The sequence below is a fragment of the Xenopus tropicalis genome, chromosome 8 (assembly GCF_000004195.4).
Source record: "Xenopus tropicalis strain Nigerian chromosome 8, UCB_Xtro_10.0, whole genome shotgun sequence".
Classification (NCBI taxonomy): domain Eukaryota; kingdom Metazoa; phylum Chordata; class Amphibia; order Anura; family Pipidae; genus Xenopus; species Xenopus tropicalis.
This window is the reverse complement of record NC_030684.2, coordinates 74,092,234-74,236,412: the sequence shown is the minus strand read 5'-3', so window position 1 is coordinate 74,236,412 and position 144,179 is coordinate 74,092,234. Positions and strand designations below refer to the sequence as shown.

At 39.2% G+C, this 144,179-nt stretch overlaps 7 protein-coding genes and 1 long non-coding RNA gene across 19 annotated transcripts; 5 read left to right on the top strand and 3 right to left on the bottom strand.

Annotated features, from left to right (window-relative positions):
* Positions 1-2,047: 2,047 nt before the first annotated feature.
* Positions 2,048-10,501, bottom strand: c8h6orf47 (chromosome 8 C6orf47 homolog). Its single transcript, XM_004916927.4, has 2 exons — positions 9,769-10,501; positions 2,048-3,600 (listed from the first exon to the last, which is right to left on the bottom strand). Exon 2 carries the CDS (start codon positions 3,598-3,600, stop codon positions 2,929-2,931), a length of 672 nt encoding a protein of 223 aa, XP_004916984.1. The 5' UTR covers positions 9,769-10,501; the 3' UTR covers positions 2,048-2,928.
* Positions 10,502-14,018: 3,517 nt separating this feature from the next.
* LOC100486098 lies at positions 14,019-20,284 on the top strand. Of its 3 annotated transcripts, none has more exons than XR_001925163.2 (8): positions 14,019-14,126; positions 15,677-15,707; positions 15,884-15,926; positions 16,253-16,360; positions 17,112-17,153; positions 18,612-18,671; positions 19,650-19,691; positions 20,149-20,284. It is a non-coding gene; the product is annotated as an uncharacterized LOC100486098 (long non-coding RNA). The 3 variants fall into 3 exon arrangements; XR_001171611.3 differs by having other exon boundaries at positions 18,541-18,671; XR_001171613.3 differs by having other exon boundaries at positions 18,541-18,676.
* A 3,164-nt stretch (positions 20,285-23,448) lies between these two features.
* ddx39b (DEAD-box helicase 39B) lies at positions 23,449-46,245 on the top strand. The gene is given in 11 exon segments (NM_203741.1): positions 23,449-23,529; positions 25,059-25,291; positions 30,682-30,809; positions 31,863-31,955; positions 33,647-33,830; positions 34,590-34,708; positions 41,849-41,980; positions 44,151-44,260; positions 44,336-44,480; positions 44,561-44,708; positions 45,780-46,245. Coding segments are annotated over 10 exon segments (1,287 nt in total). The 5' UTR covers positions 23,449-23,529; positions 25,059-25,080; the 3' UTR covers positions 45,797-46,245.
* A 170-nt stretch (positions 46,246-46,415) lies between these two features.
* Positions 46,416-54,836, bottom strand: dxo (decapping exoribonuclease). Of its 3 annotated transcripts, none has more exons than XM_012968398.3 (8): positions 54,707-54,836; positions 53,189-53,570; positions 52,731-52,957; positions 52,184-52,249; positions 51,715-51,934; positions 48,213-48,348; positions 47,701-47,795; positions 46,416-47,616 (listed from the first exon to the last, which is right to left on the bottom strand). In XM_012968398.3, exons 1-8 carry the CDS (start codon positions 54,744-54,746, stop codon positions 47,508-47,510), a joined length of 1,275 nt encoding a protein of 424 aa, XP_012823852.2. In that variant the 5' UTR covers positions 54,747-54,836; the 3' UTR covers positions 46,416-47,507.
* Positions 54,781-62,857, top strand: stk19 (serine/threonine kinase 19). Of its 7 annotated transcripts, none has more exons than XR_004219475.1 (8): positions 55,847-55,930; positions 57,829-57,965; positions 58,497-58,642; positions 59,437-59,672; positions 60,724-60,862; positions 61,132-61,229; positions 61,326-61,473; positions 61,586-62,857. XR_004219475.1 is itself a non-coding variant. In XM_012968582.3 (7 exons), exons 2-7 carry the CDS (start codon positions 57,857-57,859, stop codon positions 61,629-61,631), a joined length of 783 nt encoding a protein of 260 aa, XP_012824036.1. In that variant the 5' UTR covers positions 54,781-54,874; positions 57,829-57,856; the 3' UTR covers positions 61,632-62,857.
* Positions 62,858-65,853: 2,996 nt separating this feature from the next.
* On the top strand, positions 65,854-78,250 carry neu1 (neuraminidase 1 (lysosomal sialidase)). 2 transcript variants are annotated; one of them, XM_012969002.3, is made up of 6 exons: positions 65,854-65,948; positions 72,168-72,360; positions 75,272-75,534; positions 76,116-76,298; positions 77,419-77,638; positions 77,908-78,250. In XM_012969002.3, exons 2-6 carry the CDS (start codon positions 72,186-72,188, stop codon positions 78,123-78,125), a joined length of 1,059 nt encoding a protein of 352 aa, XP_012824456.1. In that variant the 5' UTR covers positions 65,854-65,948; positions 72,168-72,185; the 3' UTR covers positions 78,126-78,250. The 2 variants fall into 2 exon arrangements, with proteins under 2 accessions (XP_012824456.1, XP_002941345.1); XM_002941299.5 differs by having other exon boundaries at positions 65,870-66,372.
* A 6,746-nt stretch (positions 78,251-84,996) lies between these two features.
* On the top strand, positions 84,997-89,682 carry atp6v1g2 (ATPase H+ transporting V1 subunit G2). The gene is made up of 3 exons (NM_001079372.1): positions 84,997-85,222; positions 85,600-85,700; positions 89,159-89,682. Exons 1-3 carry the CDS (start codon positions 85,141-85,143, stop codon positions 89,333-89,335), a joined length of 360 nt encoding a protein of 119 aa, NP_001072840.1. The 5' UTR covers positions 84,997-85,140; the 3' UTR covers positions 89,336-89,682.
* A 2,997-nt stretch (positions 89,683-92,679) lies between these two features.
* On the bottom strand, positions 92,680-129,616 carry cfb (complement factor B). Its single transcript, XM_031891487.1, has 18 exons — positions 129,379-129,616; positions 128,970-129,164; positions 126,564-126,749; positions 125,739-125,912; positions 123,465-123,551; positions 121,664-121,797; positions 116,765-116,903; positions 111,183-111,329; positions 110,693-110,794; positions 109,253-109,390; positions 104,876-104,988; positions 102,092-102,203; positions 99,865-100,012; positions 98,995-99,068; positions 97,821-97,924; positions 95,796-95,928; positions 95,499-95,548; positions 92,680-94,362 (listed from the first exon to the last, which is right to left on the bottom strand). Exons 1-18 carry the CDS (start codon positions 129,410-129,412, stop codon positions 94,195-94,197), a joined length of 2,238 nt encoding a protein of 745 aa, XP_031747347.1. The 5' UTR covers positions 129,413-129,616; the 3' UTR covers positions 92,680-94,194.
* Between the last annotated feature and the right edge of the window lie 14,563 nt (positions 129,617-144,179).

Sequence of the window (144,179 nt, the reverse complement as noted above, 5' to 3'; positions counted from 1 at the left end):
ATATTATTGCCAGACTACATTGTAAATGGGGAAAACCTGATATAATTTTTATTCATTTGGGCGGGAATGATATTGGTCGGGTGAAAACAGTTGATTTGATTAGATGCATGCGCAGGGACCTAGCTCACTTTCATTTTGCCTTGCCAGACACAATTATCATTTGGTCTGAAATTATTTCTAGGCTTCCGTGGTTAGTAGATATTCGTTTGAAGCCTCTAGAGCGTTGCAGAAAGAAAATTAATAATAATTTGGCCAAGTTCTTGGAATCTTTGAAGATGATGCCGTACAGGCATACAGAGTTAGAATTGGGTGGTAGTGGCCTGCAGCATGTAGATGGGGTTCATCTTTCAGATATTGGGCATGACATTTTTAATACAGGTATTCAAAGTGCTATTGAAAAAGCCATGGTTAAGTGGAAATGTGCCAACACCACATTTATGGAGTAAAGTGGTATTGGCGTGGAGGGAGTTGTATGTTTAAAGTTGTTTTTTGAATGAAGATACATCCCGGCTGGTAAGGTAAGGCGGGGCAAGTATTCTTCTCTTTTAAATAAGTAGGCGGCCTAGGATAAGTTTTCTCCCTGGGCTGGCTAGGAAGTTAAAACAACATTTGTCTTTTGATTAAAGTCACGTGGTTTTTGTTAATGATAAAATCTAATAAACAGCTGCGGCCATTTTATCCACCAAAATAACGTTTGCTTGTTTTTATTTGTTTAAATTAGTCATATAAGAGTGTACCGCATACCTTTCCCATGTAATAATCAGCCCTGTAGAATCTCCTTCCGTGACACACAAACCTTATTTTCTGCTTGATCAAGTGCTACAACCCCTAAACTTAGCTTCCCAGCAGCTGCCCAGAGCCCACTGAGCATGTGAGTGTCGCAGGTACAGATTCCAGTACAGTGACCCCCTGTGACAACTTTAAAGTACTGGATCATTACTACTATAGAGATGCTGAACCTTTAGGCTGCTTCAATAAGTTCAGTATATAAAATATGGCATTTCTAGCCATATTCATTTTTATGGATTAGTTCTCCTTTAACAACAATCAAATGGTGACAGTGTGCTGGCTAATTAACACAACTCAGTACAAACATACAGACCCGCATTAAGTACTAGATTGGATACTTAACACTGAGCCTTTTACAATGCTGTATCTTATGCCCAGTGTAACGGAGTGGATTTCCTTTCTAGAAAATGCAGGATCAAAAGGTCAATTACAAATTAAAAACAATTACTATTCTACATTTCAGCATAGGTCCTGTGTGCATACTTTGTTTAAAAAAAAAAATGAATCAGTGATATATATATATAAATATATTTCTCTTCTAATCTTTGGTTTACATTGAATAATACATTAAGATAAGTCACCGTTTGGTTTGATATTCTCACTCCATGACTGAGAATATCACAATAACCATCGAAGATCTTTATGTCAATAAATAGAAAATATGCAAACGTAAGGTTGCGAGGTTTCCTAGTGCTATTTGTAGTACTCTACATACACATAACAATATTCCCTGTAGGTGATGTCAATATTCTCTGTGTATATTTGTAGTGTTTTTATAAACATCCTGATTCAAAATCTAAATGCTAATACAGGTATAGGACCGGTTATCCAGAATGCTCGGGACCTAGGGTATTCCGGATAAGGGGTCTTTCTGTAATTTGGATCTCCATACCTTAAGTCTACTAGAAATCAATAAAACATTAATTAAACCCAATTGTTTTGCATCCAATAAGGATTCATTATATCCTAGTTGGGATCAAGTACAGATACTGTTTTATTAATACAGAGAAGGAAATCTGTTATAAAATTATTTGATTAAAATGGAGTCTATGGGAGATGGGCTTTCCGTAATTTGGAGCTTTCTGGATAATGGGTTTCCGGATAAGGGATCCCATACCTGTAGTTCCCAAACCTGTTGTCAGTCCCAGCACTCTGGTCGCTTTGTGTATTCCCACGCAACACCATAGACTGATCAGACTTACCATATACTTACTGAATAATCTGTTGCTGTGTGACTATTCAAAAACATGTCCTGTACTCATTTTTGTGGTTTTATAGTATTTTGAAACCAAAACTTAACACATGCCATGAATGTCATATATCAAACGATCTGAATTGAAAAAGCATGAACGCAAAAAAATATGCAAAAACTTCAACTTTTTCAAACTGTCACTGCAGGTGTCCTGCAGGTCAGATAAGCCTGTTTGGACTGTACTACTTGGGAAGACGCTATATCTTAGTCTTTTGATGTTTAACCGTACCTATAATAAAATATGTTTTTTCTGACCCTTTAACAAAACATGCAAGCAAACAGCTACTAGCATTGGAAAGACATTCAGCTACTAGTCAGTACCTTCATTATTTAGGAAATTTACAATAATAAGCACAGGTAACTACTCCCTTGGCCTTCAATTCTAGTCTCTTGTAAAGAAAAAGCTATACTGGTCCCACCTCATTAGCCATTTCTAGCATGTTCTAGTAGCTTAAAAAATTCTCTCTTTCATAATCTCAAACTATAAAACATTCTGCTCAATTTTTGGGGTCCTAGATCTGCAGAAAAAACATCCACAAAACAAACATACAGTCATAAAAATCTAAAAAAAATAATTTTTAAAAGACATAAATAAACTCCTCATTAAGGTGCTCAATTCTCAAGGATACTGCCACAAAATAATACATTTATGATAATGTATTTCTCTCTCTCTAGGGAGCAACTCACTGATTTAAGAATGAACCTACCTCTGAACACCTTTTAAAACAATAAAGTTTCTATTTATGTGAATACTTTTTAAGAACCTTTCAAACCAGGAAATTCTTTTTTTCCCCACAATGTCACATAAAAAGTGTTGTGTTCCATAATGTTCCATCATACATGAATTTGGGAGAACAATTTGTGGACCCTTCAACATAGATATAAATTCAGTCAGTGCCCACTTCTTCTTCTTCTCCTTCACTCTCCCAACCATCCTCAGAATCTCCTCCTTCTTCCTCACTCCCACCAGCCCATCTGTCTTCTCCTTGCTCCCTCTCTTCTACAAATTCTTCTACTTGTTCTGCTCCCATTTGCTCTTTTGCTCTCTCCTCATCTCTGTCAGCCCTTAGGCTAACCGTTAAGACTAATGTCTGTAAAATGCCATACAGAGAGGCAAGCTGGAAAATATACTCTTGAGCCAGCCACAGTAGAAAATACATGCCGTATGTTGTGGCTAAGAAAATGGCAAGACCATGGATCCAAAGTTTTATGGCTCCGCGTATACCAAAAATATCCAGGGTCACTTGAAATACTGGGGAAAAGAGCCAGAGGCATCCTAAAGTGCAGATGTCAAATATATGATGGACTAGATTGATGCAGATCTGTAAATGTTGAGCACTGATAGTGGAACACGAAGCTCCATTATCACCTTCTGTCTTCAGGCTTGGAAGAAGAGATCGTAAAGTAGACAAAGTGGGCAGAGGTATTACTGGAAACTGCCAATGCTTGGATTTCTCCTGTGGGCTGTAAGTGTTAGGTGGAGTACTCTGAGAAGTATGAAAAAGCTTTGATAGGAAGGCAGGCGTAGACGGCCACTGTAAAGACCGATGGAGAAACATCTGCAAAGAAGAAAACAGTCAAATAAGCTTTATAAATACAAAAACCAAATTTAGAAAATCTGTACTGAATTAGAAAATGGTATTCTATCTCAGGCTAAGTCGGCATCTTATTTTAGCATGTACAGGTAAGAATATCTAGTTGGTTTGGAAATCCCATCAGAATACTGCAAAAACTCCTGTAAATTTAATGTAATGTATATTTTGCAAATAATCAAAGGCCAGGTTGCTGCTTATGGTAACCATGTGAGGCCTGCAAAAAAAAAACCCTGGAATAATTGATGATAGTTTCTCTTCAAAAGATGTAATCACTTTTATATTGGTGGCTGAATTGACAAATGGTCATTTAGGACTCAAACCATGTAAAAAATGACTACACTTACAGTATCTAAGCAGCTAGTTTTGCATTTCTAGTCTCCTTGCTTTCATATTTTTGTTTAAATGTACTAATATACCCAGGCAGGGGGATCTGCACAAAGAGTTGATGTACCCCTTGCCCTCATCATGTCTGGTCATCACTTATTTTGCTGCAGTGAATGGTTTCCTTATCAGCATGTGGTTATAATGAATTCAGTGCACAAATGCATAATCGCATGTTTTGGCACTGAAATTTGCTGTTTGTCTGAACTCAGGCTAATGCAATGAATCTTCATAGAGACGCAGAACAACGTAAATGCAAGTAGATGGGATTGCCCTGTGCTTATATACAGGTTGAGAGACAGCACAATGTAGCACTAGCCATAAAGAATTCAAAATGATTATAAATAAAAAAAAAAAGGCAAGTAAAGCAGAAATGAAGTGATTGCAGAATACTTTTAGGCCTGAAATGTTATCCTAGATGCTTTAGCTTGATACAGAGGGAAGCAATAGTAACATATTTATATGTCACTATTATAAGACGTCACTAAATTAACAACAGTGACATCTGCAGCCATAGAGAACTAGTCAAACATGTTCTGATGATTTCACTAATCTTTTAAACTCAGCATTCTCCTAAAATTGCTATTTAGGCTCCATGAGTCTGTACACATTACAATGCATAAAATGTGCTGCTTCACAGAGAATACTAATAACACACACCAGAAAACAACCAGCTGATTATTTGGACTGTCAAAACAGTGGAAGAGTATTTCATCACACAGTTAGCATCCTGGTGGGACTCTTATCAAGGAACCAAGAGCTGTGACACAGCACTACTAACCAGAATATCACCATAGTGCCCAGAAAGTTCCACAAAACAAAAGACAAAACTGAAATCAATCAATCCAGTACTGCCTGCATGTTCAATCCCTGCTCTTTTGGTGAGTGACACAGGTGATTATCCTAAAAAGAGCCCTGAATATCCAGTAAATTATATATCCTTATAAACATTGCTAAGTGATGTCACCTGCTATAATCAATGCTCGGTGAGTTAATTTCTTAAGTCTCACTAAAACTTGCGTATTATAAAAATGTACCCCCTGTTGTAAATATAAGGATATTAAAGGTCACCTTGAAAATCCTTTATCTCATGTTATTATTATATTTTACAACTGGGGTCATATTAATAACTATATTATCCTTAGTACAGGTATGGGACCCATTATCCAGAATGCTCGGGACCTGGTGTTTTCCGGATAAGGGTTCTTTCCATAATTCAGATTGCCTACCTTAAGGGGCTGATTTACTAACCCACGAATTCGAATCCGAATTGGAAAAATTCTGATTGGAAAACGAACATTTTGCGACTTTTTCGTATTTTTTGCGATTTTTTTCGGCGCCTTTACGACTTTTCGGAAATTATCGCGACTTTTTCGTTACCAATACGATTTGCGTGATAAAAACGTGAGTTTTTCGTAGCCATTCCGAAAGTTGCGATTTTTTCATAGCGTTAAAACTTGCGCGAAAAGTTGCGCTTTTTTCGTAGCGTTAAAACTTAAAAGGCGCGACGTTTTGCGCAAGTTTTAACACTATGAAAAAATCGCAACTTTCGGAATGGCTACGAAAAACTCGAGTTTTTCCGCAAAAATCGTATTGGTAACGAAAAAGTTGCGATAATTTTCCGAGAATATCGCAAAATACCGATCATTACGAAAAAAACGCAATCGGACGCATTCGGCCCGTTCGTGAGTAAGTAAATGGGCCCCTAAGTCTGCTAATAAAATTATTTAAACACTAATTAAATCCAATAGGACTGTTTTGGCTCCAATAAGGATTAATTATATCTTAGCTGGGATCAAGTACAAGGTACTGTTTTATTATTACAGAAAAAAAGGTAATGATTAAAAATGTGAATTATTTGATTAAAATAGAGTCTATGGGAGATGGCCTTTCCTTAATTCAGAACTTTCTGGTTAATGGGTTTCTGGATAAGGGGACTGATACCCTTACCCCTTAAACAGTACTGACTGCTTTACAAAAACTATACAATCAAATCTTTTCCAATCAGTTCTGTAATTCAGTTCGTGGGTAGCATGTGCAAACATATATGCTATACTGCACCAGTGCAGTTGCCAAAATCAATTTAAAGAAAATTAGTTTTGATCAGTCCATATTTTATCCCAAATACGTTGTGCTGCATGTACTGGTTTAAAAGATAAAATTATTCAGCATCTTTCTCAGTCTGCAAAGCTATGAGAATGTTAGAGGTGGGAACAGAAATAAAATAGGGATATAGGGATTAGGGTTGTTTTAGCTGTGGGGGAGATTGGAACCTTACTTGAAGTAGCACTTTGGCTGAAGCAGAAAAAAAAAGCTAGCCTCATGTGCTCCCTAGAGTGCTACCCTGGGACAGACAAATTTAAGAGAGGGCCATGAGCATGGGGCAAATGTGTCTAGTTATCCAGAAAAGGAGTCCCTGTCATTCTACTGCAGAAACCATAATGAATGTGGCATAAATAGCAAATGAGGCTTAACAATTCAAGGGTCAGCATTTGAAATTGCAGGGGCATTTATTTGTCTTAGTGTATGACAGCTGCAGGGCACTTTGTGTCCTACATAGCAGTTGTTTGAAGAATGTTGAGCAGCCATATGCTGATTGCTGCCTCTTATTCACTAATGCAGAGCTGTATTACTCAAACTAAATGGCCAGCCAGTTCACTTGAAAACCTAGTAAAATCTGAGAGGGTTCCACACACATAGTACTTCTTTTTATCCACTAGAATAAGAGACCATATTTTTTCTATTTCTAATAGAAAAAAACATTTTTGGTCTCTTTAGAGAAAGACTCCTGTATATAAACCCAGAAATACAATTTTGACCAAGAGACAGCAGAAGCAGAGTGATAGGATAATACTGCTTTCAATGGCAATGACACTACAAAACAAATTCTGAATGTTAATAAATGTATATTGGATGATGCTTCAAATTACCTTTTCTCTCATTAGACAAAATATTATTTTAGAGTTTAGGTCCCATTTAAATTGCAATTCTTTTTTTAAAAACAAAACAAAACACACCACCACCCTGTCCGTCTATCACTGCACATATAGAGAGGATTTCGCCTAGGAAGCACACCACACATTATTACATTACATTAACATTTATTTATAAAGCGCCAACATATTCCGCAGCGCTGTACAACACACTTCAGAATGCATTTTGCCTTGTATGAGCAGTAACACACACATGCCATTTATGCCAGTTATGGCACATGCAGTGCAGCAGTGACAATATTTGTGACTTTTTTTTTTTAACAATTTTATTTTTTCAAATTGCTGTGAGCAAAATGTAGAGATATATGGCTTGAAATGTAGTTGTGATATATCAAAACCCCGATTGGCCCAACTTTTGCATAAAGGAAAAAACCCTTTCTGGCTGTCAGCTTTGTATGTAATTACACTTATACTGTAACCTAGAGAGAGCAGGGGCTTCATTCCTCCTATTTATAGCAATATCTGTACCCCTGCATGTACTTTTGTATTGTAAAAATCTGTAGCTCTGCCCATGCAGCAGCGCTATATATACATGCACACTATTCTTCCAGCACTCTATGCATACAGACAAAGAATGTGTTATAAATAGCTTATGGGCTAAAGCACATGGAACTGCACTCCACCAGACAGCAGCAGTCAAAACCACCCTGTCAGCCCGTTAATGCTCCTGATGGCACACAAAGGGGCAGATTCATCAAAGTACGAATTAGAATCCTGAAATGGGAAAAATTCGGATTAAATACAATCATTTCTGATGATTGGAAATGTCACGAAAATGCTTACGAAAAGATTGTAACAGTCACAATAACATCATATTGGCGTTCCGAAAGTCACGCAATTTTCGTATCTGAACAATCGTAAACGGCGGGAAAACCTTTCTGACTTCGATCCTTCTTTGCATGATTTTGGAAGCCTCTCATAGGACTCAGTGGCACTCTGCAGCTCCAACCTGGCCCAAGGAAATTCACGATAACGAAGCTTTAATAATTCCGAAACTTTCGTACTCGTTGCGACAAATACGATTTTGACGCACAAAGTTGTTGTTGCAAAGTACGAAAAAGTTGCGCAAATAAACAAAAAAAGTCGCATAAAATATTGTTTTCGGACTTAACTGTACTTTGATGAATGTGCCCCAAAGTGTGCATTTTCACATAATGGTTCACCGATTACTGCTCCATGTATGTTCAGAATGGCACTTTTTATTAATTTCTATAAGGAATGGTGACAGACAGATATGGGCATTTTGCCTGCCTCTTTTCACAGATGGATAGCAGTGTCAGGCAAAACACCACATGTGCCATAGCCCCTTTGTTAAGGGCCACTTACAACAAAGTATTAATTTGACTTTATATAGCATTTATTTCTGCTCAATATATGTTAAGCGATCTCTGTTGAAAGGACAAGGAAAGTCTGATTTACTGAGGGGTGCCAATATGTTAAGCATCCCCAGTGAATCCCTACAATAAAATAGACTTGCAGATGTGCAATACAGTAAAACCCATGTGAATTGGGTTTTACTTGTCCATTGTATTAACGGGTGATTTACTTTTAGTATGTTATAGAATGGCAAATTAAGCAACCTTTCAATTGGTCTCCATTTTTTATATTTTTTTAATTATTTGCATTGCTCTTTAGCCTTTTTTTCAACATTCAAAAACTATTGCTCTTGAAGATTATTTTAATTTTATTGCTATATTGCTTTATTTTATTACTTATATTTCTATTCAGGTCCTTTCCTATTCACATACCAGTCTCTTATTCAAACCACCCCTGATTGCTAAGGTAATTTAAACCCTAGCAACCACATAACTGTTTCAATTCCAAATTAGAGAGCTGCTGAACAAAACGTGAAATAATTTAAAAAACAAACAAACCACAAATAAAAAATTAAGACCAATTGCAAATTGTCTAAAAATGTTACTCTTTACATCATACTAAAAGTTAACTCAATGGTGAACAACCTCTAAAGTTTTTTTTATTAAGGGTGTTTGCTTTCTGTGCTGGATTCTGCAGTCTTAGCTAGACAAACCTGGCCTAGCTAAGCAAATCTGGCCAAAAAGCTCCAGCCAAATGAAAGAATATATAGATTTCCATAAGTAAGGAATATTTATGATCTGTTAATACTCAACACTGGTCTGCTATACAAATCATTTCACATTTTGAAGCAAAGTGAATCCCTTACTCCCAGTGTCGGACTGGGACCCCAGGGGCCCACCAGAAAACCTTAGCCCGCTTTCCAAAATATTTTTCCTCCTTTCCACACCCTTTATTCTCCTAGTCTCTTTTATTTACATGCTAGCATCTATTTCTCCTCTTTGTTCCCACTCAGAAATAGGGAATGACCATGAAGTAGGCCAAATAGTTAGGAGCAGGAGGGCCCCCCGGGAGTTTTCCTGGTATCCTGGTGGGCCAGTCCGACACTGCTTACTCCCCATTTTAAATGACCCACAATGTAGTTGGGCAGAAGCCAGGAGCTGTACAGTTTACCATCAACCAAGTTACTATGCATGCCTTTAAGTTGGTAAATGGTAAGCCGAAGACAACCTGCAAATACTTATTGGCACAGGTTTCTGCTAGCAGCTTTAAACCAGGTAAGTGATATTAGTACTACTACTTCTGGGTGCTGTGGGTAATGGTGCTAAATAGTTCCCATATGCTCCAGGAGCAAACTTACAGCACAGGCTGTATAACCAATCAACTCTTCCATTTTCCATGAAATTTGGAAATTGCAGTTAATACTGAATTGCTCTTTTCTCACCTTGTTTTTGGTATTTGTTTTCTGGGAATGTTTTTCGCAGCTCTTTCCTCTGAACAGTTTCTCTTCAGCCTCCCTTCATTTAATCACCCATTCAGATCATCTCCTTTCTACTGTGGAACGTATGCCACCTTGTCATGCACTCGCTGACAGTCCTGGTCTGTTTCCAAATGGCCTTTGTCTTCAGCTGCTCTTCCCTGGTCTGTGCCCTCCTACATGCAAGCTTCACAGCACCCACAGATTCATATTCTTCGGGTCTCCCGATTGCGTCTCCACTTTCATTCATTTAGTTCTGTAAATCCGCATTCACCCTAAGTTCTGTGCCTGTCCGTTCTTCATCTGCAGTTAATGTATATGGGAAAAAGTACTTTAGAGCAGCGCTAGGTGTGGTCTGCCTGATTTTTTTGTTCTAACCCTCCCTCCTCCTCTTCCTGGGTCCTCTCGGCTTCATACCCGGAATTCCAAAGGGTGCAGCTGCTACGGTAAGCCTTGTGGGACAACTACCTTCCAGTTGTCAAAACACCGGTTATGTTTGTCCCTGTCCTTCCTGGTAAATCAAGTTCTGCAAGCCGAAAACGGCTCACAGTAACTGGGGAAGGGCAAACAGCTCACAAATTCTTTTGTTGTATTATAATATACAGTTCCTGTGCAACCTAATAGTGCAGGGAGTAGTAGTGCAACAACACAATTTAAACAGCCAAATGTTATGTTCAACATAAGTCCTGTTGATTGAACCCATGCTGAACAAGATGGCATTCAGTTTGTTTTACTTAAATAGGGTTGCCACAGAGCTGCTAATTCACCGGCCTAGCCAGTAAATCACTTGATAGGGCCGGTTTTTCAAATTTCTCCCCCTGCTGCACTTTTGAGCACTCTTCCTCCCTCTCCAGGACCTCCCATGGACCCTATAGCACAAATTCTTCACCCTGACATGCCTTATCCTCACTCTCTTGATGTTACCACCTCCCTCTCTAAACACAGGCTAGTAAGCTTGCATAAAAAGGGTATTAACTCAAGGGATGAAAACATAATTTTGCCTCTTTATACTGTAGGTCTCTGGTAAGGCCTCACCTTGAGTACATACCTCCCAACATTTTGAAAATGGAAAGAGGGACTAAAACAAATGCTGTACACCTGAATTGAATTCCAATTTTTTTGACCACCCTCATTTTTGCGCCCACACCCCCTAAATACCAGTCCCATTTGACTATATTTGGCAGGTGATTTAACGTTTGTTCACATTTCTGGGGGTTTTGGGGTCCTGTTGTATGTGTCATTACAGTTTTGCTGAAAAAGGTGAAATTGCCCTTTAAGCTGCAAGTCTCAGTTCCCCCTAGAGACCTTGGGGAATTGTTTGCTCTGGAAAAAAGGCACTCGCGAGGGGACATGATTACTCTGTAGAAGTACATTGGAGGGGATTATAGACAGAGGGTGTTTTTTTTTCTAATAAAAATGATCAGTGCACCACCCCTTTACATTAGAGGAACAGAACTTTCATTTGAAGCAGCACAGGTCGTTTTTTTCAATGAGGGCAGTGAGGTTGTGGAATGCCCCTCCTAGTGATGTTGTGATGGCAGCTTCTGTTAATGCTTTTAGGGCTGTGGCACACAGGGAGATTAGCCGCCGCGCAACAAATTTCCCTTGTCGTGGGCGACTAATCTCCCCGAAATGCCATCCTACCGGCTAAAATGTAAATTGCCGAAGTTGCCTCTTGAGGCAAATCGCCGCGCCACATATGCCATCCCACCGGCGATTTACATTTCAGCAGGTGGGATGGCATTTTGGAAGATTAGTCGCCCGAGACAAGGGAGATTTGACGCTCCACGACTACTCTTCCCATGTGCCACAGCCCTCAAGAATGCCTTGGATAATTTCTTGAACAAACATAATATCCAAGGCTATTGTGATACTACAAATTACAATCTGAAACAATATAAATTTTCACATTTGAATGCAAACTAAGCTGCGTCTGCACACTTATGTTTAAAGGAAGTTCCTTGTCCTTGATGTACACAATACGAAAAGTTTTTTTAATTGGTTTTACACGTTTCTCGAAACACAGCTCTCAATTATGTTTTTGGTTCCATAGCCTAGGAAAGAATTCTGCCATGAGAAATAATTATTATCTGCACAACAATTCTCAAAGTATATGTGGAATGAGAGCAAAGTACCATAAATATATGATGGTAGAAATATTAAGATGTTTATTACTATTGATTACAAGCTGCTGAGATACCAAAGAGGTTTAAAAATCATCAAGTCAGCAAAAAAAAAAAAAAAAGGAGTGGAAAAGATAGTTTATTATCATAAAATAATAACATCCATGGTTTATAAACACCAACACTTAAAGTAAATTGAAAATGTCAAACCTACCCATTAAGATGCCTTAGAAGTTAATGGGAAGTTTATTTTCAACATTGAAGCACTTTTAACCCATTCAAAAAGTTTAATAAATGTGAAAAATGCAGTCTCAGCAAAAGTTGATATTTTTATGGGAGTTTGCTATTTTTGCACAAAGAGAAGGGTGGTGCAGTTATTAGCAGTCTTTTATCGTTGTCACATTCTTTCTTGTGTTGGGTGTTTTGTATGTTTTCATGCTGCTATCTGGTTACTGTGGTAACTGGCGCTTGCAAGCTTGCAGCACTTGCACAGAGTGGAGAAGAGAAAATTAAAAACATCAATCGATAATGCATCTGCAAAAACTTATTCAAATTATTTAAAGGCATGTTAATGTTACCTATTCCCCATTTCCCATATAAGGAAGTGAGTAGCTGACCAAAGTAGGGATGCACCCTCTCTGTGACAGAAATCTCTAAATCTAATCTACAAAGCAGAGCAGGGCAGGGCAGCCCATGAGTGCCCATGAGTAACATTAAATCCACGTGTACCCTCCACTGAGTGCACCTGCTTTAGTCTTACCTTAGGTGTGACAGGCAGGAAGATCTTAAGGAGGGGAAGGGGTCTGGCCTGGCAGGGCCCACCAGGTTTTTGCCTGGTGCCCTGCCGGCTGAGGTCTCATATTAAACTAAAATCTAAATTATTTAAAAAAGATCGTGCCTATGCACTGGGTGGGCCCAACCCCACCATCACTTGGCAATCACCTTGGTCAACTCACAACTGCAGATCACAAGTCTGCAGATCACAACTGCAGACTTTCCAGCTCCCCCCTTCTTCTCCCTTTTCCTTCCTCCTTCTAACTTTTCTCAGTTAAAACCAACAAAAATATTTAAAAAAAAAAAATCTAAATTATATGCTAACTAGCTATGCAGGATGTGGTTTTATTGTGTGGCCAGTATTAAAGGGGTGAGTTGGCATCCATATATGAAATTTGCCTGCATGTCCCCCATTTTGAGACTTGCTTCATGTAACTGGCAGAATGTGCGATAAGTAAGACTGTGCAAATAATATATTATTATTCAAAACCTACAAGTTGCTTAAAATCTTGTTTTTTTTGCCTTTGGATAACTTTGTATATATATGTTGGTGACTCTCCAGCTGTCCCTAATGAACTGCCTCCAGGCAGTTCTTGTTATGTAACAACACGAACAGGAACAATCTAACACAGGTTGATAAAGCTGGCAATAGAAAGGCCACACAGGGCTGAGTCTTGGCAAGTGGAAAATCGCTTGCTGAAAATCTAAAGTTCTCTAAAAATCTTCAAGTTGTGCCCACACCTGGAAGCACTGAATTCACCCAGGGGCAGACACGCTATATTTCTGCCTGAAACTTCATACTCCAGCAGTTTCAGGCAGAAATATGCTGCCTATGCCAGCACCTGGGGGAATTCAGCAGAGGATAGGGCCGACTTCCTGAAACAGTGCCCTAAATACTCAGCTCTTGGAGACTCTCCAATCTAGGGTGACTAGATCACAAAAAAATCAGACATGTCTTAAAAATCCAGCTAACAGGGCTGAACTGCAGTTTATATTAAATGCACAGTGCTGCCCTGCAACATGTATTTAATAGACGTGTCCCTGAATTTTCAAGTGATCTGTTCACCCTACTCCAATCACATCCTGGACTTTACCTCCATAGAAGAGCAAACTCCACATTCTACTGCTTAATATGTAACAGACTGTTATAGTCTATGAGAAGTAGGACTTTCCCCTATACCCATATAATGTCAACCCTTGCCAAAACAGGTAGGTTGTTCTGTTAGACAAAAAAAATATGTACCTGCTTTAGCAATGCTAAAATTTATTTGGGCCTGCTAATAAAGCTTGTTTGATTTGAATGGGGGTGGGACTGCTGAAGGCTATGACGACTTCCTGTTGGGTAGGCTCTTCCCTTTCTAGCGCCGAAGCACGAGGCTGCTAGGATGTCTCTGCACGCAGCTCCGGTACCATGTTCATTTTTAAGAGGTACAACACAAGTTAACTTGGTTTTTTTTTTTTGTTAACTGAAACTGACATAGACTACTTTGCTAGCGATTTTTCAAGCAGCACTCTGGCTGAAGCTTATAGTTCTACTCTTCTCTTCAGTTGGTACATGCATTTCTTATAGCTTCACTAATGGTTTTGTGCTGGAAAATGTTTTAAAATTGACACAAACCAACTAGTGGTTTTACAAGAATGTCATGGAAAAGAGCACTGCGTGAATTAGGGTTAAATAGCCAGGCAGAGGGATGAAAGGAGAGGGGAAAAGAGTTCTGTAACCTGATCCGTTTACCGAGTTCCCGAGAAAATGGTAGAGCAGCAGCAGCCTTCGTTTTCTATGCCAGCTTTACATTGTGCTTTGTGCCCATCTCTTTTTCAAAACTCTGCATGTCTTGCTCCTCCCCCACTATGCTACTAATATTTTCCAGTACTGCTTTCCACTGATTACTTTCTTTGACAAGGTTTGGCTTCTAGACGTTCACTTTCCCATCCATGCTTACTCATCAGACTGCATGTTTTCACCTCTCCTGCTTCTTCTGCCCTGCAGTAAGCTTGCCACCTAGCTGGCTTATTTGTTTCACCTGCCCGATTAGTGTAAAAAAGGAAGAATGTTATTTGGATGGTGAATAGGCTGCTGCAAGAAAGTCACATCAGGGAAGGTGCAAAGAAGAAAACATGACTAAACACTTAAGGGGGGTGAGAGGTTGTATATCAGGAAGTTGGATTGAGCTTTAATGGAGATGTTTGAGAGCTGAGGCTCAAACATCCCTCACATGCCCAATAAAGGGTGACCATTGTATATTACAGCAGCCCCTCTGGCGATTGCCAGAATTAAGATTTCCAGGCCAGTCCTGGGTGTAGTACTGCCTTATCCATTAGTCATCTAGGGCAGGGTTCCCCAACCTTTCTTACTCGTGAGCCACAGTCAAATGTAAAATGACTTGGAGAGCAACACAAGCACCATAAAGGTTCAAGGAGGTGCCCAATAAGGGCTAAGATTGGCTATTAGGGAACCTCTATGCACACTATCAGCTTACAGGAGGCTTTATTTGGTAGTAAATTTTTTTATTCAGCCAAAACTTGCCACCAAGTCAGGAATTGAAAAATAACTACTTGGTTTTGAGGCACTGAGAGTAACATCCAAGGGGTTGGGGAGCAACATGTTGCTCACGAGCCACTGGTTGGGGATCACTGATCTAGGGCATGTCAAATGATTGCAGTTAGCTCAAGCCAGATAGCTAAAGCTACAGCTTTCTCCTTTTCCAATTTAGCTTTTCTGTTTTCTTGAAGGTGCAATCTCATGTAAGTTGGCTACCTATGGTTTTTGCCATGGAGCTTTACACTTCAAGCTTATAAGAAAGTTAATACTTGAGTTGTTATGCAAAGATTAAGCAGCACTGTTTTAGTTACATGGTTGCAAATAAACAGAATTATGTTTTTATGTTAATTTGCATTACTAGTTTTAGCTGATATGTGACCGGTATACTTTAAGCTTACCTAATAGTACATGTTACAAATTCCCTCTTCTCTTACAGGATTTGCTCTGGGCTTGAACATTAAACCTGGGTAAGAGACCCTTTGTCATTAAAATCTATTAATTGGTGGCCTGGATATGATGAAGAAACACAAGCTGATGCCTTGTGATTAGACATACCGCAGCGTTCTGACTGGCCATATCCTCCCATTAGTCCTCTCTGGTGACTGTACTGAAGGCTAACCTGTTTTTTATTTTTTCTCCTTAGTCTGTCCTGAAAAAGTCATGAGGTTTATACTCCGCATAAGAAGGTAAATGATAGGTTCTAAGATATACTAGTGTAGACAAGTCTGAAAAAGCCTTAAAGGAGAACTAAACCTCCGCATCTCTTGCTGCATCACTGATGCTTAAAGACCCAAGGCCTACCCGTACCTTGTTTTAATAAGCAGAGATGCACATATGCATTAAATCTATTGGTGGCCTGAACATGATGAAGAAACACTAGCTGATGCCTTGTGATTAGACATACCGCAGCGTTCTGACTGGCCATATCCTCCCATTAGTCCTCTCTGGTGACTGTACTGAAGGCTAACCTGTTTTTTTTTTTTTTTTTTTTTTTTTTTCTTCTCCTCCTTAGTCTGTCCTGAAAAAGTCATGAGGTTTATACTCCGCATAAGAAGGTAAATGGTTCTACTAGTGCAGACGAGTCTTGGAAAGGACAATGAAAGGTTAATATAAATGAAAAGTAAGTCTAAAGGCATTCTTTTTAAGTACTTTCTGGCTAGAAATAATTACCAGGGAGCATAAAACCAGACGTGATGTCTGGTTATAACCAGAAGTCATGTCATGTGCGGCCAGTTTTTTTCTTAAAGGATCTTCAATGCCAGCTGCAAATCCTTCAGCAGGAGGTTTTGTTCTCCTTTAAAGGAAAAAATACTCACCCAGCTTAATGGCAGTGCTGGGTGTTATGAATGTAAGATACAACATGAATGCAAAGGTTTTACCACCTTTGCAATCCACTTTGTGCAGGCAGAATTTTGGAATGACCCTTGAGTAGGCACAGTATTCACCAACTATAAGGCAAATAAGTCAATGTAAAACATATTGTACTCTAGTCAATGACCCAAACCACTGCAACTTTAGCAAGAGCAGAGGCCTTGTTTGCCAAAAAGCATGGCTGCTTCTCATGAAGCTTGCCATAAAACAGGATTGTCCAAGCTTTGCTGAATTACAGTTGAATTAAACATCATCAAAATGGAAGCCCAGCTTGTGTGTTTATATACATTTTTTTGCACTCACAGGTAATACATACAGGCGTACCTGTTTTTGTGTGTTAATCATCTTTTTTCTACAAGTGTGGATGATGACATCTTGACTAGAGTCTCTGAAATATTATGAAGCCTAAAGTAAACGCTCTGACACACTTTATGCATTACTACTGTATGGAATTACTGCTGTGCCAAAAGAATGTAACATATATATGTATCTGTCTGCAGGTAGTAACACTGGAAGGCACAAACTATCACCGCTTGCATATGGTAAGCTTACTTAATATAAAAGTATATGTATCGGTTATTGATTGCTTTATATGTTACTCTGTATGTATAAAACCCACTTATTGCACTGTGCTGCGGAATATGTTGGCGCTTTATAAATAAATGTTAATAATAATATATCCGTAGCTGCAGCATGGCTGATGAAAGTGTTGGACTAGAGTCTCTGATTTCATGTTGATGCTTTAGTAAACGCTCTGACATGCAAGTATCTAGTTAAAATTAAGGGTCAGATTTATTAATGGTGAGTTTAGGTTCATTCCTATGATATTTTTAGAAGCGTATTTATCAAATGGTGAATTCTAACTTGCACCCATTGATAAATAAACTTCTGAAAATCCCGTAGGAATGAACAGAACATGGGTGGCTTTGATAAATCTGCCACTAAATGTCACTTTTATTACTGGGTTAATGTTGCAGTTAAAAGGGATTCCAAAAGTTTGCCTTTGTGCCTGAAAGCTAGTAGGGGTGTTACATTTATTTGAACCGTATAAGGGTGGCCTTACATACAAATTCAGATTGGATAGTCAAAAGGTTACGCTTAAAATTGGTTAACTCTTTAATAGTCTTATCTTTAGAAGGCAGGAACTCTGCAGTTTCATTATTTTCAATGCTTTCTTCTGGCTATTCCACCTTACTACATAACGTTAATCTCCCTGTGTGCCAGAGCCCTTATTCAGCATACATTTCATCAAGAATACAGGCTCACTCAGGAAAAACTTTGATAAACGTTCTGCTTTGTTTGAGCTGAGCTCAGGAGAGTTGGTTGGGAGAAAAAAATTGAATCAGACAGCTGGAGCTGAGTTTCTATGGGAACCAGCAACACCTTCTCTTCACTGGCTGCTAGACTGGGGGGTGTGTTCATGCCCACGAGCCAGAAGTCAAAGCAAATTCCTTAGGGAGGGGGCCTAGTGGGTTACAGGAGGAGAAGGAAATCTAAGTGATTAAGGGGATGCTACAGCCTTACTATTAACCACTGGACAACCAGTGTGGCAAGTAGTGAAAGATTTCAAAGAGGCTGTTGATTAAATTTGTGTTTGGGGTTTACATGTCCTTTAATTGTGGCCAAATGCAAAGAAATGCATATTCCCTGCAATTAAGGAGGATTGCCAAGAGTAATGTGTTTACTTGTGGTGGTTTGAAGCGAATGCAAGGGGGAGAGCATTTTCAGGAAACTTGTCACCAGCTGTAGTGCAGATTTAATCAGTTTAATCAAAGTCAATTAACTATGCTTTTTGGTGATTGTATACTTATTTGGGCCAGATTGAGCAGTTTTAACTGTTTAGAAAACTCTTATAGCCCATTTTGTTAAATGTGTTGCAGGTGGTGGAGTAAATGGTAATTAAAAATGGCTTGACACTTTATTATACAGGCTTTTACAAGGTCTTCATTTCTCCAAGGATAGTGGAAACTAACCATGGCTATCTGCCCTATCTCTGCCAGGTAGCCTAAAATGAGATGTGGCCCAAAGATGCCTGCTAAGTGCACTGTGCAAGAGAAGAGGTAAGGTATGGAGGAGCTATGTGTGTCTTGGGGTTTTTTTTTTTGTTTTAATTTTTTGGGTCACTAAAGCAGTTGGGGAGGAGGCAGAGGACCCTATGAGTCTAGGGAAGGTATCATTCTTTTTTTTACTTTCTTTCTTTAGGCCAAGCCCTCCTCCCTTGAGGAATCTGAAAACTGACAAAAATAAAAATCTACACCTCCTTTGTATCCCCTGCTTAATATCCCCCTAAATAGCACTGAAACGAGGCTAAAGCTGTAGCCAGATCAAGTGAGACTTGCCTTGTAAACAGATTTTCTAGGGTCAGCCTGACCAACTAAGTGGAGGAGGCCACTCCTTTATTACTTCTGTTGCAAGTCATTTATTTCAGTCTCCTCTGCACCAGTAATGGTGCTAAACAGACTTTTTTTTTTTCTCCCACACACCCAACTAAACTTCCATAACTGTGTTTGTTCTTCCTCCAAAGATGCTTTGCTTCACTCCTTGCAAGCCACAGCTTTCCATAAAACTCAGTTGTCCAAGTTTTGCTCAATTAAAGTTGATTGAAATATCAACATAACAGAAACCAAGTATATTTGCTCAGAAATGCACCTATAGATTAGTGGACTTTGCAGACTAAAGAATGTTGCCTGATTTAAACCTAATAGATTGTAAGGTTTTTGGGGCAGGGTCTTCACCTAATGAAACACTTAAGTATAGATTTATATTCGCTATCTTAAATCTTTATAACTATACCTCTGTTTGTATTAATGCCTTGTAATGCACTGCATACATTTGTGGTGCTATATAAATACATACAAGAGTACCTGTTTTTATGTGTTAATCATCTTTTATCTACAAGTGTGTATGATGACATCTTGACTAGAGTCTCTGAAATATTATGAAGCCTAAAGTAAACGCTCTGACACACTTTATGCATTACTACTGTATGGAATTACTGCTGTGCCAAAAGAATGTAACATATATATATCTGTCTGCAGGTAGTAATGCTGAAAGGCGCAAACTAGCACCGCTCTCATATGGTAAGCTTACTTAATATACAAGTATATCTGTAGCTGCAGCATGGGTGATAAAAGTGTTGGACTAGAGTGTCTGATCTCATGTTGATGCTTTAGTGCTCTGACATGCTACAAATATCTAGTGAAAATTATATGTTGCATTTATTACTAAAGGGGCTCTGAAATGTTGTATTTGTTTCTGAAAGCTAGTTGGGGTGGATTACTTTCTTAGTGTAATCATAGGTCAGTGAGCCTGTCCTTTTGGGTGGCCATAAACAGAGATCTAGGTCATATAGTTAAGTAGATTTTAACCCTAACTGCTAGAATGCCTGTAACAACCCAACAGAGATGGAAATATGCACTGTCCATACAATTTTCTGGCTATGCCACCTTACTAAATGACTACCTGTTGGTACCTAATATACTGCATTGTTGGGGTGGATTATACAGTAAATATGTGTACATTTATTTTTTTTTACAGGCCTTTGCAAAGTCAACACTCTTTGGTTGGAAGAGGAGCTAAGAACAGCTTCAAGATGAACAGTGCTAAATATCTTTATAGAAAATGTTACATTATATGAGTTATATCTTAATAAACACTTTGTGTATATAGTCCATTCTGGTGCACATGGTGTGTCACATGGTGGTAGCATTTCAAATACTACACCAGGGATTTTTCATTGTAGTTGTCAAATTCAGCTGTAATTCTGTAGTTTTCCTCATCCCTTCCAATCCCATTGCCCCTCCCTTAACAAATACACTTTAGGTCAGGGGTGCCCAGACTTTGTCCCCGGGAGACCTACTTTGACTCCTCCCCAAGAAGTACGTACGCATTCCCATTAAACGCACTGCACTTCTGAATCCCCTGGCTTAGATGCAGTCTACTGAAAATTCACAGGGGATCCACTGGTGGACTGCGATCGACGCATTGGCCACGTCTGCTTTGGGCTGTTACTCTGATTTTGCGCACTTAGGCACCAGTAAATTTAAAGTGTTGCTCCACCAAAAAGCTGTTTTTTGCAAAAGTGAAGAAATATTCTAAGCAAACTTTCTAACATTAACTATGCTTTTAACTGGTTTTAAATTTTATTGATAAATGCGGTTATTACAAATCATTTTAAAGAAATATTTTTTAAATGTATATTGAAAAGTTACTTGGTTACTAAGCAAAAGTAACATAGTAAGTTGGGTTGAAAAAAGACATCCATCCATCACGTTCAACCATGATGCCTATATCTAACCTGCCTAACTACTAGTTGATCCAGAGGAAGGCAAAAAACCCCATCTGAAGCCTCTCTAATTTGCTGCAGAGAGGAAAAAATTCCTTCCTGACTCCAAGATGGCAATCGGACCAGTCCCTGGATCAACTTGTACTAAGAGTTATTTCCACTCCACATAACCCTGTATTCCCTCACTTGCTAAGAATCCATCCAGCCCCTTCTTAAAGGTATATAATGTATCAGCCAGCACAACTGATTCAGGGAGGGAATTCCAGAACTTCACAGCTCTCACAGTAAAAAATCCTTTCCGAATATTTAAATAGAACCTCCCTTCTAAACGGAGTGGGTGCCCTCGTGTCCGTTGGAAGGACCTACTGGTAAATAAAACATTAGAAAGGTTATTATATGCTCCCCTTATATATTTATATATAGTTATCATGTCACCTCTTAAGCGCCTCTTCTCCAGTGTAAACAGACCCAACTTGGCCAGTCTTTCTTCATAACTGAGACTTTCCATACCCTTTACCAACTTAGTTGCCCTTCTCTGGACCCTCTCTAACTCAATAATGTCCCGTTTGAGCACTGGAGACCAAAACTGAACAGCATATTCTAGATGGGGCCTTACCAGCGCTCTGTAAAGGGGAAGAATAACCCCCTCCTCCCGTGAATCTATACCCCTTTTAATACAGCTCAAAACCTTGTTTGCCCTTGCAGCTGCTGCCTGGCATTGCTTGCTACAGCCAAGTTTATTATCTACAAGGACTCCAAGGTCCTTCTCCATTATAGATTTGCCTAGTGCAGTCCCATTAAGGGTATACGGGGCTTGCATATTTTTACATCCCAGGTGCATGACGACCTTACATTTATCCACATGAAATCTCATCTGCCACTTAGCTGCCCAGATTGCCAGTTGGTCAAGATCCTGCTGCAAGGATGTCACATCCTGGATAGAATTGACTGGTCTGCAGAGTTTTGTGTCATCTGCAAACAGGGCTAAGATTGGCTATTAGGCAGCCTCTATACCCACACTATCAGCTTACTGGAGGCTTTATTTGGTAGTAAATCTTGCTTTTATGCAACCAAAACTTGCCAACAAGCCAAGAATTCCAAAATTAGCACCTGCTTTGAGGCCACTGGGAGCAACATCCAAGGGGTTGGAGAGCAACATGTTGCTCACGAGCCACTGGTTGGGGACCACTGATGTATAGGGTGAGGGTATACACTGGCTGTACCTTGCGACATGAGACACAAGGAGTCTCTGTAATGTACATCTGCTTGTTAAGCAGATTTATAGTACATGTATTCTACAAAAAAATGAACCATGTACATAAGTATAAAAAATAACCTAATAGCAAAATGTCATGCTATTAATGTCCACTAACTGCTTACATGGGCAGGTCAAAGTCAAAATGTTTTATTTCAAGCACTATGCTTTTTAAGAATCATGCATTAAACGCTACAGACAAAATACTCAGGGACTGAAAACTGTACAGCAGCACAGGTCCAGTCTTCTTGAATGTTTGCAGTTCTCCTTTAGAGGCAGATCCCTCACCTACAAGAGTGTTGCACTGACCTGATCCTATCCAACCTACATGCACCCTCTTAAGGGAAGGGAAAAACCTTTAGAGATGCTTAATTTCACATGGATCTAGTTAGCAAAAAGATATTTGTTTTTGGTCAAACTAGGAAGGGGGAAGCTTAGATGGGAACTGTTCTTGTTGGCAACTATGAAAAATGTGGGTTTATTTGTTACCTGGCACAAATGGGAGCTCTCAGCACTGGGAAAAAAGATGACAGCTAGTGATGAGTGAATTTTTTCTCCAGGCATAGACACTTGGCAAATTTCTGCATTTCGCCATTGGTGAATTGTTTTGCGAGACTTCAAAGAAAATTTGTTGTGCATCAAAATAGGCACACTCGCATCTAAATGTGCAAGGGCGACAAAAAAAATCAAACACGTTTTGCAGATATTTTGCTAATTTTTCGGCAAAGCAAAACGGGACATATTCGCTCATCACTAATAATTGCACTTTTTATTTAAATATTGGGCTTGGAGGCTCTAGTGGTCGTGGTGCTATAGCTGCTAACAGAAAAACTGTTTTGTTGCCTGGCATATGTTTGAGTTGTAGTGAACAATAAAATTGCACTTTTGCACACCTCCTAATGTCTATGCACTGGCCTTATACGATTAACCCTAGAGTTGCTGACTTTCCCTTGAGCCACAAATAAAATGCAATCAACTCAGCCGCCACTTAAAACAAAGAAAGAACGTTTATTACAAGAATGCTTAATTGTTTAGGTTCGGATCCCCTGTAATTATTTTTGTATTATTGCTAGCAGCCACCATGGCAAACCGCATTTATTTTTTGATTTGTCTGTGACCTGCACATAATAGAACTTATTTCTACAATCGTATCCTTCACTACCCAACACCTTTCTCGATTCTACCTCCTCCGCACACTCCACAACCGGCTGAGTTTCGCGTCACCGCGCTTATATAACTAAAGTGTGACGTCACGATCCCGCGAGATGAGACTGTGATGTGACTCTAGTGAGAGCGGGCCTTCTGGAACCGAGGAATTGGACGTCAAAACGGCGTTGTGAATCCTTTAAAGAGATTATTATCAACACTTAATTAAGAGGTAGCGTTTCTGGGTACAGACACATTACCCGATATTGTCAATCTATGAGATCAGTTAAAAGGAGACACGAACGGCCGGAGATGTATGAACATGCCGAGTGACACCATAATAAGTCCCAGTAATAGCTCACAATGTTGCACAGGATAAACAAAGGATAATAGCAAATTGGGAGATCGATAAATAGAGCAATTATACGGGTGGAAACCCCTCTAAACATGAAATTACATTTTTCTCGGCCTGGGCTCAGGAGGGATTGGGGATGGAGCAGAGTCATTGAGGCTATTGCTGTAATAACACATTTTCATCCCACCTCACAGCTGTATTTATTCTAGTGATGTGGCAGGAACACAACACAATAGTCGCGTATTCATAGCGTATCTTATTTAAAGAGGGTACATTTCTCAGAAATATCTGCTTTTTCCTCAACTAATATTGCCACATATGATAGCAGCAACATATGTTAACCCACATTTTGGTACAGCACGTCAGAGCTTTGGTCAGATGGGAATGTATGAAATGAAACCCCTTGAATCTCATTCAGACTCAATACATGTGATATCTAGGTGTCCTTGTGAGCTCCTGGATCCAGTTTTATCCAACTGCACTTCCACAGAAATGTGACATTTGCACAAAGCTAAAATTTCACTCCAAACACAAAAAGTGTAATGAGATAAGGCTGTTGGGAGGAGGACAGCATCAGTGAGCCAATGCATTCCATATCTATAGATTTTTAAAGAGTAAAGGGAAGTTAATCTTTAATTTCCTGCTCTGGTACAGGTAATGTTTCTCTGGCAGCATATTTCAGGAGAAACAGTCTATACTTCTCCATACTGCCTGTTACAACCAAGATTTTATGTCCCAGGATTTCAAATTTTCCCGGAATTTTAATGTGGTCCCTTTCAGGCCACCTGCATTTTTTTTCTTTCTCAGATTTAATGTTTACCTGGAATGTATGCTGTTCTGATATGGCCCCCTGGGAAACGTAAAAATGGGGTTCTACTGCAAGACAGATTTAATAACATACATAGAGAGCATTTTTACTCTTTGGTTGTACTGGCTCTATATTTTTTTAATTTCATCAAACTGATAATTTAAAAAGTAAAGGTCCCCATACACTGGCAGATCCGCTCGCTTGGCAATGTCACAAAGCGAGCGGATCTTCTCCCAATATCCCCCACCTACGGGTGGGCGATATTGGGAGAGTCCAGGGTAATCCGATTGTTTGGCCCTGGGGCCAAACTATCAAATTATAATGACGGGCAAAGGTAAAGTCGGTCCAGGGACGACATCAACGAGCCGATGCGGTCCCCGATCCGACTAGATTTTCTAACCTGTCCGACCGAGATCTGGCCGATTTCAGGCCAGATATCGGTCAGGCAGGCCCGTTGGAAGTGCCGATACACGGGCCGATTAGCTGCCGAATCGGTCTAAGGGACCAATATCAGCAGCTACTATCGCCCAGTGTATGGGGACCTTTAGTCTTCCAACCATCCTTCATCTGTTGCTTCTGTACTTTTTTTGTGTTCTAGATATCACTTCTACTCGCTAAAAATGGCAGAGACAGATGTAGATAATGAACTACTGGACTATGAAGACGATGAGGTGGACAACCAGGCTGGAGTGGATGCTCCTGACATAACTGTCAAAAAGGAAATGAAGGGATCATATGTATCCATTCATAGCTCTGGTTTTAGAGACTTTTTGCTCAAGCCTGAGCTGCTTCGTGCCATTGTAGATTGTGGCTTTGAACATCCATCAGAAGGTAAGAGAAGGGAAATGGGAATCTGTTAAAACTACAAAGGTCTGGTAATGTTGTCGCTGAGTTAAAATGATAGTTGGAGTGTTAATTCTGGTAAAATGAGAAGCTAAGTTTGGCATGAGCATATAGCTCATATTTTTGTATATCATCTTCTAGGTTTAGTAATGTGATTATTGCAGGATAAGTTAAGCACATACTTCCACCCCCCCCCCCCCCCCATATAGTCACACAAAGGCCACCTTCCCAAAGCACTAGGCATGCTCTCAGTGCTTCTATTTAAAATGTGTCCCTGTATGTGACACCACTTCAGAGAATTCATGTCAGAATGCTGTCACTGTCATTTTTTTTGTATATTTTACATATGAAAATTTTATTTACTCCAACAATTCTTGTCAAACCCACTGCTAAAGTAATTAATATACCAAATATGTATAATTACTGTATTTAAGAGTTCCCCAGTAGTATACTTTTTTTAATGAAGCCACTCCTGTTAAATATTTGTTCCAGGAGACTGCCTGGCAGGATGATAGGCACACCCTGTGCCTTTATGCATTTTGTTTCCTAAAGAAAAGTTTTAGACATCAGCTAAATGCTGTTCCTGTATAAATAGTCATCTCGTCCACTAAAAAAGCAAAATTAAAAATAACACAATTGTTGAAACCAGAGCTTTGAGCAGCCAACATTGTTGACAACTGGTGTTGCCCTATAAATGGTTTACATGGAAGCCCAATTTTTTTTTTTTAATCTTTGTTTAAAGTCCCTGTGTGTGCACTCTATTCTTCATTTACATAAACTCCTGGCCAGCACCTGGGGCAGTTGATTGTTTGTAGGGAGTGCTCCTTTTGTTTCTTTTATTTATTTATATATATATATATATATATATATATATATATATATATATATATATATATATATATATATTGAATAATCAGTCTACTACATGGCATATGTTTGCACTTCATTAATACATGGAGAGTTTTCCCCATTTACTGTTGAATTGATACTTATTTATCAAAGCAGCATTTCAGCACCAAGGTTTCATTATCCATATATCAGTCCGAAAACCTACATTGAAAGGAATATATGAAATTTGATTCAAAATTTGTGTATCTAACTGTCATATACGACACCTTTATTTTGCTTCAACTTTCTTTTTCCTGGTGGCTACTACTGTGCATTTGTGTTAATAATAGAGAAGCGGATTCAAACAAGTTATTTACTAAATCTTTATTGAAAAGATTTGCATTACAAACTCAAATTGTAATTGAGAACTGAAGGGGGGTGCCAAATGTTAGGTAAGTACTTCTAATCGATTATTGGGTTTTGCCGGCCGGAGACCCTGGGCTAGTGCTCCAGTTCACTAAAAACTGCACTAGTCCAGGTTACTGCTGTTGGAGTGCCACATTTCAATTTTCTCTTGCTTCTTGAATCTTTCCTGTAGTCCCAGGTTGAGAGTGTGTGCACAGTAGACTGAAAAGCTAAATTAGAAGCAAAGAGATGGCTTTTTACTCTACCAGTCTTTTTATTCTACTGAGCATGCACACCTGGACCAGGCTGTGGAGAGGATCCAGGATGAAAAAAGTTGGTGAAGTGGCACTCCTACTTTAGTAAATTTGGGGGGGCTTTTCAACTTCCCTTCTTAGCCTTCTATGCAGGTTTTCTGTGGAAATATACTGAACTACTTACTAAGCCTTCACAATAATAACTCAGGGTCTCATCAATCAATATGGTGGTTCTAAGCGCAAAACACAGAAACAAAGAACCGCAATAGTGAACGGCTAACTCCTATCCCCTGTCCTCAATTGGCAAGTCTGGTTTCTACTTACAAGGTCCTCGTGATAGCATGCATATCAACAGACAGTGCCAGTTTCTCCTTCCTTCACTGTTCTAGTGATTGATCCTGCTTCAGACATTCCATGTGTTCAGTTTTAAATCCTAGTTCTTATGTCCTTTGCAAAAGCAGTGCGTTCTACTAGAAATCAAGTCACAAATGCTATGGGGGCTGGGGGTAGCAAGCAGAAAGGTGTAGCCAGAGGAAAATGTATCCAAATGTTATTTTATTCAATACATGCTAAGAGCCCAACATGTTTCGTACGTTCTACGTACTTCCAGTAGGGGAGTTTCCCACATTACATTTTTAATAGATTAAAATACTTGATGCCATAAATTATGCAAATAGTTAAAACATGCGGCACAAAGTTATTCTTTTAAAAAGCATTGGAGATTCAATGTCAATATTCAAACCTAGAGGTGTCTTAAGCCTATCCAAAACGTTTCTTCTTGGGATATTTTTTTGTACATTGTTGCCACCACACCAGTCAGGTTTTATGGCAAATCCCTGTATGTTTAAAGAGGGAAGTTATGTTTATCTTTAAAATGTGTCCTCAGACTATGTGTCCTCAGTCCATTTTTGATATTCCTTATATGTTCACATAACCTCACCTCATCAAGGACCAGGTGGTTCTACTCACATATTGCAATTTACACAGACATTCCAATAAATAAATGGTTTCTTGTTTCGCAGTTGATCAAGTCTATCATTTGTAACATCTGAAATATTTTTATAAACTTTTCGTTTCTTTTTTTTGGTCTCTACAAATTTTACATTTATTACATTTAAAGAAACCTTTTAATTTGCTTTGTTGTAGGAAATTAAACTGAGGTTGTTCCTGGATTTCTGTGGGGAGGCTACTTGGCGCTAAAATAATATATAGCAAACCACAAACATATATTCCTTTATCAGAAAGGTCTATGTAAATACAGCCATAAGCACTCACAGAAACGCTGCACTGACTTCTCTGTGAAAAGATTTGTTGTGTCTGTAATTCCTGTGCCAGAGACACCCAGCTTTCTGCTCTCTCCCCTCTCCTGCTCCCCCCTCCCTCAAGAATGCTAAGAACTCACTCCCCCCCCCTTAGGAATGTGGATCTGAGCCAATCAGCAGGAAGCTGACTCATAGGGGCACATTTACTAACCCACGAACGGGCCGAATGCGTCCGATTGAGTTTTTTTCGCAATGATCGGTATTTTGCGATTTTTCGGAAAATTGTCGTAGCCATTCCGAAAGTTGCGCAAAATGTTGCGATTTTTTCGTTGCGTTAAAACTTGCGCAAAAGTCGCGACTTTTTCGCAGCTTTCGCGCTGAGTACGAAAGATTCGGATTCATTCAAGCTTCAGTATGGTGACTTTTCTTGGGCCAAGTTGGAGCTGCAGAGTGCCATTGAGTCCTATGGGAGGCTTCCAAAATCATGCTAAGTCTGAAAGTTTTGCCCGCCGCTTACGAGCACTCAATACGAAAAAGTCGCGACAAGATACGAGCGAATCGTAATGGCTATGAAAAACTCGCATTTTTTTGCGCAAGTCGTAATGGTTACGAAAAAGTTGTGACAATTTCCGAAAAGTCGTAAAGGCGACGAAAAAAATCACAAAAAATACGAAAAAGTCGCAAAATGTTCGTTTTCCAATCGGAATTTTTCCAATTCGGATTCGTGGGTTAGTAAATGTGCCCCATAGTCTTACAAACTAAGCATGTACACTTAGCCTCGGTACAGGAGTGAGGCATTATGGGAACTTTCTTTACACAGCTCAGAGTTTTTTCTTCCTGTTTGCGTTCTGATCATCTGAACAGGAGAAATATGGGGAGACTTAAAGGAGAAGGAAAGGCTAAGTCACTTGGGGGTGCCAAAATGTTAGGCACCCCCAAGTGACTTACATGACCTACCTTGTACCCCGGGCTGGTGCCCCCGTTAGGAGAAAACAGCACCAGCCCGGGGCACCTGTAGACACCGCTTCCTCCTTCCTTTGCGCGCTGCTGCCGAAATCCGTGGGCCGGCGCATGCGCAGTAGAGTGAAAAGCCGACTTTAATGTTTAAGTTCGGCTTTTCACTCTACTGCGCATGCGCGCGCAAGCGAGGAGGAAGCAGGTAGCGCCGGCAGCTGCCCCGGGCTGGTGCTGTTCTCTCCGTACGGGGGCACCAGCCCGGGGTACAAGGTAGGCGTTCTAAGTCACTTGGGGGTGCCTAACATTTTGGCACCCCCAAGTGACTTAACCTTTCCTTCTCCTTTAAGGGCACTATTGAGACAACTGAAGGTATGCCTGCAGCTTGAGATTAACTCTTTATTAGCCTTTCCTTCTCCTTTAAGCTTAGAACCACCTTATGAATTGATGAGACCCTGAGTGACTATTGTGAAGGCTTAGTATCTTGATCATTCAGTAAGCAGAACGGAATCCTGAGGGTTTCTATTCTCCTGATGGTGCTTTGCTATTTGCAGTTTATATATTTCCACAGAAAATCCACATTGAGGACTAAGGGGAGAAATTGAAAAGCCCCCCTGAATTTTGTGTTTGTTATTTTCATAGAGTGGAAGATAGGACTCACTATTGTATGGTGCTGCTCTCACCGTAAACTAGTGCTGTGTATTTAAGTTTTATTTGTTTCACTCCGACATTAGTACCTGGGCCACTGCATTTCTTAGCAAACAGGAGGGCCAGCCTAGGGTGGTCTCACATAAGTGATTATAGCTTTCTTTCTGATTTAAATTTTCCTATGCATCTTATACTTGTGTTGTGCTGCTTCCTGTTTAAAAAATGTCTGCTGCCCAGGGGGGAAAAAAATCTTTGGTAAATAAAGGTACTAGAGGCCAAAAAATGAACAGTTTTATGATCAGCATAAGGAACTAGGTTCTTTGTATGGTGCTAAAACAGACAGTCAATATCTTGCTCTGTCAAACGAGATTATGGATTAGCCACTTCTGAGCTTCCAAAGGGGTTAAATCTGTACATTATATTGTTGTTATGCAACATTTAAGAGACAATTCCACAGACATGCTCATTTATAAAGTTTATTTTCAGTTTTTTCACCACACTGAAATCATTGGAGGTACATGTATTGCTTACCCTAATGCAATTTCTGTCCATGCAGTAGTTATTTAAGTTATTATTTCAACCCGCTCTGGGTACTTCTGTACCTTATCAAACAAGCAGGTCTAATATGTTAAATCTTGCTGAACACAAAGACAGTTTCAGTAGTTTTTATTCGGTTAAATGAAAAGGAAATTGAGTTGGGAATTTACAAAACTGTTATGATATATATTTGTTTAATTTTGAAGTTAATTTAAAATTTGTTTCTATACTTTCTGTACAGTTGACACTGTTTTCCTGGTGTGCAGAAGTGCAGAGAGTTTAAACCACTAGATTCTGTTTTTAATATGTTATGTAAATAAAACTTTTGAATGTTTTTATTAATATACCTTGGAAAGTTGATTACAATTTACATTATGCAAAAGAAGGGCAGATAATAATTTAAAGTTTTCTTCTGTGGTTTTAATGTGTGTTTGAGTAGAGGGCATTTTTTATGTAATATCTGTATTTCTGTTTGTTTTCTTTCCTATAGTACAACATGAATGCATACCCCAAGCAATTCTTGGTATGGATATTTTATGTCAAGCAAAGTCTGGCATGGGAAAAACAGCAGTTTTTGTGTTAGCCACATTGCAACAGCTGGAACCTGTTACTGGGCAGGTGAGTGTTAAGGAACAAAAAAACAAAATTAAAAGTAAAGTCACGTTACTTTTAGTTAAGATGAAAATGAGCAAAAAATCACCAGTCCACCGAGATGCCCTTTGCATAAAAACGCCTCCCTTCTCCAAGTTTGTCTGTGAGATTAGAATTAGCCCATTATAAAAACAATAAGTAAAAAGGCGAAAATGTTCCGCACAAAAAAGGTTCTAATCCTGAGGGCATACTTTCTTTTGAAAAGTAAAATATATAACTAAACAAAAGCTACAATTATGGAGAGAATTTAGATTGTCTGAAATAAATAATTGAAAGGGAAATTCACAATAAAAAAAAAACAATGATTGGGGCCCAAACTAGCAAAATCTTATCATCTAATACTTTACAACTTGCGTGAGTACTAGTAGTTCTCTTAAAAAATTACTTTTTAAAATGGTGTAGACCCTATTCCTGTTAGCGATCTGGTGGGTTTAATTGTGCTTCTGGAAAGAGATGTTATTAGGAAATGCATTTTGCCTGTAGAGTTACCTGGGGATGTAGATGCTATGTCATTGGCAGTATCTTACATCCTTTGCCAGTGATGTAGTAACTGTGCTATTGGCAGGAAAAGGGTTAAAGTGCTATCTGGTGGCTGAAGCTTAAAGGAAAAGTAACACTAAAAATTTTAGAAAATACCTGCTAAAACTTGGCTTCTGGTCATTTGAAACAGGGCGATGCAGCGAAGAATTCAAACAACGGGAAGCCGGGAAGTTTTAGCAGGTATTTTCTAATAAAGCATTAAAAATAATAAATGGTGTGCAGGATAGGGCAATTATAGGCAGGGTAGAATAGATTTTTTACTTAAAAATTTTTAGTGTTACTTTTCCTTTAGCTACCCTAGTAAAAAATTTAAACTCCATGCAGCTCCTTGCCATTTATTGTCCAGTATGCTAACTCAAGACAAGTGCATATATTTGTTGCTGTGTGAAAATGCACTTAGGTGACATTTACAATCCAAAATATTGTATTTTCTGTTGTTTTTGTAGTGTTGACTGTCCCTTTCCTTGGATTGTATTGTAGGTCTCTGTATTAGTCATGTGTCACACAAGAGAGTTGGCTTTTCAAATCAGTAAGGAGTATGAGAGATTCTCCAAATATATGCCTTCTGTTAAGGTAAGGAATATGTATGTAAATCTGTCTGGTTTTAAATTTCCATGGCTTGTTAACTCTTGTTTGCCTAAATATGATGTGCCTTTCCAATGGAAAAGAAAAGGTACCCATCAGACATTTTTTTCTATAATGAACAGTTATTTTCCTTGTGGTGTTTAAGTGTGCAGCACTTTCATAACAATTCTTAAAGGAGAAGGAAAGGCAAAGTCACTTGGGGGTGCAAAAATGTTAGGCACCCCCAAGTGACTTTAATTGCTTACTTTGTACCCTGGGCTGGTGCCCCTGTTAGGAGAGAACAGCACCAGCCCGGGGTAGCTGCAAGCGCTTCCTAAAATTTTGGCACCCCCAAGTGCCTTAGCCTTTCCTTCTCCTTTAAGTTCATTTGCTCTTTAGAGAGCACTGTATTATAGAGTTTGATCAGAATAGCAGCAGCATGCCAACTACAAACCATACAAATAAATAAATAAATATATGCAGATAAGTAGACGAGAATGAAAAACTTGTGAATATTTCTTCTGATGAATATAAACCAGTCTTATTTGCCTGCTGATCAGTACATGTGTAGGTAAGAGGGCAACTTAAACAGTCTGTCTTTGGCCTGTGGGTTTGCCCCTTTCTGTCCTTTTAACTTTCATTTCCTTATGAAAAAAAGTAATATTTTCTTTATCTGTCCCATATTGCAGAAATGTTTTTTTCCTCTTTAGTTTGTGGGGATGGCAGTGACTGGCAGCAGTGTAACATTTTGATAAACAGATGCAACATTGTGTTTAAATCATACAGCTTCTGCAATCTCACAATACTTCTAAACCATATACATACATCCTATAATCTAATAATAAGTGGCAAGTGGAAGGGGCCAGAAGGTTTCTTTTGTAATGGATAGTCCAAAATTACTACGGGTTTATTTTATATAGTTAAAGGATCAGTAATGTCAAAAAGTGAAAATGTTTTTTTTTTTTTACATTTAACATTTTTATCTTTCTACCTAGATCCTTCAAATAAACTATTTCTTGGCAACAGTTGTCCTATTTTTTATGAAAGAGGTTTTCATACCTTAGGGCAGTGATCCCCAACCAGTGGTTCATGAGCAACATGTTGCTCCCCAACCCCTTGGATGTTGCTCCCAGTGGCCTCAAAGCAGGTGCTTATTTTTGAATTTCTGGCTTCTAGGCAAGTTTTGGTTGCATAAAACCCGGTGTAATTGCCAAACAGAGCTTCCTTTAGGCTGCCAGTCTATATAGGAGCTACCAAATAGCCAATTAAAGCTCTTATTTGCACCCTCAGGAACTTTTTCAATGCTTTTGTTGCTCTCCGACACACTTTCTATTTGAATGTGGCTCACGGGTATGAAAGGTTGCGGATCCCTGCCTTAGGGCATTCTCATTCTTTTTTCTCAGCAGATCATCCACCAGGTGTGAAGTTACCCTTACTCCCTTTGGCACCTATTTATCCTCCTGTGTCAGAACTCAACCCTCTGACACATCTTATCCATTACATGCCTTCTAAATCTGTGGCTCTTTTGCAGCAACACAGTGCAGTGTAGGGCAATGGTGCCTAATATTTTAATTACTTTAAAACACTCATTTTTTTTAGTGTTATTGTTTCTTTAAAGGTATTTGACTCTCTACTGTCATTGCTTTCCCCTGTTTTTCTGTTTTTTTTCCTTGTCTTTAAAATTACACTATGTCTTTCAGGTGGCAGTATTTTTTGGGGGGCTTGCTATTAAGAAAGATGAGGAGGTTCTGAAAAAGAGCTGTCCCCACATTGTGGTGGGAACACCAGGGCGAATGCTGGCGCTTGCAAGAAACAAGACTCTGAATCTGAAACACATCAAACATTTCATCCTTGATGAGTGTGACAAGATGTTAGAACAGCTAGGTGAGTAATTAAATGCAATACATGCCTAAATAAGCCAAAGGCAAAATGTCTTTCTTTTTTGGATTTACAACCTTCTTTAGGGAAATATACCACAGGAAGAAGTATATTTTGAATATTTTGTGTTTGTCATATGGGTTCTTATATTAAGGTGAATACAGCAGCCCTTTAAAGGAAATGTAACACTAAATTTTTTTAAGTAAAAAAGCTATTTTACCCTGCACCAATAAATGTCCTATCCTGCAAACCACTTAGTTTTTTAAATGCTTTAATAGAAAATACCTGCTAAAACTTGGCTTCCTGCCAATTGAACTATGGCGATAAGGCGAAGGAAGGAGCTGCATCCACTATGCGACGATCGATTGATCGAGCCTAGCCTTCTTTCTGTATAGGAAGGAGTCAGGCTAGGCTCGATCAATTGATCGTCAAATAGTGGATGCAGCTCCTTCCTTCGCCTTATCGCCGTAGTTCAATTGAAAGGAAGCCAAGTTTTAGCAGGTATTTTCTATTAAAGCATCTTAAGTTGCCTTGCAAGGCAACTTAAGATGGCTTCAGAAAACCAAAGCGACGCATGTTTTTCCATGGGTGATTTACACTGGTAGGAAAGCATTCAGGAAAGTAATTGCCCATGCTGGAGAAGATTTATCACGGAGCGACTAATCTCCTCATGTGTCATGTTTCCTTTTTTAAAGTTGAGATGGGTGGAAATTCCCCTCTCATTCACTGTTATTTACTCTGTTTTTCTTTTTCCAAAACCCATAGACATGCGCAGAGATGTACAGGAAATTTTCCGCATGACACCACATGAGAAGCAGGTTATGATGTTCAGTGCCACACTGAGCAAGGAGATTCGCCCGGTTTGCCGCAAATTTATGCAAGATGTAATTACCAACTCCTCATCTTCTTCCTCCTCCTCCCTCATTCCTCAAGCAGCCCCTGGCTGACAACGCTAACTAAGGGACTGTTTTTGAAAGAAGCACCAAGCCAAACTCAGGCATTACTACCCTGTGTGGCACTGAAACAACTTTTTCATTTTTTTGTTCTACACAAGCCTAAGTGCAAGTTGGGTCACGCACATTTCCCATTGCTGCACTTTTTAATTTTCATGTCCCCTGTCATGTGCTACAGAAGTGACACATAGGCTAAATACAAAAATGTTGATGTGACTAAATCATAGCATTCAACCTGCCATAAACTGGTGTGCTACAATAACACCAGCTAGTCACTCCAGAAAATTGTCACTATCCCTTATGATGTGTCACACCAAATACAAATATAATTACCAAGCTACAAATGGCTCTCTAGCAACACAACATCTTGAGAGTCATACATTTATTTGACGCACATGTGACAGCTTGTGGCCTGTAAAGCAAAGCACCATACTGCATTTTTTTTTACACCAAACTAAAACCCATTTTTGGTTTCAAATGCCAGCTTTATCACATTCTAAACAGATTTTGTGACACAAGCCAAAACTGTTTAGGCTCCCTCATTGCAATTTTTTTTCTGGCAAATCCTATCAATAGATATCTTTTTGCTAATTCTCTGATGTTTATCATCACAAGAGTGCCTAGCCTTAAAATGGCGCTCTATGATTTTTAATTTTTCCATGCAAGAAAAAAATGCAGCTTATCTTTGTGACTCCATCAACGTGTCACATAATTATTTTTTTTCCGTAGTTCTGAGCCAAACAGAACCACATTATTGGGACTTTTTCATTCTCTTTAATTTCCTGATCACTGTTGATCAGTGACGAAGGAAAGATTGAATGTTAAAGTTCCCTCAGATTTACCTTTAGTATTGGGGGCTAGTGAAATACTTCTATACCAATCAAAAGAAAAAAATGCATGAACAGGGAAAAGCAGAGAAAAAGCAGAAAAAAACTGATATTAAGAAAGTGAAGCTTACCTTCCAGAGTATGAACTAATATTTATAAGTAAGGGATCAGATACACTACATAAAGATACAGATTGTTGGTTGATATAGCAAAAGAATTGGTTATTGGTGTGATATAGCGCAGGTAGAGCAGAAACAAAAACTAAAGCTGTGTAAGCAGAGGGTGTGGAAATGTATGTTAGCTATAGATGTCATTCAGGGACTAATATAAAAGTGGATAAGGGGTGGGGTTGATTAGAATGACAAAAAGGAAAAACAAGTAGACTGCAAAAAGAGAAAGTTGGGTGGAATGATTAGCTACACAAATTATTTAGATAACCTGCCAACTGAAAGAAGATTATCTCTGCATGTTACAGAATTAAGAGAGTGAAAAGGGCTAAAACTCTTGGCTATTAGAGAAATAGAAGTTGTCATGTAAGCAAAGTGTAGTTAAAGGCACACCATGTTAAAAACAAACCCATTTTCTTTCTAAGGCCGGACTGACTCTACATTAGGGGTTGATCAATAATGATTATTGGTTTTATGAATTAAATTGCTTCAGAACCATATCTTCCTGAATCAATTAAATTCAACTGAATACCCATGGAAACCCATGCATGTGGTTCATATAAATTACGGATGCATCGAATCCAATTTATTTGTATTCGGCCGAACCCCGAATCCTTCATGAGAGATTCAGCTGAATACCCAACCGAATCTGAAATTGCATATGTGCGGTGAAAAAATTTCAACTTCTGTGTTTACATGACCAAAAGTTACGAGATTTTAAGGATTCGGGTTTGGCCAGGAGCGTGGATTCGGCCAAATCTGAATCCTGACAAAAAGGCCGAATCTTAGCCAAATCCCGAAATTGAATCTTGGATTTGATGCATCCCTAATATTGATATTGATTAAAGGGAAATTAAATATAACCATTGCCCATAGCCTAGAGTTTGATAGCTCAGACCGGAAGTTCTTTTTGGGATCTGAGATACCAATTCACTCTAGGTAGAAATAATTATAAAAAGTGATTTTTGATCAAATTAGCCTTAAAATTTGGTGAACTTGATAGCCTAATTTAACCAATCAATCAATAAATCAATCAAAATTCTATCAAAAATGAAATGACTAGGAATCTTACCAGAAACCATCAGGATTCCCCATTCAAACTATAAATACTAAATACCACCTATATAAGTATATGCATCTAGTCACCGACTAGTTGGCATTTTATACTGTATTAGAGTGCATGAACAGATAAATATACCTAATGTAAACCTGCACTTTCCAGACGTGTATGTACAATAAGCAAAACTTAAACATATTGAATACAACTTAATGATGTTAGAGTAAGTTTGCTTTATGATATATGAAAAGTGTTGGTTTATGTGTCCTTGCATGTACTCTTAGGCCAAAGCACAATGGGGTTCTCTATTGTTGTTCCCTATTGGCTCAGTATGAAATGTAAGTAAATTATTGAACAGGTATGCCCAACAGTTGCTAATTAAATCTATCGTAAATAATTTGCATAGCATGTATCAAAGAGAGTGTGGGACAACAAAAGTGTTTTCTCCATACTTTCATTGGTACATTTGCCTGCTTCTGTTACACCAGAGCAATATGCAATAATGTCTTGCCCAGGAAATATACAGCATAAAAAACTTAATGAACCAAATGGCCACTTATGGCTGAACAGAGACCGTTCTAGGCTTAGGACATTTTATTTTTCAAACACTTTATCAGTATTACAAATGGTTGGTTGTGCCCTTGACATCCAGCAAATGAAAGCTAGCATCTGACTTCTGATATTACCTAAATTTAAATGGGTCCTGTTGCATTGTATGTGACTCCAAACAGGGTTTCTTTGAAAGGTATAAAATGCATGTATGCTCATACCCAATGGCACCTGTCATTTATTTTCTAGTGGGCCCTCATTTAGTATCACTGCAATATTGTGGGGCATTAATGTAATAGTGGCATAAAGAGACTAAAAGCAATAATAATTTGAAAAAAACTGAAACTGCTTTTCCTACCCATCAAACTATTGCAACCTCAGTTTGGTATTGCAAGTTGGCACTGCATATATAAAATGTGATTCCCTACAAGTATACAGTGAAGAAGCAGGCCTAGCTGTTTACACAGAAAGAGTTACTTTATAAGCTAGTGTATATTGCTGTGGAGTAATGTAATAAAAGCTGCAAAGTTTGTACTATGTCTAGGAAGTCATAGGAACTAAAGAAATTTTGTTTTCAAATAGGTGCTCAGTAAAAGCCACTAGGAAATTGGTTAACATGGCTTACTAGAAATGATGTGCAACTTTTATTATGGTACCTCTTTAAATGTGGAAATAGGCTCCTTCCCTGCAGCATCTATTCTTTTCAAAAGTCTCCCTGTGTCCTGACCTGCCATAAATTAGCAGAGTTCTAAGGGGGTATCTTTCTCCTGCCTTCTGATCCTCTTCTGTTAGAGTGCCAACACAGACCTTGTTGGAGCATGCGCAGTTGAATCCATGTCCTGATTCAGCTTCAGCTGTGCATGCTCCTGAAGGATCCAGACTGACAACTGAGAGAAGAGATTCAGAAGACGGACAGATGATGGTGCAGTTAAACTCAGCATGCAGCTGTGAAGATTTATTGCAGGTTAGCACACAAGGAGACTTCTGAATAGAATAGCTCTTGCAGAGAGGGAGCTTGAGGGGGGTGGGGCTTAGTTTTTCTTTAATGCAAACAGCCAGTTAGAAATACTTTATGTTTATGTCCTTAGTGAAAGGACAGATGCACTTTCACTAAGGGCACATGCATTAAGTATTTCTAACTGGTTGTTTGCATTAAAGAAAAACTAAACCCCACCCCATTGCCAGCGTCCCCCCCCCCCCCCCCCCCCAAAGCGCCCTCTTTGCAAGAGCTATTCTGTTCAGACGTCTCCTTGTGTGCTAACCTGCTACAGCTGCTAGAGCCCTTTGTGCCCTTAGTGGTAAGGCAGCATGCCTAACTCTTACAGGCCTTTGCAGGCCTAAAGCCACTGGGTGTCAATTTCTGAAGTGATCATAGGGGCACAGTAAATTTAACTTGTGTTGAAAATTCTACCTATTAGATTTTTTTTTAGTTTTGCCTAATTTTTTTGCCATCATAAAGCACTAATTGTATATGTAAGCTTCCTCTCTTATTACGGCAATTTGTTCAGAGTTCCTTATCTACATTTGAACAAACAGACCACTCCCTTCCATAAGCTGTAGCCTTTGAGCGGCTCATTATCAGAGGGCTTCTCAGTGGATGGATAATTTGTTTCATTGGCTTTTTTTCTGCTCGCCTGAAGCAGGGAGTGCTAAAGTGAAACTGATTTCTTTTTCTCACAGATGTTTCTTAATTAAAACAATGGGAAAAATATATGTTCAGCATAAGCCCTATTCATTGAGCATCTGTTAAAAAGGGGTGTCCCTTTAAGCAAACTTGTTTTTATGTCAGGAGCTAAAAGGTTTTCTGTTTTTATTTATATATATATATATTAATTTTTTTTATTTTCTTACCTGGGAAAGTAATGGTACCTTAGGATGCAGTCATTAATACTGTTTTGTACTGAAAAATAATATAGCTCAATTTTATATTTACCCTTTGCAACTCCTGTGACATACAACATGTTTGTAAAAGTGCCAACTCCAGGCTTTTTGCAAAATGAAGCTTAAGGGTGAAGACACACACAGCTACTTAGTAGCGGCTACTTGTAACGGCTACTAAATGCAAGAAAATCCCCTGCCATATAAAATACCAAGAATTGCGTCTGCTAAAACACTCGTAGAGACAATTATCAGTAAATGATCAGCATTGTCTATTTTAGTAGCTGTGACTAAAGTAGCTGCTACTAGTAGCTCCGTGTGTCTTCACCCTAAAGTGTTGGAATTTAGCACCCCATTTTTTATGTACAGAGGCACTAGATCATTCCAAATATATGATAATCAGAAAGATGCATACAGACTTGCTGTGGCTAATGGGAAGGTGAAGACAAACATGTATTGGTAACAAAAGTACGAATATTGTGTTCCACTATAAAACTGTTAGAAATATTTAAATTGACCACCAATACTGGAAACTAGTTAATAAAATGTTTAGTTATACCTCTGCACACTTAGTTATCCCCTAGGGAGAGCTGCAAGGGAGTGTGCCAAGGTATAAGCCAAGGTTGTAGTTGCACTCTCTTAGGGATAAGTGTCATTTTTTTTGCGGTTATACAATTTAGTGAGTCGCAAATGTAGGAAGCAGCCCAGCTTAGTTAGGGCAAGTTTGAAAATTGGGGAGCTATCTGAACCATGAATACATTAAATAAAGAGTAATTCACTGTAGGGTGGGCCTGATTCTTTGTTTGCATGCACATGAACATCTGTAAGTGCCTGAAATCAGCTCAGCCTCCAACATGTCCTTATTTTGCTCAGTGGGTTGCTGTCAGGTTAAAAAATGGTGGTGTAAAATCTGATTGTGTTGGCACATATGCCAGCAGAGTACATGTGCTAAATTAATAAAAGCTGGACAAGAGAATAAATACTGAAACACTAATTTTTAAACTTTCTGCTAGGTGTAGCAGTGATGATTCAGAGGTACAGTGTAACTGGTGCTAATAGCTGTTTATTTGTATGCATCCATTCACCTGTAAATTCTATTTGTTGGAGATATTTAACTCAAAGCCGTATGGTGAAGCACAGATATACAATACAATGTAAATATTGTGGAAATCAAACCATTCTGATCAAACATTATGATTGCGCTGTAACATCAGATTCCATAATGCTAAGTTCGGACTTTTTTATGAAATTGTATGAAATGTTTTGTCTTCACTTGACCATTAGTACTGATTTTATGATTTACTAATTGTACAGTTGCATGCATAATCAATAAGTTGGCCCTGTAGGTCCTTAAATAGGAACTGTTGCAAAAATGTCATATCACATGGAAATAAGATATAATCTTAATATAATCAGAGAATACTGTGCTGTTTCAGAAATGAAGTTCCTCAGCAGTCTGTTGCCCTTCATGCAGGAGTCAGTCAGATTTTGATGGACAGTTAGAGCAAGTGCATTGGTGTGTGCTTTTTTGCCTAGGCAATGTAGTCTAGAGCTGTCTTTCTAAATACACAACTCTGATACAAAGCTGCATGTAGAGAGAGTGGATAGATTGTCAGAAATGGTACAGAATTTCCAGCTGATTATATTTAGATAGTTTCTTATTTACATGAGATGAAGCTTACATGAAATTTTAGTTTTCTTGATAGTTCCCTTTTAATATTTGTCTGATAAGAAATCGTGCTACTATATTATCCCATCACATGGCATTTATAACACAGCGTTAATACAATCTGTGTGGCTTTTGCATTTGTAAATCCCATTATTTTAATAATAACATTGTCATATTTTTATATTTATTGAAGTTGATCACATTTTGTTCTTTAATGAGGGACAACTGGTTTGAAATAGTTTAATATTGGGCCTCATTTGCTATTCAAGTGGAGCTGCTAGAGAAAAAAAACATTTTGCACCTTTGCATGTGTTTAAAGGAAAAATGCACAGATATAGTTGTTTTTAATTGTTTAGTGACGGCTGTGCCTATTACACTTGGGTATAACTCACATAACTGACTGCACGCTGTGCCTGCAGGTATTTTGCATTACAAAAATTGCACTATTGAGCATGTAAATATATGCCAATGTCCCCCTAGTACTGGTTATTTTGAACACATAGGCAATTGTGCAGAAACAAATACACAGGGTTTTTTGTGAAATATATTACTGCATTACTGAGAATAAAACAGGGCAAATTATCAGTTTTTGCTGTTTGCCAAGTACCATGTTTAGGAAATGAGGCCCATTATCATTCATTTTCAGAAGTAACTCCATTTAATGCATCAGGGAATCTCATGTACAAGAAACCTGTAGATTTGAACCATTCTGGATTGCCTTCCTATCAAGGTAGATGTAGGTACCACTGATCATGGAGTTACTGTGCCATGTTACCTAGTCCCATCGGTCAGAAGTCTTATGGGTTATAGAAATCTTTTCTGCACTCCTTGCAAGTAATAGAAATTCACAATCATTTGAGCAGAAAGCAGGCCCCCTCCCCTTACTGTGTAACCCTTAATTTCCCACCCAACCCCCTCCTCCAGCCAATGGAAATCTTCGTGGATGATGAAACAAAGTTGACACTTCATGGACTGCAGCAGTATTACGTCAAACTGAAGGACAACGAGAAAAATCGTAAGCTGTTCGACCTTTTGGATCTCTTGGAGTTCAACCAGGTTAATAATATTTTCTTTTTTGCATTGCTGTTAATGGTTCTGTGCATATTATAGCTGGAATTTTTGTGGTTTAGACTAGATTTCTATTGTTATTCTAATACATACTCTTAAAATAGAAGATAGCTAAACAGTCTACAAAATGGCCCTTGCCTGCTTGCTGTGATTGTGAATTACAAGATTTATATAGTGTAAGTGAAGTTTATTTTACTTGACAAACAATAGAAAAGAATTTTGAATTTTTTGTTAGGTTCCCTTTAAAGGAGAAGGAAAGGCTAAGTCACTTGGGGGTGCTAAAATGTTAAGCACCCCCAAGTGACTTGAATCGCTTACCTCGTACCCCGGGCTGGTGCCCCTATTAGGAGAAAACCAGCACCAGCCTGGGGGCGATGCGCTTCCTCCTTCCACCTTCGTTAAGCCTTGACTGTGAGTCAGGCGCATGCACAGTAGAGTGATAAAGCCGACTTCTCTGTTAAAGTTCAGCTTTTCACTCTACTGCGCATGCGCGCACGGCGAAGGAGGAATCGCTGCAGGTACCCCGGGCTGGTGCTGTTCTCTCCGTACAGGGGCACCAGCCCGGGGTAAAAGGTAAGCGATTCAAGTCACTTGGGGGTGCCTAACATTTTGGCACCCCCAAGTGACTTAGCTTTTTCTTCTCCTTTAAGTTGTGTTGTTTCTCCATTTGGAGCTTTTCTGTGGCAGAGTGAGTACAAAATAAAAGGAACAAGCTGCATTTTTTCATTCTTTTCCTTGTGGTGGAAAGAATGAAAGATCCACCGCAAGAACTGTATGAAGAGATTCTTGTAAGAGCCCTTACTGCTCTTATGGCATTTATGAACCAGTGCCCCATGGTTTGTGAACTACCGTTATGGATTTGCTAAGGCTAAACAAGAAAATAAAGTGCACCTGTAGATGTGGTTGTATTTAGAGCGAAGCGGGTATTGTAGTGATAGTTCAGCATATACTTAAAGGAACAGTAACACCAAAAAATTCAAGTGTATAAAAGAAATTCCAATATAATGTCCTGCTGCCCTGCATTGGTACAACTGGTGTGTTTGCCTCAGAAAGACTACTATAGTTTATATAAGTAAGCAGCTGTGTAGCCATGGGGGCAGCCATTCAAAGGAGAAAAGGCACAGGCACATAGCAGATAACAGATGAAACACTATTGTATTCTACAGAGCTTATCTGTTATCTGCTATGTAACCTGTGCCTTTTTTCCAGCTTGAATCGCTGCCCCCGTGGCTACACACCAGCTTTTATAATATATAAACTATAGTAGAGTTACTGTAGCAAACACACAACTTTTACCAGTGCAGGGCAACAGTACATTATAAATAAAGTTCAAAGAACCCGGAGAGTACCATTGTATGCAGTGAAACAGTGTAGTTTTATTGAGACATCTTATAGCACAACATGTTTCGGCTCACCAGCCTTCCTCAGGTGCTGGTGAGCCGAAACATGTTGTGCTATAAGATGTCTCAATAAAACTACACTGTTTCACTGCATACAATGGTACTCTCCGGGTTCTTTGAACTTTATTTGTAAGCTACACAGCCAGCACGGGGGCTGCTACCTGTTGAGGAGTACTTACTGAGTAAACTAGAAGCTACGGTAGGACTTTTTGAATTTTTTGGATATCAACAGTACATTATATTTCATTTACTTTAAAAAATCTTTGGTGTTACTGTTCCTTTAAGGCATTGAAATGTTTTTGTTTGTATTTGAAAATAAGTTCTATGGCATAAGTGGTATTTTGAGTGCCAAAGCTAGTGATCCTGAGCTGTGCTATATGCTTATGTCAGGTGTATGCCTACAATTTGAGGTTTGCCATCGTATGACTTAAGACAAGCATCCTCAAACTACAGCCAGATCCGGCCCCTGCTTTGTCCTCACCCCTGGCAGCGGGGAGCTGGGAGATAGAGAACGGAGCAGAGAGCAGGAGGCTGCAGCGGGGAAACTTGGAGAGGGAGGAGGCAGGAGTGTGCTGTAGTTTGACCCCGCAGTGGGGAGCAGGCAATGAGAGAGGGCCATAGTTGGAGGACTATAGTCCTGCCCCCCCAACATTGTGAGGGGTCATAAACTGGCCCGCTGTTTAAAAAGTTTGACTTAGGATGACTTTGAATTGGTGAGCTGCATCTGGGTCCCATATTTTTAATAAACTTTTACACAGGTGGTGATCTTTGTGAAATCAGTCCAGCGCTGCATCGCACTTGCTCAGCTACTAGTGGAACAGAACTTCCCAGCCATAGCGATTCACCGTGGCATGTCACAAGAGGAAAGGTAGGAAGAAAAAACTAGGATTTTTTTCTTTTCAAAGCAGAAAGATTTATAATTTCTCTTATGTGAAATTTGCAGGCTCTCACGCTATCAACAATTTAAGGATTTCCAGAGGCGAATTTTAGTTGCTACAAACCTGTTTGGCCGTGGAATGGACATTGAGAGGGTTAACATTGCTTTCAACTATGATATGCCAGAGGACTCTGATACGTACCTGCACAGGGTCTGTATTCATGGCATTAGCCTGTAGCACATCTGTATCTTTGTGAGTGGTTCATTTACTAACAGTCATTCTTATGACAGGTGGCTCGAGCTGGCAGATTTGGTACAAAAGGTTTGGCTATTACATTTGTCTCTGATGAGGGGGATGCTAAAATTCTAAATGAAGTTCAAGATCGTTTTGAAGTTAACATCAGTGAGCTGCCTGATGAAATTGATATCTCCTCGTACAGTGAGTTTGCATTTTGAGTGTTCCTTTATAACACTATTGCATAGTTGATGTATGCCTTCTCTCACTTAAAATCTTTACAATATTTGTGATTTTGGTGCTTCAAAATCAATAACTTGGTTTTACAAAGATTGCTAAAGTATGTTTGCCTTCGTTTCTACTTAATCTGGTCCTATCACTTAGTGAGGATATAATAACAGTAGCATGTTGACCTGGTTCTGTAAGCCCGCATTATTCAGGGGGCCAATGACCTGATCATCCTGATTGGGTCTGTGTGTGGGTTGCCAAATCAGGCAAGATGTTAAGGCATATAGCTATACTTGCCTAATAAATTAGCTTGCCTTTAAATTGTGGTGCGCTCAAAGAATTTTGTGCTACGCACACCTGCACACACAATTTATTTTTTTTCCGGACACAGACAAGAAATTAGAGGGAACATTGTTTCAAATCTATTTTAAAGGAGAAAAAAAGGTAAAAACTAAGTAAGCTTTATCAGAAAGGTCTATGTAAATGCAGCCATAAGCACTCACAGAAATGCTGCACTGACTTCTGTCAAAAGATTTCTTGTGTCTGTAATTCATGTGCCAAAGACACACAGCTCTCTGCTGTCTCCTCTTTCCTGCTCCCCCCTCCCTCAAGAATGCTAAGAACTCACTCCCCCCCTTTAGGAATGTGGATCTGAGCCATTCAGCAGGAAGCTGACTCATAGTCTGAGCATGTACACTTTGGTCTCGGTCTAGGAGTGAGGCATTATGGGAACTTGCTTTACACAGCTCAGCGTTTTTTCTTCCTGTTTGGCTTCTGATCATCTGAACAGGTGAAATATGGGGAGACTTAAGGGCACTATTGAGACAACTGAAGGTATGCCTGCAGCTTGAGATTAACTCTTTATTAGCCTTTCTTCTTCTTTAACTATAGAGGAGGGATTCTAAACCTATGGTTTATGACCCAAAAATTGGTTTCCATGCTGTTTCACAATCCCGCTAAATAATGTTTTTTGTTTGTGAAGCCAATTGTGCAACATAATTTGAGCCCCCAAGAAAAAAATTTTAAGAACCACTGCTCTTCTTTCAGTTGAACAGACACGGTGAACCTGAATCTATTCTGCTTCCTGCGTGCTGCTTCCCTCTGCATTGGTTTTCTTCTAAGCGTGGGAAAAGGAACTCACCAGCCAAAATGTCACCGAAAGAGCCTGGAAGACTTTCTTCATCCAGCCCACATCTGTGTATTGTACATTGAACACAGCAGCACACGTCTTTAAATTCCCTTTAAGGGTCCTGCAGACTACTGCAACAGTGGTTAAAATAACATAGTAGAAACTTCCAGAACCCATATAATCTAGTTCCATTTCTGTTGGTATTAATAAAGGAGCAGTGCTCTGTGGGTTTCTGGTATAGTGTTGTATTTGATTAGTTTTATACCGTATCCAGTGAGGATCAACTTTTGTTTAGTAACACTGCTGTGACCGGTGCTGTCACTGACTTGTATTTTGTGAATTTATGACAAGAACATGTCACAAAAAAATAAAAGTTACTACAGATGTGATGTAATTTTATTTTTCATTGTTGGCTAAAGTAACTATACAAATATTTAAAAAAAACAAAAAAAACTGAATTTAAAAAATTACAGAATTTATAAAAGAAGAGCAAAGCATTATTTCTTGATGGTGGGGCAGGGTACAAAAATAAACTGTGTCATTGCAGGTTCTTGCTCTTCCCACACATTCCATCAGTGTTGCATTCATGAGGGGTGGGCAGCAGGCAGCCTGTTGGCTTCCCTTTCCTGCCCCCTAACTTGCTCTAAGTTCAGAGTTAGCCTGGCAGGAGAGGGAGCCCTGTACTTATCGCCTGCCTTGCATCCACAAGGGATGCCTTTTGCACCCTGTGCCACATAAATTAATGAAAACCATTTTTTTTTTTCAAATAATTAAAACAAAAGCAAAAATTATGTTCAGCAGAAGCCCTTTTCATTAAAATCATGCTGGACAAGGGGGTATGATGTCTATTTAAAGGAGCAATATGCACCTTTTTTTACATTAACAGAATAAATAGAACATGTTAAACACATTATGGCAATTCTGAATTTTAAAAATGAATCTGTAACTAGAAGTTAAAGTATAGATAATGAGTCCCAAAAAAAGCCCAGACCTTCATCTCTTTGCAAGTGTTCTGACATATAGATCAGCATAAATCCATTATGAAGCAGACTTTTCTGTACACTTGTAATCTAATTAACTGCCTCACAACAACCAAGAGGCTAGAAATTAGGGATGCACCGTAGCCCGAATCCATCCCAAGGGATATGGCCAAATACCGAACCGAATCCTAATTGGCATGTGCTAATTAGTATCTGGAAGGAGTAAACTGTTTTACTTCCGTGTTCAAGCTGACAGTTAACACTTCCAAATCCTAATTAGCATATGCTAATTTGGATTCGGTTTGGCCAGGACTGTGGATTAGGCTGCATCTGAACCCTGCCCAAAAAGGCCGAATCCTGGCCAAATACTGAACCGAATCCTGGATTTGGTGCACCCCTATTAGAAATATGGAGTAAGTAGCTTCATTTTTACCTCAAATAACAAGAGATTTTTCTTAATTAAAACAAAAGGCAAAAAGTATGTTCAGCTCAAGCCATATTCACATAACTTGTATTGAACAAGGGGATATACTGTTGTGCTAATGATTTGTCCTTAGTAAGTAAGTTCCAGTCTTCACCCATCATTTGTAAGCTGCATTGAAAAGTCCTCACTGATGTAGCGGATTCTAATTGTAAAAAAAGGGCCTGTAGCTTTCATAGTATTTTTCAGTTCATTGCTTTCACATACCATGAAGGTAGAATTGTATATTCGGGATCATTGTGTACAGTGAATGTGACATCAGAACCTGGCTCCCACGCGAAGAGATAAACTAACCTGAATGGGGATTACAAAGAACAATTATAAAATCATTAAAGACCTGACAACATAGTATTTCAGTTATACAATATTGTGTCTTACCGAGGGTCATCTTTAGTCACCACAGCTTTTATATGAGACAAGAATTTGTTGCAGAAATTCATGCACACGGCAGGATCCCAGCTGTTTCTTTCGCCCTGTAAGACAACTGCATGCTAAATGTTTGAATTCTGTTTAACATTTATGTGCATAAAGCTGCAAACAAATATATAGTCAAAGAAGAGATTAACACAATTTTTAAAGTGATGTGTATATACACAAAGGCAGATATTTTTTTTGCACACACTTTAGCAGTCATTTGCAGAGCACTTAGCTTATGTAAAGCTCAGACACCGACTGCTTTAGTGCCACAGATTGTGAAAAAACTACTGTTTTTAATATCCAAATCCTTTCCATAATTGTGTATATTAGTTATATAGATAAAAATGATTGTGTGTGTGAATGTAATAGAAAACTTGTAGAGATTATAAACCCCACTGGGGCACAGACTGATGTGAATGATGTAGAATATCTGTAAAGCACTATGGAATACAGATTAAGACTATTATTATTACCCGGACAAGGTGAGGTATGTCTGATGTCTTGAAGGTCTCCAAAGACACAATTTTTCCCTCTTGGCTACGAAATCCTGCAACAATGATCGGAATTCCAAGAAGAAAGGACTGACACCACCATTTTAGTAGTTTGTACCTGGACAAAACAAAACACTTTCAGGGCCTAAGCCTGTCATAGAACTTGCAGTTTTGTATAGCTCTATACAAGAAGAAAGTCTGGATCCATCAACCTAGGGGCAAGGTTTATCAAAGTCTAAAATTAGAGTTCAGTAAAGAAAAACTCACCCACTTTCTATTAACTCCTATGGGATATTCAGAAGTTTTTTATCAAACTCAAACTCACTGATATTCAAATCCAGATAGAAAATACGCTTCTAAAAATCTCATAGTAATGAATAGAAAGTAGATAAGTTTATCTGCAGTGAGCTCTATTTCACACTTTGATAAATTGGCCCCCTAGCATTTTCACCTGCTAGAAAAAGACTGTGTTAACTGTCACAAGGCCCAGTAATTATGAGGGCAAAACATGTGTTGGCGTTATACTTTAGTTAATTGTTAACCTTACAGGGAGATTCTCAAATGTGACACAATTTTGTTGTGCGAGAACGAGGGCTTTGCTGCTCAGGTATACCCTTAGGCCAACAATCTGTGGCCCTATATCAGGTGGGGTTCTCTCAGACCTGATTGTAGGATTCCCTATCAGCACATATGAGCTCTGCAACTAGCTGTCAAGGATTTTCCTTGGCTAAAGCAACCTCAGATTCCTTTTTGTAATGGAAAAAAATATATATTATTGTCTTATTTACATAATTTCCAGTATTTACATAATTCATATTTATTCCTGCTTCAATGGAGCTGCAATCAAAGGTTCCTATTAGACACAAAGAATTTCTTCACATGCACACCCCGGCCTCTCCTCCTATTTCTGCCCTGTGCTCAGTAATTGTGGGGAACGGCACCACCTTACCAATATGGATTCCCATAGAAATTACCAGCACAACATAGTGATTCTATGCAGGGCATCCACCCTTGCAGGTATATTGCAGAAAGGATGTAACATTTTGTGGGTTGTCCACTTCGTCAGACATAACCACTCCGTGAAGCAGTGAGCTATTTATAATGCACAGGAAGTGACATCACTAAAATAATTAGCATAAAGTTCAACAAGATGAAAAAATACATATTTAGTCCATTGAGTTACCATCATTTTTTGATACAAAAAAAACTATTATGTTACAAAAAACAAATTATTAATCATAGTGTATCTAAAACAAAGTTGGCAGAAAGGTAACCAACAAAAAGTAACACATTTAGCTCTACCTTACCCTACCATACTAGTCTGATGGATGGAGCTGTCCCTGGTAAGTGAATATCAGCTATTTATCTCTGTAAAAGGAAACCAAAATGTATTAGTATAATATAATCCTATCAAACTACTATATTGACTTTATATAAAACAGGCTAAGTTAAACTCCTGTTTTGTCTGCAAGGCCCATATCCAGTAACATTCACGCTGTAATAAAAGTTTCTTTTTATCATAATCCACCCTGGTTTCAATTATCTGCCAAGTGAGAAAACTTAAGAAATGTTTAGCTAACGTAGTCTCCTTTCTCTTTTTTGCATTCACTGGCATTCCCTGTCCGGTCTAAAGGCTAACAGAGCGTCTATAGTGGCAACTCTAAAGCAGCAAGACGTGCTATCCTTAAATACTGGGGAATATTGAGAGCGGACCTTAAATATGGAAAATGATTTTGAAAATACAAAACATTTACTTGTGACACAAAAGGGTATTGTGTTAAGTGCCCCTGTGGGTTGCTTTTGGTTTGCTCTTACAGAGAAAAATAGCTAATATTCTCTTACCAGGGACAGCTCCATCCTACTGACTAGTATGCGTAAGGTAGCGCTAAATTTGTTACTTTTTGTTGGTTACCTTTGTGACAACTTTGATTTGGATATACTATGTTTAACAATTTGTTTTTTTTTTGTAACAACAGTTTTTATGTATAAAAAAAAAAAATTCTCTATAGCATGGACTGGGTTAATATGGTTACACAGTAACTCAGTGGACTAAACACGGTGTATACCCTGTTGAACTTTATGCAAATTATTTTAGTAATTAGTCACAACCCGTGTGTTATTAATAGCTCACTGCTTCACTGAATGGTTATGTCTGACGAAGGGGACAACCACCCAAACCTTACATCCTTTCTGCAATAAACCTGCAAGGGTGGATGCCCTTCATAGAATTGCCACGTTGTGCTGGTAATTTCTTTGGGAATCCTATTACATGTACCATGTCCACTTACCTGTATTTTACAGGAATTATAAATGGAAGAAACATGAAATACAGGACAAATTACAGATCTTGGTATTAAACAGATTGACAGCAGGAGCTGAGAGACTGCAGTGATTTAGAACCCCCATTTTATATTTTTTCCAGGGAACCAGAAAACATGGTGGAAAATCAGGGAAACACTTTATATACTGGTGGGTTTGAGATTTTACTGTAATCCCAAAAAAAAGGTTAGTTGCCCTGCTAGAAGTTTGCCCCTAGCTCTAATACACTCCTTATAAGTAAATACTGCATGCCCCAGTGTCTTTGTGTTTCAGATTTTATAAAGTTACATAGAAAAACAAGTTGGATATGTGGCAGGTTACATAGATACTCACTTCAAGCATTGTATTGCTGTTCCTGGCTCTGTAAGCTTTGGAATTCTGAATGCTGATTGGCAGCAGATTACTTCTAACACTACGCACTTCAGTTACATACTGACCCAGGGGGAAATAAAGATACAAAAGTTTCCCAAGCAGGCATAAGAAAGGATACAGATTTGTTCTCTAGTACCGAACATACTGATCTTTCTCTGAGCTGAATATACAGCATCTATTATTTTTAAGGCTAAGATGCTTTACTATATATAGGACAGTAAATAAATCAGGCTGTACAAAGCAAAATAGTCTCCCACTTACATGCAAACAGTAGAAACGCTATTAAATGTGAAGGGATGTCCTTTTTTCTGCCTTCCCCTCAAGTTAATTTAAGAAACCAAAGAAAGTGTATACATACCCAGAAAGGTGTAGCTAGAAAAAAAGCACAGTTTAGATATGGAAGGTACAGTTTATAAAAATTATAGGTGTATGGTAGTTCTTGCAGATGACTAGATGTCCAGCAACCAGACTCCAAAAAGATGCTGATGGATTAGCTCCTGAGAAATAATTCATATTTCTTATGTGTTTGTATGCTTTTTGCATATTGTAAGTACAACTGAGACAGGACTTCAGAATGAAGATCATATATCTTATAATTTTCCTATTAAAGAATCTTACTAATATAGTATATACATATCTGTAAATATTGCCTCTTACATCTTCACAAGCCACCATTTTGTGTTGTACTCCCTCAGAGACCATCTGACTGGAAATAATGCAGTTTTCAATATGGGATTGTCCAATGGCACAAACTACTATAAAGGCAATAAAAATAAATAAAACTATTGTGTACCTGTTAAAACTTCTTTGTTGGTGAGGGTTTCGGATTTGGGCACTAGTCTTCAACTCTATGTAAGAAGATGGAGGGATACTGCTCTTGGCTGATGGGTCAGTACAGTCCACCTCCCCCGAAATCAGAAGCGAGTGTGAGGTAAGTCGAGCCAGTAACACACTGCAATATGCCTCATTGGTATTAACTACTGCAGACTGGGAAGGCTGTCTGTCTGGGGAGTCTTAAGTGATAACATAGAAAGTTGTATGAAACAGCAACATACATAAAATACATTCAACGTACAAAGGCACAAAATAGAAAATCCAATGGGTAATAATATGCCTTGACGCAATTCAATATGATTGCATAATTTGGTATATACACAATATGCTGTGTGCTCATACTGCCCCTATTTGATTTTGATTTTTAGAAAACCAGAAAATTGATAATGCTTCTTTCAGGTCTTTTGCATTTTAGGGATAGTACAGACCTGGCACTGTTCGAAGTTTCAGGTTGTCTTGCAAAATATCCATCTGATCTGATCCATATGGTCCATCTAGGTACAAGACAACCTGATGGTTTAAACTGTGAATATGTCTCATGCTATGTGTACCAAATGCATTTGTAGTACAGGTATCAGACCCCTTATCTGGAAACCCCTTATCCAGAAAGATCTGAATTATGGAAAGGCCATCTCCCATAGACTCCATTTTAATAAAAAAATTCACATTTTTAAAAATGGTTTCCTTTTTCTCTGTAATAATAAAACAGTACCTGCTACTTGATCCCAACAAAGATATAATTAATCCTTATTGGAGGAAAAACAATCCTATTGGGTTTAATTACTCTTTAAATAATTTTTTTGTAGCCTTAAGGTAGGAGATCCGAATTACTGAAAAACCCCAGGTCCCGAACATTCTGAATAATGGGTCCCATATCTGTATATATCATTTTATTAAAACTACTCTGTATTTACACAATTATACTTATTGTAACCGATTACACTTTGCGGTTTTAGTTTGTTCAATAGTACAGACCTGCACAAATGTAACTTTCAAATTTGTAACCAGAGTACATGAGCCTTTCCTGTTCCTGTGTCCTCTCTTCCCTTTTCTTCCGTGCTGCCTCTGTTTCCCTTTCACTTATATAAAATGTTCCTTTGAACAGAGTGACAGCTAAAAGCCAGCCTTCCTGTGTCTCATAAGGAGTGCAAAGGAGCTTTGTGAGGTGGCCCCGCCAGGTGACAAAATCTCGATCAATAGGCCTGAGGATAGCAAATAAAAGAAATTCATGTAAAAAACCAAGAAGGAAGCAGTTATAAACAGTAACATAGTACAAGTTAAGCAAAACTGTAAAGGCAAAGGTCTAATAAGTTCACCTTCTTTTTCATCACTGCTGTTCTATTGATGGCCCCAGCCAGATGGTTTATTGATTTTTTTTATATTGTGATTTTTAAAATAACGGATATTCACACTAAACCCTGCGGTGTAATTACCGTTTACTGCCACCTTCCACATGTGTTCCTAGGACACTTTGGTTCTTCTCTAACCATGTCAGTATGTGAAGCAAACCCTCTTTTTCTTCCTCATTCCTGCGTACATAGTGGGATTCATAACCATCCATTACATTCCAACCAGGTGAGTCTTTTTTCCTTATTCCTACTGGAGGGCTGTAATAACGTAACTTTCTGTTATCCTGATGGTACTGACGGTTTTCATCAAGAGAAAAGTGGCCAACTTCTGAGGGCAGCCTGTAGAATGGGAAAGAACCCTGGTAGAGGGAATGTAGGGTTTTTAGGGAAGAACATGACATAAATGGGCATTTTGCTATAGGAGAAGACAGTGAATTCTGATCAGGGCCTCTCTTCAAAGGTCGCTCTGTGAAAGAAAAAGAAATTTATGATCAGAACAGACAAAAATTTTATTATTTCAAAATGATTGCTTTAGATTCTGAACTTTTTGGTTACTGTGATGCTGGTTACCACAACATCAGAGGGTTGTCATCCAGAAAAGGTGTCAACTCTAGTAACATCTCTTCTTCAGCAAGTGATTTTTTTTTCTATATGGAGACATTCACAAAAGCAACAACAATTTCAGATGCTAAAAGAGGTCCAGAAGAGTACAGTCACGCAGAGCAACTGACAGCTGCAATTTATTGTTACCAGATCATTCGGAAATTCTGATTCATAGAAAAACACCTTTTAACTTGGATTTTAAGCAAGAAAATTTGCAGCGCATTTCTCTAAACAAAATCCCTAATGCAAAGCAGAATTTGTGAATGGGCATTTCTATGTTACTTTACATGTCAGGTTAAAGTGATGCCACCCTGCCACTTTGTTCCCTACATGGCAGTGCTGCTGGGCCTCCTAATCAGTGCTCCTTTATTGTGGGTGTGGGGACTGTATTTTAAACATTTTTCAGAAAAAAAATAATGAATGTATAATACAAAGTGCCTTATTTTACTCTATATGAGCACATTTTTTCTGAATACAGATCCCATTTAAGTTTCAGAGAACCATGAAAAATTGGCAACTAAAATCTAGGTCTGTGCTGTATACCGCATTGGTTTTACTGGCATGGTCATATAAACGTATAAATCATATAAAGCATAGAGATTATAGGAGTCATGTACTACCCTAGGGCCAGAGAGGTAGAAAATCGAGTTCAATCTGCTGTGGTTTTAGCGCTTTACTCCCTGCCCTGCAGCCAGCAGCATTGCCAAAATGAAGCGAAGAGAATGATTTTCATGAATACAGAGCAGCCTGTATATGGCAACCAAGGGATGCATCATTTAGAAAACCTTGCTCTGCACTTTCCAAAAGATCTTTTTGTGGAGGTACGGAGTGCACCCTAAAAATGGAAAGATGTTAAGTTCAAGAGCTAAAGGGTGCAAAAAAGGAGCACTTCTGCGTTTGTAAGTTAACCTAATTAGCCTTTAGCGGGAAATGGTGGAAAGGATAAAAAGTAGTAGCCGAGAAATACACACAGGCAGAAACATATAAACCGTTCATTACCCATTTTCGCTTTCTGCATAGCCACTCGATTCCCCTCCATCCCTACAGCTAAATATTTTGAAAGCTGGTTTAAGCATGCGCAGTGACACTCCGTGGCGGGTTCTGAAGTAGCCCAGTAAATGGTGCGCAAGTGCGGGCGGAAGTGATGCAAATGTGACCTGTTGGGAAGTAAGTACAGGGAAGGGGGACTGTCTGTGACAGGGCACACGCCGCAGCCAGATTCTTCCGGCATTATCAAATTGTTGAGCTCTAGAAGCGAAAGTACCGGTATATCTGTGCTTGGCTTGGATAGGCTGGGAGTACACCTTGCTCTATTTCTATCCACTTCCGCTTGTGGCTATACTGGGACTTTGAGAGCAAAACATTCAGAAGCTGTTGGAGGAATCTGCCCGTAAAACGATCGCAAGCTGCTTGAATAATCTGCCTGCAAAGGGGTCAGAAGCTGCTGGGGGGGCTATCTGCCTGCAAAGGGATCAGAAGCTGCTGGGGGAATCTGCCTGCAAAGGGGTCAGAAGCTGCTGGGGGAATCTGCCTGCAAAGGGGTCAGAAGCTGCTGGGGGAATCTGCCTGCAAAGGGGTCAGAAGCTGCTGGGGGAATCTGCCTGCAAAGGGGTCAGAAGCTGCTGGGGGGGCTATCTGCCTGCAAAGGGGTCAGAAGCTTCTGGGGGGGCTATCTGCCTGCAAAGGGGTCAGAAGCTGCTGGGGGGGCTATCTGCCTGCAAAGGGGTCAGAAGCTTCTGGGGGGGCTATCTGCCTGCAAAGGGGTCAGAAGCTGCTGTGGGAATCTGCCTGCAAAGGGGTCAGAAGCTGCTGGGGGAATCTGCCTGCAAAGGGATCAGAAGCTGCTGGGGGAATCTGCCTGCAAAGGGGTCAGAAGCTGCTGGGGGAATCTGCCTGCAAAGGGGTCAGAAGCTGCTGGGGGAATCTGCCTGCAAAGGGGTCAGAAGCTGCTGGGGGAATCTGCCTGTAAAGGGGTCAGAAGCTGCTGGTGGAATCTGCCTGTAAAGGGGTCAGAAGCTGCTGGGGGAATCTGCCTGTAAAGGGGTCAGAAGCTGCTGGGGGAATCTGCCTGTAAAGGGGTCAGAAGCTGCTGGGGCAATCTGCCTGTAAAGGGGTCAGAAGCTGCTGGGGGAATCTACCTGCAAAGGGATTAAAAGCTGTTGGAGGAATGTGATGCTAATGTCATCTTTAAAGCTCAAAGATTGAAGCAGGTGAAAGGAAAAAGTAAGGAAAGTTGAAAAGCAGTGTAAAGTCAAATTCGTAATACAGATAAGTAAGGCTGATGCCACACCAGGCGTAGGGCTGATTTTTTCGGCAAGCGGAAAAACGATTGCCGAAAAATCAGCCCTACGCCTGCTACTTGTGCCTGCACCCGAATGAATGGAATACGCTCGGGTGCAGGCACATGTAGCCAATATACGCACGAAAACGCGTGAGAATGCAAAGTCTCGCGTTTTCATGCGTATATCGGCTACATGTGCCTGCACCCGAGCGTATTCCATTCATTCGGGTGCAGGCACAAGTAGCAGGCGTAGGGCTGATTTTTCGGCAAGCGTTTTTCCGCTTGCCGAAAAAATCAGCCCTACGCCTGGTGTGGCTTCAGCCTAAGCTTTTAGCCTGCATTAAAATTAAGGCAGTAAGTGTAATGTGTGATTTTTCACATCTCTAAAAAAACTTAAAGTGCTGCTTCAAATGTCTTGGTATGGCCAGCTGGTGATCTGTAGAATACTGGCTAAAGCTGATGGATGAAGCTACACTGATTGTCTGTTGGCCCCAGGGAGCTGCAAAGAGGTGCAAATCTTTATAATTTCAAAAGAAGAACTAATGGTCATGTGGCATACTTTTAGTGTAGTGGTCACAAGAGCAGTGGCATTTTATATGTCATGCTGCCATGGAAATGGTGCATGATATTGAAAGAAAACAGTCATTTTTTCAAGTAATGTTCCTTTAAATCTGAATGAAGGCCAGCTGTGCTTAACTGATCACCTGATCATGATCTACTGATACATACAGGGTACCCTGGGAACAGAAGGTAAGAATAAAAAGTGTCAGCTCAGAATTCAAGCTACCTCCCGGAGGTAAAAATAGAGTGACAACTGTTATATTATTGAGTTGAAAAGAAAGAATGCGGCAGATACTTTTACCTTTTTGGGCTCACAAACTGTCAGCCCTTTCTGAGCTTAAAAAAAACTTTGCAGCTTGTACTACCAGCACCAACTGCCACTGGTAATTTAAAGGGTCAGTATATTCCTTTTCTAAACATTAGCACAATAAATAGATCCTATGTTGAAAATGTGTTCTGCCTATTATTTCAATAAAAATATATATTTTGCCCTGTTTTGCTATTATAAAGAGCTAATGGGAAACTATTTTGTTTTTCCCTAAACACACTTCCCTTCTTTTCCTTAAGCTTTGTATAAACAAACCCTAAGCTGTACCCTTTCTTCTGCTTTGGGATAAAGAGCTACTCATTATACAGAGGGTTTTTCTGTGGAGTTTCTGTTTGCTTTACTTGTTACTCCTAGGCGAACTATAACTTGGCAGAAAGAATGAGAAAGTCAGACAGGAAATGAAACTGGTTTCATGTTCTTGTTTAGTGCAAACAAATAACAACACATATAGATATAATTAAAACAGCTATCAAGAGTATATCCTGCATAAGCCCTATCCATTGAGCTCAAAGAAGAGCACAGCCAAATATGTTGGTGTCTTATAAATGTGTTACTTATAGTGGTGGTTTTATACTCCTTAGAAGAAGAGCTGCACCCAAAACAGTTTTGTACATAATGAAAGAAAATGTTATTCTCTTGCTAGCCTACCTCTCATTTCCTTCTCATCAGGCAATGGTTTTTTTTTTTACATTACATTGTCAACTGTACCAGTGTAAATGTTCATAAATAAGCTCCATTTATTTAATAAACAATTTAACTTTGATCTGCAACAAAAAAATGAGCTAGCTCTTTAATTGCGTCTGGAAATTTAGCCTTGTATTATTCAAAATTTTTGCATTCCGTTTTAAAAATGCTGTCCTTTAGCCCTTGCTTCCTATGCTCACAACACCTACTTTCTTCTTTCTCTTGCTCTCTCACTCACACTGTGTTTTCTTTAAAATATTTTTGCAGGTCAGGCTTCTCACTTCTTTGCCATTTTATGGATCGCAAGAGAAAATTAATTTGTGATGCATTCAAAGTGAAGAAGCTACGAGACAGCTGTTCGAGAGATGGAACAGATCTAAAAGCATCTGCTTCTCCGTATCCGGGTAACGAGGAAATGCATTTTCTATTAGTAATATTGTGTTTTTTTAAAGGAGAAGGAAAGGAAAATAAAGAGTTAATCTCAAGCTGCAGGCATACCTTCAGTTCTCTCAATAGCGCCCTTAAGTCTCCCCATATTTCTCCCATTCAGATGATCAGAAGCCTCATAGGAAAAAAAAACTGCTGACCTCTGTAAAGAAACTTCCCATAATGCCTTGCTCCTGCACCAAGACCAGTGTACATGCCCAGTTTGTTAGACTATGAGGAAGCTTCCTGCTGATTGGTTCAGATCACACATTCCTAAGGGGGGGGGGGAGGGAGCAGGAGAGAGGAAAGAGCTTCGTGTCTCTGGCACAGGAAAACAAACAGACAACAAATCCTGTTTCTTTTGACAGAGAACTCAGTGCAGCTTTTCTGTGAGTGCTTATGGCTGTATTTACACCTACATTACATTAGACCTTCCTGATAAAGCTTACTCAGTTTTTACCTTTCCTTCTCGTTTAATGGTTTTCCATTTTCGTGCGTCTTATTTTCAGACTTCACGGAGGACCCTCATGGAGCCGTCTCATACCTGTGTGCCCTCTTTCCCCGTAAATTATTCAATGATACTTTGCCTCCTCTCTTTCTAAAACATCAGCTATACAGTCTTTTACAAGATCGCACAGCAGTAGACAGATTGTTGGTGAGTGATAAAATAAGTCAAATTTAAATAGGTATTTCATTAAAAAAGATCCCTGACACTTACATTATAGTGTTCAAAGCTGCCTATGTGTTGTGCTGCTAAATGGGTCGTTCACATAGCAAACGTTTAATTTCCATTAAACAGGGCCCACTAGGTTGTTTCCGGTGTCCCATTGGCCCAGTTGACCCTGTTTCTAATATTGAACTTAAAGTTTCATTTTCACCTACCATATCTTCTGGAGTAGCTTTTTTTTTGGGGGGGGGGGGGAGTTATTCTATGTTCTTCATGTTCTAATTGTTACATACATGAGTTGATACATTTCTTATCTTTGGCCCTGTTGAGTAATAATCCTTGAGTTTAATTTAAGGTAGCTGTTAGAATTGATACAGTAGTTACTAATGTTCCACAGATGCTGCAAATTGTAGCAGTTCAGAGGCTGTGCCTGGATTACTGACCAGCCAGACTAAAATACCAGGTGTATTACATAATATATATATACATAACATATAATATATATATTGCAAAATCCATTTCTCTGATTTGACATTTTTCTGTATCTGTCAGCAGGGAAGTATATTGTACATAGATGTTTGTTGATTCAATAGGATGCACAAAAAATATTTTAATGACATATGACTTATCATATTGCTGTATTTTTCTGGATCTGCCACCTCAGTAGTCCTCTTCTTGCTTCGTTTCTCTTGCATTTTTGTTTTTTTACCAGTCTTAATCTGTATTGGAATCTGATTTTTGTCTATACTCCCTTCTATATAATCACATTCCTTTTCTTTCAGAGTTCCCTCCAGCAAAAAGGGGAGGTGTGTTTAGTTCAGACTGGATTTGATCCTGACACATTCATGGTTGTAATGACTGATGACTTACGTAGGACCGCCCTCAGCAGCAGTGAAGGGGGCTCACGGGCTACTGTTGTCCGCAAATTCCTGGACTGTGATCTTTTGTTATCACCCAAAATTAGCTACGGCAGAGATGAAGTGATGATGAAACACCGCTTTAGTGATGGAGAAATAACGTAAGCAAATGGGGTTGCAGTGGACAGGGTACTGTAAAATAATTGAGGAGGAAAGTGGGATACCAGAAGAAAATAAATATGCAAGTCTATAAAACTAGAAAATCATTAAAAGTTTGTCGCAGGTAGATGTTTATTTGCATCCAAATGGAAAAAAGAAGCCCCACTTGAAATTTAGTGGAACTTTACAATGGTATGCAAGACATAGGTTAGAATACAAAATGTGAACTTATTTCTCTGAGCACTTTTGCATTTCATTTATTTTAGGTATTAAGACTGTCAATACCAGGCTTTTAGCTCAGTAGTCAGTGACCCTAGAGTTAAATGACTGGGCAGTAGGTAGCATATAGTTAGTTAGGGTTGCTGACACTAAAAACAGAAAAGGAATGTAAATTGCAAAAGTGCTCAGAGGAGTAAGTTTACATTACATTCATTTTCTATTTGTGGTTAGATCTCCTCTCTTACACCATGGCAAAATCTTTATATGGGAAATCCTAGCTAAGCTTTTTTATTTTGTATTACTGGGTCAACCTAGAGCTGGGCACAAACTCAATCTTCGCATTTGTCATTTTATTTCTGTATTACCAAGCTAAATTTAAAGATGGTTTGGTAACTGCTGATTGGCTGCTATGGGCAACTGCCCTGGTATTAACTGCCATACTGCTATCAAGCACCTGTTTGTAAATCAGCTCTTTAACTTTAACAGTATTGTAAATATGTATTTCCTGTGCTCAAATTTTTCTCACTTTTACCTCCTCTTACTTTCATTGCTACTCAGCTGTGTGGTAAGACCTCACAGTTATCGCAGGGAAACTTCAATTTTATATGCCCTGATTTTAAGTTTTCCCTCATTTGACACTGTTTTTTGTTGTTGTTGTCCTACCTATATTTATTGCATAATAATTTTTTTTTCCGGAATTTAAACCATTTTTTCTGGCCCCTAAAAAAATCTGTGTGTAAAGCGGAAGAAAAACTTACATATAACTTAACATATTACCATGACGTACACATCATGCCTCTCTTTGGCACTTCATCTACTGTATGTGCTTTGTAGTCTTTCTTCACTTTTCAGTGAAGGAAGTGCATCCTTCTTACTGACTGCAGAAACACCATTTGTTGCCTACCTATATACAACCTCCCACCATAAGAGTGAAGACCTTGCAGATCATTGGAAAGACATGACATTACACAGGGTGCGTAATTAGACAGCGGCCTTTGCTTCCTGTTGATCTTTTTTTTTTGTAATGTACTGTGACCCTCTGCAGGACAATTACCTATTATAAAGATATAAGTCATCACCTCATATTTCAGAGCTTAAAGCATTCACCCTGCAGTGTGGAGTCTCTAAATAGTCATTAATTGCCTCTGTGACTTCTCATATCCTTATAAATTACAGAAACTGGAATATTATCCCCATATGTTTCAACTGAGAGCATATGTGTATTATCTCCTGTTTCTACAGAAAGCTGGTTCGTGCTGGACTACTGACAGTGAGAGATGCTGGGAGCTGGTGGTTAGCTGTACCAGGAGCTGGAAGGTTCATTACACATTTTATAAAGGGTATGGCCTTGACACTACATTGTAATTTTTTGCATTGTTACTTTAATGCTGTTTTAACCCAGTCAATCCCATTCCTTTTAATTCTTTCTTGTTCAGGAAGGAAAGCTCTCCTTTCTCAGATCCGCAGATCTCGCTATAAAGAAGTTCTTCTTACAGACCTTTCCACTCGCAAGGCTCCCCCTAACCTTCGCTTGGGGATGGAGTTTCATATACATGACATAATAGGAGCAGGTCTAGTTGACTGGTGAGTCATTTTACTGCATACAGTGTAACACTGTTTGCCGACTTCCACTGCTCTCTAGTTCTTGTTCATTTACACTGTTTGTCTCTCTTGTTTCCTTAAATTTTTTTTTTAGTATTCCAACAGCCTCAGGAACGCTCCTCCGGATATCTGAAACCTAACAGAGATTGTGCTCCTTCTAGTTCCTTGTCATCTCACCACCATCCCTTTGTATTTTTCAAATGGGAAAAGGCTACTGCAGCTTCATTTGGCGTTTCTTTCTGCATCACTTATGGGTTAATTTATGCCAAAATATAAATTTGTAATAAAGTAATTTAATGTTGTAAATATTGGTTTAGCTGTATTTACGCAATAAAAATCCACATATAAATAGTTACATATATTTAAAACACTCCATTTAAAAGCATGGAACAATAGTGCACAGAAAGAGAAACAAAATACATTACCATATATATTAGAGATTCATATCTGTAGGGCAGGTCCCCTAGGCGGATGGATCTTAAAGGTCATTTAGGTTGAGATTTGAGGTAAATGCTATGTTATTTCAAAGATATAAATCTGAATGCCCAGGTTAGAACCCAGTAGCGATGAATTTGTGATGAATGCTTATCTGTTGTCATATGTTCCCTAAGGTCTAAGGGTGCTTTGCTGCCTGTGTTTGGTGGTAAAGATTTTTGTATGATTACACTATTTTTTTATTTTTTTTACACATTAGGTCAGCATTTTAGACCAACAACCTGAATTTTTACAATATGGACCTTATCCTAAACTGTTACCCATTGGGTGCCATAAAATCCTCATCATATGTTACATCATAAACTTGACATAATCTCACCCAGGGATGAGGAGTTAAAAGCAGAGGTCTGTTTTATGACCCTTAACACAACCCATGACCAGCTGACCCACACTCACTGCAGGACTGTATAGTGCTGTAAAATTATACAAATATGGTGCTGTATTCTTTTATAGCTGTATGTATATTAATTATGTGGCTGTATGATAATAAATATGTGGCACTGCATGCTTCCAAGGCTGAGACACAGGCAGTTCCTAGCAGACAGCAAGTACAGGTGTTATCTTGTCATGTGTCCAATGTTCTGCGGACAGGCTAACCAGACAAAGCTCTGCAGGTAAGGTAGGGGAATGCTGACATAATTTCAGTTTGTAGAGAAGTAGTAAAGGAAAACATAGGACAGCAATGTTTTGCTTGGTGTTAAGCAAATCTAAATACAAACAAATCTATTTACTCTTGAAAAAAATGATTTCAGCACAGGATTCTGGTAGAGGAAAACTATACAATTATGTTGTAAACAAAATGTGAACCTATGATGCCTTTCTTCTGTTTTCTATCAGATACTTTCCACAATAAAAATTTGATGCACTGAAAGAGCAGAGAATTACCTCTTGATTAAAACAATGACACTGTAACACATTTTATAACTTGGATAACTATATTAAGGAAATAATTATGACAGCACATTGTAGTATCTGCACTGTGAAATGCAGTCTTATTCTAACTTTGCACTATGAAAGGACAGACAATGCAGATGGTTGAAAGGATAAGTCCCTGTCCTCTCCTCCTTACAACCATAGGAATCTCTCTAGAACTAATCTAATTGCATTTAGGTCCAGACTGGGATTCAAAATAGGCCTGGCATTTTAATATATAGAAGCACAAACAGTTCCCGCCAACCCACTACATAGTAACTGTCTATGGCATCTTCCAGCAGCCCCCCTGGCATTTGTCATAATCCACAGATTGCCAGTCCCAGCCTGACTGCACTTCTCAAAGATACACATACTTAAGTGAGCTAGAAGGTTGAACCCATACACACTGAAGCTGTATGTCCCATTGATATAGGGTTGCAGTGGAATTAAAAGTGCATGGGTGTATGGTAGAGGTATGAATAGAAATGACTGCTTGCTGTGGTGGATTGAATGAAGCACTAGTGGTGAAAAAAGGTTTGTAAATGGATGTAAAGACAACCTGAACAGATAAAAGTTGTTACAGTAGCTCCATGCAGTATCGGCAATGCTGGAACTGATTTTAAGCTTTTAATCATCCGAGGAGAATAATGTCTCTGAAATGTAAAAATCTGCTGTTTCCACTCATTAAGTCTTGGTGACCTGTACCCTCCCTCCACCACCATTTTCCTCACTGCTTTTTTGTACCCATCCCAAACTTTTACCCAACCTTTTTTAAATTCCCTTGTTTTGCTGTTCCTTCTTCCATTTCTGTAACTTCCACTTTTGTCTGTTCTGCCCTTTACCTTATTCAATCCTGTTTACTTATTCATTTTGTTATATTTGCCCTCTTCCATTTCATAGACATTTGCAGCCACATGTTGGCCCTGTTACTATGGAATACGTAGCTGGAAACTGATAAATTTATCCCCAATGTCTGCTTGTTTCAACAGGCAAAATTTGATAGATCAATAGTCAATTGGCAGGAGGTTTAAAGCTAACTCTTCTGATCTTTTAAAGGAGAAGGAAATGTAAAAATCACTAGGGGGGGGGGGGGGCAGATGTTACCCCCCCCCATGACTTTTATTGCTTACCCTTTACTCCAGAGAAAACCTCACCAACCTGGTGTACCTGCAGCCAATGTTTCCATTCCTTCTGTCTTCTGAATCCCGGGGCCAGGGTGCAGTATAGTGAAAAAGTCAGCTTTTTTTTTGTTAAAGTTTGGCTTTTCAGATGCGCAAGCACACAAAGACAGAAGATAGAAGAGGAGACGCTCGCAGCTACCCTGGACTTTTATTGCTTACCCTTTACCTTGTAGAAAACCTCACCAACCTGCTGTACCTGCAGCGAGTGTTTCCTCTTCCTTCTGTCTTCTGAATCCCGGGGACAGGGTGCAGTATAGTGAAAAGACAGCTTTTTTTTTGTTAAAGTTTGGCTTTTCACATGGGCAAGCACACAAAAACAGAAGATAGAGGAGGAGACACTCGCTCGCAGCTACCCTGGGCTGGTGCAGTTTTCTTCTGAGAGGAGCACCAGCTCGGGGTAAAAGGTAAGCGATTAAAGTCACTGGGGGGTGCCTAACATTTTGGCACCCCCCAGTGACGCAGCCTTTTTCTTCTCCTTTAAGTCTTGAATTCCCTCTATCCACATAGTTTAACATCCACACCATGTATAACCTTTTTCTCCCCATGTTCCCATCACAGTGACTTTCCCCTTCCCCATGTATGGGCCATTCTGTAACCATGTGCAAATCCCAGACATATTCCCCCCGTCAATATTCTCAGCTCCCTTGCCTCTGTCTCCTTATGCCCCTTTCTCCACCCCATTTGCCACTTATTTTCCTTTCTTCCCATGTACTAATCTTTGCTAATCTCTTCCCCCCCTCCCCACACGCCACCGCCAGCAGCGCGCATGCGCAGGCATTTTAAAATCCCATACGAAGCTGTGAGGAGAAATCCCCATTGCTCCATATGGGAGCGAAATGTCACAATTTCGTTGAGGCGGGTGGCATGCCGCCCCTAAAATTGTGCCACCCTAGGCCTGGGCATTTGTGGCTTCGTCACAAATCCGGGCCTGAATCTTTAGTCACCAACTACCACTTTCCCCTTTGTGCCAGCATGTCTGCTTCATGCTCAATTTTTATTTTCCCAATGTGCTAAACAGACACTTTTATACATGGAGACACAGAGCATTATCATCAGGTTCCATCATGAGCCAGTTGCAGCCCATTCTCTCCATAAAAAAATTATTGTTAATGGAAAAAAATGCCTTATTATTACGTATTTATAAAGAGCCAACATATTCCTCAGCGCTGTACAATAAGTGAGTTTCATACACTGGACATTCAGAGTAACATATAAAGCAACCAATAACCGACGAAGAGGGCCCTGTCCAAAAGAGCTTATAATCTACAAGGAGAAAGGGTTGAGACACAAGGTGTGGGAATGGGCAAGATCAGAGTTAAGTTAAACTAAGTGAGGGCAAGCTTCTCTAAATAAATGTGTTTTTAGATCTTTTGAAGGCAGAGAGATTGGGAGAAAGTCTTGCAGATTGTGGGAGTGAATTCCAGAGAAATTTAATTGTACATTTTCATACAATTACAACATTTAGAGACTTTTTTTTGCCTTAACTTTTTTTTTTTTAAACAGGAATTTCCATGTATGAGAAAAGCAAAAAGGCAATTTTTTTTTATTAAAGTGGTCGTTCGTCTTTAAATGAACTTATACTACATTGTAGTGTGCACTATTCTATAACATAGTAAAAGATAGCTTGGACATGGCCCAGAAGAGAACATTTTAGTGGTTACTGACATGAACAGTTTCTAGAAAGACATTTATTAACAGTTACAATACTTACAGGATAAAACGCAAGAAGAGCACGTCACATGACCGCTCAGTATGAAATCACCTTAGAACTAAGCCCAGTTAGCGGTGCTGCAGGAGAAACAACGCGGAGAAGACGTATAGCCCTACGCACTTATGGGGAATTTCGCGATATAAAATGCAGTTCCTATTGTAAGTCAAAGATTTGGAAACTTACGCAGCCAACCTGTACTTATATACGCATTACAATTTACAGCCTGGCGTCCCGTATCATGTGACATGACTGCCATGCCGTGGGATCATGTGATGGGAAGTACAGCAGCCGATACATAATAGGAAGTGCTGGGGCAGGGATATACCTGTCTGAGAAGTAACCAGTTATGTGGATAGAGACATACAGTATCGCCTTAGTCAGGAGGGGCGTGCTAAAGCCGTTCTAATAGAAGAGAGAGAGAGAAGGAGGAGGAAGAGAAAAATGGAAATAGAAAGGGGAAAGAAGATGGAGAAGCAACATCATAAAGCCACAGAACTCTTTAACTGGAAATCTGTTATCAGCTTGTGGCTGTGCCTACTCCCAGCTCTGTTTAGTGTAGGTTGGAGTGCGCCCTATAAACAGGTATGAGGGCTGAGGTCCTGCAGTGTGTAGGTGCTGCTGCTTTTCTATGCTTTATGGGTTTATCATCCTCTGCCATTATGCACAAGAACGCTAGCCTTTTATTTCTTTATTTGTCTGTATCTGCTTCCAATTCTCCCTCTTTCTTCGTGTTTCTAAAATCACTGCACTGGGGTGCAACAATAAAACTTATTTTGGAAACTGGCAAGAAGTCCAAGAAGGAGTAACATGCTAGATGGAGAGTGGCTTTAATGATTCTGTTGTGAATATGCACTATATTTGCAAAATGCTCCAAGCATTAAGATCTTACTATGAAACCAGGACTATAAAGCTGGTCCTCTCATTGCTGCTATTTCACTTTACCCCTTACTTTTCTGGGAAGGCTTTCCGCTAGATGTTAAAACATTATAAGAAGGATTTGCTTAAATTCGGCCACAACAGTATTAAGTAAGGTCGAGCACTGATGTGGGAATATTCACTCTGACCCTCTGCCAGTGTCATTTGGGATAAGGTCAGGTTTCTGATTCCACCCCATTCTGGAAAACCTATTCTCTATTAACCTTGTTTTATGTAAAAGGTCATTGCTTTATGTTGAAAGTCCTTCCCCAAACAGTTGACCAAGGTAAGAAAAACAGAATTGTCAAGAAAGTAGAATTGCAGTTTGCTTTTCCTGGAATCAAGAACCCTTGCCCAAACTATGCATAATTATTACTCCCACAATTCTCCTCTAACTGTTTATGCATTTAAGCAGAAGGTGTTTCCTACATCCCCCAAATCAGTACAGATCTTTAGTTTGTGTTTATAAAAAGAGCCCTGCTCCCTACAAATTGTTATGTTAACAGTGCTTTTAAAGGCAGTTTAGATCATGTCAGTAATTGTTCAAGAGGATAGACACTTTTGGCTATATAATGTTGTATAAGAGGACAAAAAGATAAAAATTCTACATTAAAGAGTGAGTTTAAAAAAAGTTCAACAAAAAGAAGGAGAAGAGACTCACACTCAGTGAGACTATTAAGATCAGACTACACTGGGTGTCTACCACCCTTATTCATTTATGTAGAAGCAAACAAAATTAAGTGCTTGGTCTGAACCCAACGTTAAAACTTAACATTTAATTCATATTCAATTAAAAACTGAATAATAAATAGATGAATAAATAGGGATTCAAATTCATTTGCTCATATCAAACAAGTGGCTTGAATTAATTAAAAACAACAAGTGAATCAAACGTTATAGACTATTCCGATTTAATTGATACACGTGATTAGTCTCATTACAAATTCATGAGCAGTCACACCATCAGTTTATTTCAGAACACAGTCACTGGGGTTGGAAACGCAAGGATACAGGCAGCTTATAGCTCACATCTACTTATAATGGGGTGCGCGCATTAATTTAGTAAAGGGGAAATATTGCAGAGGGAAAGGGTCAAAAAAAGTGTACAGCCCAAGTCCTATGATGGCCAAAGCCAGGGGGGAGCGTAAATAAACAGTTAGGGGTATATTTATCATGCTGTGTAAAAAGTGGAGTAAAACTTTACGAGTGATGTTGCCCATAGCAGCCAATCAGATGCCTTGCTTTGGTTTTCTAAGTGTTGTAATATAATTGCTGATTGGTTGCCCTGGGAAAAATCACCACTAATGCTTGACTCCACTTTTTACACAGCATGATAAATATACCCCTTAGTGTAAAAGGCATACAGCAGCACCTCAATCATCCATTAAAACGCTGTTGCTGGAAGCTGCCGAAGTTAGCAGCAGGATGAGGACCCGCCTTGATGGGAAGGAAGGGGGCCTGCCCTTAGGTTAGGAACTACTCTTAGCAGCTCTGAGAGCTGGACATTTACTGGGGTGACATCCGGTGCTGGGGGGAAAGGAAGAGCTTAATGCCGAATGATTCAGACCACAGTGTTAGCTGTGGTCTTTCGTGGGGAAGGTGGTAGGTGTTAGGAGAGCGCCATACTTGTGCTGATGAATGAGTGTGTGCCTTGCTGGGACGCCGAGCTTATTATACGGCTGATGTTAGCCGAGGGAAAGTGTAATCTGGCGATCTGCAAGCACCTCATGTAAGCAACCAGCAGCAACGACATTTTAATGGATGATTGAGGTGCTGCTGTATACCTTTTACACTAACTGTTTATTTACGCTCCCCCTGGCTTTGGCCATCATATGACTTGGGCTGTACACTTTTTTTGACCCTTTCTCTCTGCAATATGTCCCCTTTGCTAAATTAATGCGCACACCCCATTATAAGTAGATGTGAACTATAAGCTGCCTCTATCCTTGCGTGTCCAACCCCTGTGACTGTGTTCCGAAATAAATTGATGGTGTGACTGCTCATGAATTTGTAATGAGACTAATCATGTGTATCAATTAAATTGGAATAGTCTATAACTTTTGATTCACTTGTTATTTTTAATTAATTCAAGCCACTTGATTGATATGAGCAAATAATTTTGGATCCCTATTTATTCATCTATTTATTATTCAGTTTTTAATCGAATATGAATTAAATGTTAAGTTTTAATGTTGGGTTCAGACCAAGCACTGAAATTTGTTTGCTTCTTCATGAGTTTAAAGAAAACAAGTAATTGTTGGTACTGTCTAGGAAGGCTGGCTACTCTGTTAATTTAGCGGATCACAGAGACAGGTACCTGGATACCCTGTAGAGGTCCTGCTGCAACTTTATAAAAAAAAAGATTCCTCGCTAGGGGCCGCAGTAAAGGATAAACAAAGATATAGTCTGAATAGGAAGTGAATAACACAGGGCCAGACTGGACTGGTGGAACACTGAAAAAAAACACGGTGGGCCCGCCCCTCATGGGCCCCACCAACCCAGACCCATTCCCCCATCTGAACTGAAGTGCAGGTTTTTTTTTTTAAACGTTCATTTAGTGGTGACCTTACAAGTGGCTAAGCTCGCTTAGATGCTGGTGCTGGCGGGATACTTCTGTTACAGTTATAGCTATTCATAGCACCTTTCTCCTACACTAAGAGGTATATATGTATACTAAGAGGTATATATGTAGGGTATATATATTAGCTACAGTACTGACAGCGTCACATATGTAAAACAGGGTTTCTCATTTGCTTTGGGAGTAGTTGGAGCAGTAACAAGTTTCCTGGTGTTGTAATCAAGTCATATGGCTTGTTAATTAACTTTTCTATTTAGCCTTTGTATGCAATGTGTGTGCTTTGGGAAATTAAAAAAAAAATGCAGGAGGTGGGGGGCCCTTGGGGTGCCAGCTATGGTGGGCCCCATACACCCCAGTCCCAGGCACATATAATGCTGTAATTGTGTTCCACACAAACATAATAGCCAACAATAGTCAACAATCCCTGGGGGGTTTGCCAAAATTCAGGCAATGCCAGTAATTGTATTTACTTACCTGATACCTGACCAGTGCTCCTGTAAGCAGAAAAATGCGCTAGTCTGGGGTTCTTCCAGCAGGCACCATGGAGCAATCTTCTTCCTGCACGAGTGTGCATGTTCAGTAGAGGTAAAAGCCAAATTTTAACAAAAAACCCGGCTTTTTCACTCCACTGTGCATGTGTATGCTACGAGATTTTGAAGAAATGAAAAGCAGAAGAACATTATCTCTCTGTGATGCTTGCTATGAAGAGCCCCAGACCAGGGCAGTTTTCTGCTAACAGGAGCAACGGCCCAGGGTATCAAGTAACTTAAGTACACAGAAAACAAGTAACAAGTGTATAAATCAGCAACAGCACCTGGTATTGCAAAAAATATTTGGTAGAAATATATTTAAGCTATTTAATAAAAATAATTATGTTCAATAATTATTAGGAATTAAGAAACTAGGTCTTAGGTTCTCATTAAATTTTATAGTAATCTACAGAAATGTCCACCTACTACTTAGAAATTAGATTTAGTTTAAATACGGACCCAAAACCTAATTTGAATATGCAAATGGATTCAACCAAGGTGAAGATTATTTGTGCCAAAATTCACAGAAAAAATTGTCAGTTTCCATTATTACATTATCTAAAGTCACACGATTTTAAGGTTTTGGTTCAGCCAGGCGCTTGGATTAAGAGGCTCTTATTTGACTAAATCCAGAATTCAGAACCTACTCCATAAATGATTAGTTGATGTTAAAGAAAACATTTAGTATGTTATAGACTAAATTGTTCTTCGTTATTGTTTTTTGTAGTTTTTTAATGATTTGCCTTTCTCGTCTTCCTCTTTCCAGGTTTCAAATTTGGGTCACTGACCCCGGCAGCAGACCCTCTACTATTCACAGTCCAGTCTTTCATTCAAATCAATACTTGGGTGCTAGGGAAAACAACATCCTAGCAACATCCATAGCTTCTGAAATACCAGAATGGGGAGCTGTGAACAAAAAGCTAAATAAATTTGAAACCACTTTAAATAAAAAATGAACACTTCAATTGCAAATTGTCTCAGGATATCCCTCTCTAGATCAGTGATCCCCAACCAGTGGCTTGTGAGCACCATGTTGCTCACCAACCCCTTGGATGTTGCTCTCAGTGCCCCCAAACCAGGGAGTTATTTTTGAATTCCTGACTTGGGGGCAAGTTTTGGTTGAATACAAACAAGATTTACTACCAAATAAAGCCCCCTGTAAGCGGATAGTGTACATAGAGGTTCCCTAATAGCCAATCTTAGCCCTTATTTGGCACCTCCATGAACTTTTATGATGCTACATTTGACTGTGGCTCACGAGTAAGAAAGGTTGGGGTTCCCTTCTCTAGATCATACTAAAAGTTAATTTAAAGGCAAACTACCCATTCAAGCCATGTGTGGATTTTAAACATATTTGAGATCAAAATCTGTGTTTCAGAGTACTCAAGCAAGATGGGGTTGGATATGTTTCTTGCAGTACACACACCTTAAGGCTTCTTGGTGGTGTTGTAACTATACAACTTGCACTTCTTCTCAGTGTTTTGAAGTTTATTTTGCACACTAAGGCACGGGAGTCCATACAATTGCCACATTATATGTGCCTTACAGTGGTCCTCTATTAGGTTTTATGGACTTCCTTGCCAGACTATATCTTTAATTATGCTACGTTGATTTATTTTGTTTTTCTTCTGTTTTTTTCCATGACTAAACTCACTTTGTTAAAAAAACAAATACGAATACCTCAAAATCTTTGTTTAATTAAGAAGAAGATTGACTTCAAATTCTACGTGACTTCACCGGCTTATAGATGGTGTAGTTTTGTATTCGAATTTTTGTGGTTTTTATACTTAATGCATTTAAAAAATGTGTGGTTTTAGAGTAATTATTTAAATGCACATTTTTTTGTGCTCAAAATTTTGATTTACAAAAAAGAAAAAAATACAAACTTTTATAAATCTCATCCTAAGCATTAAGAGGTTGAGTGCATTTTTATGTAATGGTTTTGTTGTTGCGAAGCAAAAGCATAAAGTTTATTGTTTTTTTTCTAGATGCTCTCTGTATGGAGTCAGGTGTTGCTACTGTTTGTTTAGTACAGACATTGGGGAATACAAGGATCTTTTTGTCTTAATAGGCAGATGTTTTCTGCCTGTGTGTTTGCATAAATGAAAAATAAAGTGTGTTTGTGCAGTCAAAAAGCTAACAGATGTATTTGTGTTTGCAAAATAAAATGATTGAACTTTGATTTTTTTTTTAATTTCTTAATGTAAGCAGGACAGGGCTAAACATTTTAGCAAATCCTAAGAATTAATCCTCCGTTTTTTTCTAATTGCCTAGAACTATTCTATGTTTTTATGTAGACACATAGCCTAAGTATATTATATGGGGCTGATGCATTTCAACTTTATTTCTTACAGGTAGCCCCCATAGTCACAATGGAGCAGCTATTGTGGGTTAGTGGGCGTGTGATTGGTGAAGTGGACACTTACCGTATACCTATAATTACATACACACCAAGAGGACATCTCATTGCCATCTCTGAAGCCAGAAAACACTCTTCCTCTGATTTGGGGGCGAAATTTATTGCCAGTCGTAGATCACAAGATGGAGGTGAGAAGTACTCAAATATAATACAGTAGAACCCCCATTTTAAGTTTTTCAGGGGACCAGAAACAAATGGTGCAAAATCTGGGAAAATGTAAAATCAGGGAAGTTATTATATGTTATGATATATGATATATTAGTGGGACCACAAAGCAATGGTGTAAAATGCAGGAAAACATAAAATCAGGTGATGGAAAATGTAGGTTTCATTGTATCTAACATTGGAAATTCAGCACTCATACTAAATGGGACTTAGAGAGAGGAAACACTGAACACTGGTACAGGTATTAAAGTGATACTGACAGAAGAAATTAAACCTTTTTTACATCTTTCATAACATTGTCTTTGCATGAGGTTTATAATTTTGCCATAAACGTATTTCCTGAGGCTTTTACATTTCCTATCTGATCCCCCATGTTTCTCTATGAGGGGGTGGCCATATTTGTGCAGCAGGAGTCTGTAAGCATTAGAAGCTATAACAGGCAGAGAAGGGACAGTCAGGTTGGCAAAACAGTCAGGTTTAGGAATTTCAAGTAACAATTACTCACAAAAGCAGCGATTTTTCAGTGAAAAATGATCAACATGACCTATAGGTAACTTTTTTTTTAGATTCATATTTTAAAAAGTAGTTTTTTCGTGTCAGTATCACTTTTCTATGGATTAGCACATTCTCTCATGCTACATTCTTATTGTAATGGCAGTGGGATAATTTTCAGGGCCCCACTAATTTTTTTATACTGGGCCCCAGCTGAAATTGCAGATCACCTGTGGGTCCCCCTAAAGAGGAAGCAGACCCAGGCCATGCAAACAAAAAGCTAACTAATTGCAGTTATGTGTACCATGTGGCCTCCCTTCAAATTGCTGACTGACTAGGTTAGAGAGATGCAAAAAAGGAAGTTCTGGCTATTATGGTAGACATTTGCTTACCCCAGCCTTTATAGATCACATTTTTGTCTAACTAAATGAATTTTTAATTTTGCACAGCATATCTATTTGCCCAGTTTTATTTTTGCACTGAACAGTTATTATATATATTTTATATAATATATTATATTATACAGTCTTGTATTTTAGGCAACAGGTCTTTTTTGTACTTCAGAATAAATAGAGCTATGCATAAAGAAGAAATATTATCCCAGATACCTAAGGGACATGGCAGACAGGGAGATTAGTCGCCGCATGACAAATCTCCCTTGTTGCAGGCGACTAAACTCCCCGAAATGCCATCCCACCGGCGAGAAAGTAAGTCGCCGATGGGATGGCATACGCGGCACTGAAATCACTGAAGTTTCCTCTGAAGGCAACTTCGGCGATTTCGGCAAATCTTCGCGTTGCGTATGCCATCCCACCGGCGGTTTACATTCTCGGGAGATTTGCTACAACAACCTACAGATTAACAGACAAAACTTTAGAGCCTAAACCCTAAAACTAAATATGGCAAAAAATGCCATATTTTATATGCTGTACTTTACTGCACAATCCTAAAGTTTCAGCATCTGGATAGCAGCAAAGATCCAGGACTTCAAACTTGTCACAGAAGCTCTCCATCTTGGAAAGTGTCTGCAATACTCACATTCTCAGTGGGCTCTGAGCAGCTGTTTAGAAGCTGAACTTAGGGGTCATAGCAAATTATCAAGCAGAAAATGAGTATGGGCTCATATAAGCTGATTCTACAGGTCTGATGAATGAATTTCTGATGCTAATTGCACTGGTTGCTGAGGTGCCATATAGTAATTATCTGTATTAATTACTAATCAGCCTTATATTGTGAAATTTATATTCTGTATATACAGTATATTGTGCGTCGGTCCCTAAGCTCAGGTAGGTGGCAGCAGCACAGAGCATGTGCAGGGAATCAGCAGAAAAGAAGAAGGGGAGCAACAGTCATCTTTGGAGGCACAGATCTTCCCTGCTAAAGGGATGTGGTTATGTTTTGGTATAGAATCCCAAAACATAATATACAACATTTCTAGCCTACTTATTTAGTTAAGCTTTATGTCCATCTTCATTTTAACTGTTGTGAGGATGGACTTATTTTTATTTATTTGATATGTTTTTGACTAGTTAGTTTTCCTATTTCTAGCCTGCAATTGATGGGGTCTGGTGAGGGTTTTATAGTTTTTAATTTTTTATGACTCTGTAAAGTATGGTTGTGGAAATGGTTATGGTTCGGGGCTACTTTGCTTCATTAGAAATACTGCAGCTCACCAACATACAATCCACTCTGAATTCTGCAATGTACCAGAAGGTGCTTGATGTTAATATGAGACCATCTTACATAAAACTAATGCTGATCCACAATTGAACACTGCAGCATGACATTAAGCCTAAACGTCCCAGTAAATCAACCATGGAATAGCTAAAAAAAGAAATGGAAGGTTCTGGAAAGCCCTGATCTAAATCCCAGTAATATGCTGTGGGGGCACTGGAAAAGGCAGTGCATGCAAGAAACCCTTCAAACATAGCACAACATTTTGCATGGAGCAGCGGGAAAAAATTCTCCCAGTAACTGTCAGAGACCAGTAGAACTGGAAAAACAAGAGTCTATCACATGTTCCACATAAGGAAATGGCATCTCTCTTCATTTGTTTTGGTGAGTAAATGATTGCAAGTTCAATTTCCATGTGTTATAAGAAATATAAAAAAAAAATATATAGAAAAAGCTTTACTTTGGTGTATTTACTTTGACATAATTGTCACATAATTGTATATGTTCATATTTAAATGTTATTAAAATATTTTTAACTGGACTTATCGGCTAGTTATGACATTTTTTCCCTTTTAATAATACAGATGTATTACTTTGTTTATATGCTTTGGTTATTATTTTTTTTTATGATACATATATGATTACATAAATATTAAAGGGTGCAAACATAGTCTGTGCTGTATGCATAATCTTGCATTTCAATGACAGGTTACACTTGGACACCAACCTCTTTTATAATCGACGATGGTACTACTGACGATGGGCTTAGCCTGGGTTCTGTGGTGGTGGACGATGAGACAGGTGGCATCTTTATTGTGTACACGTTGTGCGCCCACTACCTTCACTGCTCTGTTTCCAGCCTGATGATAACCAACAGCTCAGATGATGGTCTTACTTGGAGCACGCCACGGAACCTTTCTCACGAGGTTGGCACTAAGATGTTTACAGCAGGCCCAGGTTATGGAATCCAGGTGAGGAAGTAGATAAGTAGTTTAGGAATCTTTATTGGCAAACAGGGCCATAAAAGTATATTTTATTAATATCAAAAACAGGAAAATGCAACGAAAAAATAGAGAAAGCAATGAGAGGGTATAATGGAGGAACGGTGATATAAATCTTCTATTTGTGAGTTGCCTGTTCAGAAATGCTCTTTTGTGCAAGTTTTTGAAGTGATATAGAGAGACCCCCTGCTAAATCATAATTATTGTTTATAAAGACTTACTGTACAGTGTATTACATTTACACTAATGTTCTAAAGGGTTTATGTTTGGCCATTCAGATTTTTCTTTTCACACTTTTGTATTGCAGTATATAAGTGCACAAGCACTAACTTAGAGAGAACTTTGCCCCCAGAACTTGTGCAGAAATTGTTTCTTGTAACAGGGTGCAGGCCCCAGACTGGCAATCTGTGGCTACTTGCAAATGTCTGAGGTGCTGCTGTAAGATACCATAGACAGCCACTATTAAGTGGTCTGGTGGGGGATGTTGTACTTGAAATGCCAGGGCCTATTTAGAGTTCTATTTCAGACCTGACTGGCTGTGTTTTTTGCAGAAAAAGTATGCCCCCAATAAAGGGCGCCTAATAGTGTGTGGTCATGGGACTCTAGATGAAGATGGTGTATTTTGCCTGCTAAGCGATGACCATGGAAGTAACTGGAGAAAAGGTGGCAGTTTGCAGGGTCTTCCATTTAACCAGAGGAAAAGGTTGGGTGACTTTAGTCCAGATGAATGTCAGGTAAGCAAAACAGAACTTGGATAAAAAAAAAAAGCAAAAAGAAAACATGGCATACTGGTATTACGATAAACCAGTGGTTCTCAAACTAGGGGGCTCTATACAATAGCTGGTGGGGGGCTGCATAAAGACCACTTTAGGTAATATTTGAGAAGAATGCCAATTCTTTTTTTTGTATTAAGAAGCTCAACTTAAAGAGATACTGACACCAGAAATAAAAACCTTTTTTAAAACTTTTTATTTATAATTTTGCCATAAAAGTATTTGCCTAATGCTTTTACATTACCTCTCTGATCCTCCATGTTTCACTGTGAGGGGCTGCCATATTTGTTTATCACTTTATTCGGGTGAGATTTGAAATTGATTGTTGTCCTAGATATTTATGGAACCATGTATTAACAGCCAATATAATGGTGTTTTACATATGTCTGTAACCCTTTAATCAGTTAGCGGGGTACTGATCAAATGTTGTACCTTACAGGGGACTACTACGCCAAAAACCCTTTATACAGTGTTGTCTTAAACTGTCAATTTTTAACTATGATTTTATTGTATCTTCTTTAGAGTTAGCAGTATTTCCTTTCTGCTGTGAGCAGGGCCGCCATCAGGGGGCACAGTCGTCCTGGGCCCAGGCGATTTTAACTTTAAAGGGGGCCTGGCCGTGCTACAGTTTTCTTAGTAGCTCAGGCCCCCTTTAATCAATTCTGGGCCCTGTCATTGGTGGTCAGCAGGTAATCCTATTGGTCTCGCCCTGTGCGTACGTGTGATGTCAGTGTGTACGGGGTGCAGTCTTATAAAAGTGAGGATGCAGGGGGTAGCCGGGGGACATAGCTGGAGGATGCAGGGGGAGCCAGAGGAAGCAGGAAGACACTTGGGAGGACCCTTGGGGGGGAGCTGGAGGATTCTGGGGAGGGAGCCGGAGGATTCTGGGGGAGGAGCCGGAGGATTCTGGGTGGGGTTTAGGGGGTCCCTGGCCACCAATGTTTTAGGGGGCCCTGGCTACCAATGTCTGTGTGTCCTTTGTACTGATGGGAGGGGCCAGAAAATTTTGTTTGGCGGCCCTGGCTGTGATTATCTGAAATCTGGCAGCATAATACTTTACCTTTTTTTTTTTTTTTTAAAGCCTTATGAGCTCCCAGATGGCACTGTGGTCATTAATGCACGAAACCAGTATTTCTATCATTGTCATTGCCGGATAGTGGTTTATTCAACTGATGGCTGCGATTCACTTCCCCTCGAAAATGTACGGTTTGACGAAGGGCTACCTGATCCAGCTGTGGCAGCTGGGGCTTTATACAAAGGAGGAGTTGTCTATTTTACCAACCCAGCGAATCTGAATCACCGTGAGTTTTTCATAGGTTTCTTTTTGCTCTTGTGTATGCTAGAACATAGAATTATTCCTGGCAACACTTCCTCACTTCCTCACATCTCACAATCATCATTTTTTCCTTTATTCGTCATATGAATCTTGCTTATCTTCATGATGCTACCTTGCACTCTTATTTATTTTGTTTCTCCCCTCACAGTATTTTGTTTCCACATTGCTCCATCCTGTGTCATATTGCTCAGTTGCTGTACTTTAACCAACCATTTTTTCCCTCCAAATTCTAAGGTGTCAATCTTACTCTCCGATGGAGTTTCAACTCTGGCGTCTCATGGGAGCAGGATTTTTTTCAAATCTGGCCAGGTGCTAGTGGCTATTCAGCTATCACAACTTTATCGAGTAGTGTGGAAGATTCTGAAAACATTTTTGTAGTCTATGAAAAAGGCAGAGAAGACATCACTGAATCTATTGCTTTTGTTAAAATTAACCTTTATGGACGTCTTTGAAAAACTACATTCTACATTGGAAGATTTCCTTACAGAATTTTCTTATTTGTGCCAAACTAACTTTCCATTAAAAACTTAAGTTTCCAGTACTTGCATAATTTTTGATAAAAATTGAGTAAACTTAATGGTCCTGAAAACTGTGTGTGAGTTTGTGAAGGAAATGACCAAATTTTTGCTGTCCCCTTGGAAAAATGCTTATTGTTTTTAATTTCCCTTTTCATCATCCTACTTCATTAGTGCTAGCACTTTTTAACGGGTGGGGAGGTTTACAAGCAAATGATGTACTCCGTTATGCACTTGCTGATTGTGTGAGGGAATAACTGCCTTATGTCTGCTTAATGCATGCAAAGAGGGGCACATACCTACAACATAATATCTGTTGGTAGATGACATTTAGGGGCAGATTTATCAAAATGTGAGTTTAGAGCTTAATACATAAAAATTCACTTACATTCACCAATTGATAAATATGCTTGTTAAAATCCCATAGGAATGAATATATTGTAGGAGAGTTTTTATGTATTAAGCTCTAAACTCACTAAACCTACTACTGTTTAAAATTGCACCTTACTTTTCAGTGTATCAAAATCCTGGTCTAGGACACAACAACTGCAGCTGTCTCCAAACACGACTACAAAGGCTTGCAACAGGCTTGGTGGAAGCTGTATTTCTGCTTCTAAAATTTTGCCTATTTGAGACAAAAGCACAGTAGTTTAAAGGAGACATTTTAAATAAAGTTCATATTGAGTTATAATATTCATCCTCCCTCAAAATGTGAAATTATTCAGAAAGAAAGATGTTTTAAAAGCATTTTACCTCCTAATACTGTCATTATATGAGAGCTGCAGAGACAACCTCTCAAGTCAGAAGCCAGAGTGAAATGAAAGATGGGAGTGTCGCTTCAGTCTCCTACAGGAAGTGGTCACAGCACTGACTGACAGGCTTTACTCAACAGTAGCAGGGAAAACCCCTCCGTGTCTCTCTGCTTGTGGGGGGCGGGGGGAGCAAGTAGAGCAGTAACAGACTTCCTGTGACATCACTAAGCCCTGCCCACCCTATGCATATTCACTGCACTTTAAGTAGCTCTGCTGAAGATCAGGGCCAGAGGCTCTGAGCCATATACTAAAGAGTCTAAACCGGAAGCTGGCATAAGGTCTGGGTAGAGCAGTTTTCAAGCAATTATGGACATATTTGAACCCAAAGGTATTCAAATAAAAGCACTTCCTTCTATTTTACATTATTTTACATGGTTTAGTGCATTGTAAAAATGTATGAAATATGTCCCCTTTAAGTGTCGCTAAAACATTAGGGATGATTGTATCATCACTCCTACATAAAATATGGGCCAACTGAAAGTCACAGGACTCCAAGTCATCTCTTTCGATCTTTTTGTCTACTGTCACTTCCCAGTTAGTAGAACTCAACCACACCACTTAATGCACCACTTAATGATACAGTCAGATAACCTACAGCTCTAAGTCACTCCTTTTAATGCTGTTAGCATGTAGTAGGCATGTGTGCATGTGGGCAGAGCTATGCACCAGTATCTCAGAAGATTGCTGCTCATTAGAGACCCACAAAAAACTGGGAGCCAACAGAGATTTTGGGAGTTATTGACAATAAAAGGTATATAGAAAAAGCACTATGGTTTGTTATGATTATTTACGTATATAAAAACAAAAAATGTTTGCAGTGTAAGTTTGTTTTCTGAATGTTGTCAGGCAGTTGTGTGAATGGTATTTGGATGTGGTGAACATTATTTGTGTGTGCCTCAGTAAATTGCAGTCCTTCAGACCCTATACTCGTTCCCTAAGCTCACACAGAACTCGTGCAAATGTAAGTGCTGATATCCCAGCTTTAGGTAAAAGCCAAATGCTTCATTTATTGCAACTGCTTGAAATAGGTTAAAAATTGAGTCTTATAAAGTAATCTTTGTGAAGTGTGAGCCTACACTGTATGGTGAATATGGTCCAGAGGCAATGAAAATTGATGTATTAAACAAGTTTCAACTATAAGTTACTTATATAGGTTAGATCAGGAGTCCCCAAACATTTCTTTTTTTTTTTGTATTCAATATTTATTTTGTGGTTTCAAGCATCTACATATTCCCAAACATTTCTACCCGTTGGGAGCAATTCTACCATAAAAAAAGTTCCTAGGTGGTTGACAAATAAGGGCTTTGATTGGTTATTTGGTGGCCCAATGTGGACTGGCAGACTGCAGAAGCATCTTTTGGGCAGTATACATGGTCTTTATGCCTCCAAAACTTGCATCCAAGCCAGAAATGTAAAAATGAACACCTGCTTTGAGGCCACTGGGAGCAACATCCAAAGAGTTGGGGAGCAACATGTTGCTCCTGAGCCACTGGTTGGGGATCTCTGGGTTAGACCCTAAAATTGAGTGTTTTTGTTATTGGGACCGAGGGAACTGCAGTGCAGAACAAAACAAGGAGACCTGAAAGGGTATAGGAGTATGGATCTTCCTCGGGTATGCCTCCATTTTTGCAATGAGTCACCTCTGTCTTGGAGATATGAAAGGGCTGCAATTCAGTGTGTAACATGAGTGTAGGTAAGGCCTGTGCATTTAAACCCAGCAGCTAATTAGAGTCCATCCTTACAATCACCTCTATAACAATGTTCCCTTTAATTCCTTTTTGGCTATGTGCACAAAATAATTCTTTTATGCGTACATTTTAAACTTGTGTGTGCATTTTTAAAAACGATTTGCTCAGGTCAGAACAGATTCACAATTTCGTGTTTTTGCACAAATTTCTTTGTGTGCACCAGCCTCAAAATTTGTGTGCGCTGCAAGAGTGCACAGCTTAGAGGGAACATTGCTCTATAACCACTGATGTTTGGTCTTTGGCATAGGAAAGTACAGTTTTGGGTTTCCATCAGTTTTGCAGACAGACAATAAATGTATGATGTTCTAACAGTTGGCAGTACTGGAATGCCCCAATCTTGTGCATGATTCAGACCATGCAAGCTGGTGAGATTCAGGGGCACAGTGCTCTTGTGCTTCATTTACTTACCAGTTGCCTATGGCAGGAGGCAAAAACAGGGCTTTGTGCCCTGCTCCAGACTTTTAAAGTAGTAGTGCTGGATGGGCAAAGTGCAACGATTTAGTTCCAAGGACCACAACTCCTACAATTGTACCTAGCCCTCCATAAACGGGCCCTGTACTGTTTAAACAGAGTGACTGTATGTGCCAGGGTTTATTCGAGATTTACAGAACTGCAGAAAAGCTGATAATACACAATATGCTATAAGATGTCCCCATCTAGCTCCCCCCCATTTGCAGGCAAATACACCATTACATTTGAAGAAATATGTATTTTCACTGCACAGAAGAACTACATTCTCTGTTGAATATATTTTGAAAGGATCCTTTTGCTAGTCGCTCACGGTTAATCTCATCTACTCCGGGCAACTAATAACTAATCTCACTGAAATTCCTTTCCACTAGCAATAAAGTGAATTGCTGGTGGACTGGCATACGTGTTGCTTCGTTTTCCTGCAGGAGAAAACTCTGTGTGACTTTGGACATGTCCATCAAATTCAACCTTTTATACTTATATAACCTGCGTAACTGCAAGCTGATCCAAAGAAGGCAAAAAAAAACCCATCTGAAGCCTCTCTAATATGCCACAGGGGGGAAAAATCCTTCTTGACTCCAATATGGCAATCGGACCAGTCCCGGGATCAATGTGTACTATGAACTATTTCCCATAACCTTGTATTCCCTCACTTGCTAAAATGCCATCCAGCCCCTTCTTGAAGCTATATAATGTATCAGCCAGTACCACTGATTCAGGAAAAGAATTCCCCAACCTCACAGCTCTCACAGTAAAAAACCCTTTCCGAATATTTAGACTGAACCTCCTTTCTTCTAAATGGAGTGGGTGCCCTTGTGCCTGCTGGAATAAGCATTAGAAAGATTGTTATATAATCCCCTTATATATATACACATAGCTATCATATCACCCATTTAGCACCAGCTTAGTTGCCCTTTTCTTGACCCTCTCTAACTCCATAATATCCCGTTTAAGCACTGGAGACCATGACTGCAGGGTATATTCTAGATGGGGCCTTACCTGCACTCTGTAAAGTGGGAGTATAACCCCCTCCTCTGGCAAATCTATACCCCTTTTTATACAGCTCAAAAACTTGTTTGCCCTTTCAGCTGCTGCCTGGCATTGTTTGCTACAGACAAGTCTACAAGGACTCCAAGGTGCTTCTCCTTTATGGATTTGCCTAGTGCAGTCCCATTACGGGTATAAGTGGCTTTCATATTTTTACATCCCAGGTGCATGACCTTAAATTTATCCACATTAAATTTCATCTTAGCTGCCCAGATTGCCAGTTTGTCAAGATCTTGCTGCAAGGATGCCACATCCTGGATAGAATTCCCTGGGCTGCAGAGTTTTGTGTCATCTGCAAACACTGATATGTTACTTATAATACCCTTACCCAGGGCCGGAACTAGGGGTAGGCAGGATAGGCACCTGCCTAGGGCACAATCACTGGGGGGCGCACTTCTCAAGAGAAAGAATTTTTTTTTGTTTTATCTTTAGTGGGTTCACTTACCCTTTAATAGCACAATGGATGTTAATACTGGGCTCTCCTGCCTGCTCCAACCCCCTCTGCACAAGTTCTTTTTGTGCCCCCTATGCCCCTGCTGCCGGCCTTTACCTTAACGCTATAGAAATCCGACACTAGAGGGATTGAGTATGAGAATGCGTGCGTACCAATGTCAATCAACGACTGCCAGTGGGATAAGCGCAGGGGTGGCGCGCACAGTCTGGCACTGAACTAGAGCAATTTTATGTGGTGGTCTGTCTGCTGGCACAGGTACACGGGATAGGAAATGGGGGCTAAATAAATATTTTATATGGCTACACGCTAATGCTGGATGCTGGCACAGGTTCTTGGGGCGCAAGGGAAGGTACTGGCTAATTATGTGGCTGCACTGATGCTGGCACAGGAGGGGGGGCGATCAGGAAGTGGGGGACTAAATATTTTATGTGGAAGCACTGGATGCTGGCTGGCAGAGATACACAGGAGCAAGGGTGGGGGCATTTTTTTTTTTTTTTTTTTTTTTAAATCAAGGCAATGCATCTTTTCTGAGGTTTTAAAAGAGGTATACTGTATATGGGCAGGTACACAGGAGTGACATCTTGGCAACAACTGCATGACAGTGTTAACAGTAACCTTTATTTTCGCTTATTTAAATATTGTTTCACTGCAAAAACATGCTTTGGTTTTTCTGAATATTTACTTTTTTAGTGCACCTTTTGTTTTTCATGTTAGCATATTTATATTTACAGAAGTTATACTCATTAATGTGTTGCAATATTTCTTTATTAAAAACTGAAAAAGTAAAATGGTAATGTGGGACTACTGGGGGGGGTGGCATTGATTGAATACCTTGCCAAAATACCTTGGCCCGGCCCTGCCCTTACCTGCATCATAAATGAACAAATTAAATAAAAGTGGACCCAATACAGGACCCTAAGAGACCCCAATAAGAGGCATTTTGGGGAGATCAGTTGCCGGTATTAGCCGAGATTTAACTGCAGTTGACTAATCGCCCTGTCGGCCATCAGCCCTACCAACCGGCATATTTATCAAAGGGTAAAAATAGAGTTTGCTTCAGTTCTCAAGAAGGAAGGAAGCTTTCTTGTCATGTTTATAAGATTTTTAAGGGCAAATTTTTATCCGTCCATTAGTAAGTTTTCCAAAACCCTATACAAGTGAATAGAAAGCTGCAGAGTTCCTGTTTGAAAAACCCTGTTTTCACCTTTTGATAAGGGGTAGAATAACTGACATTACAGGTTTCCATTTTAAGACTGGCCTTATCACTTAAATAATAATTTGGGATCCCAGGTGCACTCTAAGGCTAAGGGCCCACAGGACATAAAGTCTGCTTCTATCCACTCCTATCTGCTTCTGTGTGTAGCATGTGCGTGCCTGTACCTGAACCAACACTGTGCCTGTTAATGGAGCCACACACAGCAAGGGACCTGTTTCTCTACGCTTGCATACAAAATACAGACAGAGAGAGGCAGGCTGCACACCCTGTGTGCCCTCAGCCTAACGCTATGGGGCTGATTCTCACCCAGTGGATAAATGCAGGCCGAGCATCAGTGCCTCGTTCTCCTCGATAAACACGGAGCCACTGCATGGCCTGGGTGCAGGCACATTGAGCAGGGCCCGGTGCTGAGAGGTACAAATATGTGTTTATCCGCAGGCTGAGAATCAACCCTGTGTTGCATGGGTTCCACACAAATTGTAGGATTGTTTGTTTAGTTTTATCAGCAATGCATTAGTGTTTGAAGCACCTCTATGCCCAGTATAGAGTTTGTCCACCTAGCAGTGTTAATTGATGAAATGACATTAACTGTTCAAACTAAATGAAGTTTTTATCTGTTCTAATCTTGCTGTTCTGAATGAAAGTCTTCCACTTTGTATTGGTGTTTAATCTCATATCTACATGCAGGTAGTTCTGTGACCCTTTCTATAACATGTTCACACACAGCAGCTTGTACATTTATTTTAGATGTTAAAGGTTTTGCAAAGAGAAAGGTAATTAGTTTTCTGAAATATACATTTGATGCTGGTAATGTCAGAAGAATGGAGGATGGAAATTGGTACTGATGCTGGTATGCTGCTAAAGCTGGGAGGGAGGAAAGGAAGTGGGCTGGCACCTAGAAATGATGCTGAGAGGAATAAAGAGGAGAAAGGATGGGGGTGGTAACTTGCTATGATGCTGAGCATGGAAACAGGAGGGAAAGGAAGGGGCTGGTACCTAGAGATGATGCAGATGATGAAGACAGAAGAGAGATTTGGGGGATGGGTCAATGCAAAGAGAAGAGAGGACACAGAGGAAGCTGAAAAAACCCAGGACAAATAAAGGACTGAATTGTAGCAGTGAGGGTCTACAGCAGTAATAGCAGATAGCTGCCAGATTCTTTAGCACTGGGACTGTATTGCAGAATTTGAATAAAAAGAAAATCATGACAAGTCAATCACAGGGAATCCAGCAACTGCTGCAGGCAGAGAAGAGAGCAGCCGAGAGAGTGTCTGAGGCCAGAAAACGTAAGATGTGAATTTAACTGTATACAAAATGAAGGATGCAATTTAAACGGAATGGCTGTAATAATACCATACAGTAGTAATACTGTGTGTGTGTCTCTGTGTAAATATATATATATATCCTCAAATAAAAAAAGAGGGATTTCTAAAAAATATAATTCAAAATTTTATTCAACAATTGTAATCATTTAAGACCATAATTAGACCTTCTGCAGCATGGACCATTGTTTTTTGAGTTTTTCTTTTATTCTTTATTTTATTTATTCTTTTATTTATTTGTTATTTCCTAGTAGATATATATGTGAATATACTATATATAGGTATGCCAGTTTAACATAAACATAACATGAATGTGACTAATGGGTCTCTCTCCCTTCCAGGTAAAGCACGCAGACTGAAGCAAGCCAAGGAAGAAGCACAAGTGGAGATTGAGCAATATCGCCTGGAGAGAGAGAGGGAGTTCCAGATCCAGCAACGCACTGTATGTATTATGTTTTTATACATAGCTACTGTCTTTTTGAGCTGAAACTTATATGAACTTTGCGAGCACAGATAGTAGTGGAAAAACACTGGAAGGACCCTGGGTAAAAAAATTATTATTAACTCCCCCACTTCTAAGGTAGTGGCTCCCCATTTCCCCTTCACCCTTCAGCTTCCTTGAGTAACCCATGACTTCCTGCTGCTAGTTGGGAAAGGTATGTAAATTCATCATTCTCTGAATGGCAGTTGTGATTGAGAAGTAGTTGCAAATGTTAGTTCAGCAAAAGCGTTCAAATGATCTAGAGGAATCTTCTGCAGGGTAATAATAATAATAAACAAGAATTTTAAATGCAGGTTCAATTAGCACACGTACTGTGTAGCGTAACAGTGCTATGTTGGGCCCTTGATTACCTCTTGCACTATGATGTGGGTTTAATATGCACCAGTGACGGGGCACAAGGATGTAAATCCTTAAAATAAACAGCAAGCTAGTTGCACAAGGCAAACAGCCCAAGGACCACCCATTGTCAGACAGCAGAGACTCAGGCAATGCTTGGGCATTACAGTTCAGTTATGAACCTTCTTTGCAAGCATAAAAAGACAATAATGATAAAGTAATTTTTCAAAATCAACTACATTACATTACACAATAATGCATCCATTGTGACCAGCTTATTTTGAGTTATTAAGCTTCAAGCGTTATATGGAGTACCTGGAGGGTCTAGTTTTTTTATACTGCCTATGTTTTATAGTCAATTGCTTTTTTTATAGTCAGGGTTGCTGGCTCTGAGTTGAGCCAAATGCCTGGTATTAGCAATCTTAAAATGCAAGTATCTCATTACACACTAAATATAAAATAAATATTTCTAACAATTTTGACTCATCGCTTGTTCTTTCCACCAAGCCCTGGTACTAATCCCAGGGAGTTACTTCCACAAACTAATATCTTTGATGACAACACTTTATTTGGCTGCCTCACCACTACAGATGGGCAGTAAATAAATTACAACACCCTTCAGATATGGGTGGCCTAGAAGCCCCCAATTTGTTTTCTATTACCTGGCCACACAAATTATAAATGCCTGGTGGTGGGCTGACCAATCTACTAATAATTCAGTTACTACAATAGAGGCCCAGGCTGCCGGCTTATGATGCCCAAAAAATCTTCTGTACCAAGTAAGCAAGGGACTTACAACCTTATCACTGCTAATGAAAGCAACAGTGCAAACATGAGAAGCAGCCCTGCTCAGCTCCCTATGGATTATACTCATGTCTCAATATGTACCCCTCTATGTTATAACCCTCAACTCCCCTGCTTGCTATCTATACCTGATCCAAAAATATGTGCAAAATATAAAGTTGGGCCATGTGTGTGAACATGTAGAAATTCTCCCCTTTAACTTCCTAAAGGCTACATACAATTTACCCAATGAGATGTTTTTCTGAAATGTCCAACTCAGACATGCCCTAAAAACCCATTTTGGTGTCTCCAGAAGAGAAACCACTCCCCAATGATTAGAAGAAATGGTATTCTGCCAAGATCTGCCTAAACACATTGGTCAACTTTATTCTCTATTAAACAAGCCTGGAAACTCTATATTAAAACCTATTTGACAGGTGGTAGAACATAGTATACCTTACCCTGCAATGGAAAATTGGAGTGGCATTTTGAAAACTCATAGTGCTGTGCTTATTAGCTCTAGAGTCAAAATAATTCAGTTTAGATACCTTTATAGATTCTAGTTAACCCCTTATTGACTCCACTGGGTGAATCAGGTCATTTCTTATATTTGCCGTAAATGAAATAGTTGGCAGATACCAATCGTTCGAAAGTGACTTCCTGGAAATGCATTGTAGGTCCCACAAGGACATCGTCAGCTAAACAATACATGCGCAGATTTTACCGTTATCCAACCAAAATGTTTTTATCTGTCTTACTGACTAAATGACGATCACCATGGTATTAAAATTATCATTAATACAAACAAATGTGGAGACACTGGGCTAATTGATCACATGAAATTGCTTTTATTTCACGTTTCAGTAACTTAGTCCTAATTTATATTCAGCCACTTTGATCCACAATATCCTGTACCATATCTGTTTGTCCCTTGTAGGTCCCCTTGTATATGCCTTTGATAACACCTTGCACACAGATGGATATTCCTTTTTGCTGGTCATTTGATCTATGAGCTGAATGCTGTATATATATATATCAGAGAGCACCACAGTTATATTGTAATCAGCTTGAAAAGGGAACTAAAATATTCTGAAAGCTTGCTATGATTGCTACATTCCACCTTTATACCACTTCTGTTATTTTTTATTTCCCTGTAACATTTGACTGGCTAACATGGTACAACAAGTTTTCTGCATCTTAATATGGGTAATAAATACCACTGTGCGTGCATTTTACCACTTACGAAGGGGGTAGGAGGCCCTTGAAATGTTTGGTCATTTTGTGTGTGCTCCACAATAAAACAAATTGGAGGCATTTATTACACCAATTAAGTTGTACATGTACGTCATTGCTGCTTTTATTTGTGATTACCTGCACATTGAGCCTAGTGCTTCTGGAGGACTGCACCAACGGAAAACATATGAAAGTCTGTGCTCAAGTGACCACAAGTGTATTGATTTCTACTGTTCCTACTATATTGGTTAGTTTACACAGCTTGGTTGTCATCGCAAGGTTGGTTATTGTATATTCAAGGTACTTCATTTATTTGTAACACTGTAATCTGATTGCATTACCTTGCTCTTCGTAGTCCTTGTTATGTTGATGTATATGTTAACCACAGTTCATTGTCTTTTGGTATTTAGTTATTAGATGGGAGAAAAGTAAAACTCAAATAAATATAACTTAAATGTAAACTGCTAAAGTGCTCAAAGAAGCACCCTAGACCTGGACTGGAATTCAAAATAGGCCCTGGCATTTTAAGTACACAGAAGCCCAAACAGTCCCCCCACCAGCCCAATAAATAGTGACTGTCTATGGCATCTTACAGCAGCACCTCTGGCATTTGCCAGAATGCACAGATCGCCAGTCCTGTCTGAGTAAGTTTATATCAACTCATATTTTAGTTTTAAATCTCCTTTAAATATCACTACAACTTGGTTGCATGTTTACAGATGGGATTGTTCCTCAGTGCCTCAGATCACAACCAATACTTCTGCATTGCATGAAAAAGTCCATGTAGCTTTTCCGTTAATCCAGCCCTGGTTCTTTTGATTCTGACCAGTGCAAGCAGAGATAGCAGAAATATTATGTTTCCACTTATGCAGACATGAAATAACTGATTCTCCATACATCCTAAATTACAATTCAGCTGCATTGAAACCCAAATCCGGTTCTTAACCAGTGGAGGGATTTAGTTGTTCTATGATGTTGGGGATTGGAAATGAATGATTAAACAACTGTTTATTAACAAAGTGTATCTTTATACCCTGTCTGCACAGGCCCTGGGCACACAAGGAGACCTTTCTTCTGAGGTAGAAGCTCGGACTCGCCAAACACTGCAGATGGTCCAAAGCAGCCATGGCAAGAACAAAGAAGCAGTCCTTCGGCGGTTATTGGGCCTAGTGTGCAACGTAAAGGCAGAGCTTCATCCCAACTACCGTTTCGCTGGCAACTGAGCTTTTATTTCTACCCTGCCTTTACCTCCCTTATTTATTCATTTGAAGTATGTGTCTGTATTGTATATTATCTATGGAATGTAACCCTCATTTGGTGGAACGTATACTGTGATTCATGGGAAGCAACAGAGCTATCACTATTGCCTAAATTGCATCCACAATCCCTTGTGCTGCTATAACCGTCTCTGTAAATGCAAATAAATATATACAAATGTGTCTCAAATAAAGAAACAAATTAATCTGTGACATTCTATGATTACTAAGGGGCTGATGTATACAAATTCTAAATTGCATTATTTCCATATGTTGAGAAAAAAATGAATAAAAAACTGCAATTTTCTCTGTAATGAGCTCTTATCTCACATTTTGACAAATCTGCCCCTAACTCTTGTGGCTGTGCAGCTTACTCCTTGGTAGTAAGCTATAATGAGCAGCCACAACTGTCCATAAAGAAACAACGTAGCACAACTGATTTGGAATTTATTGTGCTTAAAAAATAAATTGATAGTGTGAGTAACATTATTGGTTATCTTTTGAAATGCTGAAGAAAACAACAGTCTCTCTATTTATAAAGTGAGGAACATAAGTATTGGAACACCCTCTGATTTTGCAAGTTCTCCTACTTAGAAATCATGGAAGGGTCTGACATTCAGATTGTAGGTGCATTCCCACTGTGAGAGACAGCAGTTAAAAAAAAAATTCAGGAAATCACATTGTATGATTTTTAAAGAATGTATTTGTATTGCACTGCTGCACATAAGTATTTGAACACCTGAGAAAATCAGTGTTAATATTTGGTACAGAAGCCTTTGTTTGCAATTACAGAGGTCAAATGTTTCCTGTAGTTCCTGGCCAGGTTTGCACACACTGCAACAGGGATTTTGGCCCACTCCTCCACACAGATGTTCTCTAGATCTGTCAGGTTTCAGGGCTGTCATTGAGCAACACGGAGTTTAAGCTCCCTCCAAAGATTTTCTATTGGATATAGGTCTGGAGACTGGCTAGGCCACTCCAGAACCTTGATATGCCTCTTACGGAGCCACGCCTTGGTTATCCTGGCTGTGTGTTTCGGGTCAGTGTCATGTTGGAAGACCCAGCCACGTCCCATCTTCAATGCTCTGACTGAGGGAAGGTTGTTGCTCAAAATCTCACAATACATGGCCCCATTCATCCTCTCCTTAGTACAGTGCAGTCATCCTGTCCCCTTCGCAGAAAAGCACCCCCAAAGCATGATGTTACCACCCCCATGCTTCACAGTAAGGATGGTGTTCTTGGGATACAACTCATCCTTATTTTTCCTCCAAACACAGTGAGTGAAGTTTAGACCAAAAAGTTCTACTTTGGTCTCATCTGACCACATGACTTTCTCCCATGCCGCCTCTGGATCATCAAGATGGTCATTGGCAAACTTCAGATGGGCCTGGACATGTGATGACTTGAGCAGGGGAACCTTCCGTGCAATGCATGATTTGAAACCATGACGGCGTAGTGTTCTACCAACAGTGACCTTTGAAACTGTGGTCCCAGCTCTCTTCATGTCCTTGACCAGCTCCTCCCTTGTAGTTCTGGGCTGATTCCTTACCTTTCTTATCATCCGTGATACCCCACGAGGTGAGATCTTGCATGGAGCCCCAGTCCTTAGGAGACTGACAGTTGTCTTTAGCCTCTTCCATTTTCTAACAATTGCTCAACAGTTGATCTGCTTGGCAATTGCCCGTAGCCCTTTCCAGCCTTGTGGAAATTTGTCTCTGGTGTCTTTTGCCCATGGTAGTAGTTGGAGTCTGACTGACTGTGGTGTGGACAGGTGTCTTTAAAGAGCTCAGACAGGTGCTACTAATTTAGATTAATGAGTGGAGTAAAGGTGGGCTAAGTGGGAGAACTTGCAAAATCGCAGGTTGTTCAAATACTTATGTTCCTCACTGTATATATATCTTATAAATGTCACTTAGTGATGTTGTCAGTTATAACGGACACTCAGGGGCACATTTACTAATCCACGAATCCGAATCCCGAATGGGAAAAATTCGTATTGGAAACGAAAATGTTGGCGTCTTTTCGCCGCCGTCGCGATTTTTTCGTATGTTTGCGACTTTTTCGGATTTTGCGTGAATATTTCGCCGCCGTCGCGACTTTTTCGTATTGAGTGATCGTAAACGGCGGGCAAACCTTTCCGACTTTGCTTGATTTTGGAAGCCTCCCATAGGACTCAATGGCACTCTGCAGCTCCAACCTGGCCCAAGGAAAGTCACAATACCGAAGCTTGAATGAATACGAAATTTTTGTACTCTTCGTGACAATACGAATTTTTCGCGACAGCGACGAAAAAGTTGCGGAAAATATACAAAAAAGTTGCAAAAAATAAGAAAAAGTCGCAAAGATACCGATCATTACGATCGGACGCTTTCGGACGTTCGTGGATTAGTAAATGTCCCCCTTAGTATTGTAAAATATGAGGATATTAGGAGCCACCTTGGAGTTTCATGACCTGTATAAAAGCACTCGGCCTTCAGCTTTGCACCTTTATATGGTCATGGAACTCCTCCCATGACTTACATTATCCTTATATTTTAGAATAATGGGTACATTATTCCCTATATATTCTTAACTATATGGTATGCCAGAGAACAAATCAGTTCCCCGCTGTTTGCGTTCTAGATTTAGGGGTGAGGGACTCTAACAATGAGTGGACACAATTTTAATTTGTGCTCACCAAAAACCACTTAATTTAAACAAATAAAATAAATTCTCACTCACTCATAACAGTGCATTAAAGAACAGTAAGATTTATTGTATAAAAACTACTTGAAATGCCTATTTCAATTATTCATCCATATATTGCAAATTACTTAGAGATCTACGTTAAAATATGTTCTTGTCTTAAACTGTCATTAGTATGTTTCAGAATGAAACATTTTTACTGTATATTTGTAAAGAATTTTACATACAATGTGCCTAAATTTAGAGCTCCCAAATGATTGCCAAGTTTATGGGACATCACAGGGGTCACTTGACAGAAGCTGGGTGAGTATTAATAGCAGAGGGATAGTTGTGCTCACCATTACAGATATATCTACATGTACACATTGTAAAATGTGGGGGTGTAGATTGTGACCATGTCCTTTAATACAAGCAACAAAAATCAGCTTAGACCTGTATCCAAGTATTGCCCTGATTTGGCCTAACACATGTACCCGGTATCCTTGCCAAAAAGACAGATCTTGCTGTGCGTGCTTTACTTTACATCTATTTCCTAATGGCAAGCATTTTCCATAGACTTCAGGAGAGACCACCCTTACAAAAGACTAGGATGTCATAAAAATGACAGACATAAAAATGACACTAGGTTGAAATTGTACAGATAACGAAAGTTTATTATCAGTGGAAAGTTTCTGAATTAGGTGGTGGATAAGTCAGCAAGCATGATGGGTACAAGCACTGATATTCACAGCAGCATGAATAATTGGAGAAACACTTAGTTTTTCTGCAAAATTACAGTTACTGTTATTGACCTTAAAACACCACTCCCCTGTATGAACAGTAATTTTGCCCAAGTGCAGAAACTCGTAGCAACCAATAAGATGTTTTAAAACAGGTGATAAGTAAATACTACCTGCTGATTGGTTGCTATAGGTGACTAGACCTGTATCAAACTTTGCACCTTTTATTACATGGTGTAGACAGTGACATTCTAATTCTTTGTGTCGTTTATCTATGATTTTGCTTTGAGCCATGCCATTTTGCAGTTCAGTCTTTTATCTGATTGGCAGTTTGCCACTCCCCCTTGCAACTAAGTGGTGAATTGAACTGCAGACTGGAAGAGGAAGAGGAAAAGGCCTAAATAGAAACATAAGTCATAACAACAGAAATGTAAAATCAAAATGTAACTTGGTTGCTAGTAATTGCTGACAGTTATAGACAGGCAGATTATATAGAAAAATAATTTAGGAACCACAATATGAAAATAATTGGATTAAATTACATATTGTCTCATCAGTGTCTGTATAATACAGCAATGGCACAGGGGCAATTTTGGGCAACTTAAAGGAGACCTAAAGTCTAACTAAGAAGTGAGGCAGAAATATAAATATTACAAGGCTGACAATTAATACAGATCATTGCTACATGGCAGCTCAGAAAGCAGTGCAATTAGCATCAGAATGTAATAATCGGACCAGTAACATCAAATTATATGACAGGTGAACCTTAATTTCTGCTTGATAATTTCCAGATAACCCCTAAACTTAGCTTCCCAACAGCTTCTCAGAGTGATGTGAGTGTCACAGACACTTTTCAAGATGGTGACCCCCTGTGACTAGTTTGATGTCCTAGATTATTGCTGCTATTAAAATGCTGAAACTTTAGGCTGGTGCAGTAAGTATATAAAATTTGAGATTTTTAGCCATGTTCAATTTAGGCTTTAGTTCTCCTTTAAAAACAAGAAGCACTGAAATTGCCCATTAACTTGATGTGAATACCCACTGTGCTAGCAATTGCGTCATATTGTGCTGTCTGCTTACAATCTTTCCTATCACCTACCTTAGCCTTCTGACTCCAGGCTTGGCATTAGAACTAACAAACCTTAATGTTTTTCCATAGCCCATGCAGAGTCATACCATAAACTGACAGTGTATGTATTCCCTATACTTAGCATATTTCTGCAGGAACATGGATGAGCGTAACAGGCCTTTAGTAATAGTAGAAAAAAACTTTACTCATGCTGTGTGAGTTCCCAAACTTATAACTAATTTTGGAAAATGCAAATAGCTGCAAAGCAAATTGCAGGGTATGGGAGCAAGTCATTGTAGTTCTTTGTTTGGCAGTGCCACCTGCTGTACCCAAAAGGTTACCATTTGTTTCATTTAGTTGGGAAGGAAAGTGAGAGATTCTTTACTTTCCTCCAAAACTTTCTTAATCCAAGGCAAGACTTTGAAAATATCCTGGTAAAAGTCTCGAGCATTCTTATGAGTTTGTTTTACTCTTTTACCATTTTCACAGTGATCCACAGTTCCCCAACTTATAATGCCAACCTTGGGAAAGAGAAAGGATAGTGAGACTTGTGTACATTCGCACAGTGCTTTAACCTTTGTCAGGTTCAGGAGTATTAATCACTACCAATCATCACCAAATGATCTACTTGCTCAATAGACTCACAAATATCCTTATCTATCACAACAGGATCTGAAAACAGACATTGCAAACATACAGTGGCAGCCTCATGGTGTACACATAACAAATTGCTTAGAATCAATCAATGTAAAATACATCACTTATTATGTCACAGACCCGTATACATCACATAAATAGCAACATTGATATACAATCATGCCATTATTATGTATTGATAATTGTGACTTGCAATGGTTAAACAAAATATAACCCCATAACGTGGATGTTTTATATTATGACACTGAGTTTGGCATGATTGTATATCAGTGTTGCTTATTATGTGATGTATAAGGGTCTGTGACATAATAAGTGATGTTTTTCACATTGCTTGGTTTTAAATAATAAAGAGGGTGAAATAATATATTTACTATTAATGTTTAGATCCCCCCTCTTTGGAGCCTATGATTAAGTGCTGGGTGGCAAAAAAAACATGTTAGGCTATGTACAGTATATGGGGTTAATACAGCTTAATAAATATTTTTTATCTTTAATTCTGAGGAGTGGTGCAAGGGTATATATATTATATATATATATATATATATATATATATATATATATATATATATATATATATATATATATATATATATATATATTACATTCTTTTGGTCACTAGAGGGTCTCCTGACACTTATTCTATATTCTACTATATATATATATATATATATATATATATATATATATATATATATATATATATATATATATATATATATATATATATATATATATGTGTGTGTGTGTGTGTGTGTGTGTGTGAACAAGGATCACACCAGATGACAGCACAACTTCAGCTATAAATTTTAGCCAGCCCATCAAAATGTTGTGGATGGAATTAAGTTTATTCATGTATCCATGTATTTTTCTCTATGTGTTCATTTATTGCAATAATGAATGTAACGTTCACAGGTATTTGAAAATCATAGTAATTTTTTTAAAAAGTTTGGTGTACATCCATTGTCATCCTACCCAATGAAAAATCATGCCAGAGCCTTACCTGAACATATCTCCTTCTAACTGGGATGATTAGTGGACCTCCTGAATCCCCTGTAGGTTAGAGAAACATCATTATTTACAAGCCATTAAATAACAGAGAAACCTGATTAATACAGGGCCAAGAGACTGGATATATATGAAGATGAGAGAACAATCCTGTCCCAGTGTGTCAGACAGGAATCAGATGACCTCAAGGGCAATAATCTACAAGCCAATGTTTCTCACTCTCACTTTGCTTCTTCCTGTATATAGCCCCTTTCACAGAAGGATATGGCAGAAGCAACTAAGGCTATATTACCTTTACACACTGGTGGGTCCACCACTGGTTCAATTCCCCCAGTACAGAGAAACTGCTCTGTAACAGCATCCTCAATATCTGTCACATTCTTCAGTTCCGGTGCTTTTTTAGCAGCTTCTAGGCAAGCAGTTCTCTATAAAAACACAGAATGTGGAAAGTTAAAGGACAAGGAATGGTTAAAACTACGTAAGCTTTGTTAGAAAGGTCTGCATAAATACAGCCATAAACACTTGCAGTGATGTTGCTCTATGTCCTCTGTAAAAAGAAACACAGCATGTTTTTCTGTGCACAAACGTCCTTCTCTTTGCAAAAAGCTCCAGGGCCCTGGCTTAAGCATGCTCAGCTTGGTCCTCTCTGCCCCTCCATTTTCTGTCCTCCTCCCTCCCCTCTCTGAGCCCAGAACACAGAGATGCAGACAGGAAGTGAAGTCAGATCAAGCTAAAATGGCAGCTGCTACCTTAAAAAAACTTTAAAGGTAAAGTTTATAGGGCTGTTTACTCAGGTATGTTAAGGCATTCTACAAATATAAATATAGCATTTTAGTTCTAGGGTGATTTATTGAGAAGAAACTTCAGTAGCTTTTCTTCTTTAAATAAGGTTAGTCAAGCTGTTCAACAGGAAGGAAAGAGGTTATTGGCTGCCATATGTCGAACTTGGCAATACATGAGTATCTGTGGAAGCAGGGTCGGACTGGGCCACCAGAACACCGGGAAAAATCCCGGTGGGCCCCTGGCTCTAGTGGGCCCCGGCGGCCCAGACCCGACCCTTGCCTGCGCTCCCCCTGCCCAGACCGCTCCTCCCCTGACGAGTTAAATTACACACGCTTGGGGGAGGACGTTGGGTGGGGGGCCCTGCAAGGGGGGTCAGGGGGGCTCCTGCGGGGGGGAGGGAGGCAATTAGGGGACGCGGCCGGCGGGGGCACCTGCAGGGCCCCTCTGTTGGGAGCCCCGGTGGGCCCTTCACCCCCCATTCCGACCCTGCTTGGAAGTAAAGATCTTTAAAGTTCTGTCTACTGAGTACTGATGAGAAGAGAAGGAGAAACACACAAGGACTGAGTTGTTAAATTGCACCAGTGCTTGTGGCAACCAGTCAGAACTTTGCTTTGATTTGCTAACTGGTAGCAGACTAAACTATTTGTTTATAGGCTGATATGGGCTACTGCACTTTTCAGCTGAGCATGTATATTTACAAATGAGCCCTCAAGAGTGTGGGAAGATCTGGTGAAAAATGATTCTTATGATGGTTTTTTTTCAGAGATTATGGTGCATCATTAAAAAATAACTGACATTTTATAAAATTATATAACTTTTCATTTCTATAGAGTATAAATCTGCAATAATCAGTTATGGATGTGGTAGGGCAAGTCAGAATCTTCCTTTTTACAAACATTGGCTAACATTCTTGATGCAGGTGCTTAAAGGGATAGTTCACATATAAGAACTACATTATATTACTTTTACATAATTAAAATATACATTTATTTAGAATTAGAATACATTATCTATCATGTAGGGCTTCTTTAGTATATGCATTTAGAAAGCTTATATCTCTGCACACCCCACAGTTGCAACTACACAGTCCCCCCATAGGCCCCAGTAGTAGTAGTAGGATTCCAAATTTTATAGCTTGATGGGTTCACAACAATTTGTAGTTACAATCATGTACCTTGTAAATACAGGATGGAAATAAATGACTGGATTTTGGTGCCTGTATTACCTTAAGGGTTTATAATTCTAGGGTGCTCCATTCCACTCCATTCCAGGTGAATTGTGGAAGATACTTAGATATATGGTGAAATGTTTTAAGAATACTTAGCAAGTCCAGCTGCTCTATTACTAGTACTACTAGATACTGTACATCATGACCTAGATGAATGAAATCCTTCATAGGCATTGTTTATTAGAATTCTGGCAAAATGTTACCCTCTGATGATATAGCTCACTAAAAATCACTTTACTAAACAGAAAACCCTCCTAAAAAATATAAACCCTGAAACCCCTGACAAAGTTTATGCTTGCTGCGTACCTTACTGCCTCTCTTTATTATCACATTCTTCTGTTCCAATGGGTTTTTTGATTCCTCTGCTATGAAGATAGCTTTGACCTCCTCTTCAGACAATAAAGCTTTTTCTAGAAGTAAAACATGAGGAGAAAAAGTAGTTTGCTGTGGCTTAACACCCCCTTGTGGGTTAGCTTACTTTCCTTGACTTTTTGTACTGAAACTGAAACCAAAAGTTAACTTGCACCCACACCAATAGCATACTGAAACACTATCATAAACATCTAACAAGGGACTATCATAAAAAGACTTTAAAACCTGAGGTAATTTAGATGGTTTTAATAATGTCCTAATTATTAAAAAATACTTCTCATTTTGTAAAAATAAAAAGAGTTTACTCATACCCCTACTTAATAATGAGTATCCATACTGCTATCTTCTTTCCTATTACAGGAGCTGTGTCTTGAGTGAAGGGGGGCTTGGACAAGTGTCCAAAGTTATTTGTAAATGTATCTGATATTGAAAGAAGCGGCTGATTATATTCTCTATAGCGCTGACCTCTGAAACAATGTAGAAGCAAGGAAAGCTGCTATGTTGTTTAGAGAGTTGCAACATTTCCCCCTAGTGCCTAATCCTCAACATAAATGAAAATTGTTTTAATGATATCTTTGTTTTGCTTTGGCTTAAACTATGCATATTGAAAGGGAGTGGATGAAGAGAAAGTTAATTAATGCAGTACAGTATCTGTAGAAGGTTCCTCTCTTTTACTCAGACTGTCCTTCCACTTAATAGGGTCCCCTATCCAAGAAACAGTTTTTTTGTGCACAGTATAGCCAACTTTCCAGTGTACGTTCATTACACAATATCAGTGGTTTTAGAGTTATTTGTAATCAGTTGATTGGCCCCTTTCCATTGATATCTGACTACTCTATTTTTTGGAACTAGGCATAGAAATGCAACCAGTGTCAGACTGCACTGTCCAGGGGTCTACTGTGGCTGCCACCCAAGAGGCCCCCATCTCAGTTGCAAATCCCTCCTCCCACAGTGTTGCATTACTTTTATTTTTGGCTGGGTGGAGTGCCCAAGTTGCTGGCAAGAGTGGACCTGGGTGCTTCCAACTGAATGAATATTCCAGAAAACCTCCATATTCCTTTTCTTTCTTATTTCTCCAGGACCCATTTCTTCTCTCATTTTTACTTACCATGACTGCTGCAGGGTGCTCCTGGCACCTTCAGTACCTGTGCTGTGCTCTGAGTACATGGAATACATATAGGCCTGAGGAGAGAAAAGAACAGTTTACCCATTCATGCTTTCCATACGCTTTCCATACACCCTCATCTCTCATTTATCCCCAGATATTTGAACTCACTAATTTGTGTACTTTACCACAATAACAATAAGTGAATAAATCATTGCCTTCTGTGTAAACGTCTATAAACAAAAATTCCCTGTCCTATAACCCTTTTCTTTGACTTCTCAATCAAACTTAAATGTATGTCTTTTATTCATTTACTTTTGTTTCCCTGTCCCTTTTCTTAGTTTTAGACACTTTTCCTTATTTAGGACATTTGTTAAAGGGGAACTAAAGCCTAAAAGAGAAAATCAGTGGAAATATTCTATTCTACATACGGAACCTACAGTACATTCCTAGAATTGTTGACTGTAACAGTGATGATCCAGGTCAGGAGCTTAACAATGAATTGGGCTAGAAATGCTACACCTTACATTTTATGCTTTGCTCTTCGTTGCCAGAAGATCTGTGCCTGCAGAACATTGAGGTGTGTCAGCAAGCCATACTGCCATTATGTGAATTTATTCAATATCACTGTGCATCCAATCTTTAACCTACATTAGGGCCCTTATTAAGTATTCTTGATAATGCTTTGATATATAATTTCTAGCCCAATTCTTTGTTAACCTTAAGTTCTCCTTTAAGACCACTTTGTATTTTACTGTTGGGTTACCATGACATATGCTGTTCCTTTTCTTTTAATACACTTCCCTTCATTTCCATATTAAACTATTTGTGCTACTACAGGCCTGTCCTGTTATTTCCCATCATTTCTGGCACCTGGCAGTGACGGAGAATTCAATCTTCTTCTGCAGTTCAAGTAGTTCAACATCATAATCAAATGCTCTCTTAATGTTTTTGTCTACCTTGGATATTGGGTTATATTTAGGATGCCTGTAGGGTTGTTTTACAGGGTACTCCTTTCCATCTGTATTAAAGGGTGGAGAGAGAGGTGTAAGAAAAAGGAGAGCATTAGCAGCAGGGTATTTAAACAGGGGCAAACATCAATGTTTAACATGAGTCTAGAAGAAAGGGATTGAGTTCTATTTACTGTTCTATTGTATTAAATGATGTAGTTAAAGACTCTTCAGTCATTGTGGGATGAGAAGAAGCTACTGCTTCCTTTTCCGTTAACCCCCACACACAAAATAAAACTACATGTTATTGTACAGTTGCATCCCAGTGGATTTAGTGCATAACACAGCTCAGTATCAAAGATGAACAGTATCCCCCCATGGGAATAGATATTCATGTCAAACAGTAACTTTTAAAATTGCCACAAGGCGTCTCCAAATATTTAATTTTCAGATCATTAACTTTACAAGGCCTTAGTTTAAATAACAGGGCTCATTGCAAACAAAACACAGTATGCAAAGCATGAAAAAAGGGCTCAGTTGTGCATTTTATTAGACCTATGCGCTCCATTTTTGAGCATAAAGACCTGTAGATTGCATTTAAAATCCAGTGTAGCCTAAAGGTGTAGGAGGGGGAGTATGCAGGGTCAGACTGGGCCGGTGGAGCACTGGGTCCTAGACCGGATCCCTGCTGGTCTCCCTCCCCTGATGCGCTGAAAGTAAGTTTAACTTACGCCCACTCAGGGGAGAGAGTTGGGCGGCGGGGGCCTCTGTGGGGGTGCGGGGGCCATGGTGGGGGCCCCTGTGGGGGGGTGCAGGGGCCTCAGGGGCAGCAGCCCCGGTGGGCTCTGCACCCTCCAGTCCAACCCTGGGAGTATGTAAGCGTCCTCCCCTCCCACCACTAACTTGCACATCATTCTGAAGCGCAAGTTAGGAGTGATTTAAAGGAACAGTAACACCAAAAAATGAAAGAGCTTTAAAGTAATAAAAATATAATGCACTGTTGCCCTGCACTGGTAAAACTGGTGTGTTTGCTACAGTAACACTACTATAGTTTATATAAATAAGCTGCTGTGTAGCCATGGGGGCAGCCATTCAAGCTGGAAAAAAGGAGAAAAGGCACAGGTTACATAGCAGATAACAGATAAGTTCTGTAGAATACAATAGTGTTTTATCTGTTATCTGCTATGTGCCTGTGCCTTTTCTCCTTTGAATGGCTGCCTCCATGGCTACATAGCAGCTTATTTATATAAATTATAGTAGACTTTCTGAAGTAAACACACAACTTTTAGCAGTGCAGTGCAGCAGCACATTATATTTTAGTTACTTTTATACACTTTCATTTTTTAGTGTTACTGTTCCTTTAAGGCAGACAATAAGGACAGGGCTAGCTGCACATCCTTATGCCACGCTCTTCACTTAGCACTGATTTTTATCCAGCGTTCAGTGCAGAACACAGTTTTGTCATGATTACACAGCAAGTGTACAGGCCCCAACTTAATTAACCTGTGGAATTCCTGCCATTTCACTTCAGAATGTAAAAAATTCTCACTACAATATATACAAAATCTAGAGCTGCCAAACACCTTGAAAACTGCTCATTTTGCTGTTGTTACCAAATAAGTGGCTCTCTGATTTTGCTACCCATGTTCTTGGCCAAATTATGCTGATGCCCAAAGTGTAGCCAAAACTGAGCTTTGCCCCTGCACACAGCTTGTATGTAATGCTGGTACATACATATAATGCCTTATGTAAGGTAATAAGCTAAACTGTAAACTTGATATAAGGGATATGTACAGGTAATAAATATTTATGGTGGGGTCATTTTCGATCAGAGCACTATCACAAAACAAAAAGCAGACTCAACTGATCTACCACTGTGCCATTAGCCTAAGAACAAACAACTTTTAAAATGCACAAATGTGATATTGGAATTCTGAAGTTACAAAATAACACAGCACTGCAAAGGCTTGTGTTAAATATGATTATTTGACAACAGTATCTGTTTAACTGGCTGTTTTTTCCTTTATATCTACTATTCATTCAGCTAATTCCCCAAGGCTTGTGTATTCCAGGCTCTGGGCACACACACACTTTCCTAGAGTAGCTCCCTGTGAGAGCAAGCAACCTTCTTCTCTTATTTAAACACTTACCAACAATAACTTGTATTTTTTGATTTTTATCATCCAGATGAAAACAGTGAGCAGCTGTCAAGATGAAATATGGAGACAGGATGGTTCCTTTACAGTATTGCACACTGCTGCCCTATCAGACCAATAAATAAAGAAAGTTGGTGCATACTCATAGCTATCTGCTAAGCACTGATTTGGTATATGGTTATTGCCATAAGCCAGCTAATGCTTTTTGAATGAATTTTTGTTTATATATTATAACATTAACTGCAAACCCCAAGAATAGCCAAGAAATTGATAATGATGTTATAGATGCTCTAAGAAACTTTACATTTGATCTCTATTATTTATTTTGTATGCTTTTGAATCATTACAGGAGACATTTTGGATAAATAAAAAATAATGTAATCTTGTAGGCATTTATGAAATAAAAAACATAAAAATACAATAAAAATAAAGACCAGCTGTAGAATATCTTAGAATTCTGCAGTAAATACTACAGCAAAAGTTACCTTAATGGTGAACTTACCCTTTAAAAGAGGTAAAGAAACCCACATTTAATTAACTGCTTCTTTCATCCATAAAATACAGTTATAAACTGTACTAACATTGTCTATACAAAGTATTCATTTTAACAGAGTAGCCCACAGTTGAGGCTTGAGGAGTGATACTTTTGAAAGTATAAACTGTCAACAAAAATAAGCATGTGCTAGGCTGCTGAGATTTAGTTACTACAAAATAATTCCCAATAAGCATGCCCCTGTAGTCACTGTAATCTTATTTACTACTCTTAACAAAACTACAGACACATCTGGGCAAAAAGCCAGATAATGTAGCAATAATGAGCTTATTTGAATACTAATGGAAGCTTTTACATCTACTCATGGGAAAACATGTTCTTTTTCAAAACACATCAGTTAATAGATCTTCTCCAGAATCCTGCATTGAAACATGTTTTTCAAAAACACAAATGGATTTTTTTTTAAATTTAATTTTGAAATTTCACACGGGGCAAGCCATATTCTTCATTTCCCAGGGTGCCACAGCCATGTGACCTGTGCTCTGATAAACTTCAGTCACACTTTACTGCTGAGCTGCCAATCAGCAGAACAATGGGAAGGTAGCAAGACAGAAGCTCCCAGTAGATATCAGAATAACACTCAATAGTAGGAAATCCAAGTCCAGCTTGGGACTCCTCCAGTTACATGAGAGTAGGAGAGACAATAAATTATCTGAAAGCAGTTCTAATGTGTAGCGCTGGCTCCTTCTGAAAGCTCAGACTCAGGCACAATGCACTAAGATGGCTGCCTACACACCAATATGACAACTAAAAAAAATACATTTGTTAGTTCAACAATAAAATTTTAAATGGCAGAGGGAATTATTTGCTATGTAAACAGTGTAATTTAGTACACCATAAAATCATGTCAGTATCCCTTTATATATCCTCTTTTGCAGTCAGGGAGAACTTTTGTTTCCTCTTCTAAGGTAAATTGGAGACAGTTTCAGGGGGTTTTGCCTTTCCCTTGGTAAGCTAGAAGGTTTTTTTTCAATATTTACTATGTAACTATGAATTTGGGCTCAACAGTTAATTACTGCATCATGCTAATAAGCCTGGCAATCCCCTGCCATTTGTCTTTGAAATGTCTTGCAGGCAACATAGTGTCTTCATAAGGATCTTGTGAAATGTCAACCCATCCAAAACTGGGAGCCTCTAGTATTTATAACCAAGGCTTGGATTGAGCAAGGGTCATGGTTGGGGCATCACAGCATGTGTCAGGGGAGTAATGGGGCATAATCTAAGAATAAAAAACTCCTAAATTTGTGATACTTTCTCTATCTAAAGGGGGCATATTGTATTAAAAAAACAAGAATGTGCCAGTGCATTACACTATTTTAAATAGAGAAGAAATGTGCTTAGAAAATGTGCAATTAGGCTGATTTATTAAAAATTTCTCCAAAAACCCTACTAGTCCCACACAACTGTTCCACTTCCTGCTGCCTCCTTTCCTAGGCTGTGCAGGGGAGGCGGTGGCTCTCAGCACACTGCACTGTAGGATAAGAACCAATGAGCAAATAGGTGGGCCTGATAGGGAACTGCAGCAGGCATTTTCTTGTGTGAATGCAGTACTGTGATTGGCTATACCCCTTCTACTGCGCTTCAGGCAGGGGCTGCTAGGATATGCCTACCCCTCATTTGAACCATGGACAAGGACTATAGGGGATCTGTGGGGATCTCCAATAAAGGGGTCATTTTTTAAGATAATGATAAAGAAAATGATAATTTTTAGCCCAGATTGAAATTAGCACCATATATTATTCATTATTGCCTAAAAGACTGGGGAATTTTGAGTTATGCTACATGTCCTCTTAAAAAAGAAAGGACTGCTCTAGTAAAAGCCTTCCTGTTTCTGCTATTTCTGTTTTTCCTGAGGAGATTGTTACAGACTGTAACTAGAGCTGATGCTCATGGTTGGCTTTGAAAGATATTTTAGAAGGCAGGCAGATTATAGAAATCAGATTATCCCAGTTTCAGTGAAGCTGTGTTATTTAGGGACAAGCACGAATCTGAAAGCACAGCTTGGAATATGGGGTTAATGCCATTTATCACTACTAATATGTAGTCAGTTAACACTTCCCTCCAGACCAGACTACTCAAACTACAAACTATTGGGTGTACCCACTAAGGACATCATTGATCATATTTTAGCTTTTAGCCTAGCACTTAACTGAGAATGAGAAAACCTCAGCTGCTGTTTCCAACATAATTAGCAAACAGTTCAACATATTTTGGCAGTTACTTACAGAAATAGTGATTTTAGCAATCCAGGGAAACATCTCAGATGCTCTTGTTCTCTCATCTGGATCCACTGAATGATATTTTGACAGCCCACAGGTATCCATTACATCTGATTCATCTGAAAGCAGGGCAAACATTCACATTGGAATCGGATAGAAACAGTGCAAAAAAAGATTTACTTGTTAATGTCCATGGAGAAGATCACTGTTTATTGTACTCTATACCAGAGCTTTGTGATCGCCGGGCTTCATCCATGTTAGCAATGTGTTTAGTATCAATTGTTTAAGTCTGGGACATATAAATTGCATGGCAATGCCCCATTTCTTCTTAAACTATATAAAATGCCTAGTTAAAACATTAGCACTAAGATTGCAGCTGTGGAGTCTGCAGATATTTTCATTGCCTTCATTATCCAAGATGTAACAAGAATAATTTAAATGCAGTGTTTTATCCCAGAAATGCATCTCTATCTTTGCAAATACATTATACTCTGCATAAAACCATACAACATTTAGGTTTTTCATTCCCCACATCCCACTATAAACTCATGCCTTAGCGGCCGATTAGATTTTGGCACGGTTTGATCTTTTTATCCTGTCCAGTACGTTTCCTAAACGGAGCAGAAGCAGAAAAAACAATTCTATACCTATTGAAGTCACCTTTTACTTTTCTTTAAAAAGGAAGCCTTTATAACGTAGTGGTTAAAAATGTCTGCCTTTCTATGTTTCTACAAACCAGTTTACCTGTCTTTCATACAGGGGGTCCCATACCTATGGCTTTCGTTGAAAAATACATTTAAAAATTGTTTTTCTCAGCAATGATCTATTTTCCTTTGTCCTACAGGCAGCACAGAAACCAATAGGGTTAAGTCCCCATTCACCCCTGCAGCACAAGAAAAATATTTTAATATATATTAATATAATCCTAAAATAACCCCACTTCCTTTCCTCCTTTCCCAGAGTTCTTTATCCTGTCCCTATCACAGACCTTTGGACCTTGTGGTCGATGATCCAGGCACTGAGGTGTCTGATGGCCGCATGGGGAACTACCTGACAATGAGTCCACCAGGGGATGCCTTCCTTAGGCTTTTGGACTGCAGTATTCATATATGCATACTGTGCCTGGCAGGCTGGGTTTTGGGAGAGATGTAGTACTTGAAAAATCCAGCAAAGTGGGAGCCAGAACTATGTCTCTTTGTACTTTAGGCAGAAAAGCGTTATGGCTCAAGGCTTGGTTGGCAGATGCAAGAACCAATAAGAAGGTTGGCAGAAGGCTGACTTTCTTTTTTCTTGCTTGGCAGGAAACAACCACAGATTCTTGGGTGTTAAAGGTGATAAAAGAAGGTATGCTGCATAACTTTTCAGAGGACTCCAATTCACAGATTTTGCATTGTTGTCATCAAAGCTCTAGAACTGGTTCCTCAAAAAGAGCAAAAAGAGTTTATTTGACTCTCTTTTTAGTTCACAAGCCAAATTGAACCTTCAGGCTGGTGGTGGATCTAAAGTTTTTAAACCAGTTCATGAGAGAAGTTGGAAAGTTGGAGAAAAGAGAAGTTGGAAAATGGAGACCATCAAGTCAGCAATAAATATTCTTCAACAAGGAGACCTTCTAGTCACCATAGACTTAAGAGACGCGTATTTGCATTTATTTATTTCTTCACGCAGTAGGCCTTAGAGACAATGTTCGCCACTTCCAATTCACAGCTCTCCCTTTTTGGTATAACCTCAGTGCCCGGAGTGATAGTGGTGTTCTAGCAGCGGCTCTGAGGAAACAAGGGGTCTTCTTTGATCGTTACCTAGATGATTGGCTGCTGAAGGCAGGGTCCTGGAAGAGATGAGACAACACTTGATTATTGCATCGGATCTTCTAGAATCTCATGGCTGCATAGTCAACTTCGAGAAATTGACGCTTCTGCCATCCACATCCATGAAATTCTTGGGTCTGCAATTAGACAACTTGCAGATGAGGGTCTTTCTCCCACCAGAGAAGATGGCTGTGTTAATAGTGGCAGTGAAAGGACTGCTGAAGGGTCAAAAGGTTCAGGTTCACCAGGCCATGGAGGTGCTGGGTTTGATGCCTAGGGTGAGAGCCCATATGCATGTCCTGCAGTGGGAAATTCTTTGCAGTCTACAGGTTGGGGTGCTCATCAAAAAAGCAGTCCAAGAAAAGTGGTCATTGTGGTCAATCTTCGAATTTCAAAGAGCTCAAAGTTGTCCATCTGGCTTTGCAGACTTTAGTTATCTCTGAGGAATCAGGAAGTCTTAGTACAATCAGACAATACAACAACAGTGTCTTACATAAATCGCCAATGGGGAACGAGGGCCCCTTTATTAATAAGGGAGTGTCAGAAGCTGATGTGCTTGGCGGGGAGGAATCTGAAACTTCTCAAAGTGGTTCACATAAAGGGCTCAGAAAACTGCCTTGCCTCAACAGAAAAGTTCTCAATCAAAAAGAGTGGGAATTGAATACTCAAGTATTCTTCAGATTGCAGAGGTTTGGGGGTTTCCCCAAATTGATCTGATGGCAATCAGAGGCAACAGGAAGGTGTCCAAATGTTGTTCTCTGTCAAGAGCAGACAATCCAGACTTCCTGGTTGCAATGTTCAGGATAGCTTACATTTATTCCCCTTTGGCAATGATTCAGAGGGTGGTGAACAAGGCCTTGGTCATTCTGATAGCTACCTTCTGGCCAAGGAGAGTTTGATTCACAGACATTATGATTCTGTCCAAGGGAGTGTATTTGTTTCTCCCTCAGAGGGAAGATCTTCTGAGCCAGGGTCATGTGTGCCACCCGGATCTGTCCATATGGAGGCTGATAGTATGGAATCTGATAAGGTTCTCCTGAAAGAGAGTGGTCTCTCACATAAAGTGGTACAAACTCTACTGCATTCTCGCAAACAGTCTACTTCTAAAGTGTACAATAAAGTCTGGAAAGTTTTTAATCACTGGTATTCCATGAAAAACTTTCAATCAAAGGACTGTCCAATTGCAGAGATTATTCAGATTCTTCAAGATTGCTTTGATAAAGGTCTTACCTTGAAAGTACATTTAGCCGCCATTTCTGTCATTTCAGCAAGAGAATTAACCAGTGAGCCTTTGGTAAAACGCTTCATTAAAGAAATGATGAGACTAAGACCTTCAGTTAGGGATCCTGTTTCTACATGGGATCTGAATTTGGTGTTGGTAGCTTTGTGTAAGAGTCCGTTTAAACCTCTGGAAAGTGTTAGCCAAAAGTTGATGTCCTAGAAAACTGCTTTTCTTTTGGCAATTACATCTGCTAGATGAGTGGAAAATTTGCAAGCTTTGCAGGTGCCGCCTCCTTATAATTTGTTCTTTCTGAAAAATGTTGTGTTGAGGACTCTTCCTTTTTTCAGACCAGTAAAATTGTTCTTCCTTTCTTTTTTCCCTATGCCTTCTAATGAGGAAGAAGAAGAGCTTAATAAATTAGATCCTCTGAGAAAGATCCTCCTTTTCAGTTAAAAGTCCATCCAACTAGAGCAGTGTCTACTTCCTGGGCAGAAAACAAGTCATCCTTGCACATGAAAGAAATTTGTAAAGACGCTACATGGAGCAACATTTCTACCTTTATTACAATTTACTGCCTAGACTTAGCAGCCTGTAATGATGCACGCTTTGGCAGTCTTTATTCAAGATCCTTAGATACCCCCCCACTCTCATTTTCTAGATTGCTGGATGCCATTGTTTCTGTGCTGCCTGTAGGACTAAGGAAAAGTTTAAATTTATACTTACCAAAATGTTATTTTTCTTTAGTCCAAAAGGCAGCACAAATATTTCCCTCTCTAAATGATATTAAGCATGGCATGTGGTTTTGTCTGTTTTGTTTAGCTTGTGTATAACACTTGTATGGATGGAGGTGGGGTTATTATAGGTTTGTATTAATTAATTGCTCTGGGTTTTTTTTCCTGTGCTGCAGGATTGGAAGGACTTAACACCCATGGTTTCTGTGCTGTATAAAAAAGTGTAAAAAGTGTAATGTTCTATATTTCACTATTTGCTTGCTCCTTTGCCTTCTTGTATTCAATAAAAGTTTAATGTAACCCAACTAATGCAAATGCAATTTTTGTTTTTGTTAGCAATCTCAGTTCTTACTTTATTACGGAACCATAAAGTTTTGCTTTGTTTCTGAGTGGAATATATAGTGTATATTTGTTAAGAAGCCTTTTACAGACTTCTGTATTTTACCCTACAAAAACTCTGTCCCAATTTGTACTTTGCAGAAATACCTTTATCCTGTCAAAATCTAAAGTCTAACATTTAGGCTTTAAATGTGTGTTGGCCCAATACATGAGCCAGTAAAAGCTGCTGACTCAGTCCCTCCTGACCAAGCTTACTGGCCCAAAAATCATGTAATGCCTTTCATACCTATCATCAGTTCGAAAAATTCTTTCATTTTATCCACGTTCTCCAGGTGGAAGGTGTGAACCTCTTTATCTTTCTTTGAAGCAAGGTCATTGATCTCAGGTTGATCAATGTCTGAACCCAGCCCAAATACATAAACATCTAAAAAGGAGGCAGAAACATTAGTGTATTATTGTAATTTTCTTATACTATGTCCAATTAATCAAAAAAAGAAAAATTGTAATATGGGTATTATATGGAAAAAAGAGACTTTCTAAATACGATCAATGTCTGTATTATCTCTGAAAAGAAAAATCAAGTTAATCCACACTATTCCTCTCCAGCAATCATATAAAACAGATCATCGTTACAAAAACATTTCATATCAATAAAATCTTTTCATGAAATTTTTTTTTCTAATAGTATTCTCATGATAATCTCATATTAAAATGTTGTCATTTCAAGGAACAATAACACCAAAAATTAAAGTGTATAAAAGTAATTATAATATAATGTACTGTTGCCCTGCACTGGTACAACTGGTGCATTTGCACAGGCACATAGCAGATAACAGATAAAACAGTATTGTATTCTACAGAGCTTGTCTGTTATCTGCTATATAACCTGTGCCTTTTCAATGTTTTTCCAGCTTGAATGGCTGCCCCCGTGGCTACACAGCAGCTTATTTATATAAACTATAGTAGCATTACTGTAGCAAACACACAACTTTTACCAGTGCAGGGCAACAGTACATTATCTTTCATTTACTTTCATAAAAAACTTTCATTTTTTGGTGTTACCGTTCCTTTAAAAGTCCAAGCCTCTGGCTCATATATAAATAGTGCTCTTTAACAAAGAAAGATATCCTGTTCTTAGACCTGTTTTTGGCCATTTATGAGATGTAAATGAGATGTTAATGCTGGGATCCCCAACCTTTTATACCCATGAGCCACATTCAAATGGAAAAAGTTTTGGAGAGCAACACAAGCATGAAAAAAGTTCCTGGGGTGCCAATGAGAGCTATAATTGGCTATTTGGTAGCCCCCATGTCAAGAAGCCTACAGAAGGCTCTTTTTGGAAATTACACTGGGTTTTTATGCAATTAAAACTTGCCTCCTTACCAGAAATTCAAAATGAAGCACCAGCTTTAAGACCACTGGGAGCAACAACCAAGGGGTTGGGGAGCAACATGTTGCACACGAGCCACTGGTTGGGGATCACTGTGTTAATGTATCTGCATGCAGATAGTTTGCAGAGTTTTGTTACACAAGTTTCTGTGAGCTGTAGTTTGAACAACACAGGGTGCAGATCATTTGCTTAATAAGAGGTATTGCTCTGATCTCCACACTGTGGATTTAAAGATATTTATGGCTCAAGGACACATATAATGCAAGCAGAAAATTACTAACAATGGATATTGGGGACACATTCTGATTGCTGGCTCACATAGCATTCTCTGCATACCCAAATATTCTTCTCGTAGGTCGTCCTTGCTTGTTCCAACGTTCAAGAACCGTCTGATCACTTTCATTTCCTCTCGAGGGTCACCTCCCATATTAAACTTTCCTAGGGGCACACAGAGTTAACTATGTAAATAAGTGTGTGTGTCAGATACTGAACTTTGAGCCATTCATTTTCTTCTGTATTCCTGACACGTGTATATTAGACAAATGTGAAAAGTAGCTGTCTCAGGCTGAAACAAAGTGTTTGACACTGGATGCTTGTACCTGGATATGCTCTGTTTATAATGAAAGGTAGCAGAATTTGCTTTTGGCTGTATGTAAGCTGAAGTTGGCAATGGTTGAAATAGTGTTTAATAGGGGATACTGGTGCTATGTGTTTGTAAGGCATATACAGGTACATTATATATATATATATATATATATATATATATATTGAAATTAATATGTATTGGCTACTGGGATTGTAGATAGTGCAGGATAATAATAATTACCATCTGTCATGAGTAAAATGACATTGTGGATCTTCATAAAACTTTCTTTATTGTTGTTGTTCTTGTATACCAGCTCCTGTTCTATTAACTGCTGATAAATGGAGTGCAGAGCAGCGCGTGTGTTGGTTCCCTGCTTATCTGCATGACCTGAGGTGGAAAAAGGAAAGAGAACATATGATATTGTTTAGTTTTTCGTTAACAAATATCCAATATATTTTTGCATTGAAGCAAAGAAAACGTATTGACTGTTGTTTCCAGGTTCTGCCCACTGACTGTCATACAGTCTAAAATATACAAATGACAAACTTAAGTCAGGCCTTTGAAAGGCCTTTGAGGACAGTGCTCAGCAAAGCTTCAAATGGGTTTCTCTTTAGATTAACACAAAATACGGAATGTTCAAATTGTAGTCCCCATACTCCCTAAATCAAAACAACTTTGGAAAACATTACTATTAGCTGCTGGGACAATATCATAACTAGCTGGAGTCAAGTACCACCTAAAAAGCACCTTCTAACCTGATTCCAACAACAATGTTTGATGGAACTGATTTGTTTCTGATTTGCCCAGAGTTTATACTATTGCTTCTCATTAATCCCTATCCCTAACTCAGTTTTCCATGCCTTAATGTAAGAAAGATCAATAACTGAAATTGGGGAGTTACACAGAAGTTGAGATAAGTTGCTCTATAGCAGTGCTGTCCAACTGGCGGCCCGCGACCCCCCTCTGTGTGGCCCCCCACCTGTCTGGCTGCTTTGATGGCTTACTCTTGTGTAAGCTTTAAATGGTATCAGTACTGTGATTAACTGCCCCCCCTGCATGGTTCTCACCTCAGATTCAGGCTGTAATCAGGCTGTATTGTTTAAATATGTAATCCCCTGTGTTGTTCACACCTTTTAATCTCTGCATTGTTCACCCCCTGCAGTGTTCACACCTCAGGCTCAGGCTGTAATCACCCCCATTGTTCCCCTGTTCACACCTCAGGAGCAGTAGAAACCCACAAATAATCCCTGCAATACTACAAAAAGAACATATACTGAGGTGGTACTGCAATTAAAAAGTTTTTTAATATATAGTTATTGTGCAGACTGTAGGAGCAGTGCCAGCATTGTGTCACTGTAGGCTGCCTGTGTGTGCCATACAGTATGGCACACACAGGCAGAGTAGGGCAGGCAGAGTATGGCACACACAGGCCAAGTTTGGCACAAACCAGCCAAGAATGGCACACACAGTGAAAGTATGGCACGCAGGCAGGGTAGGGAAGGCAGAGTATGGCACACACAGGCAGGGTAGGGAAGGCAGAGTATGGCACACACAGGTAGGGTAGGGAAGGCAGAGTATGGCACACACAGGCAGGGTAGGGCAGGCAGAGTATGGCACACACAGGCCAAGTATGGCACAAACCAGCCCAGAATGCACACACAGTGAAAGTATGGCACGCAGGCAGGGTAGGGCAGGCAGAGTATGGCACACACAGGCAGGGTAGGGAAGGCAGAGTATGGCACACACAAAGGCAGGGTAGGATAGGCAGAGTATGGCACACAGGCAGGGTAGGGCAGGCAGAGTATGGCAGGTTTTTGCTGTACTACAACCATTAATATGGGTATGGTCATGTAATAACATGGGTGTGGTTTCAAGTGGGTGCGGTTTCAAAAAGGGGAGTGGTCAAAACTGGCTTCCATTATCGGCCCTCCACCACGTAGGTCGGAAAAATTCCGGCCCTCGGTACAACAGAAGTTGGACAGCACTGCTCTATAGGAAAGCATTCCATTCAAACGCAATCATGTTTGAGACTAAAACTGGGATTCTTTCTAGTAGGAACTAATAAAGTGAATCATCTGGGAGGCTTAATATATTTCAGCTTCAGGGAGCTGCAAATGTTCACATGATGAATCTATAGTGTAGGGGCTTTTATGAGTCAACATTCAGTTTAGTCTAGTAAGTTTATGATCAGTCCAGCACTGAGAGAGCTGCTGGTATGTGTGGATAAACAAAAGTATATTTGTGTGATATCAAATCTCAAATTGATAAGGAGTGACATACAGTGAGGAACATAAGTATTTGAACACCCTGTGATTTTGCAAGTTCTCCCACTTAGAAATCATGGAGGAGTCTGAAATTCACATTGTAGGTGCATTCCCACTGTGAGAGACAGCATTTAAAAAAAAAATTCAGGAAATCACATTGTATGATTTTTAAAGAATGTATTTGTATTGCACTGCTGCACATAAGTATTTGAACACCTGAAATCAGTGTTAATATTTGGTACAGAAGCCTTTGTTTGCAATTACAGAGGTCAAATACTTATGTTCCTCACTGTAAATAATAACTGCCTAAATGCGGGCATCAAGATTTAGAGATACTGTTTTATATGGTTCTATAAAAGTGCTTTCCAGTTAACCCAAAACCGAGCTGTGGACTCCCCATTTAGAAGAGGAACAGCTAGCAGTAGGACTGCCAGATAGTAAATATGCATGTTTTGGAATCCCAAGCCTCCAGAGTCTCTGGCTCCATAAAGAAAAGTAGAGTTGACCCTAGGGTGGTTTCTACCCAGATAAAGGAAATAAGTTTTTCTTCAGAGCACTTAACATGTGTGGTTGATCGAGAGTGGGAGGGCCCTGAAATATTATATTAGTTTAGAAAGCAGAGTCATCTTGACTCAGTCCTCTAATAGTTTAGTCAATGATTTGAAAAGTTGTGGCTAAATGCTATGGTATAATTGTTTGGGAGAGCTTGTAAACTTAAAGCCAAATGAAAAGATACACTACCATTGGTATTAAAAGTTCAGGGCCAATAACATAACAGTTTCTTTAGGTAGATTTATATTAGGTGATTCAGTCTTGGTATGATTAATAAGAAGGTCTGAGAGTTTACCAAATGTGGTGAGCAGGTTTAGCTCTAATCTCAATAGCAAGGGGTTTAATAACTAGATCAAACAACAATGAGGACAGATGGCATGCCTGAGTTCCACAGGAAATAGAAAACAGAGAAGGAAAACAGTGACTATCACAGCTGGGGAACAATATAAACATTTGATCCACTGAAGGAAATTATTAAAACCCATTTTTGAATGCAAAGTAGAGATATTCCCCGGAAAGCAATTCAAAAGCTTTTCATTTTGGCTTTTTAGAACATAAGGAGCAACTGATGGAATGCATCTGGAATGCAAATTTTAATATCAATATTTGAAACAAAAATAGGACAGTAATTTTGGCAATCTGTATCATTTGTACCAGGTTTTGGCATGCGGTTGATTTTAAGTTGATTTTTTAAGATGTGTCTTTTGAGAAATTATCCCTTGAAGAAGCTGGTTGAAAATATTGGTCAGATAAGATGTAAGGAGATGGCAACATGTCCTATAGTAGATGGCCAAGAACCCACCCAGACCAAGGGTTTTAAGAAGCTTAAGGTTCTTAAAAGCTGTGTGTACCTTAATATCCATAATGTCTGCATCAAGGTGAGATGTTTGATCGGGAGAAAGGGAAGGTAGAGATATGTTTTCAAAAAAGGAATGAATATGTTTATTTCAGATGCTACCTGATGTAGAGTATATTTTTTTTTATAACAGGAAGCAAATTCCTCCACAATTTTATGGAGTGCTCCCATACAGTTTTGGACTGGGAACCCAAGGGCCCACCAGAAAACCTTAAACCCTAGGCTAGCTTTCCAAACTATTTTTCCTCCTTTCCTCACCCAACCTCTTATTCTTCTAGTCTCTTTTATTTACATGCTAGCATCTATTCTTCCATCTATTTCCCCTCTTTCTTTCCATTCAGAAATAGGAAATGACCATGAAACAGGTCAGGAGCAGGAGGGCCCACTTACACCTGGACCCACTGGGAGTTTTCCTGGTATCCTGGTGGGCCAGTCCAACACTGCTCCCATAAGGTGACCTGCAGAAGTTTTGAGTTAGTGAGTCTCAGTCCAGGAGTTGTTTTTAGCTTTTTTAGTTTAAAACTATTGTTGTGTCCATGTATGTGCTTTTTCAGCTCTAGAAGTTGAAGTCCAAATCTAACTCCATCCTTGTTTTTTTGGAGCTAATTCCCATTGTCTATAATTGTGTTTTGGGCTTGTAATGTCTGCTGTTGTGATGTTATATTTAAAACTGAAAACTTCTCAGGCCAATAAGGTTAACTATTTATATCTAAACCTAAAATTTATGATTTTTAAGTTTCTATGAAATCGTGTTTATTATCCATTTGTATATCCTGAATGAAAAGGTGAGTGCATGGTTATTTTCTTTTAAATTGTTTCAAATTGGTTCTGTGAAGATGGTTCCATTTAATGTCTGGCCATGCTTCAATTTCATTAGCTTGAATGGCCATATCAACTGCAACAGCCTTCTTATTGAATATAGTCTCCTCACAAAAAGCTCCCAGTGTAGCATCATTTATATAATTGGTGGAGTAAGCAGTTGAACGAGGACCTAAATGGATGATTTTACGAAAGAGTAAGTTCCTTAAGTTTCTGAACAGCCTATACCGAAAAAAACTACCCCATAATAAGCATTCCTCTGTAATAAGTACACTAGGAAAAACTAGGCAAAAACAATTTGTGAGCCCATGTCACAAAAATGTCCCGTAAACTATATCAGATAGTGTTTTCTGTATAAGAAAGTTCAAAGGGAGGTTTATTTTTTTTCAACTCAAATTAACTATATAACTATAAAGATATTTGAAATTAAAGACCACAGTTTCTTTAACTATGTGTCATTTAAAAGGTGTACGAGGAGGCTAAACTAATATGGCAGACAGTAATGGTAGTGTGTGTGGGTCGGTGTAGTATAATAAACCTAGTATGGGAAACCTAATCCAATTCTTATCCTTTTGGAGAGTAGTGGCAGAATTTAGAAGAACATATAAGGACATATCAAAATAACATTGGTTGGCCCTGCACCACTTCCACACACACAGTGTGTAACCGGTGATAATATGGCACTCAATTGTGTGGTGACATCATCACATTTGCTGTGACATCATCATTTCATGCAACAAAGCACATACGGCTTTGGCACCAAAGTGTTGTGGTAAAGATTTACTTTGTGTTGGAGCTAGTAGCTTGTTTGGCGTTTATTCTACACACTTGAACATACAAAAGAGAGGGGTTTGATCAATGCACATACCCTGGTTTGCTGTTTCCTAAATAATTTAGCATCTATGCAAGTCCATTTATTTTCAAAAAAAGGGTGTTGTAGTTACAGAGTTCGCAAGTACAACATCAAGGTAAACCCCATATGGTATCCTTAACAAATTTTTAAAGGCTGGCACCTCCTGCATGTTAGTATTTCTTGGAATAAATGTCTCCTTACCCAGGCATTGTTTTCAGTCACAGGGCTTTGTTTTCCCCCAGCATTAGCTTTTATAGGAGAGAGATTGCCAAGACCACAGCTCTGGTTCCACAGGCTTAATCCTCTCCTGCTTGTAGTTTTTAAAGAAGAGAGACTGCCCAGACCAACCCATTTTTAAAGGCATAAGAACACCATTTAAAGGGACAGGTGTTGGGGTGCTACTACAACATGGGAGCTTGACCAGTCTTCTTGACTGGTAAGCGACAAAATGTCTAAGTCATACTGTGCACCAACTTACTATCATACACAAAATTCTCCAGATGTTCTATCACAGCATCTGCATTTTTACTGTCTTGATCTCGGAGAGAAACCACTGGGATTGCTTCTGAAGCATAGGAGATGATGCAGTACTGAGGCTTTATATCATAGCTGGACACCTGCGCACAGTAAAAAGTTAAACGCACATTGCAGTATGAGCAGTTTTATAAAATACAGGTTCTAGCATCTATGTTCTTTAAGGGGGGGCTGCAATTATGATGAAAATCTGGAAAATGGTACTGCATTGTGGGTTAACAACATGGTGCACCTGCCTTATAGATCAGCCATTACATCTCTAGACAAACTAAGACAACAACATTTTTTTGTAGAATTTGCAGCTTTGGGGATTTTTTCAGACTGAAATATGCTAGTTCTGGTTTGAAATATTCAGTGCATTCACATACCTTGAGCATTACCTTTACAAATGCATTCTCGCTCATTTATTTATTATTTAGCTTTATTCGTTATTAATTTAGCTTTAAAGGAAAACGAAAGGCAAAATCACTTGGGGGTGCCAAAATGTTAGGCACCCCCAAGTGACTTTAACCGCTTACCTCGTACCCCGGGCTGGTGCCCCTGTTAGGAGAAACAGCACCAGCCCGGGGTACCTGGAGCGGATCGCTTCCTTCTTCCTGCTTTCGTTGCTGAAATGCCAGCGGTGGGCGCATGCGCAGTAGAGTGAAAAGCCGACTTTAATGTTTAAGTTCGGCTTTTCACACTACTGCACATGCGCGCGCAGTGAGTCAGGAAGAAGTAAGCGCCGGCAGCTTCCCCGGGCTGGTGCTGTTCCCTCCTCACAGGGGCACCAGCCCGGGGTAAAAGGTAGGTGGTCAAAGTCACTTGGGGGTGCCTAACATTTTGGCACCCCCAAGTGACTTTGACTTTCTTTTTCCTTTAAGTTACAGAGGAAGGAAATTCAAGCAGCATTCTATATATGTATGTATATATATTTATACACATGTATTTAAGAAAGTAAAGTGCCGTATTTAATATCATCTGTGACATAATCTTGTTCAGCAAATAATGCTGGTGATTTTGCTTTCATATTGTAGGAAAGGTGTAACTACATGTAACTTATCTTATCTCCACAGGGCTTTCCCATAACTCACTTCTAGAGCCTGTTTAAGGCAATTGTAGGCTCTGGCCTCATTAAGTTAATAAAGGAAACTTTATGTATATACCATTTGTACAGAACAGACTAGGATAGATCACTACAAAAAAAGAGTGACACTTTGGGTGACTGAAGTGACACTCTGCCACAAAAAGGATTTTGTATCCAATAGTGTCTTGTGAACAATTCTGCAGTTTCCAGATCCCTGATACCCCAACCCCACTGACCTAGTTAATTTAGGGCACAGACTCTGGAAACTGGGAGACATTAAGCTTTCTTTTAATAAGAGCATGGGAATGATAATCATGCACTTGAAAGAACTACCGGTATATATTTTAGGTCTCTGCTATAATGTCTAAAATGAAATAACAGGCTAACTAAACAGAACTTCAGAATAAACAGACTAAAGAAGACTTTCGTGCTTTGTCTCTATGTATAATAAAACTTAACCTTTAATAAATGTTGTTAAAAATGTAAATACACAAGAATAAAAAGATAAATGTACTATTTCAATCAGTGTCTATTACTGAGTACTTTGTTTCAATCATGTGACTGGAGCAACCAGTCAAGTCATTCTTTGATCTGTTGCTCCTGTTTAATCTTTGTCAGTAATTGCACAGAGTCAATTGTTTGTATCAAAACAAGTTGTATCCGTCCTTATCTCAGCTAGAACACTGTTGCGAACCCTCTTTTCAGACTTTATTTACTTATATCAAGGGCAACAGTGTTGCTAGTAGTAAGGCATACTCAGAGAAGGGTTTGGGTGCACACAGAGCCAGCGTTATGATGGGGATAAACTGTTCCAATCTCGAGGACTTTAAGGAACAAGCTTTGGATTTAAGAGCTAGATTTCTAAAAAGGGGGTATCCAAACCGATGTCTAAAGAGGGCCTATTAAAGGGCACTTAACACTGACCGTAGCATCCTCTTGCAGGACCGAAAGACAGAGCCATCTCGATTCTCCCAACAGATCAAGTGTATAAGCACATTCAGTAATCAATGGGAAGATGTGAAAACGATACTTTCAAACTCCTGGAAGATTCTGAAGGGGGATCGAGATTTGGCACAGATACTACCTTACAAACCTACAATGATAGCTAGACGAGCAGAAAGCCTAAGTGACATATTAGTACATAGTCACTTCACTGAATCCAAACCAGCGATAACACACTTCTTGAGTCCAACGGTAGGTTCGTACAAATGCTTTAAATGTGAGGCCTGTAAGTACATGCAACCCACCAGAGACTTTATGAACTCGGACTCTACACGCATGTACAAAATCAAGCAGTTTATTAATTGCCGGACATCAGGAGTCATATACATAGGGATATGCAGTTGTCCGAAATTGTACGTAGGCAAAACTTTCAGAGAACTGAGAAAACGTGTTCTGGAGCACATCGGAACGATTACACGTAATGTCGACACTCCCCTGGCCAGACACATAAGGGACTTTCATAAATCCAATACACAAGCAATTAAATTCTTTGGTATTGAGAGAGTACAACTTGGCACTAGGAAAGTGGATATAGACAAAACTTTACTGAGGAAAGAATGTCAGTGGATCTACAGACTGCGGACTAAATCACCCGCAGGTCTCAATGAGGACTTCAGTTATATACCATTCATCAACAAAGACTAATGTTCGATCTGGCATCAATCTGATGATCCAACTCCCTATCTAACACTACAATCTTATATGATTACGAATTATGTGTGTCTATTATTATGAATATATTTATTGACACCTATTTACCTAATTAACTAATCTTTTAACTATATATTTAAACTGTTTGTATCAATAGATACATCCAACGATACTTGCATATAGAATATCTCCCTTGATGGAGAATAGATAGCCTTTTTAGGTATAGATGTGCAGTTCCAGTACTTGCTGTTGGAACATTACGTACGTGAGTGACTCATCGATTGCCCCTGAGAAAGTCACTCTATGTGACGAAACGCGTCGGGCGGGCGGGAGAGGTTGGGTGCAGGCTGAGCTAGCAAGGGGGATTGATTTGGCGACTAGGCGGCTCCTGATAGCCGCAGACAGCAGAGGGGGAATAAGCTTTTTTGAAGGGAGGGAGCGGACAGCGGGTCTATCTCTGACTACTCATCTGGTGCTTCTAGGCAGCTATCCTTGCTGATGAAACTTGTAGTAGCGCTTGTAGGGGGAACAGTTACTATTGCCTTGAACGGTTACATTACGGCTGCTGGTGTCAAGTGCGGCCTCTTTTCTCTTTTTTTTTTTTCTCTTGATTTGGGGATGGTGGCTGGAGTAGGGAGAGTGCTTCACCGTTAATATATAAGTGGGTCACCAAGATGACGCTGAGACTTAATAACGCTGATTTATAACTGTACGCATGCGACGTTGGCCCCAACTATGGCTAAATGCCCCCTTACTACACTGTTTCTGTTAATTTAAACATTAAATGACCGCTGCCCAGTCCTGTGTAAATCATATATACAATATGCACCCCGATACTAGTTTATCCCCATCATAACGCTGGCTCTGTGTGCACCCAAACCCTTCTCTGAGTATGCCTTACTACTAGCAACACTGTTGCCCTTGATATAAGTAAATAAAGTCTGAAAAGAGGGTTCGCAACAGTGTTCTAGCTGAGATAAGGACGGATATAACGTGTTTTGATACAAACAATTGACTCTGTGCAATTACTGACAAAGATTAAACAGGAGCAACAGATCAAAGAATGACTTGACTGGTTGCTCCAGTCACATGATTGAAACAAAGTACTCAGTAATAGACACTGATTGAAATAGTACATTTATCTTTTTATTCATGTGTATTTACATTTTTAACAACATTTATTAAAGGTTAAGGGCTCTGGCACACAAGGAGATTTGTCGCCAGCGATTTTTAAAAGAGCGGTTTGGCGACAAGACGAGCGACAAGACGCCAATGCTAAATCAATGGAAATCGCCAGCGTCAAAACATACGAGGCTACTTCAAATTGCCTGCTGTTTCAAATCACACACAGACCCTTTTCTGAGCGACTTGAGTAAACATGAGGGGGGGTTAACTGTTGAGTGGTACCATGGGTAGCAGATCGCCTGGAGCTCAACTCGCATGAAATCTCTTCGTGGGTATTGTCGTGGCGACTTGTCGCCAAAGCGCCAGGGGGAAAAAACGCAGGCGACAAATCTCCTCGTGTGCCAGAGCCCTAAGTTTTATTTTACATACAGACAAAGCACTAAAGTCTTCTTTAGTCTGTTTATTCAATAAATGAGGGTGGCAAACACCCAGTGCAGTCTGTCTATAGTGATAGTGGAAGGGTGGTCCCACCTCTTTCCTTTTCTCTTTTGTGAGTAAACAGAACTTCCCCTAGATTTAGACCCTCCGGCCAGATCTGCTTTTTATGAAGGGGGGGGTGGGAGCACGGGTGACCCGTGACAAATTTTTTTTAAGCTACACCATATTTATAAGCATTACTTACACTTATTTAGGGAACAAAAAACCCTACACAGTGAAAGTTAAAAGAGAGAAAGTTTGAATTGCATAATAACTGTATGTTAGGCAAGCAATAAATACATATAGGCACATTTTAAGTTTGGTGAGGCCTTTCACGCACTATACCACCTGTAGTATTATTTCTTATATACTTGATGCAAACACCAGTCCTTGTAGATAACGTTGTAGAGGGTTAGTATGTAGTTGTATTTAATGCTGAATGAGACACAACCATTAGGTGGTAGCTAATGTTGCTACTTCACCATCTTAAATCTGGACAAGAACAATGCATGGCATACCTACCTTTTCAATGAAGAGTATACTGGCTTCTTTGGCCTCATTAAATTTATCTTTCCCAACACTTTTAGAAGTATCCAGGACAATGAAGATGTTCATTAAGCCATCCTTTAATATCTGCACTTTTCGATCACTTCTACCTGTGGGAGTAAAATTAAAGAAATAATAACAGAAACAGAACATGTTAAGTGCTAAATCTTATAGAAATACAAGCAGTTTGGAGGGTAGCAATGGCACACATCCCTTTATCAAGGAAGTTCCATCACCAAACACCCTCCTGCACATCCCCCATCATCCAAAGTTATGTCCATTGCAACTTGCATGCATTACACCATTAAGGACACAAATTAGCATCCATTTTCGTAAATCACTCATATGTTCAAATTATTTTTTAAGTGGGGATGGCATCACTAGGGTGCTTATGTGAATAGTGTCAATAATGACATTAGCATAAAGTTCACTTGGTAGAATCCAGAAATGCAACCTGCTAAAGAAACACTGGAGTTATTAACAGCTCTGGGTAATTGTATGGTTCCCTAGTGCCTGGTGTGCAACTGTATGCAATCCATTGCAGCACTTTGCACTTGCTATTGTATTTTTCATTATGTCCCCCAATGCTCACATTTCAAATACTTGCCAACAATCCATCTAGTGGGCTTACACTGCATGCCCCTGACTTCATTGTTCAAAGCTTTTCTTAATAATGGTGGCCATTTTTTTAAATCTCCATTTATACAATTAATTGTAACTGACTGAAGTTGCAAGTGATGAAAACATTTTTGGATAGTCAAATGGCCATAAAAAACAGTCCATGCAGTTTACTTTGTTGGAGGCATAACTTCCACATTCTAAAATACATAGTACAGGCCCAATGTACTTATGTTAAGTGTAGGTACTATATGTTATAAAGGAGTTCTGGTGCAGAACAGCATACATCTACAACTGCCAGAAAATGTAGAATCTACAGCAGCTACAAAAAGAAAAAGCTGGAGCTAGAGATTCTACATTTGCAGGTTGTCTATTGATCTGTGTTGTGCTGTGTGTTTTCTGGAAAAATTCAGCACTGTTAAATCAAAGTTTGCAGGGCTCAGTGGACACTAAGAATTAATTCATACATCGAATTCATACATTTTACATTAGAAGTAGTAAAACTGAAAAATAAAGTAGCCAACCCACAATTCCACAGAATTCCACAGCAAGGTTAAGGCATGTATAAAGGACCACAGAGACCTTATCCGCACACCCTAACACTCCAAAAAATTATTTTGTCCGGTGCACACTGCTAGAGGGATCGGCACCCTCCAAATACACAGTAGCAACAAAAAAAGCAAATGGCACTCAGGACTACAAACAAGGGTAAAACCCTTTTAAAAGTTTTATTTTTATAAGTTTTATTGCGGAGGTGCACCTCCGCAATAAAACTTTTAAAAGGGTTTTACCCTTGTTTGTAGTCCTGAGTGCCATTTGCTTTTTTTGTTGCTAAGGCATGTATAAAGCCAGTGGGTCTGGGAATAAGAATCTGGTTGAAATATAAGAATGGAGGTTAGAGGCAACCAGTTATGTAAATATCAGGGGTTTAATGAGTGTGACTGCAAGAGGAGACCCGCTGACATCAGCAGCACCATGCAAGAAAGCTGCCTGCCCTAAATAATGATTTTTGGTGGTGAGAGGTATAGGGCCCAGTTGCAAAATCTGCAGCGGACCCCATAGGTCACAGGTTACACCTTAGTTACACCACTTCCCCTACAATACACTGGACCACAATGACCTTTGCTTCAGCTCTTTAGTCCATCTAATAGCAACCTACCTTCCAGATTTGTGGTATCCACATTTTCTAGCATCGAGGAAGAGAAACCTTTGGCCACCTCCCTGGGAGTGTCATACGTATACCACTCTGCAGATCAGAAATGCTTCAGTGAGATGCAGTTAAGTTCAACAGACACACACAGCAATGTAATGACTGCAAATACCTACTTATGAGTTTCCAGCAGATTCAGTTTAATTTTGATTATCAAAACATAAGTTATATTAACATAGACTTTAAAACTCGGGAATATTTATTTTACAGACCATTCCATTGCCCTCAGTTAACCAACTTACTCTTCAAAATGTAATGAAATTTTGTGTGCATCCTTGTTGAGTTACTTTTAGTTGGTTGTTGGCCTGGTACATACTTTGTCCCTGCACGCCCATATTATTTTACCTCTCCAATTATGGTGGTGTCATTTATATTTTTTTGTAAACTCAAAATACATTTTTTTTTATTAACAAAATTACTTTTGTGGCCACAAAAGAAATTTGGTTTATACAAGAAGAATTGTTTTTCTAGAAAAAAATCACCATAGCCATACAATGAAATTTGTCTACACAAAAATGTTGTTACAAATGATTTTGTTTTAGCTGAGAATACATTTTCAAAACACAAAAATTGTACAAAATAATTTTCATATGGCAAAATTAGTTTTCTTACCAAAATGTAATTTTTGTATTCACAGTATTCACACACAAACTTGTTTTGTGGTTGATATAATTAACTTTCAGGTAACAAAATATATTAGGACACATTTACTATGCTTGTGCTATGTCCAAAGTGCAAGATATTGGAACACTGTGCCATTATCCAACATTGCATTATTCTTATCCAGCATTCCATCATAATTTTGCTTCCTGCAATAATTGAGTAAAACATATATGAAAGCATATAAAAGTAGCTTAAATAATGCCATTTGTGTGCAATTCAGCTTGAGCCAATGGGAGTGCCCTATGGATGCAACATACAAAAGAAGCATGAGACATGCTAACTGCTTAGGGCAGAACTTAATTGGAGGGCTCAAATGCATCTGTACTACTGGGAGCTTGCATGGTGTGCAATATGGATTATTATTATTATTGGATTATGGATCAATCCAGGTGGAATTGGTAAGCGGGCACGAGTTAAAAACAATGCATATAGGCATAAGCACATTTGTGAATTGCATGTTTGCACCTGATGCTTGTGCCTAGTGTGTACATATAAAATATATGTGTATGTAGTGTTGGTTTTACCATGTTGGAATATGAATCCCTTGCCTCTCCATAAGGAGAGGATTTTTTGAAGCTTTAATTTTGATAAATCTAAACATTGTATGTAACCTCTCTAAGAATAAGGAGGAATGACATAAAGTGAGTTTTGTTGCCAGCTACTGAGATACTGGAAATTGTTTCTGCTAAACTTTAAAGGAATACTGTCATGGAAAAACATGTTTTTTTTCAAAACACATCAGTTAATAGAGCTTCTCCAACTGAATCCTGCATTGAAATCCGATTTTAAAAAACACAGAAATATTTTTTTATATTTAATTTTAAAATTTCCCATGGGGCTAGCCATATTCTTCATTTCCCAGGATGCCACAACCATGTAACCTGTGCTCTGACAAACTTCAGTCACACTTTACTGCTGAGCTGCAAGTTGGAGTGATATCAACCCCCCTCCCAGCAGCCAATCAGCAGAACAATGGGAAGGGCGCAAGATAGCAGCTCCCAACAGATATCACAATAGCACTCAATAGTAAGAAATCCAAGTCCAGCTTGGGACTCCTCCAGTTACATGGGAGTAGGAGAAACAATAGGTTACCTGAAAGCAGTTCTAATGTGTAGCACTGGCTCCTTCTGAAAGCTCAGACTCAGGCACAATGCACTGAGATGGCTGCCTACACTCCTATATTACAACTAAAATAAATACATTTGTTGGTTCAAGAATAAAACTTTAAATGGTAGAGTGAATAATTTGCATATGTAAATAGTGTAATTTCGAAATAAAAGTATACCATAAAAATCATGACAGTATCCCTTTAAATACATTTTTGAGCAATAATATGAGTTGAGTGTATTTGCGGTATCCCCTATGGCAAGGTATTTTCAGGCATTTAATAGCCGCAACAATATACCAGGACAATAAATAAAAGTACATTGTATTTAAATATGTATAATACAATATATTTTTGTGTTACTGTTCCTTTAACCACAGATAAAAGGGCAAAACAGTAGGAGGCAAATGTTTATTTGCTTTGTATATGTAACTTTTTCACTGGACCTAACTTACGCCTGCATGAAGGTTCAGTTCCTGACCAATCCTTGTTTTCTAAACACTCCCTTTCCTTCGATCCAAACATGACCAGACCTTGCTGGCAGGTGTAAGACACTTTGCTCTCCATCTTGTAAGAAGTTCCTGATTTACTGGCCCCAATAGGAATCCCTGGGTTAGGACAATAGCCATCTGGGTGTAAACAAAGAAAACATGGGGGTGTTCAAAGTTTATAATAGTTAGTGTGCAAAAGAAGGAAGTGCAGGAGATGTGGTGAAATGCAATCAGGCAATACCGGATATGTCTTTTTATGTAACAAACTTAAGAAACACAAGGGTACATGCTCAGTAAGGATTGGAAGCTTTAATAAAATAGTTTACTTGGTAACTTTTCTCAGTTACCATTTGAAGTACTGTCCTACTGCTCTTTTGTAAAGGTGGAAGATTTTCTGGGACCCTTAAAAACTTCTGAAAACTGACAATTTTTTACTGTGTTTAATTCTAGTCTACTATAAATCATACAACCTGCAGCCTTTATTAAAGTAATAAGGGGCAACATTAAAGTTCCTTAAGGGGTCCCTAGTTTAATGCAATTAGAATTTGTCACATCATTACTTTAAAACTGGATACTCATAAATTACACAAACCAGATCACCTGTTTAAAGCAGGTCATACATGTAGAGATCCACCTCATTCCAAAGAATTTTCAGACATGTTTCATATATAATAATATATGTCTAAATTTTACCATAATTACCATTCTTTAAATATAAACCCCTTAATTTAATCCCACCACTTCTCTCTAAACCTCTCTTGACCCATTCACATATTTTTGTTTTCTTACTGTTGTCGTCACAAATAGTAGTCTCTCCACTCCATTTAGCATTTTCCTGACAAGTGCGGTTCTGTGACCCCTTTAATTCAAAGCCCGTATAGCATTCAAACTGCAACGTGTTTCCCACAGTATAAAAATGTTGTCTTGGTTCATAATCCCCACCGTCGAATGCAACTGGTTTGGGACAGCGAACATCTGTGAGGACAGAGAAGAGGAGGTAAATTTCACCAAAAATCAGAGTTAATTATAGTCCTGTAAGCAAAGACAGATCTCACTCAACAGTACCCAGTGAGTATCACTGACCAATATTCTCAAATGAAGTAGTGTTGGCCAAAATCGACGGAATTTAATTGTTTTACAGTTGTATTAATATGGGTCACACATTTTTGTCTTCTCACTAAGAATAACAAAAAGAATGACTAAATAAGATATAAGGATGTTTTTCCAAATAAATAACTGTGTTGCATAATGTATACTTCACGTGTCTGTACTGCTGTGTGACCATTTTGGATCAAAAACTACATTTTTGAAAAGTAAAAATACACAATAAAAATACACATCAGTGGGGCTATAAATAGGGCAAGCAAAAGGATATCTCATAAGGCATGCAGTGAGTTACTGAAGGGCAGATGTTACGTACAGGGCTTTGTTTCTCCTTGGGTCAAAGGCAATCCCTATCTCAAACATTTATACAACACTCAAGAGAAGGGGGTTACAAAGTGAAGTCTATGTGCCCCCTTCAGCCTGCTCCACATGAATACAGCATTATAGAACCCATGCAGAACTGTATTCATGAGAACTTTGTAGGTATGTGCAGTCCATTCTGAAGCCCAAACAACTATGCCAGTAGGTGCAACGTGATGGGCAAGGTACAAAGCGCAGAAAACACGGTGCCCTGTGTTTTTTTAACTGTGCCCCCTTTCCATGACTGTTGTACATGAGGTCCATATGAGTTGAAGTATGGAACAGCTGAAGCTAACCATTGTTTGCATTCAATCTTTTGCTTGTTTTTGAGTATGTAAATTAGGATTCAGTTTGGTATTCAGCTAAATCTAAATCTATGGAAATTTAATTCAGAAGCTAAAGATGAAAAAAGCCTAATTCTTTCTGGATTTTCCCATAGAGCCATACGCAATTTATTTTTCTCATTTTTTCTCACATGAAAATGCTATTGAAGTCTATGGGGGAAATTAATTAGGAGAAAAAGCATTTTCTCATCAAATAGAATCTTGCCTATAAGTTGTGATGTAATAAACCATAAAATAATGTTTTCTCATGGAACTGAAACTGGCCCAAAATCTATTATTATTCCCACCCGCATCATAAAAACAATAAATATTTATATGGATCAAAACATATATAGGGAGAGGCACAGAAAACACAAGAAAACAGCACTATGTAAGTACTTAACCTTAGGTCATTCAACCAACATGCATGTGCATAGGAACTCCCTCCCTTTTACTTAAATAGGAAACACACAAAAGCACCATTACTGGTGGTTTTTACATTAAAGATGCTCTAGCGAATATTTTCAGGGTGAACAGTGCCAGAAAGTGAAGATAAGAATATCGGAACCTGCTTAAAGAGTTACTGAAATGAGATACTGCATGGATAAAGAAATATGACATTTCACATTATAGAGGGATAAATTAATACTTTAGCCTGCAATGTGTTTTTTATTCAATTTAAGCTGCTTTTTATATAAATTTAATTAAGTAATTTATGGATTTAAATGTATATTTTAATAATTTACAAACAATTAACTGCTATATGAACTTAAATTGAATTTGGCTTGTGAGAAAAGGGGCTGCCCCTGAAAGCTTGTGTGGTCCTTTAATAAATTAAAGGACCACACCATTAATGTATGTATGTATGTATGTATATCTTTATTTATAAAGCGCTACTTATGTACGCAGCGCTGTACAGTAGAATTAAATGTTGTAATGCTATAGACTACATAAAAGAAGTCTGTGTGCTCCTTTTTTCTTTATCATGGTACTAAGGACTGGCCTAGAGCACCATGGGATTAAGAACATCGCTGTTTTGCTGTGCTAATGTGAACTATTCTTTCAGTACCATTAGCTCCCCATTTATTTAATACTATAATGTTCTCTTTAAGGTATAATGTTCTAGAAATGAAACTGACAGAGTACTGCTTGGCAGTAAGTGCTTCCAGCAGCTATCAATAGTGAATTCCAACACCCATGAATAGGTATTGTCTTTATGCAATTCTCCCTGCTTGCTATATTTGTGCAACATAGAAACGGATTCTCACCTCTTTGAGAAAAATGTAGTCACAAAACACTAAGCTGTATCTCTAAAAACAAGGTAGTACAAGACAAATCAGAAGCACGGCCAAGTTGAGTGTGAAATGAGTAGTGATCAACGCTTAAAACCATGCAAGGAAAAGATTACCTTTACAGATTGCTTTCATCTTATGATCCGTCCAGAGTCCATTGTACAGGCACTCACGGGTGTATTTCGGGTGTGGGTATTTTCCTTTTGGGCACTGGTACTCTACCTTGCTGCCAACATTTCCTCCATTGCTCACAGTGTAGTTGCCTCCAATAATGCCCACTTTGGTGAGGTCACACTGTACAGCAAGTGAAACTGGCACAAAAGTACATCATGGTTATGAGCATATAAGAAATGCCTTTGGTTAATAAATAGGTAAGAACCATGGAAAATGTTGCAAAGAAAGACAGAAAGTGGCATGAGGCACATGGGGGAGTTAAAATGGAAAATAGGTGTTAGGTAGAATATTGTGCAGAATTAATAAACAAGTTAGGTAATTTTACACTAGAATCAGAAGAATGGTACTTACCGGAAACATGGGTTATAAGAAGCAAAAGCAGCATTCTGACAATAACCTCTTTTAAACCCTCCTTCTTCTCTTTCTCTTTCTTATTGTTGCTGTCTTCACTTGTAACTTCAGGTTCTGCTACAAGACCCAACGTATTGACTTTATTTAAGGAGCATATAATGATATATGTGCAACATAGATAGATGTATTGTTCCTCTCTCTCTCACACACATACTGGTCAGAGGTATTCTGATTTGGAGAGTGATATAGTCCAACGTAGGGAGGGGGAGATGAAGCAGTGAACTCTGGGAGGAGAAGATAAGGTGAATTCCCGTTAAAGCTAAAATAAACACTCCGGTTTCACAATGGGTATTAAAGGGGTAATTACACAATACCACAGACAAATACACAGCAGGGTGAAATTCCAGGAAACCAAGCAGTGCAGAGTTGGGGGAGGACACTCACATAAGGGGGAGATAGAACTTTACAAACCTCAGTTTTATTTATTAATTTTTATTATTCTTTATTTATACAACACAGAAATATTTAAAGATTAGACATCATTCATTGCTAGGTGGAGCTTGCAATATAATGCCCCTATCATACTCACAAACACCATGGCCAGTTTTACCATGGACCAATTAACCTGCCTGTATGTTTTTGAAGTGAAACCCACACAAGAACATAAATACTCAGTGCAGATAGAACCCTGGTTGGAATGCAACACAGATCCACAGCGCTGCAAGAAAGCAGTGCTAACCATTGCACCACTATGCAGGAGATCTGACATAAACTATCCTCTGGAAAAATGTGCATATACTGTATATCTGTGAACCTAGCAGCATGGCCTGTCACTAAATCTCACTTATAAATGCTACTAATAGGGAAATTTTTCAAGCCATCAATAACAGTCTCATAAAGCTATTTTATGAACCGCTTATTAACTATACCTATTCATTTGCATTTGAGGTTTAATCATTTAGTAATATGCCCTCGATATTCTGCCTATAGAGTCAGGTGCAGTTCCAATAAATTGTTGACTAATTGTTGTGGTGAGTTCTCCTCTCATAGGACCCAGTATTTAACAGGTGCCCAGTGGCAGGATCTAGATACAGGCTTCCCACTCTATATTACAACTACAAATTTGGTCAAACTTCTTTTGGATAAACAACATCCCCACCATTGGTACCAAGCAGCTTAGTATATGTTTCAATAAGATGATTTTAGGCTAAGCAAGAGATCAAATTTGCCCTAAAAAGAACACAATGGACATTTAAGTGATGATTTTGGATCATTTATCATAGCTCAGTAAATGTTACCATTACTGCTCTGTAAAACTTTACTAAGCCTTTATACCTTTAACAATATCTTTTCCACATTGGAAAAACATTGTCCAGTTTATAGCGCTTAATGCTTTTGATGATCTCTCAACATATCAGAAGGGCTCAAAGCAATTAACACTTTCTGACTTATGAACACAGACATTAAGGGGCCAATTAATTAAAGTCCGAATTACGAGTAAGATTTGCGAAAATTTGCATTAAATACGAAAATTTCTGATGTGCGTTAATTTGGTAAAAAGTCGCGTCATGCTTGTACGAAAATGTCGTGGCATGATCCGAAAGTTATGAAATTTTCATATCTAAATGATTGTAAACGACAGAAAAACATTTCTGACTTCAGTGCATGATTTTGGAAGCCTCCCATAGGACTCAATGGCACTCTGCAGCTCCAACCCGGCCCAAGGAAAGTCTCCCATAGGGCTCAATGGCACTCTGCAGCTCCAACCTGGCCCAAGGAAAGTCTCCCATAGGGCTCAATGGCACTCTGCAGCTCCAACCTGGCCCAAGGAAAGTCTTCCATAGGGCTCAATGGCACTGTGCAGCTCCAACCTGGCCCAAGGAAAGCCTCCCATAGGGCTCAATGGCACTCTGCAGCTCCAACCCGGCCCAAGGAAAGTCTCCCATAGGGCTCAATGGCACTCTGCAGCTCCAACCCGGCCCAAGGAAAGTCTCCCATAGGGCTCAATGGCACTCTGCAGCTCCAACCTGACCCAAGGAAAGTCTCCCATAGGGCTCAATGGCACTCTGCAGCTCCAACCTGGCCCAAGGAAAGTCTCCCATAGGGCTCAATGGCACTCTGCAGCTCCAACCTGGCCCAAGGAAAGTCACGATACCGAAGCTTGAATGAATTCTGAAACTTTCGCACTCGTTGCAACAAATACGATTTTGTCGCAAAGTATGAAAAAGTCACAGAAATTAACGAAAAAGTCGCGGAAAATATGCACAGTTCTAAAAGTAAGAAAAGATACAATTTTATTCTATTCGTAACCAATCATACATTGATAAATGGGCCCCTTAAGTTTGATAAAAGTGTCAGTTCACTATACTTTCTAACTATCAGAAAAAAGGTACTCTTCAAGTGAACTGGTGCTGAATATTAGTATGTTTAAAATAGTAAAATGCCCCCTTGGATTGATCTGTAATAGTTTAGTCTATTTAGTCTTAGTTTAATTATGAAAGGGAAAAAAACAAAACTATTTTGTTTGTAAGTAAATGGACTTTGAGAGGCAGGGTTCAGATTCTTAGGTCTGCATCGACTGCCCTATGCGTTACAGGTCACAAGTGTTTTTGTATTTCATACCTGGTTTTATACTGTTATTAACTCACAGCTGTGTTTAACATATAACATGTTAGTAAGCTGTTTCAGGGTCAATACTTTTTTTGTACAACAGTGTAAGTTGTGTGAAACTCAGCCATGTTCCAATTAACCAGAGCTAACAAGACTGAAACAGGTACTCAATGGCACATAAAGGAGCATATTGCTTGTGTCTGCCATAACTTGTCAAGGGATGGATTAATATGCCTTATTCTTTTGCTTTAGGTTAGTGCTATGTGTTTTTAGAATGAAGAATGGGAATACCCCTAGGCTTTCACCACTTTTTATTGCAGATTCCTTACTCTGACTAAATATATATATATATATATATATATATATAGCATGAAATAATCCATAAAAAAAAAATTTTTTTTATTGAAAACGTTGGTTTTTAAACAATGAGTTTTCAATAAAAAATTTTTTTGAATTTTAAGGGTGTGCCGGCCATGGATTATTTCATGCTAAATACTCAGATTTTGGCTGTGCACCCCACAAAATACTAAAGCCTTGGAGTGCAGACACCATCAGGACTGATATATATATATGTGGGCATTTTGTAACTGTGGTATTTCCAGGAAGAAATAATTCCCTGTAAATAGTGACAAACTTGCATTTTATGTGCAAATAGCAACCTGGAACAAACTCCTAGTTTTACTACATCACTTACAGAGAACAACTGTGCGGAACTAATTTATGCAAATCTGCTCACTAAGCATTAACTGGAAGTAAAAGGAAATAACAATACTCAGCCCTGTAAACAAATACAGTTTGTTGTCAGGAATGTTAAAATGCTTTCCTAAAGCTGGCCATACACGTTTTAGTTTCCTTGATTATAGTCTTCTTCCAAGGAATGTTTAGATATCGGTTGTACATTTAAATGCAACAGAATCTAACATTCAGACTAAAATTGTAGAAAAAAGTAATAAAAATAACAAATCGGCGGATGATTCTGAACATAAAACAAATCGTACAGACAACAGTTGCACAAAAGCGACCTCCCAGAAATGCATTGTAGGTCCCCAAAGAATATTGTTCGATACACAATACATGCGCAGATTTTATCGTTATCTGACCTAAATTTTCTAACCTGTCTGACCGACTAAATTGCCATGGTATGAAAATTACTGGGACAATAATTTGGAGCCCATACATGGTACAAAAAATGTATGAAATGTAGTTTTGTATGATTATATCAGTGCATGTAGTGTAGCAATATGTATGGGGATAAACAAAGGTGTTAGGGGTAGACATATTGCACACAGGATTTGAATACAAGGGCTGTATAATTAATTTACACATTCTTGGTAGTTCCTGACTACTTCAAAGTATTATCAGAGACTCCAAGTCAAGTAGTAGACGTTTATCTGTAATTTTATGACCCAGATACTAGTTTTACCGTCAAAGAATCACTTTAGGTGGCCATACACGCACCGATAATATTGTACGAAATCTCGTTTCGTACGATATTCTGTGCGTGTATAGTATGTCGGCGAGTCGACCGATATCGCAGAAAGCTACTGATATCGGCCGACTCGCCGATCGGACCAGTTTGAAAATTTTGATCGGGCGCCTGACCAAAATCTCCCTTCAGCGCTGAATCGGCAGAAGGAGGTAGAAATCCTATTGTTTCTACCTCCTTACCTGCCGATTCAGCCCTGAATGGTGTGTGGCGGATCTGACGATGTTTCGTGCGACCGATGGTCGCACGAAACATCGTCAGATTGCCACGTGTATGGCCAGCTTTGTAATCAAATGCAAAATAAGTTAGGTCTATACAGGATGCTTATCTTGGTATCTATTATTCCTAACTTATATGCTAATGTTCAAGGTGATCTAACAGCAGGATACCCCGAGAAACCATCTGTAGGAGGGGTCTTTTGCATTTCAAAGTGGAATTGTTTATACAGTTGTTATTGGTAAAGAAACATCTAAAGAAATTAGTTGGTTCAAGATACACGTTTAAACTTGTTGTGAGCCAATCAGAACCATTCCCCATTTTGGTCAATGGGATAGAAACAGTATAACCAGGGAGCTGGATTGCTGATTTTTCATGAGTTAGGTTAAGGAAGAAGTCCTGAAGGCTGGATAATCGAAATAAATTAGCTTCATCTCTGGAAAAGAACCGTGGCTGTTTCCTTTTACCTGGCTGTGGTAAATATTGGAATATCCAGTATATTTGTAATAATATACTACATCTACACGATACACAACATGTATGACCAGCTTATTTCTCTGCTCATAATGTAAGATGGTTGAGCAATTGCATACAAAAGATTCAGTTCCTTTAGTGTAAAGCAGAGTTGTGGCATAACTTATGTTTGTATGTTCTCCTTATGCTTGCATGGGTTTCCTCCAGGTTAATTCTGTCTAAAAAGTCCTAACTTTGCATTAAAATAAACACTCCATTAACAAAGAGTCAGATTAACTGGCTCCTGATAAAATTGACCATAGTGTGGTGTGTGAATGGAATACTGAATGTCTGGATATTTTCTCTCGCAAGCCATCATTAGTAAAGGATATACTTATTAAGGTGTGATGTTTCTTATGTCAAAGTGGGGTTATTAAAGGGGAATGCAAGTCAAAATTTAAAAAGCATACTGCCCAATAGTCCTCCTATTTTTTAGTAAAAACGCCACACTTTTGGCTCACCTAATCAAATATTACTCAGTCACACTTACTTCACATTTTCTACAACAGGCAGCCATCTCTAAAAAGGTATTCTCCCTTCCTTTCCCTCCTTGCTTCATACTGCACATGTGTTTCATTCCCTCCCCCCCTCCCCTCTGGCAGATCCGCTTCTGATTGGCTGGTGGGCATGTGTAGCTCAGAACAGGAGACAGGATCAAGTTACACACATGCTCAGAGAATAGGAAGGCTGCCGCTGGCAGCTACAGGAAGGGGAGAGAGATTTCAGTGATGTCACTGTAGTCTTCACACTGCTGTAGGCTGCCAGCACCATATCTCAGAGAAGCAAGCAGGGATCTGGGAATTTAGATATGCAGTAAGTACTTAAAAAGAATGCCTTTAGACTTACTTTTCATTTATATTAACCTTTAAGTCAGGGACAGTTGTTATTATTTTTAGTAGTGTGGTTCAAATCTATATGACTGACATTCCCCCTCCCCAGTAATCTTGGAATGGGTACATTGGGGGCCACAGTGTATTGGATATAGTTTCTGTAAAGAGTTAGGGAATGTGCTTGCACTATAAAAAGAAGGATAAGAATGCTGTGCCCTAGCCTTATTCATGTGCAATTTTTTCTTACTTCTGATGGCATAAAATAAATTCACCTCTGCCCCATGAATCCCTAACTCAACCCATAAGGGACATGTGCATCAAAGGAAAAAAAGGGAAATTCTCAAGAAATAGTCACTAGAAATACTTTTTAAGATTCAGTTTTGGTTGAAAAGGTAACTTTTCATGTAATGCAAGAATACATTTTAAAAAGAGTAACATTTCTTAACACACGTTCATTTAGGTAACCATATGCTCAGGGAAACCAATTAGCAGTAAAATATCTATAGTGCATAGAAACAGGCATTTCTTCCTAAAGGCTAAATACAAATAAGGGATACACCATAGGTAATCAAAAGTTTCTAACAAATTTAGTCTGACTGCCATACCGATTCTGGGTATGTCTGGAAACCCCACCGTCTAACATCTCTGTTCTAAACCAAAGGTATTCATATGAAACTGGGAAGGCTTTCTATTTAATGCGAGAACTGCTTCTGTTTAGTCAGAAAAGCTAATGTACACTGTTACCATGCAATTCATTAGCTGCAAGTCAAAGGATTATGCACAGCATGCAAAGGGGACCCTGGAAACTAAGCTAGCATAGGCAGATATAAGCTGCAAGATCAAACTGCCATCTTATTGGGTCATTTAAGGGGCTCTCCCATCTGATTGCCTGACAGATATCTATACAAAAATCTGGCATATCCCATTGGAAAAAGACCATCTCAGTGTTCATGCGCTCCTCGCCTGACAGCCCTGCCTAAGCCTGCATTATGATCCCTTGGGCCATAAAATCAGATCAGCCCAATCTGGCAATCTAGGTGGTCTAATCAGCTAAATATTCACTCATTTGGTGCCCTTGCCAAAAAAGTGGATCTTAATATGTATGGCAAACCTACCACTTCTGAAGTATGGGGTTAATTGCAGTTCTTTCTTTTGCAGTTTGCACCTAGTGCACCACTGTAGACATAAGTACCTTTGTGAATTCTGTGCACTCTTTTGCAGCTTTGGAATTACATTTGTTCATGTGCATTGGATTTGCAAAGGTCAAACATTTCTAGGTCTACAGAAAGTAGACAGGCATTTAATAACACAATATTATTAATATTTAGAGAACTTGCTAAGAGCATCTGTGTAAGCAAATTCCTATCATAGACAAGGAACAGATTAACAACTGGAGCACATAACAGGCACTACCAGTCACCCACAGTTTAGCAAAGAATGATTTTCCCCATTTATATATAAGTATCAAAATAAAACAGCCAGCACCAAGGGTCTTTGTATTTCAAAAAATCTCTTGTGTATAATAATTGCATGTTGTACATGCAATTATAATACACAAGAGATTTTTTGAAATACAAAGACCCTTGGTGCTGGCTGTTTTATTTTGATACTTATATGATATTCCGTGCACAGGGGCAGCTGCATAGCAGCGGATTTTGGAGTGTGGTGCTGTTGTGTGGACTGTTTTATATATATATATATATATATATAAAATACTTCAGTCACCTTTCTTTTATACAATGCAATTTAATTTCTGATATAACTCTCATTCCCTAATTGGGTTCGGTATTAGGCCAAATCATTCATGAAGGATTCGGGGTTCAGCCGAATCCCAAAATAATGGATTTGGTGCTTCCCTACTAATCGATGCACATTTCTGGGCCATGTTCATTGTCAACTGATTTTTTTTTAAATCAACGCATGTGTAGGGAATTAGAAGAGGTCATGTTTAATATTCTTTTACATTTTTTTTTTTGGTTTTAACTAAACACCAGGCACAGGGTCGGACTGGGCCGCCGGGAAAAATCCCGGTGGGCCCCGGCTCTAGTGGGCCCCAGCGGCCCAGACCCGACCCTTGCAGGCGCTCCCCCCTCCCGAACGCTCCTCCCCTGACCCGTCAAATTTATGCGCTCAGGGAGGATGTCGGGTGGGGGCCCTGCGAGGGGAGTTAAGGGGGCCCCTACGGGGGGGGGATTTGAGGACGCGCCCGGATGAGTGCGTCTGAAGGGCCCCTGGGACGGGAGCCCCGGTGGGCCCTTCACAGCCCAGTCCGACCCTGACCAGGCAAGCTACAATTAAAATGTTTTCATGCAGTCCAGAAAAATTCCAAGATTTCTTCCAGGCTTAAGGTAATTTATTTATTCTTGCCAGCACTGGCCTCCAGCCCAAATATGACTGAAGAGATTGGCACCTAGTACAATATCTCTCAATGTGAACTAGCAGCCTACAGAAGGCTTTGTTTGGAATTACACTGGGTTTTTATGCAACTAAAACTTGCCTTGAAGCCAGGAATTTAAAAATAAGCACCTGCTTTGAGGCCACAGGGAGCAACATCAAAGGGGTTGAGATGATGGAAACAGGAGATCATTTAGGTCATGGTTAAGTGGGAGAGGATTTCTCCTTATGTAGTTAAAGTTGCTGTATGATGTTAGCCAGTGAAAATGTTACAGGGTAACCCTTTTTAAATGATAAAAATAACAAAAGTGTCCTCCATACAGTCCTCCTTCTCGGCATCTAATGCATTGTATTAAGTACACCACATTGAAAAAAGAACAGCTGTACTGGCCATGGATGCTGTCCAGAATTGGTATTTTGTCTGAAATCAAGATGTGTGGGCAGGTTTCACATGGTCGAAGCATGTGGAAGAGAAATATGCAAAACATATGAAGTAATTGATCAAATGAAATTCCTTTTATTTCACACTTCACTAACTTTGTCCTAATTTATATTCAGCCACTTTGATCCATGTTGTTTTGTTCCTTATGTGTTTGACCCTTGCAGGTCCCCTTGTATAGATACGAGGCAGAAGTAGGTTTTACAGCAGAACATTCTGAGGTTCCATGCAGTTAGGATCATGGCCGGTACTTATGCATAAGGAGTAAAAATGGAAAAGTATACCCTGAGCACTTCTGAAGTGGTGAACAAAGAGTGCCACAGTTGAGCACGTCCTTTAGGGAGATGCTAAAGCTGATATAGTTGGCACCTGTGGGCAACAGTCCTACCCAGCAGGCACAGTTCAAGACTTAAAAGGAGTACTGGATGTAATGAAGTGTCATCAGTTGGGTTTATAGAAAGTAGACTTAGGACTAATTGCATTTCTGTTCCTACTGTGAAGTTTTGTTTGTAAAACAGAGGTCAAATAAAGCTTTTTCTTTGGAATAACCCTCATCCAGTCCAAGATAAACAATAAATGGGAGAGTTCATTGATCTGAATTTTCCTGTGAAGCAAATAAGTGCCCAAGTGCGGACTAGGCAAGAACCCTAATCATATCTATGGGAGTGGTGGAAAAGACAGCTATTAATTTGCACAGTCAATCTTATCTAAATTTCTAACATGGCAAACGTCTGTTTCGATGACTATGCCACCACACAAAACCACAGGCTCCATACTCTGTAATTTCATGAGGAAAAAGAAATTTGCTCAATAATATTCCCAACAAGCAGTACTTAGATTAACTGGTGACAAAGTGTTGTCCCATTCAGTTTCCATTGCAATTTCTCTTGGACAAATGTGCAAAAACAGCAAAACCTTTCAACATAAATAATGGAGCAATAATTGTGGCAGTTTGTTATCAGAATTTAGTGTGGCAATAAGAACTGTTCAACCCTCTTATAAACAAGCCTTGCGGTTAGTCTTAAATTTCTGCACAATGTATTAAATTAAAGTATAACATACAGCTACACATAGGCATAGGTTTATAAAATACATTTAAAATGTGTGAAAGCTTCATGATTCCTCCTCAATGACCTTGTAGGACTTACTGTATTAACAACACAGCAATGCATCCCCCAGTTGGCATACCTCTGTAAACTGGATTTAACTTTCACAGTACCTGACTTCCAGGTTTAGTGCATACTTGATTCCCAGAATCAGTCAATGGTCTGGATACTATTATCTGTGGGCGTGCAGGTTTCGTTAATTTGTCTCTGTGCATGTGTCATACTTCTGTATGTGCATATGCAGCAATGTGACTGGCACAGGTCTGGACTGGGATTCCAAATAGGCATTGGCTTCCAAGTACACAGAGGTGCAAACAGCGCCCCACCAACCTACAGCAGCAGAATCCACAGATTGCCAGTTTGGGCCTGGACTAGCAGGCAGCTGGTTACAAGGCTGCCATTTAGTAGAGAAGGGAAGCATGGACCAAGGGCACTGTGGTGACTAGATTTTTGAATGCGAATGTGGCACAGTTCAGATCAACAGCCCACATGCAGGCGGTATAATCATTTGCTGTGTTTCAAAGATACTTCCAAGTGGTAGTCTCCAGTTACTAAGGGGCCTATTTATTAAAGTACGATCGCTCCGAATACAACAAATTCATATGTTTTCGTACTGTGCGTATTTTCTGCGACTCTTTCATACCTTAGCGTGACCTTTTTGTACTTTGCTTCAAAATTTGTGAGACACAATCATACGAAAGTTTCGGATTCATTCAAGCTTCGTTATCGTGACTTTCCTTGGGCCAGGTTGGAGCTGCAGAGTGCCATTGAGCCCTATGGGAGACTTTCCTTGGGCCAGGTTGGAGCTGCAGAGTGCCATTGATTCCTATGAGAGGCTTCCAAAATCATGCACAGAAGGATCAAAGTCGGAAAGGTTCTCCTGCCGTTTACGATCGTTCAGATACGAAAATTTTGTGACTTTCGGATCGCCAATACAATATTATCCTGACTAATACGATTTTTTCGTAAGCATTTTCGTGATATCTGCGATCATCAGAAGTTATCGTATGTAATTTTACCCAATTCGGGATTCAAACTCATACTTTGATGAATCAGCCCCTAATTATTAGAAAAGTTCATAAAAAGGCATGTATGGAAACACTACCTGCCAAATGATAGTGCTTTCAACATTTAATATGTATATCCACTACAACTTACAGTGGTGTGAAAAACTATTTGCCCCCTTCCTGATTTCTTATTCTTTTGCATGTTTGTCACACTTAAATGTTTCTGCTCATCAAAAACCGTTAACTATTAGTCAAAGATAACATAATTGAACACAAAATGCAGTTTTTAAATGAAGGTTTACGTTATTAAGGGAGAAAAAAAACTCCAAATCTACATGGCCCTGTGTGAAAAAGTGATTGCCCCCCTTGTTAAAAAATAACTTAACTGTGGTTTATCAATTTCAATTTTCAATTTCAATATCAATTTCTGTAGTCACCCCCAGGCCTGATTACTGCCACACCTGTTTCAATCAAGAAATCACTTAAATAGGAGCTACCTGACACAGAGAAGTAGCCCAAAAGCACCTCAAAAGCTAGACATCATGCCAAGATCCAAAGAAATTCAGGAACAAATGAGAACAAAAGTAATTGAGATCTATCAGTCTGGTAAAGGTTATAAAGCCATTTCTAAAACTTTGTGGTGAACCTTCCCAGGAGTGGCCAGCCGACCAAAATTACCCCAAGAGTGCAGAGACAACTCATCCGAGAGGCCACAAAAGACCCCAGGACAACATCTAAAGAACTGCAGGCCTCACTTGCCTCAATTAAGGTCAGTGTTCACGACTCCACCATAAGAAAGAGACTGGGCAAAAACGGCCTGCATGGCAGATTTCCAAGGCGCAAACCACTTTTAAGCAAAAAGAACATTATGGCTCGTCTCAATTTTGCTAAAAAACATCTCAATGATTGCCAAGACTGTTGGGAAAATACATTGTGGACCACGAGACAAAAGTTGAACTTTTTGGAAGGTGCGTGTCCCGTTACATCTGGCGTAAAAGTAACACAGCATTTCAGAAAAAGAACATCATACCAACAGTAAAATATGGTGGTGGTAGTGTGATGGTCTGGGGTTGTTTTGCTGCTTCAGGACCTGGAAGGCTTGCTGTGATAGATGGAACCATGAATTCTACTGTCTACCAAAAAATCCTGAAGGAGAATGTCCGGCCATCTGTTCGTTAACTCAAGCTGAAGCGATCTTGGGTGCTACAGCAGGACAATGACCCAAAACACACCAGCAAATCCACCTCTGAATGGCTGAAGAAAAACAAAATGAAGACTTTGGAGTGGCCTAGTCAAAGTCCTGACCTGAATCCTATTGAGATGTTGTGGCATGACCTTAAAAAGGCGGTTCATGCTAGAAAACCCTCAAATAAAGCTGAATTACAACAATTCTGCAAAGATGAGTGGGCCAAAATTCCTCCAGAGCGCTGTAAAAGACTCGTTGCAAGTTATCGCAAACGCTTGATTGCAGTTATTGCTGCTAAGGGTGGCCCAACCAGTTATTAGGTTCAGGGGGCAATTACTTTTTCACACAGGGCCATGTAGGTTTGGATTTTTTTTCTCTCTAAATAATAAAAACCCTCATTTAAAAACTGCATTTTGTGTTTACTTGTGTTATCTTTGACTAATAGTTAAATGTGTTTGATGATCAGAAACATTTTGGGTGACAAACATGCAAAAGAATAAGAAATCAGGAAGGGGGCAAATAGTTTTTCACACCACTGTATTTTAGAAGTCATCTTTAAATTATGGGTAAATCCATAAAATTGACATGCTGCATGTGGTGAGTTTAAAGGGATTCTGTCATGATTTTTATGGTGTAATTTTTATTTCTAAATTACATTGTTTACATGGCAAATAATTCACTCTGTCATTTAAAGTTTTGTTCTTGAACCAACAAATGTATTTTTTTAGCTGTAATATTGGTTTGTAGGCAGCCATCTCAGTGCATTGTGCCTGAGTCTGAGCTTTCCGAGGGAGCCAGCGTTACACAACTGCTTTCAGGTAACCTATTGTTTCTCCTACTCCCATGTAACTGGAGGAGTCCCAAGCCAGACTTGGATTTCTTACTATTGAGTGCTATTCTGATATCTACTGGGAGCTGCTATCTTGCTCCCTTATCATTTTTCTGCTGATCGGCTGCTGGAAGGGGGGTGATATCACCCCATCTTGCAGCTCAGCAGTAAAGTGTGACTGAAGTTTATCAGAGCACATGGCTGTCGGAAATGAAGAATATGTCTAGCCCCATGTGTTTCAAAAATTAAATGTAAAAAATCTGCTTGTTCTTTGAAAAATGGATTTCAATGCAGGATTCTGCTGGAGAAGCTCTATGTGATGTGATGATGTGTTTTGAAAAAAAAATAAAACAAAACAAAAAACATGTTTTCCCATGACAGTATTCTTTTAAGTGGTGTGCTGAAGCTTCCTTTCTGACAGCATAGATTTAAAACCTAGGTGACAACTAGAGACACCACCTGCCAATTATCTAAAAAAAAAAATAGAATAAAATATAGAATATACATACAAATAGAAGATGAATGTAAATTTGCTTAGCAGTCTTACACTGTTTATCTGTATAGGTTTAGATCTCTTTTAAAAGGGGTGGGCAACCATAAAATTAACTTAATGATTAGCAAATAAAGATGGAACACCGATAAAATAAAAACCTTGCAAGCAATATGAGCATTTGCATTCTAATTAATTAAAAAAACCTTCAAAATAAAGAAAATAATTTCTTAGAAGGGGTCAGTCTATAACATATAACATTCCCTTTAAAGGAACAGTAAACAAAAAATAAAAAATATTTGAAAGTACTGTAACTAAAATATAATGTACTGCTGCCCTGCACTGGTAAAAGTTGTGTGTTTGCTTCAGGAACACTTCCATGGTTTATATCAGTGCTGTCCAACTGGCGGCCCGCGACCAGCCTCTGTGTGGCCCCCCACCTGTCTGGCAGCTTTGATGGCTTACCTTTGTGTAAGCTTTAAATAGTATCAGTACTGAGGTTAATTGCCCCCCTGCATGGTTCACACCTCCGATTCAGGCTGTAATCCCCTGTGTTTTTCACACTTTTTAGTTTCTGCATTGTTCACCCCCTGCAGTGTTCACACCTCAGGCTCAGGCTGTAATCATCCACATTGTTCACCTGTTCACACCTCAGACATTGTATGTAGTGCCTGGACTATGCTGCCTGTGTATATGGCACACACAGACAGCATAGGATAGGCAAAGTATGGCACATAGGCAGTATAGGGCAGGGAGGGTATGGAACACACAGACAGCATAGGGCAGGCATAGTATGGCACATAGGCAGCATAGCCACAAAAAAGCACTGGCACTCAAAGCTGCAAAAATGGGACAAGCCCTATAAAAATCTTTAATGCGGAGGTGCAACGTTTCGGGGCACAACAACCCCTTTATCAAGCATTGATAAAAGGGGTTGTTGTGCCCCGAAACGTTGCACCTCCGCATTAAAGATTTTTATAGGGCTTGTCCCATTTTTGCAGCTTTGAGTGCCAGTGCTTTTTTGTGGCTATTGGAATTGGGAGGGTGCCGATCCCTCCAAGCAGTGTGCACCGAGCGGAAAGTTTTTGGAGAGCTAAGGGTGTGCGGGTAGGATCTTCTGTTCTTACATAGGCAGCATAGGGCAGGGAGGGTATGGAACACACAGACAGCATAGGGCAGGCAGAGTATGGCACATAGGCAGCATAGGGCAGGGAGGGTATGGAACATACAGGCAGCATAGGGTAGGCAGAGTATGGCACACACAGGCAGCATAAGGGAGGCAGAGTACTGCCTGTGTGTGCCATACTCTGCCTGCCCTATGCTGTCTGTGAGAGGTGAACCTGGCAGGGGTTTGTTCTGGGAGTTTTTTAGTAGTTGGAAACAGCCATTAAATGGTCCCTAAGGTGTGTAATTATGTGCTGGGGGTTGCTGTGCTATCCACAGGGGAGGAGGCGGCATATGGATTTAAGGGTGTGTCTTAATATGACATAATATAATTATTTCATATACAGTGGAGGAAATAATTATTTGACCCCTCACTGATTTTGTAAGTTTGTCCAATGACAAAGAAATGAAAAGTCTCAGAACAGTATCATTTCAATGGTAGGTTTATTTTAACAGTGGCAGATAGCACATCAAAAGGAAAATCGAAAAAATAACTTTAAATAAAAGATAGCAACTGATTTGCATTTCATT

Coding starts and splice junctions, on each gene's coding strand:
- neu1 (XM_002941299.5), top strand. CDS start 66,232: ATGGAAATAGAAAGGGGAAAGAAGATGGAGAAGCAACATCATAAAGCC. Junction 66,373..72,167: donor GGAGTGCGCCCTATAAACAG/GTATGAGGGCTG, acceptor TATTTCTTACAG/GTAGCCCCCATAGTCACAAT. Junction 72,361..75,271: donor TCGTAGATCACAAGATGGAG/GTGAGAAGTACT, acceptor TTTCAATGACAG/GTTACACTTGGACACCAACC.
- c8h6orf47 (XM_004916927.4), bottom strand. CDS start 3,600: ATGTTTCTCCATCGGTCTTTACAGTGGCCGTCTACGCCTGCCTTCCTA.
- dxo (XM_012968398.3), bottom strand. CDS start 54,746: ATGGAGGGGAATCGAGTGGCTATGCAGAAAGCGAAAATGG. Junction 52,958..53,188: donor GTGGAAGGTGGCAGTAAACG/GTAATTACACCG, acceptor TGCTATCCTCAG/GCCTATTGATCGAGATTTTG. Junction 52,250..52,730: donor TGAAAGTTACATTTGTGCAG/GTCTGTACTATT, acceptor TCTTGTACCTAG/ATGGACCATATGGATCAGAT.
- atp6v1g2 (NM_001079372.1), top strand. CDS start 85,141: ATGACAAGTCAATCACAGGGAATCCAGCAACTGCTGCAGGCAGAGAAG. Junction 85,223..85,599: donor AGTGTCTGAGGCCAGAAAAC/GTAAGATGTGAA, acceptor TCTCCCTTCCAG/GTAAAGCACGCAGACTGAAG. Junction 85,701..89,158: donor TCCAGATCCAGCAACGCACT/GTATGTATTATG, acceptor CTGTCTGCACAG/GCCCTGGGCACACAAGGAGA.
- cfb (XM_031891487.1), bottom strand. CDS start 129,412: ATGCTGCTTTTGCTTCTTATAACCCATGTTTCCG. Junction 129,165..129,378: donor TCTTATAACCCATGTTTCCG/GTAAGTACCATT, acceptor CTTTTGTGCCAG/TTTCACTTGCTGTACAGTGT. Junction 116,904..121,663: donor GTATACTCTTCATTGAAAAG/GTAGGTATGCCA, acceptor TACTGTGCGCAG/GTGTCCAGCTATGATATAAA.
- stk19 (XM_012968582.3), top strand. CDS start 57,857: ATGGATCGCAAGAGAAAATTAATTTGTGATGCATTCAAAGTGAAGAAG. Junction 57,966..58,496: donor ATCTGCTTCTCCGTATCCGG/GTAACGAGGAAA, acceptor TCTTATTTTCAG/ACTTCACGGAGGACCCTCAT. Junction 61,230..61,325: donor CATTACACATTTTATAAAGG/GTATGGCCTTGA, acceptor TTTCTTGTTCAG/GAAGGAAAGCTCTCCTTTCT.